The sequence below is a fragment of the Pyrus communis genome, chromosome 11, assembly GCF_041283825.1.
Source record: "Pyrus communis isolate YQ-2024b chromosome 11, ASM4128382v1, whole genome shotgun sequence".
NCBI lineage: Eukaryota > Viridiplantae > Streptophyta > Magnoliopsida > Rosales > Rosaceae > Pyrus > Pyrus communis.
In genome coordinates this window covers 15,801,463-15,922,165 of record NC_142575.1, presented here as the reverse complement: position 1 = coordinate 15,922,165, position 120,703 = coordinate 15,801,463, and the positions used below count along the sequence as shown (strand labels likewise).

Here is a 120,703-nt window from a genome sequence, read left to right as displayed (position 1 = left end):
TTCTACTCCGGGGCACTAGGTGGAGTCCTAGTGACTGTGCTGGATGACTATGCTTGTTTCACAAGACTACCAAACTGATCCAGATATGGACACAATTAGATCCTATAAGTTTTGGAATTTCTATAACCTAGGGACTGGTGTGCGTCGTAAGTAATCACAAATACTAAGAGGGTGCAATATCTACTTCTAGATATCCTTTATGATTCTCCCGGCTTAGAACATGGATTCTATCCTAAAAGGGTAGGGTTTCTTTCCCCATGGTATAAATATACCCACTTAGGGTTCATCTATGGTAACGCAATCTAAACACTTGAATTCTCTGGCTTACTGCTTGAGTCTAATTTCATTCACTAACTTGACCGCCGGAGAGCCTTTGGCCATCACACATCCGCCTTCAGCGGGATCTTAGGCTTGCTCACAACTATTTATTGTTTTGTAAGTTGCTCAGATTTACTCGGATTTGTGCTCGATCACCACTCACGGAAGTGTGCGCATTCAGTTCCAACAGTTCCGTTTTGTCGATTTGGTTTAGGTTAGGTATGATTTATTTTTTACCTGAAAATTGTTTTAAAGAAAAAATCAGGCAAAAGCCCAATCTCTTGTAAGCAAACCAAACTAACATAAAAGTGAACACGTTTCAAAGGTGCGGACCGAATTAGGTCCATTGAATCAAATCTGAACGGTTGAAAACAAATCCATCAAAATGTGTTTAAGGTGAAACCGAGGTCCATTGAATCAAATTTGAACGGTTGAAAACAAATCCATCAAAATGTGTTTAAGGTGAAACCAGGTCGTGAATGTCACATGATAGGAGCATATTCATGCGACTTAAATGGCTTGTTCTCGTGCATTTACGTTATGTTTCTTTAGTTATTTTAGTCCTTTATGCTTCTTTTGTGTGTTTTCAGGTTCTAAGGGCAAAGTATGCAAAAGGATGCCTTTTGGAGCCTTTTGGAGCAAATTAGAGATTGTAATGGATATCATATGCTTGGAGTCAAGAGGATGGACGAAATTGAAGACTTGAAGTAGGAAAGTTAAATCCTAAAAGACCTCATGTTTGAGCATCATTGAAGACTCCTACGCATTTTAGAACACAAAAACAACATTCCTTGCAACCTTAGGACAATGCCGTGTGTTTCCTTGTGTCTCCCTTCCTTGCCGTGCAAGGAAGGGCTTTGTTCCCTATTTTTAAACATTTAAACACTTCCCTAATCACTCCCCAAACACAAACCACTTCCCTTTGCCGTGCCTTCCCCATCAAACCATTCCACCTTTCTCCCAAAACATTGCACATGCATTCATAATCATTCACCCTACCATTGCAACCACATGCACTCCCACTTTCTCCCAAAACCGTGCATCCCATCACCCATTCACTCTTGCCGTGCATTACTCCTTTCATTCCAGCAAAGTCACATACACTCTCATTCTTTAATCCATTCAGCCACATGCACATACATTCAAACACATTCTATGCCGTGCCTCCCATCATAATTCCAGCACCAATTCAGCCACATGCACTTATTCTTTCATCATTACACCACCAATTCAGCCACAAGACATTCTCATTCACCACAAAACAATCACACAACACACCAACACAAAATCCCCCATTCTTGCCGTGCATATCCCTTCCATTTTCTGCATATTTTCTCTTCATTGCAGCCACTCCAACCACTCCTCATCCCCCCAAAACCTATCCTTAGACCTTGTGCCGCAACGAAGAGGAAGAGAAGAGGGCCTAAACGTTCATACAATTCAAGTTTGAGTTGTTGGAATGTTTAGGTGTTTCTTTGATTTCAATGTTTAATTTCAATTCTCTTTGTCTTGTACGTATGAGGAACTAAACCCCCTTTAGCTAGGGGGTGATTCGAAACCATGTTTATGCTTGCAATATGAATTGATTACCTTTGGTTGGAATTTCATAAGTTGTGGATTCAATTTGTTTAACTGTTTGATTGATAACTTATTTATGTATGTTTATTGAGAGTGCACACTTAATTTTCATGCATGAATATGACGCTAGAATATAAGTGAGTTTCACCTAATCGTTATGAACTTATATTCACAAGTAGTGGAGGTTGCTTATAAACAATCGCGTTAAATGAATTCTTGGCACTAGTTTCATGCTCATCATAGTAACGAATGCCTCGTCAACACTTATAGTTTTCATGATGCTTAATGATCTTTGATTGTATCTTTATTGTGCTTTTCACGTAAAGGACTTTTGGAGAATGTTGTGAATTGCGTTGCGCAAACCCATCCAATTCATTAACTTAAGGAGAACTTGACGGTTAATTTAAGCGGACCTAATTAACCCGGAGTATTGAGTTTCATAATTTATCGAAAGACCAACTGAAAATCAATCTTGTATGCAAGTGTAACATGTGTGGAGAAGAACCTTCTAGCTAGCATTCCATCCATATTTTCATCGCATTCATATTTACATTTTGCCCTTAATTATAATCTGTCCATTTAATTTAATTTCGTCCAAACACAATCCCCCCATATTTTGTTAAGTCTTAGTCATTATAATCTGTCTTATTTTGGTTTTTAAGTATTTGGAGTCACAAACACTTTTAAATTCGTACAAATTAAGTGATAGTTTCTGTTTGAGTCAATTTGATTGTTTTAGGCAGTTTTGAGTGTTTCAAAGCTATTCTGAGTCATAGTAGTCTTGTTAAGAGTCTTTAAGTTTAGTTTTTGTGTTTTTGAGTCAATTCAAAGTAGATTAGCACCCCTAGTTAATCCCCGGTTAGAACGATCCCTACTTACATCATTACTACAATTGTCACAAATAGGGTTTAATTTGTGTGCGTATAAATCTCACATCATCACACATCTCAATCTAGTGGTATCACAGGTAGATAGTTAGGAATGACGTCAAGAATTTAGTTTGATTAGGTTCATAATTTCCAGTTGTACCTAATTGTCTTCTTCCTCTACAACACATGCTAATAAGCCTTTATAACTTTTTCTCAATAATTGTTTCGCCTTTATGGTGATAATTAAATCATGCTTCAGATTCTAATGTTTACATGTTGAGGTGTGACCACAAGGATGACAGGTCATCGGAAAAATGACCACTTTCGGTGGATGCTTCACCAAACGAATAATAATGATGTAGTGGATTCATCTATTGGATTACGTGGAAATCCACAATATCCAACAAAATAAGATTAACTGGCATTATTGGATTTGTAATGGACACAGTGCAATTATTGCACTCGCAATGGACATAACAGACTTGCCTTATGGCATTAGGATTCTTAAGACATACCCAACTGAGGTACCATGTGATTGAAGTATTTGAACAAACAAGGATAATACGACTACAGGCTTGCATATCTCCTACATGACTTGCTCCTAAGTTTCCAAGATTATGGTTCCGTTGGCCCTAATTGTCTTGATACGTGTGTATGTTGGTTGTGCTGCTACCTAGCATTTCTATGGTATTCTAGTACCGTCTGCCTCTATGGGATTATGAACCAGTGTTTTGGCAAAGAGGTATGATACTAATATACCGCATTGAATTTTCAATATAAAGAAATCATACCCCTTGTATACTGGTTTACAGCTCTCGAATACAGGATAATCTCGTTTTGATGGCAATTAGCATCACCTAGGTTAGCTACTACCTAGGGCAAGGTTGGAAGAGTAAGTAAGATTTCTAGGAAGGCTACTCTAGTAGGCTGATTTTGTCGTTTATAGGAACACTAACTACTGCTTTTAATATATCTACTAACCCTGACTTTTGCTTTTGATATGTCTTCTAACTGTAGGTATAACAACTTGTATGCTCGTGCCAATACTCACCGTAGTGACGGATACTGCATCAGAAGTAATTATGGGAACTAGTGTTGGTGAAACTGCCTAAGCTTGAGAATAGGAATTGTGTTAACCTACCTCAGAATAGGGTTTACGGGAGTTCAATTTTCCTCATGTTGATCCGAAATTATAACTATTACATTTGAAAGGTTAGTATTGTCGGGGACCAAAGGTGACTGTCCCCCCCCCCCCCCGGAAGTTCTTCTATTGAGTGCTACCACTTCTAACACTTACATTGTCACTCAAAATATTTTTGAAAACTTTGAGGTGAAGTAAAACCTCAAGGAAATTCAGGCAGGTGGTACAGAAAATAAACACAACTAAGGATAAAGCTATTTACGGTTTTTTATCTCTAAAGGGTTGGTAGTGCTGACTGGATAGTGGTGGGATTAATTGGTATTTTTTTGTGGTACTATATTAACGATACATTAGCCCTGCATTTAGGCAATGAACTTTTCTATAATCCAAATCCTTCCTTGGCAGAGAGGTTCATCAGTTGATGTCTTGAGGTGGTTGCTAGAGCGTTCTTTTGAAGGGTCAAAGAATCATCTCATTGGCGTTAACAATTTTCGTTCTGAGATGTCCAAAACTCAAGAAAGCTAGCATATTTCACACTCAATGTTGTGGGGTACTTATGACATTAGATTTCAAAATTCGAGAATGCTTAAATCACGTGTGAGATGATTGCAATACTGCCTAACCGATGCTTTGATCCCAAACTGACACACCTTGACCCGGAATATCCACCTGGACACCCGAATCAGGATTTGTTGGTCGTCACCTGGAATGTGACGAAGCCATAAAGTGATGGTGATGTGGAAAGTGCTACTAATTTAAACCTAAAGTAACTAATTCTAGAGTGCGTTTGTGAGCGGGATCAACCCATTTCAAGCAAATGGTGTTCAAAGCCTAAGTAAATTGCACTAAAATAATAGTAAAGACATTTATATCGAAAGAAAAAGTCTCCTACATCCTTTGACTCACTTGTGACCCAGCAGCTGATGCCCCTAGAGAGTCTTTAATCGTTACCAAAGGAAAAAAAGTCACAAAAGGAGACCAGCCTTAAAGTTTCCTGGCTAGGATGAGGGCCTGTCCATTATGTGATCTAAATTTTGCATCTTAATACGAATTCCTTTTTGTTCATGGAAGAAATTCCAATCCGATAAACCTCTCTAAAGTAAACGAACTTTGTATGAGAAATATATGGCTGAGCGGAAGACAAGTAAGTTTATGGGCCTGGGACAGAGCTCAAAATCCCCCTTGGCAACGTTGATCTGAGAAAATGTTGCCTCCAAAACTTAGCATTCATAAAGTATTCTCATCACGGTATCCGGAGTACCACATTACTCAGGTACCAAAAATTAAACATTATCAGATTTAAGTGCCTCGAATTGTACTTGAAAATGACTTAAAAACAAGAGTTGATTTCTCTATGACTTGCTCGAATTGTGTGTTTGTTTACTGTGAAACTTAAGCGAAAGTTCTTTGGAAACTTGGCCGTCAACATGCCGGTCGGAAACACTTTTTGAATCCTCTTATCAGACCTTATGCATTAGACGTGAGCGTTTCCAATCAGGCTACCTTGACTGGCTTGGTCAAAGCATTTCCGCATATCAGAGCTCCGTTGAAATAAAATTCCTCTTGAGGATTGCCTAGTCTGGATGGCTCATTCGAACCTGCTAACATACGCTGTTGCAGAATATATTTTTCATAGTATGTCAGTTTGAGATAAAAGTAGCCGTACTTGGGTAGGAGTTTAGAACCACATTCGGATAATTTCTGGATTTCCGGATAACCCACAACTTTTCTAGTTGTAAACTTTTCGGAGGTCAGATGGTGCATTAAACTCCAGGTCAGGGTGTCATGTACCCGTGCCCATAACCCACTAATCGTAACCGCGCTTATTATGGTTCAAGTATCCCAAGTTGTTGACTATTTAGGACGGAATGGGCTAAGAGAGACTCATTTGACAATGTTGCTTTGAGTTTTTAGACTTGCGTTCGTGCGAAGTTTTTAAAGTTCATGCTTTGTTTGGGATGAGTAAGGTCTTCCCTGCATCACCAAAAATAGAAAGAAAGAAAGAGCAAACATTGAAAACTAAAACTTCTTTATTCATAACTAAAATAGGATTGATTGAAAATGGGGTGCGATTGAATTCGGGAAGGATTGCCTACATATCTCCGGAATAGAGAATCAAATCACTGTCGTAGTTCTAAGAAAGATGATATGATATAAAAATTACATCATGGATCACTTTGACAATAAGCCTATGGAGGGCGTGAGGAGATGAGTTCTTCGTGGACTTGTCTTCAAGCAAACTGCAACGTTACAACTGAATCTGGATTAGACTGCCTATGTATCCTTAAAAAGGAATCAAATCGCATGTAGTTCGGGTGGTGTTTGTTCTTATTTAAGCTATTTAGAGAGGCATGTAAGGGGTTTGCCTTTTGTCAGCAAGGGTTCTTCTTCACAGCATCGGTTCTTCAGTTTATCTAGTATTTGACCTTTTACTACTTGCCGTCATAGTTGGGTAGCCGGGCAAGGGTTTGTCAATAGCTAGAGTTTTACCCATACTGTGCAGCCATTCCTAACCGAAGATAGCATTGTACGGAGATAGATTGTCCATCACATGAAAGGTCACTAGATGTTTAAATTGTTTTGCTTGTACCTTGACCTATATTGTTCCTATAGTGCAAAGTGGGCTCGCATCGAGGATTTGGATAATAGACCTTTTAAAGTTGACACTGTTGAGGACGCCCATCCTTTCAGCTATGCTTTTGAAGAGGACGTTACCTTCGACCTACCATGGCATCAAAGATTTGCAACTTGACAACAAGAGCATCATCGAGGGGATAATGGGCAGTTTCTGGTCTGGAGGCCATGGGGTCTTGTGCTGATTTCATTCTCACATCATCATCATCCTTCGCTTCTGTGTCTTTTGGCAATGTTCCTATTTTCCCACTATGCTGCTGAGGACTCCGATCCTTTCAGGCGCGCCTTTGAAGAGAATTGTTACTTGTTTAAATTTGTTTAGATGTCATAGAGGGTTAACATGTAAGTATACTTTTGATGTAATCAGATGTCATAGAAATTGAATAATTTAGGGGAAATTGATCAATATTGGGGAATTACTTTTTCATAACATACTAGTGGAATTAAGTATAATTGGTTATGACACACCCAGATTGGGAATATCCACTTAGACACCCAAATCAAGATGTGTTGGCCGACACTCAGAAGGTGACGGAGCCATAAAGTGATGGTTATATGGAAAGTGCTACTAATTTAAACATAAAGTAACTAATTCTTAAGTGCGCATGTCAGCAAGATCAACCCATTTCACACAAGTGGTGTTCAGAGCATAAGTAAATTGGACTAAAATAATAGTAAGGACATTTATACCGGAAGGAAAAGTCTTCTACATGAAAATTTTTACCAGCAATCATCATCGTCACAAAACCTTTGCCTCTAAAATCCTAGAGGGCTGAAAAACAAGGGTAACTGGGCTAGAAAATAAAGTTTTGTAAAACATTTTCGAACAGTGTAACCCCTCATTGTGAAACAAGTATATAGTTTCTCGAAAATATCATAATAATAATGTGTAATAGTAACCTACAGCACAAGTGAGTCAAATGATGTAGGGTAATACAAAATGGTATCTCAACATCAAATCCCAATTCGTTATCACAAGAAATCGATGCTCATTAATTTATGTAGGCACACAAGTCCATTGTAAGATATTCAGACTATGGAATAGGCTGGTTCAGGTTTTACATTCTAATACTACATCATGTGAGTTGCATTAGTCATATCACATAGGAGTCCAAAAAATCACACACAATGACAGGCTAGCACCTAACTCTAGATCCAGAGCAAATGTAAACGGTGCATGTGAATTACACATGAAGTTGGTCCTTGGCCCAGAACAGTACAAATAAATAAAAGACACCATGCAAACATGTAATAATGAGCATATAAGATGCAAGGATGTCATGCCACAAGTTTATGCTCACAAATAATATTATAAATATAAAGTGTACGAAAAGTCTATTTGTAAAGCTAAACGTGGCATGTCACATTAACTATATGTAAACCGGTATCAAGGAAAACCATATATATATATATATATATATATATAATACTCATCAAAACCAAAACACCCACTCATAAGTACATGCAGGTCGTAACAGCGCAATTATTTTGCCTGCGGTTTGGATGGTCCTCATTTAAAGTATGACCAAAAAGTGGCCGAAGGTGGTCGAAAAAAATATTCCTTATGGCTCTCGGACAAAAAGGGTTCTTTGTCAAATTCGAGTGGATTCAAACATGCAATGCTCAGATCCTATGTTTTGAGCCTCGAGGAGAAGGTTTGTGACCTTAAGTTCGACCAAATCGATGTGGTTAGCCGGACTTCGTTCGAGAACCTATAAAGCTTGCCTGAAAAACAAGAGTTAGAGATTTGTCCTTCAAATGTGCTGAAAAGTGTATGCATGTTAGTAGAATATATCGGAAACTCAAGGAAAAGCTTATGGTGGAAATCCCGAGCTTACCGTGGTCGGAGGGTATTGGCGAAGCCACATCGGGGTAAGGATGGGCAACTATCCCTCCACTCACCAAATATCCTTCCTACAACTCAGGTTTCCGTCCCTCTCCTCTGGTCTTGCTACTCTAGTGCTTAAGTGCTACGCTAGTTTTCTGCAGCAGCGCTACTGCGTTCTATTTTTTTTTTTTCATCAAAAACCCAAGCCAAACGACATCATTTTGGATAGGAATAAATGGAAAATTTAAATGAAAATGAGTAAACGACGTTGTTTCATTTCAAAATGAATAAATTAAAAAACTAAACAGTAGAGGACAACTCGTCCCCAGTATACACACACCTACACGAATTGAATCCGCCCCTTTGATTAAGGAGATATTGAATAGGGGATGGGTTGCATGGGAGGACCAACTTCTACAGATATTGCAGATGAGACTATATTTTGTAGTTTTAATAGCTAAAATTCCATTTTTATTGTAGAATTTCTAACAAATAAAAATTAAAATGAGATGGTCAAGAAAGATAAGCATATGGGTAAGGAAGTGAGGCTATAAATGGTAGTTTAAAGGCTCTTTCTCTGGCTTTTGAGTTCTTCCTAATTCGGGTAGTGGAGATGATGAGAGAGGGAAAAACATACAAATACTTAATATATTTTTAAAGTTTTTATGGTCCCAAAACTACAATGTTAATGGTTAGAAGCAAGGACTTCGACCGTCAAGTGAGTTGATAGGACTCACTTTTTGGGCGAGTTGTTAGGACTCACTTTTTGAGCGAGACAGTATCCTTAACATTCTTTTTCATAAGTTTTTTGTTTTAACTCTAAATTATGTTCTGCTTGCACTCACATATTTGTGGTGACAAGTACTATAAGATTATGGCAAGAAAGGAGACCATATATAAAGTAAGCTCAAATGTCTACGTAGGATTCCACTTAATTCAACAGGGGCATTTCGCACCCGAAAAACAAAGCGCAAAACTCCAAGACTCACAAACTTTCGCCCCTCCACCCGACAATTCATGGCTTCGCCATTGTCGGAGGGGCTAAGGTTTCACCGTCATTCGTCGATTCTCGAAATGGGAAAACTCCAATTTTTCTCCCTCAGTTTTTGTTGTAGCCAGAGGTTAGGTAAAGTTCAAGAGGACCTTAGGAAAATTTAGGGTGTTTTTGGGTGCGTTTGAAGGTGGTATTCTGGTTGCCTGGGTTGTGTCGACATGAACAAAAGAGTGCAGGGAGAGGGAGAACTACGGGAGAAAGTTAAGAGAGAAAAGAGCAGAGATAGTCTGTGAGGTTGTGAAATAAGAGTGATTGAGTGAGGTAGTGGAGAGTGCACACGGGGAAGAGGGATAGAACCATGGGGAAAAGAAGATGTGGAAAATAAAGAAATCAAAAGAAATGAATGTAGATGATTAAAATAAGAAAAATTTGCTACAATTCATAGGTAATCACGATAAGGGATTTCAAATCCCCAAGTTAGGGAAATAGACAAAAATAGGACATTTTCTTAATCTTGGGATAAAAATAGGACAACTCGGCCATGCACAAGTCATGCACCTCATGCAAAACTGAAATTACTTAAATACCCACATATAAATACTAAAAATCATCAGCCTATTGCATCACTTTTTTCATTTGGAAGAGAGGGATGTCGAGAGACCTTTGTGAGCCCTGAATTTCTGGTTGAGCTCAGATTTCGAAGAGATGGAAGTCCAAAAAGAGGTGAGAAGAGTGAGCTGGAGTTTGGGTTGACCTCATACCTCTAATTTCGAACAAAGGGATGAGAAAAAGAGTTGAGAAGAATAAGCTGGGTTTTGTCCCATAATTTCTGTTGTGGCTTGAAAGTTCCATTTTTTTGGCGACTAAAGCTTCGACGGGCATAGTAAGGTAGGGTATTTGTTCTAAGTTTCTACATCAATGATTTATGGAATAAATGAGTTGTTTATAAGATGAATTAATACTTAGAAGTTAAATTAAGGTTTGTGTTTCATGTTAAGGCCTAAGGGTTGTGGAATAAACTTTACTTTTTGACGTGCTACAAAAATGGGATGGAACAATTTCTAGTTTAAGTGTTCAATTGCAAAAATTTGTGAATTTTTTTTCGTAATGTGCATGTGGTGTGCATATGGTGTGCATAGATACAACTTAATATGAGAAGCATGAATGTTCACTAGTTATAATGCACATATGTTGGGCCCTGGAATTTAGCGAGTATGACCACACCCTGGTTGGGCTCGGTGAAAAAATAATTAAGAAAAAGATTAGAGGACATTAAGGGTCATGCTTGTCTATGAAATAACAATAACGAGTATCTTGTTTTCCACGTGCACGGTTAAGCGATGGTTGATATACGTAACAAGACTTTTCAAACTACCACTGTAACCTTATCTACGTAACGATTATGTTTTAAGTGTATCCGCTATACCATTAAGTTGCCGTTAAAGTTTCTTATTCATGCGAAAAGTAGCTCTTTGCTCAATCTTCAATTTTGTGCATATGATGTGCATGTATTGTGCATATAATGTGCATGTGTGTGTGTATAGTGTATATAGTGGTGACATCACAAGTGACGACGTCATTTTTCTAATTTCAAAGAGAGAGTTGTGAGCTCTAGGTTTTTGGGTTAGCTCATATCTATTAGCATATCATGTAAATGTCATGTTCTAGTCAAAGATTTATAAACTACAAATCTCTAAGGGATTTCTAGAATCTAGTGTAACGACCCAAAATTTCTAATTCGGAAGCTAATTACTTAGATAGGCCCCAAATTCATTTTCTTAGCAAATTTCACTAAAAGATTAATCTCAGGTATTTTATTATGGCTGCATCTAACCTTCTCGTTAGATTGCCTACGTACCTTACTAAGGGATCAAGCCATTAGTAGTTCACATTACGCTTCTAGAACAACATACTAAAATTTCATTTCGATCTAACAGTTGGATCTCCACCAATCACAACATTAGAGTGGCGGTCGACATTTTAATTTACTAACTTGCAAATATTATGTACTATAATGTCTCAAAGTTTGGTGACGATTCAATGGTTGAATGGTTGTCAATTACGAAAAATCGTACGATGGTACAATTATCCAAAAATTTGAATATTCAAATCATCGCATCAAATTTCAACGAACAGACTTTGGATATGGGCTCAGGACATTAAGGATGTCCCATTGACCAAAATCCATGTAAACAAATTCTCCCCCTCGCGTCGCCACATACGCCGCCGCACGTGGTGGTTTCTGGCGACTGGAAACCTACTTTTTCGTCGAACTCCAAATTCTACCAAAATTTACAAGAAGATAAAGCTCAACAAGAGGAACAAGTTTTATACCTTCAACAAAGTCCAAAAGTGGACGGAAGAGGGTCAATTTCATTGATAAAACCAGTGGGTGCCTAAAGCTTCCCGATGTTGATTCGTCACCCACGGTGGTCTAACAGGATCAAAGCTAGTCGAGATTTACTCCTGGGACGATGGGCTACAAAACCCAGGTGGTGGCATCGGCCATCGCTTTGCTGATTCATCAAAAAAATGAAAAGGGTGGTCGAAGCACCATTGGTTTTCATCGGTTTTTATGGCCTCATACCGCCACATATGGTGGCTTATCAAGGTGGTTCTTGGTTGGATTTTGTAGAAGGGAGTGAGAGCTTCAAGACTGGGTCACGAATTGGGTTGGGGTTTCTGGGCCTTTTGGGTCAGTTTTCCTCTTTCTGGAAACTTCCTAATTTTGGTTGTCTAATTATAGAGACTTACTACTAATAGTAAGTCCACTTGTCTAAAAGGTTTCACTACTTCCGAGGCTCGTAACTTCTCCGTTCTAACTTGGAATTAAGATCCGTTTGCACCTACACGCTTGTAGGGTCGTCCTCTATTCAAATATATCAAGAATTACGATAACCAAATAATGCATTTTTCGTCATTCCCCACTTAACGAAAAATTATAAGACATAATTAATTGGGTAAATCGCTGTTTACTACTCTCAAGTTTCGTGCTTTTCAACATTTATTACATGAAGTTTTTTTCGTCCCAGAGTCATACCTAAAGTGCTAATTTTGGGACACTCTCATACATCCGTTAGTGTGGCTATTAAGTCTTTCGTTAACTAATGACGTGGCACCCACGTGGACAATGATTAGGCGCCGTGTGTCATTAAAAAATTAAAAAAAAACTTAAACTATTAAAATAGTTAATTAAATAAAAGTTAAAAAAAAAAAAAAAAAAAATTATTCCCCAGATCCCCTTTGTCTTCCCCACCCTGATCCCCTTCCCTTTTCCCTCTGCACCTCTGCACATCCGCTCTCACCTTCACTCTCCATTCTTTCTTTCTCTCACTCTCTACTCTCTCACTTATTCTCACTTTCCGCTCTCACTCCCCAGATCCCTCTGCACCTCTGCATATCCATCATTCTCCAGATCTCATTTGTCTTCCCCACCCCGAGTGACTTGTTGTGACACGTGTGATGATAAAGGCCTTTCTGTGGAAGAGAGGGTCGCCGTGCTTCCATCCGAGGACGAGGGAATTGTCGGGTTCCTGAAGAGGTTGTGAGAGTTGAGGATGGTGCAGACAATGTTGAGTTCTTGGATAGTGAAGGGGTCGAGAGGGTGGTGGGGGTGTCAGAGCTGTGGTCTTTGAGGCGGGGCGTTGGGATAGGAGGTTTGGATTGGATGCGATATTTGGAGGAGCACTAGGCGGATTTTATTATGTAGTCGAGGAGGTTGAAGACGTACTGGCGGCGCGTAAGGGAGGTGGGACCAAGTGAAGATGAGGACTAGGCCTATGCAGAGGTAAAGGGAGAAAAAAACGGAGGAATCTCCGATCTTCCATGGATTCTGTGTTTCAGAGTTTGAGGGATGGGGAAAGATGGATGTGCAGAGGTGCAGGGAGAGAAGAGAGAGGAGTCGAGGTGGGGAAGACAAAGGGGATCTGGGGAATATTTTTTTTTTTTTAGTTTTATTTAATTAATTATTTTAATAGTTTATTTTTTAAAATATTTTTAATGACATGTGGCGCCCAGTCGTTGTCCACGTGGGTGCCACATCATCAGTTAACGGAAGACTAAACAGCCAGATTAACGGATGTATGAGACTGTCCCAAAATTAACATTTTAGGTATTACCCTAGGACGAAACATGTACTAAATGTTGAAAACCACGAAAATTAAGAGTAGTAAACAGAGATTTGCCGTAATTAATTCTTAATCCGGAAGCGGGATTTCACATTTTCCCCATTCGAATTTCATAACCATAAATCGATCTATTTTTGATTTCCTCCACCTAAACAATAACATGAATATCCACATAATTTCTAAAATTTTCAAGGTATTACATCTAGCCACACACGTTGGCAAAATAAATATCACATCAAGCCATAATTCACATTGGAAAAATAAATATCACAATCATTGGTAAATTACTTACCATCATTGGATATACGCAGCCGTCACCATGATTCTTCCTTGAAATTTCTACCCACAATCACTGGCGATATCATCAAAAAAATTTTCCATTTTCATTCTTGGCAAACAAATATCATAAATTCAAACCATAGCCCTCATCGGCCAAATAATTATCAAAATACCAAGCCATAATCATAAGTGGCTAAGTGCATATCCCAATTTCAAGCCAAAACCACTCAAATTGGCAAATCAAATACAAGAAATTCCCACCAAATCATTGGAATTTCAAATCACAATCACTGATAAAATCACTTACCATTATTAGTTATACACAGCCGTCACCACGATTCACCTTCAAAATTCGTGTGCCAACATAATCCAACCTGATGATCGGTCCCGCGGCCGATTACCCTCACTTTAATCTAACCACAAAAGCACGAAGTAGGGTAACGAGATTTTCCATTTAATCCTACACCTCATAACCAAGTACCCTCCCCCACAGGATATGGTACAAGTCTGACCGTGTAGGCCTCCAAAGGTTTAGGGGATCAAAACCCAAGGCAGTGCATGGTGCCCTTCACTCCTAGTAACTCTCAATCTAGGAGTGTCCATTTCCAAAGGCCATACCACATAGACTATCTCGCAGGAGTAGCCTGACCGTATAACACCCTTTGAAGGTTTAAGGGATCGAAACCCAGGGGAACTTCACAGTCCCTTTCACTCTTAGGTCATCAAAATCATCATGGGAACCCGCATTTACAATCCACAACACACGTGAGTAATCCATAATACATGTACGTAACTCACATATTCATAGAAATTATGAAATATGCAACCACAATGCAATCATAATTTCCACCAACTGGACTCCATAATCACAATGGAGTCGCACCATATATATATATATGTATATATATATATATATATATATATCACATGAATGCCAACTCATTCACCAAAATTGTGAATAATGCATTCACCATGCATGTCACATGAAAGCCACTTCATTCACAAAAATTTTGAGATAATGCATTCACAATGCACATGCAATTCACATAAGTGCCTTATGATGCATAAAACTGATGAAATATTGCAATATCACAGCAATCACATTTCACATCATCAAACACGATACTATATATAAATATATGTATATATATTCCCTCTTTTACTAGTGCGAGATTCAAAACACATATATATCTCACATTAATGCCACATTAATCATAGAAATTATGAATAATGCAAAATCAATGCAAATCAAAATTCACATAGCATATTGTTCACAAAATTTATGAAATAATGCATTCACATTGCATATCATATTTCACAGCAATAATAATTCAAGAATATAACAAATTAGGAAGTAGGATCGTTCGCTTTGATACCAATTTTGTAACGACCCGAAATTTCTAATTCGGAAGCCAATTACTTAGATAGGCCCCAAATTCATTTTCTTAGCAAATTTCACTAAAAGATTAATCTCAGGTATTTTATTATGGCAGCATCAAACCTTCTCGTTAGACCGCCTACGTACCTTACTAAGGGATCAAGCCATTCATGGTTCACATTATGCTTCTAGAACAACATACTAAAATTTCATTTCAATCCAATGGTCAGATCTCCGCCAATCACAGCATTCAAGTGGCGGTCGACATTTTAATTTACTAACTTGCAAATCCAATTCGGGAAAATTCGTATGTCGGATTCCTGATCCGTAAGTTCCTAAGGTCCTCAAATATTAGGTACTATAATGTCTCAAAGTTTAGTGACGATCCAACGGTTGAATTGTCATCAATTACGAAAAATCGTACAACGGTCGAATCATCGCATCAAATTTCAACGAACGGACTTTGGATATGGGCTCAGGACATCAAGGATGTCCTACTGACCAAAATCCATGTAAACAAATTCTCCCCCACATGCCGCCACACCCGCCGCCTCGGGTGGTGGTTTCTGGTGACCGGAAACCCACGTTTTCGTCGAACTCCAAATTCTACCAAAATTTACAAGAAGATAGAGCTCAACAAGAGGAACAATTTTTATACCTGCCATGAAGTCCAAAAGTGGACGGAAGAGGGTCAATTCCACTAATAAAACCGGTGGGTGCCTAAAGCTTCTCGGTGTTGATTCGTCTCCCAAGATGGTCCAACGGGATCAAAGCTGGTCAGGATTTACTCCCGGGATGATGGGCTACAAAATCCACTTGGTGGCATCGGCCATCGCTTTGCCGATTCACCGGAAAAATGAAAAGGGTGGCCAGAGCACCACTGGTTTTCATCGGTTTTTATGGCCTCACACCGCCATATACGGTGGCTAATCAAGGTGGTTCTTGGTTGGATTTTGTAGAGTGGAGTGAGAGCTTCATGATGGTGGTGGTGGCGTTGAAAAACTCCACCGGAGTTGGCCGGAATTGGCGTCAAAAAATGGGATGTCGCGGGAGTCAACTGGGTCACGAATTGGGTTGGGGTTTCTGAGCCTTTTGGGTCAGTTTTCCTCTTTCTAGAAACTTCATAATTTTGGCTGTCTAATTATAGAGAGTTACTACTAATAGTAAGTCCACGTGTCAAAAAGGTCTCACTACTTCTGAGGCTCGTAATTTCTCCGTTCTAACTCAGAATTAAGATCTGTTTGCACCTACACGCTCGTAGGGTTGTCCTCTATTCAAATATATCAAGAATTACGATAAAATATATGAGGAGAATATACGTCCTCGTATAGTTACGCTAAACGAATAGGGCACTTTTCATCATTCCCCACTTAACAAAAAATTATACGACATAATTAATTCTTAATCCAGAAGTGGGATTTCACATTTTCCCCTTTCGAATTTCATAACCATAAATCGATCTATTTCTGATTTCATCCACCTAAACAATAACATGAATATCCACATAATTTCTAAAATTTTGAGGGTATTACATCTAGGCCCCAATTTGACAACCCGTTCCAAATTTTACGTTTTTATTTTATTTTAAAAGCGCGAATTTACGAAATTGCCCTAGAGGTAAGAACTTTGACTTCTGTTGACCATCGTCTAGAGAGACGTATGATTTATTCTTTTAACATATTCTCGTAATACTCGTGGATGTGAACGCATAGGCGAAAGCCGTTTCCGAGTTCGGATTATAACGGTACAGTTACGGACGTTCGAAATTGGTTATTCAAGGTTTAGTGTTAATTAAATTAAATCCCCAATCAGAAATTGGTTATTTAAGGTGAAGCCCAATCAGAAATGGAGAAATAGAAAGAAAGAAAAAAAAAAAAAAAAAAAAACCCAGCTTTTCTCGTGGGTTTTCCCACTCGCGACCACCCATTTTCCAAGGCCGATTCCGGCCAACTCCGGTGGAGTTTTTCAATGCCACCACCACCATCTTGAAGCTCTCATTCCCCTCTACAAAACCCACCCAAGAACCACCTTGATTAACCATGGTATGTGGCGGTTTGAGGCCACAAAAGTTGACGAAAATCAATGGTGCTCCAGCCACCCTTTTCAATTTTCCGGCAAATCGGCAAAGCGATGGCCTATGCCACCACTTGGGCTTTGTATCCCATCATCCCAGGAGCAAAACCTAACCAACCTTGACCCCGTTGGACCACCGTAAACGACGAATCGACGTCGGGAAGTTTTAGGCACCCGCCGGATTTGTGGGCAAAATTGACCATCTTCCGTCCACTTTTGGACTTCGTGGCAGGGACCAATCATTCAGGACGCCTCGATGCGTGCGCTAGAGAATCATAGCGTGGACTCCAGGTGAGTGCATCTTTTCATTTTTATCGTACATATTATTGAGAGTTCTATCGACACTTTTAAATTGATTAGGCATATTACTTTCATATATAATTATTGTGAATGCTTGAAGTACTATATGAACTACGAATGGCTTGATCCCTGTTTAGGGTACGTAGGCAGTCTAACGAGACGTTAGATGCAGCCATAAAATATTTGAGACAAAAGCCTTGCTTGGGAAATTGAGTAATGCGAAGGAAATTGGTAAAGGCAAGTTTTAGTTTTATGAATTAGTTAGCTAAATTAGTGTTAATTGGGTCGTCATGGATAATTATCCCTGAAAATATGTAGTTCGGGAGTAGGGCGTTATTGATTGTACACTTCACACCGTATTGTTTATAATTGAGAATGTTTCGACATGGTTGAGTATTAGATTGCATCATGGTATATCAATATGTATATTACTTGCATATAATTATTGGGAATGCTTTCAAGTGCAAAGGTGAACTCAGGACACCTAGGTAAGTTCAGGTGAGTTTATGGTACTAGTTGAATCGATTGCGTTATAGCATGACTACAGTTATGTGTTAGGCAACTTCGATACCGTCGGACTAGTTGCCATGAGTTGCATATGTTATATTGAGATGCATTGAGAGCTCATAAACCTGCACCCCGGTGTTAGTGCTCCCGCCCGTGGCCAGGGCACAGTCCTTCACGTGATGTTCACCTCCCGCACCTTACGCTCACCTTGGATTCAAGGTAGGTGCACAGTCCTGTCGTACAGACCACTTTAGGTGGTTCCGACTCGTAGGTGACCCGCGATTATTCACCCAGTCTTCACGTGATTGTAGCACTTGAGTGTATTTATTTACACCCAGTCTTGTCGTACAGACCACTTTAGGTGGTTCCAACTCGTGTGCAGGTATACTTATTGAGCTATTGGCTAGCCAGGATTGATGAGATATGGATAAGTCGTACAGGTCACTATAGGTGACTCCGACTTATATGCTAGCCATGATTGATAAGATATGGATAAGTCGTACAGGTCACTATAGGTGACTCCGACTTATATGCTAGCCAGGATTGATGAGATATGGATAAGTCGTACAGGTATGCTAGCTAGGATTGATGAGATATGGATAAGTTGTACAGGTCACTATAGGTGACTCCGACTTATATGCTAGTCAAGATTGATGAGATATGGATAAGTTGTACAAGTCATTTTAGACGACTCTGACTGATATATCACTTTGTATTGATTTAGTTCATTTGGCCTACTTATTAATGTATGGTGGAGTTAGTGGAAAACCGTGGTTTTGGTCATTTCTGAGTATGGTTTGGATATATGTATATGTGTTGTACTGTCTTATGGAAAACGATACGGGTTTTACATTTAGGGGCATTATTTTTAGAGAGGTAATAACTTTGGGAAGCTTGGTTTTATTGCTTACTCACACCTTCTGTTTGGTGCCCTCCAGGTTTTAGCTGCTGAGTTTGTATCGACAAGAATCTGTGGCGAATCTTAGTATTGATGGATATTTTTTAGGGTATGATTCTTACCCATACTACTGTACCTTACTTATGCTCTGACATCGCGTGTGAAATGGGTTCGCTCCCACTCGTCGGCACATTTCCGGCCAGGGATTGGCTGTGATACCAATTTGTCACATCCCGGTCCGGGCGGGACCACTTCCCGGGCCCGCTGATAGGAGCATATTCATGCAACTTAAATGGCTTGTTCTCGTGCATTTACGTTATGTTTCTCTAGTTATTTTAGTCCTTTATGCTTCTTTTGTGTGTTTTCAGGTTCTAAGGGCAAGGTATGCAAAAGGATGCCTTTTGGAGCCTTTTGGAGCAAATTAGAGATTGGAATGGATATCATATGCTTGGAGCCAAGAGGATGGACGAAATTAAAGACTTGAAGTAGGAAAGTTAAATCCTAAAAGACCTCATGTTTAAGCATCATTGAAGACTCCTACGCATTTTAGAACACAAAAACAACATTCCTTGCAACCTTAGGACATTGTCGTGTGTTTCCTTGTGTCTCCCTTCCTTGCCATGCAAGGAAGGGCTTTGTTCCCTATTTTAAACACTTAAAGCATTCATTTATCATATCATTCACTTATTATAAGCATTCACTTATCAAACCATTCACTTATCACTTCCATTCACTTATCACTCACCACATATCATTCATTTATCACTTAACATATCATTCATTTATCACTTAACATATCATACACTTATCATAATCATTCACTTATTCTTTCATCATTCAACCACCAATTCAACACATGCATTTCAAACCTTTCAACACCCTTTAATCATCTCCCTTTAAGTTATGATTTTATTTCCTAACCCTACATGCATTATTTATTAGCATCTTCACATGCAATTCTCCATCATTCCTCCACACAAACACCTTAAACAAATAGCCATATACATCTCCACTCCTCCTATAAATACCCTTGCATTCCCATCATTCAAAACATCTCATTCACAACACAACACACCACAAACACTTCCATTCCTTCTCTTTGCCGTGAGTCCCCTTAGAATCCAAAACCATCTTTCCATTTCCACCACTTCCCAACCCTCCAAACCACTCCTCTACCATTTCCATAATCCCCCAAACCTCACCTTAGACCTTGTGCTACAACAACGAGGAAGATAAGAGGGCCTAAACGTTCATACAATTCAAGTTTGAGTTGTTGGAATGTTTAGGTGTTTCTTTGATTTCAAAGTTTAAATTCAATTCTCTTTGTTTTGTACGTATGAGGAATGGAAGAGAAGAGTGCCTAAACGTTCATACAATTCAAGTTTGAGTTGTTGGAATGTTTAGGTGTTTCTTTAATTTCAAAGTTATGAGGAAATAAACCCCCCCTTTAGCTAGGGGGTGATTCGAAATAAATGTTTATACTTGCATTTTGATTTGATTACCTTTCGTTGGAATTTCATAAGTTTTGAATTCAATTTGTTTAACCGTTTGATTGATAACTTATTTATGAATGTTTATTAAGAATGCGCGCTTAATTTTCATGCATAAATATGACGCTAGAATATAAGTGAATTTCACCTAATCGTTATGAACTTATATTCACAAGTAGTGGAGGTTGCTTATAAACAATCGCGTTAAACGAATTCTTGGCATAAGTTTCATGCGTATTCCATAGTAACGAATGCCTCGTCAACACTTATAGTTTTCATAATGCTTAATGATCTTTGATTGTATCTTTATTGTGCTTTTCACGTAAAGGACTTTTGGAGAATGTGGTGAATTGCGTTGCGCTAACCCATCCAATTCATTAACTTAAGGAGAACTTGACGGTTAATTTAAGCGGACCTAATTAACCCGGGGTGTTGAGTTTCATAATTTATCGAAAGACCAACTGAGAATCAATCTTGTATGCAAGTGTAACATGTATGGAGATGAACCCCTTAGCTAGCATTCATCCATAAATTTCATCTTTACATTCTGTCTAGTTTATTAGCTTGTTTCGTTATTTCAATTTTCGTAAAAACCTCAATCCCCCTTTTGCTTTAATGTTCATTTTAGTTAGAATTCAATTTAGTTTGTGTTTTTAAAGCATTTTGAGTTTTTGGTTTGTCTTAGTGTTTTAAACTTTAATTTTGCATTCTTTGAGTCTAGTTTAGTGTTTTAAACTTTATTTTACGTTTTTGAGTCAGTTTCCAAGAGATTTGCAATCCCTCCTAATCCCCGGTCCAGAACGATCCCTACTTATACTTATACTACAAATCGACGAAAAGAGGGTTTAGTTTGTGTGCGTATAAAATACGCATCACCCGCTCCACCACCGTAGCACGATATTGTCCGCTTTGGGCTTACCATTCCCTCACGGTTTTGTTTTTGGGAACTCACGAGCAACTTCCCAGTGGGTCACCCATCATGGGATTGCTCTAGCCTCCTTCTTGCTTAACTTCGGACTTCCTACGGAACCCGAAGCCAGTGAGCTCCCAAAAGGCCTCGTGCTAGGTAGGGATTGGAATATACATTTAAGGATCACTCCCCTGGGCGATGTGGGATGTCACAAAAATTCTATATCAATTATTAATTTTTGTTTTAAAAAATTATGTAACTAACATGTTAATTCATCATTACATCTTGCATCAAAATCTGAAAACCAATATGATTTCAGTCAATGAACATTAGTAACTAGGGGCTAGCTACTAATTTTAACTTAATAAAATACTAACAGAGACAGGCCTACTTGCCCACTTGCTTAACGAACCAAACGAATAAATCATTGATATTACAATCTGCAACCCGTTAAACTGGCAACTCACTGTTGTTTGGATAAACAAGTAATGGAATCCCGATGGTGCAAAATTATCATTTTGCCTGTGACAACCCGTTCCAAATTTTACGTTTTTATTTTATTTTAAAAGCGTGAATTTACGAAATTGCCCTAGAGGCAAGGGCAATTTGACTTCCGTTGACCATCGACTTGAGAGATGTGAGACTTACTCTTTAAGCATATCCTCGTAGTACTCTTTGGTACGAACGTATAGGCGAAAGCCGTTTGCGAGTCCGGATTATAACGGTATAGTTACGGACGTTCGAAATTGGTTATTCAAGGTTTAGTGATTATTTAAATTAAATCCCCACTTTGTGGGGGAAGCCCAAAAATCAGAAATGGAGGGAGGAAAGAAAGAAAAAAAAAAAAAAAAAAACAGGAGGTGGTTTCCGTCCACCCGCACCCACCGCGGGTCCATCTTCCAAGGCCGATTCCGGCCAACTCCGGTGGAGTTTTTGGATGCCACCACCACCATCTTGAAGCTCTCATTCCCCTCTACAAAACCCACCCAAGAACCGCCTTGATTAACCATGGTATGGGGCAGTTTGAGGCCACGAAAGTTGACGAAAATCAATGGTGCTCCGGCAACCCTTTTCGATTTTCCGGCAAATCGGCAAAGCAATGGCCGATGCCACCACTTGGGCTTTGTAACCCATCATCCCAGGAGCAAAACCCAACCAACCTTGACCCCGTTGGACCACCGTAGACGACGAATCGACGTCGGGAAGTTTTAGGCACCCGCCGGCTTCGTGGGCCAAATTGACGATCTTCCGTCCACTTTTGGACTTCGTGGCAGGTATGAAAGTTGCTCCACTCACTGAGATCTTCATTTCTGTGAAGTTTGAGAATTTTTGGAAATAGTTGGATTTTCCGGCAAGTCGGGGCGGCCGACCGCCACCCGCGGCGGCGCGTGGCCAGTGAGCCGCCAATGCTATTGTTAGGCTATGTCGAATGTTTTGAATTCAGTTTTTTCGTTTGAATGACGTAGGTTGATAGTTGGAACCTAAATTCGTTACGATACGTTACTTGATAAAAATGTGAATTGATGATCCGACCGTTGGATCGTCACCAAAATTGGATACATTATAATACGTAATATTTAAAGATCATAGGAATTTACGGATCGGGAATCCGACTTACGGATCTTCCTGAATTGGATTTGTAAGTTAGTAAAATAAATGTTCACGGCCACTTGTTTTAGGCAATTGGCGGAGATCTGACCGTTGGATAGTAATGAAATTTTAATATGTTATTCTAGAAACATATTGTGGATCGTTGGGAGTTGCGGATTGGAAATCTGATATGCGGATCTTTCGGGTCAAGTTATAGAGGGTTGTAAACCCTACCGTCGATCTTTGATCGACGGTTGACTTGTGGTCAATGGGTATCAAACTATTTTAGAATGTCGTTGAGGTTGTATTTTATGTGAATTACGTATTCTTCGGATAAGAGTTCTGAGATGTGATTTGATAATTGGTCACAGGGACCAATCATTCAGGACGCCTCGATGTGCGCGCTAGAGAATCTTAGCGTGGACTCCAGGTGAGTGCATCTTTTCCTTTTTATCGTACATATTATTGAGAGTTCTATCGACACTTTTAAATTGATTAGGCATATTACTTTTATATATAATTATTGTGAATGCTTGAAGTACCTATATGAACTACGAATGGCTTGATCCCTATTTAGGGTACGTAGGCAGTCTAACGAGACGTTAGATGCAGCCATAAAATATTTGAGACAAAAGCCTTGGTTGGGAAATTGAGTAATGCGAAGGAAATTGGTAAAGACAAGTTTTAGTTTTGTGAATTAGTTAGTTAAATTAGAGTTAATTGGGTTGTCATGGATAATTATCCCTGAAAATAAGTAGTTTGGGAGTAGGGCGTTACTGATTGTACATTTCACACCATATTGTTTATAATTGAAAATGCTACGACATGGTTGAGTAGTAGATTGCATCATGATATATCCATATGTATATTACTTGCATATAATTATTGGGAATGCTTTCAAGTGCAAAGGTGAACTCAGGACACCCAGGTAAGTTCAGGTGAGTTTATGGTACTAGTTGAATCGATTGCGTTATAGTATGACTACAGTTATGAGTTAGGCAACTTCGATACTGTCGTACTGGTTGCCATGAGTTGCACATGTTATATTGAGATGCATTGAGAGCTCATAAACCTGCACCCCGGTGTTAATGCTCCCGTCCGTGGCCAGGGCACAGTCCTTCACGTGATGTTCACCTCCCGCACCTTACGCTCACCTTGGATCCAAGGTAGGTGCACAGTCCTGTCGTACAGACCACTTTAGGTGGTTCCGACTCGTAGGTGACCCGCGATTATTCGCCCAGTCTTCACGTGATCGTAGCACTCGAGCGTATTTATTTACACCCAGTCCTGTCGTACAGACCACTTTAGGTGGTTCCGACTCGTGTGCAGGTATACTTATTGAGCTATATGCTAGCCAGGATTGATGAGATATGGAAAAGTCGTACAGGTCACTGTAGGTGACTCCGACTTATATGCTAGCCATGATTGATGAGATACAAATAAGTTGTGCATGTCATTTTAGATGACTCTGACTTATATATTACTTTGTATTGATTTAGTTCATTTGTCCTACTTATTAATGTATGGTGGATTTGATGGCAAACCGTGGTTTTGGTCATTTCTGAGTATGGTTTGGATATATGTATATATGTTGTACTGTCTTATGGAAAACGATACGGGTTTTACATTTAGGGCATTACTTTTAGAGAGGTAATAACTTTGGGAAGCTTGGTTTTATTGCTTACTCACACCTTCTGTTTGGTGCCCTCCAAGTTTTAGCTGGTGAGTTTGTGTCGACAAGAATCTATGGTGAATCTTATTATTAATCGATATTTCTGAGGGTATGATTCTTACCCACACTATTGTACTTTACTTATGCTCTGACATCACGTGTGAAATGAGTTCGCTCCCACTCATAGCGCACTTTGGTACTTAGACACTTTTAGATTCAAATTTATTCACTTTTTATACACTATCACATTTTATGGCTTCGTCACCTTCCAGGTGTCGGCCAGCACAGCTCGATTCAGGGTCCAAGTGGACTTTCTGGGTCGGGGTGTGTCAGTTTGGTATCAGAGCATATGTTGGGCAGTATTGTGTTCATCACACGCGTGATGTAAGCACTCTTGGTTTTTGTGTTTGACGTTCAAATGATGCCACCTCGTCGAATATGGAAAGATATGCTAACTTTTCTTAAGTTTTGGACAATTATGTTGTCTTCACGACATTTAGATGATCATTTTGGCCATGTCCATAGAACTAAAACGAAGATTTCCCTTGAGGGGGGGGGAGTGTAGATTTGAGGCAAGTTGATGACCTAAATTAATGTTTTGATAATCAGGTATCGCCAGAGATATTACCAAATAATTCTATCATTGTCCTACCGCCGTTAGTATTGATTCTTTAAAGATTGGAAATCTTAGTTAGTCTTGATTTCTTAGTAACATTTCACGGAAGATCATCGGAGGGATAATTATTGTTCGGTCCCTATTAGCACTAATATCTTCAAGCATACTTGTGTTCATGTTGGATCTTTAGGAGGAAGATCGACTATCGATGAAGTCTTTTTGAAAGTAGATCTTAGGCAAGGTCTTTTTCTAGCATTGGGATTTTTCAATCAACGCCATTCCAGATTTTTGCTTTCGTAGTTGTACTTATTAAATGGGTGAGAATAGGCTTGCGAATGTAAGTTATCATATCCTGGGAGTTGTAGAAATCCGAAAAGCAATCATCAAATCCTCCTAGGATCAATGAACTACTTCGCTTGAGCCGAATAAATTAGGATCGTGGAAGCTTAGGAATAAGCTTTGCAATAGGACGTTAAACTCATGATTGTTGTTTTTACCCTATCACTTATTTAGGTAAACGAAAACCCTTTGACTAACCACCTCTTGATCACTTCCATAGACATTAGAATCGAAATGCGGGATGATATCTCACTGTTAGATTGTTATGAGTGTCGTGGAAACTGTGAAGACCTTTTAGTTCGTGTCGTAGAGTTGTTAGTAGTACAGTAAATTTCGAGGACGTATACTTTTGGCGTCATATCCCAAAAATCTTACCGCGGATACCACCACATTGTTAAGTTGGTATGGCAACATGACGGAGTATTGCTTTTACTTTTCACGATTAGAACCGTTTGAAACGAACCATCTTATTCATTGACCTAAAGTCAACAGTCATTACCTTATTTCGAAGGCTAGATGACACTTCTCTGGGGAGATTTTGATGATGCATGGTGATTGTCGATTGATGTGATAAGTCAATTCGGATTCAGACTTTCTTAGTATGTTAACGCTTATGTTTCTCGGTGGTAGAACCACTAAAGATGAACCATCATACTTATGACCTAGAATTAACAATTTCTAATTTCATTGGAATATTGATTGGGACTCTTATGTAGAAAAGTGTGTCCAAATCTTCATTGATCTTCGAACTTTTTATTACATTTACTTTTTGGAACAAGCTAAGTTTTGTCAGAGACAATAGTAGAATTAAATTGGCATCTATGAGTGCACTATGGTGTATCTACTCTCACACATTTCCAGCCTGTCCTTTTCTATTTAATTGGGAAGTATGAGTATCGATATAGAGTTACCTTTAATCTACCAAGAAATGGTTCAAATGATTTTAATCATTTTGTTTGAATGGAGTTAGGAAGTATCTTTTTATATGCGCAGTTCGAGATATGTGGTATATGTAAAGAATGTGAAATTCATTAATCGGGATGCTAAACCAATGATACGCTTATATGATGTTCCAATTGGTGGTTGTTTACTTAAGTAGAAAACAATATTCTTCTTGCTCTAAAAATTGAAGTATTGGCAATAGTTATTTCCTTAAAATGGGTGTTGAAATTTCAACAACAAGACACTTTTAGATTCAAATTTATTCACTTTTTATACACTATCACATTTTATGGCTTCGTCACCTTCCAGGTGTCGGCCAGCACAGCTCGATTCAGGGTCCAAGTGGACTTTCTGGGTCGGGGTGTGTCATTGCCCCTCTTTGGAAAATGAGCATAAATCGTCCAATTTACAACTCATTCCTGCTCACGTGTTCGTAAGGACACGTACTACCTAGAAAGACGTGAAAATGGACAGAGAGTGATAAAGACTCAAATGTCCACTTAGGATTTCCACTTAGCCAACCAAGGGCATTTTTTGAAAATTTTCAATGCTAGGGAATAAAATATGATTAAATTTGGGACGGGATGTGATAGGTTATGATGAATTTGGATGCCCTAGGTCTTGTTTCTTATGTTTTCAATCTATTATTTTCATGTGTTAAATTTGATGCTTAATAATTTTCAGTTTAATTCAAATTTTCATTCCACAAAGCTTCTTAATTAGATTTGTTAAAATTTCTGTGGGAAGATATTCGTAATTAATTATTATATTATTATTTCATCGTATAGTTGTGAGCACTAATTTCGAGATTAATGAGGTTAATTTGTGTTATTTTTGGAAAGGAAGATACTTTAGATATTTAAACAGTTAGATCTTAATTTTTTTTTTTTAAACAAATATCTAGTAATTAAAGGTTTTTTTTTTTAATTAGCACCCCATATAAATATTTAATAATAATGAACCCATAAAATTTAGGTTTTAACCCAAAAACAATTTTTCTCCTCCAACCCTTTTGAGTTAATTTAGCTCGATATTATTAAAGAATGAATTTAGAATAATTTTTTTCTTAATGTAACTTTTTACAAAAAAAATAAATAAAATTACGTAGACTATTCTAATCTATTCTAATCTAATTTTATGAACATTTTAACCTAAAAATATTTAGATTCTACTAAATATTGAAAAATGTGACAGCCCGTTCCTAATTTGAAGATTTTTTTAAATTCTAAATGAGTGAATTGACAAAAACGCCCTTAGTGGCGAGATTATCAACTTTCGTTGACCATCATTACATGATGAGTTTTTATTTTACCATATTCTCGAAGTACTTGATGGTACAAACGTATAGGTGCAAGCGAAATCAAATTTAAAATTACGAGGGAGATTTTACGGACTTACGAATATGAAACGGGATTTGGTAATTTTACATTTCGCAGGAGATATTTTCTGTTTCTCTTTTATGGCCTTGTTTGTGAGCCAATGGGGCCCACACCCCACTCTCCTCCCTTACACTTGTGTCTCCCTCGCTTTTTCCCCTATTTTTTTTTTCTTTTGAAACACTCTCATCTCTCTCTTATTCTCCCCTATTATATTCACTCTCTCTCTATTCTTCAACTATCTCATCTCTGTAAACAGAGAGACTCGACAGCGGTCACCACTGCCTACCTCCTTTGGCGAGCTCCCCAGGAAATGCTAAACCACACCAAACCACCATGTCATATCCCCCTCTGTCTTTCTTGTGTTCTACACCTCTCTCCCTCAACCTCTCTGTCGTCTCTTTCACCCCTACAAACACTGGACAGCCGTGAGGCTGAGATCATCATCATCGCCACTCCGGCGAACTCCAGACCACCACTGACTACCAGACTCTCTCCCACTTTCCTAACCTCATTCTCTCGTCCTTCCTTCTAAAAGTGCAGAGAAAACACATCATCGCCATAGCCATTTTCCTGGCAAAACTCCACTGTGCAACCATGGTAATTTTCGAAATCCTTCAGATTTTTCCTTTCAAACATGATCTGGTACTGTTTGTAACCTCTATACTTGATTTGGAGGATAGTTGTTGCAGAAATGGCTAAGGGAGAGACTTTCCCAGATTTTTGGAAACCCAGAACCGTGACCACCTGGCCACTTTTAGGCCATTTTTCCGGCCAACACATACCATAAATAGGCCCCACTTTGGTATATTTTTGTTCCATACATTTCTAGCTTCAAATTTGCTTTTGAATCATCGAGTTTGGTGAAGAATTAAGCACGGAATGAGCTCTCAAATTTAGTTAAAAAAACTGTAAAAATCTAAAAATCGTGATGACCGGCGCATGTGCAGCACGTGGCTGCCTGTGCAGCCACCTTGTGGCGGCGCGTGCGTTGATGCATGGAGGAACTCGAGATTCCTCCTTAGGTTTCTCGACGTGCCGAATCCAAATCCGCCGACCGTTTTCTAAAATTCAACCATTTTAAAGTAGTTTCTTTATTAACCGTACTTTGTACAAAAATGTGTATATACGTTATATATTTATGTGAATGGTTTCGCTTCTAGGTGAAACACATCGCAAGGATCTTTGATGTCTGGGGCCATTCTTTCACGTGTACATTCACATCGCACCATAAGCTCACTTTAGATCCATTGTAGGTGCTAGTCTTGTCCTAGATAGGCAATTAGGACTCGTATGTGATGCGTATAGCGTCAGTCTGCATGAACTCGTGTGTCAGCATATGTCGATGAGAACTCGATATGATATGTTTATTTCTGCGAGATATTGTAATTACTAGAAGTTATATGCTTATTTACGAATTGTTATGAAGTATTGCATTTTTTAGTTATTGCTGACTACGATAAGTACTTTCATGCTATACGTAGTATATTATATTTGGAAACTATACTTGTTTTACGGCGATGGGCTATTATGTTTTCAAAAAGGTTTCTACAAAGCTTTATTTTTAAGCCACTCACCCTTGTTTTTTCACCCCTCCAGGATTTAGTGCCAATGTTCGTGTCAACATGGATCTCTAGGAAACACTGATATCGGAGCTACTTTTGATGGTATAGTTTTTATTCTAATTTTACTATACTGTACTTATGCTCTGACATCATGTGTGACATGGATCCATTCCCACTCATATGCGCACTCTTACATTTAGGCACTTTTAGGTTTAAATTTATTTACATTTTTTCACATCACTACACTTTATGGCTTCATCACCTTCGTGTGTCGACCAACAAAGCTAATTCGGAGTCCAAGTGGACATTTCAGATTGGGATGACAAAATCACTAAGCCGACACCGTAAAAATTGTGGAACACTATGAAGGAATATGAAACATATGAAATAAATTTTTTTAATTACTTTAACTATTAGATTTAAATTTGGACTGTTATATCCTTTTTTTTATTGTTGGATTTGACTATATTAGATCTTAGCAGTTGGATTCAATGAATTTATAAATATAAAATTAAAAAGAATACACGTATATGATGGCCATCCCCACTAACCCTGGAGGAATCTTAACCTAAATTTGTTCCATAAATGAGTTTTGGGTTAAAACTCATATTTGCCCTAAGAGTTAGAGCAAGTTGGTAAGTTTAGGACCTAAAATTTGAGTTTTACTACAAGGGTTGGAGTAGGTCTAATATGCAATGACAATTTCCACCTTATAAGGTTTAAAAAAAGGGAGTTTTAACGAAAAGCCCATGGTACTGTTCACTTTAATGAAAAACCAAATTTTTACACTAAAAAGTGAAACATGATACTATTTACTTTACCCTTTATTTTGTCCTGATCGTTAAAACTCAAAGTTTTCAAGTCATTTTCATTAGTTTTCCTTTAAAAAAAATACTAAATACATCCCAAATCACTTTTAACATGTATTTCACAAAATTATTTATCTTCTTTAACTCTCTAAACCATTCTCACTCTCCATTATAGAACAAAAGTCTAACTAATGAAACTACAAACACATTGATTGAAAAAAATTATTTTTGATGAATAGAACTTCGAAGCTTCGCCTTATTCAAAATGTACCATTAGAGGTGGATAAAGGTTAAACTTCATTGGTCTCAAATTACAGCCCTCACCTTCTTTCTCAAAGAAGATAATGGTGATGCTTTTTCACATATTCATGTTCTAAAATCTGATGATCAGATAATGGTGAGGTGTATGAGTATGATATGTGATGCATAAAATATCATTTAGTGTGCATCTGAAGGGCAATACTTTATACTGTCGAATTAATATAATAAGCCTAATTAAAACACAAAAAACCAAATATTCTGAAAGACGATTGAGTATTAAATTTTTTTTTTTTTTTGTCAGACGGTCAGCTTTTTAGTTTTTACCAATGGTATACTATTCTCTTTGGATTTTCTTTGTGAAAATCCGAAGGATCAATTAATTGAATTTGTTTATCGTATATCGTGTAATTAAAAATTATTTTGAATTTTAAATTTAATATTAAATTTAAATAATACTTAATAAAAATTGGTAACACGATATATAATGAACGAACACGATTAAATGATTCCCGAATCTCAAAAAAATTTCGGAGAACATTTTCGTCCTTTACCAATCACAAAAAAGAAGGAAAGTCAAAATTGTGATCTCCACTCCTAAATTCAAAGACCATGTGAATGCGATACTTGCATTAAAATACTGGTGCCGTCGTTTTCTTACTTTCTTTTTCATTGTTATTGGAATGGTTGTTGGGTTAGTTTAATTTCGATATATGAATTTGTAGCTGAGTAGCATTGCCTCTGAAACAGCAGCTGGGTTCCTCTCGCTTTGCTCACAGAAATGGCCAACGAAAGAGACGCAGCGGCAGTAAGCGGTGGCAGCCTAGTTTTTGCAGTTAACGGAGAGAGGTTTGAGCTCCCGACCGTTGATCCTTCAACCACTCTGCTCGCCTTCTTGCGTTCTCAGACGAGATTCAAAAGTGTCAAGCTCAGCTGCGGTGAAGGTCTCTCTCTCTAACTTTGACTGTGCTCTGCGTGTATGATCATGAATTTCTGTGGCTTTTTTATGTATATTATAAACATGATGATTGATGAGTATCATTTGTTGATTTTTGGACGACTTAGTCGTACGTACTATTAAAGAAAAATTGCGTGTTGCTATGAAAGAAAAATTGCGTGTTGCATGCTATTGTTGAAAATGAGTAGGAGCATAAATCTTGCATAGGCTTATAAGACCTACTTCAACTTTTAGAGTAGAACTTAAATTTTAGGTTTTAAATTTACTTCAACTTGCTCTAATCATTGAGACAAATATGACTTAAAACTCAAAACTCATTTCTGGGCCAAATTTAGCCCAGGATTCCCCTTGGGTTAGTGGGGCTAGTCCACCATATATGTATATTATTTTTGGTTTTATATTTATAAATTCATTGAATCCAACAGTTAAGATATAATTTGATGAAATCCAACCGTAAAAACAATATCTACCAGTCCAAATTTAAATCCAATAGCTAAAGTAATTAAAAAAAAAATTCTTTTATGTGTTTCATATTCTTTCATAGTGTTTCACGAGTTTCATGGTGTCGGTTAGTGATTTTTCAATATTTGTCGGAATCTAAATATTTTTAGGTTAAAATGTTCATAAAATAAAATTAGAATAGTCTACATAATTTTTTTTCTTTTAAAAAGTTGCTTTAAGAAAAACAATTAGCCTAAATTCATTTTTTAATGATCTGGGAAAATTTAACCCAGAATGGTTGCAGTGAAAAAACTGTTTATGTGCAAAAAAATTTAGGCCTTAGCCTAAGGGTTGGAGATGGTCTAAGAGGTTGGACTACTCTCCATATTGCCAATTGGTTTTGTGGTGGAACCTCAACTTTCTTTATGGTACTAGAGCAGGTTGTCCCACGTATGAAGCCAAACGACCACATGTGCTCCAGGTCACCCTGTTATGTTGTCCACGTGTTAGGCTCGAAAAATTCACCACACGTAAGGAGGCGTGTTGAGAATGAGCTCCACGTCACCTCGATATGTTGTCCACGTGTTCGGCTCGAAAAATTTTTGCCACATGTGAGGGGCGTGTATTGAGAATGAGTCCCACATTGATGGGAGAATAGACCTTGTATGAGCTTATTAGAGGTTGGACTACTCCCTATATTGCCAATTGGTTTGATGGTAGAATCTCAACTTTTTTCAATTATGATCAAACTTTGTGTTTCTCATATAAAGAATTCTGAACTTTTGGTTTACCATCCTGAACAATTGTTGCAAAATAAAGTAATTTAGAAAACGAAACTAGTACTCACCTCGCTTCCGAGGTGACCAACTGATGCTTAAAGAGGTTTCTTTTTGTGACGAAATGTCTGTAATTTAAGGTTTTTTTTCTGCAGTGATCATATTAAATGAGATTGTAGTTTGGGTTTCAAAATTTTCAAGGAAAACTACGTCTTACTATAAATCTTTGGACACGTTTTATGATATGCACTTATAAAAATCGGGTGCAGGTGGTTGCGGTGCTTGTGTTGTGCTACTGTCCAAGTACAACCCTGTTGTCGACGAAGTGAAAGATTTTACTGCAAGTTCATGTCTCACTCTGCTTTGCAGTATAAATGGATGTTCAATTACAACATCCGAAGGCCTTGGAAATATCAAAGACGGGTTCCACCCAATTCACCAAAGGATTGCTGGTTTCCATGCTTCTCAATGCGGCTTTTGTACTCCTGGCATGTGTGTTTCACTCTTTGGAGCTATTGTCAATGCTGAAAAGGCGAATAGACCTGATCCCCCTCCTGGGTTCTCCAAGCTTTCTGTTTCCGAAGCTGAAAAGTCTATTGCAGGTAACCTATGTCGATGTACTGGGTATCGACCAATTGCTGATGCCTGCAAGAGTTTCGCATCTGATGTTGACATGGAGGATTTGGGGTTCAACTCCTTTTGGAAAAAGGGAGATAGTAAGGAAGTAAAAGTAAAGAGTTTGCCTCTATATAACCGTAATGGTGACATCTGTACATTTCCGGACTACTTAAAAAAAGAAATTTGTTCTTCCATGTCCTTGGATCCTACGAGATATGGTTGGTACAATCCTCTTAGAGTTGAGGAGCTTCAAAACTTATTGAAAGATAATGATTTTGATAATGCAAACGAGATGAAATTAGTTGTTGGAAACACAGGGACGGGCTATTACAAGGAGCTAAAGCGCTATGACAGATACATTGATCTCAGATGTGTTCCTGAATTATCAATGGTTAAGAAGGACCCTGTGGGGGTTGAGTTCGGAGCAACTGTAACAATCTCTAAAGTTATTGAGTCTTTGAAGAAGAAAGACAACGGTGGATCTCCATCAAGAGGTGGTGATGTGTCAAAAAAAATTGCCAATCATATGGAGAAAATTGCTTCAGGGTTCATCAGAAATACAGGTAGTATAGGAGGGAATTTGGTGATGGCACAGAGAAAATGTTTTCCTTCAGATATTGCTACAATACTTCTTGCTGTGGATTCAGAAGTAGATATAATGAATGGTGCTAGATCTGAAACGGTTATGTTAGAGGATTTTCTGAAAAGGCCTCGATTGGATCCGAAAAGTGTACTTTTAAGTGTTAAAATCCCAAATTGGGAAGCAGTTAGAAAAGTTTCTCCAGAAACCAACACCATGTTGCTTTTTGAAACCTATCGAGCTGCACCAAGACCCCTAGGAAGGGCATTAGCTTATTTAAATGCTGCCTTCCTAGCAGAGGTTTCGTTTGGTAAGATTTCCAAAGGAATTATGGTGGATCATTGTCGTGTGGCATTTGGTGCTTATGGAACTAAACATGCAATTAGAGCAAGAAAGGTTGAGGAATTTTTAACTGGAAAAGTGTTGAGTCCTGGTGTTCTATATGACGCTATTAAATTAGTTAGGGATGTTGTGGTTCCTGAAGAAGGAACTACGAGCCCTGCTTACAGGTCAAGCTTGGCTGTTGGTTTTCTTTTCGAGTTCTTTAGCCCCTTAATTGACAGTGAAAGTTGCAAAGGATTCTTGGGAAATACTTTGTTGGCCGATGCTTCCAAGTTAAAAAGGAACAAAAGTGCTACCGATAAGATGAGAACTGTTCTGTCATCTAGTAAACAGGTGATTGAATTAAGTACAGAGTATGATCCGGTTGGTAAACCAATTACAAAATCTGGAGGTCTCATACAAGCTTCAGGTTAGTTATCCTTCACATACATGATTATACGGATGTCTACTTACTAAGCATCCTTTTATTTTTTTATGGTGGTGGGAGGGAGGGCTAGCACACTACAGCCCGAACAAAATATAAAAAAAAACAACAACCAAACTCTAAAAACTGCTAACGAACCAAGAGATAGCAGCTTTCCAATAGCTCCCACGAAATCTTCAAAAATCCTTCTATTCCTCTTCATCCAAACCACCCAAAACAAAGTGAGGATCATTGTCTCTTTTTTTTGGTATTGGACTTAGTTTGCAGGCCTGTTCTCTGCTCCAAAATGTTCCCTTTTATCTAGTTGAGAAAATTGTAGTATGATTTCTTCGTTAACAATTATGTTTAGGATTAGAATGACTGGTTCTTGTTTTTTTCCCGCTGGTCGGTCATGTTAAATACCTAAAAGTAGTGGGAGTTTGAATTATATACTTATGATATGCTTATAGAAAGGTCTCATTTTCCATCTTTTGAGATCATTCTTTTATATAAGAAACAAAATCTTAATGAAACCAAAATTGACAGAATACAAAGTGATGACCAGTTGTGGGCAATTTGTTCACCTGCTATATAGCATTGTGTCCTCCTCCCGCTGTCTCTCACTCTTTTGCTCTCTTGCTTTCCCTGGAGAGAGAGAGAGAGAGAGAGAGAGAGAGAGAGAGAGAGAGAGAGAGAGAGATATAATTTCTTAACAGATCATGTTTCAAATGATTCTCTTTGTATCTTTATGGCACCAAGCTTTCGTTGACCTTTTGTCTTTTTTTGTTTGAATTTGTTTTGTTTCCTCGTTTGTAATAGTTATTGACTGTTTTCACAAAACAGTGGGTGTGCTACAACTTCAGTGTTAATTGTTTCTTCTATAATTCTTTTGTTTCAACTGACTATGTATCTTTTCCATTTTTTTATATGTCTTCTTGAGCGCTTCTAGCTCGTGACACAAAAGTACTTATCTCATTCATGACCATCAATTTGTAGGTGAGGCAGTCTATGTAGACGACATTCCATCTCCGAAAAATTGCTTACATGGAGCGTTCATTTATAGTACAAAGCCTTTGGCTAGAGTGAAGGGAATAAAATTTGAACCTAAATCACATCCAGGAGTTACTGCACTGATATCTTTCAAAGATTTCCCAAGTCTGGGGAGAACATTGGGTCTAAGAATTTTCTTGGTACAGAACCTCTGTTTGCTAATGATCTTACAGAATGGGCTGGTCAGCGTCTTGCTTTCGTGGTAATTCAACGATCTTGTGATTATATCTAACCATCTTAGTTGGGATGAATGCCAATCGTTATCCGTAATTGTAGACTATACACATAATTTTTCTCCTTTCTTTGGATGTGTGTCAGTTTACTCATCAAAAGAAAGTTTTGTAGGTAGCAGATACGCAGAAACATGCAGATATGGCTACAAACTTTGCGGTGGTTGATTATAACATGGAAGATGTAGATCCACCTATCTTATCAGTCGAAGAGGCAGTTAAGAGAGCAAGTTTTTTTGAGGTCCCTCCTTTCTGCTATCCGAATCAGGTCGGTGACATATCAAATGGAATGGCTGCAGCTGATCACAAGATTATTTCTGCTGAGGTACTTGAAATCAATATGACATTCTTTCTTTGTTTCCCGGTCTCCTTCCCACACTAATGTTCTGCCCTTTTTGTACTTTTCTATGTTCCAGTAATTTGGATTTTGGATATTCAACTTTGTTCCTTGGTTTTATTTATATACATAGAAAGGACTTGTGAAATGGGAGAAAATACGAGTATAAGAGAATGTTGGCTTGGTTTTCAAGTAGAACCGCCCACTAACTTACAAATCCATGCATATCTTGCTTTCAGATCAAACTTGGTTCACAATACTATTTCTACATGGAGACACAAACAGCCCTTGCTGTACCAGATGAAGACAACTGCATGGTGGTTTACACTTCAAGTCAAATGCCTGAGTCTACACACTCTACAATTGCAAAATGTCTTGGTATTCCTGAAAATAATGTTCGTGTAATTACAAGAAGGGTCGGAGGGGGCTTCGGTGGAAAGGCCATGCAATCAATGCCTGTGAGTATAATACCTGCATAAATCTCTATATTCCTTCTTTATTACTGTCTATCTAATCGTGGACGAGATTGTCCGTTTAACTGTAGATTAAGCACTTGTTATCACAGTGAACTTGAATATAATATTTCTGTTAGACAATGAATGGAACCCAAAAACTTAAGCTGCTAGGAAGCGGGCCAACATTGTGTATTAAGCTAACATTCTGCGCACATACAACTCCTATCCTGCATGTGGAGAGTACACAAATGCAGATTAAGAGAAACATACTGGTGTAGTCTCATTATGCACCTAGAAATTTAGACGTAAGTTGGGAATGAGTGTAGGAGGTTTTTTAACCAAAGAACTTCCAACCAAGCCCTTATATATACACATACACATAGATGTAGATATATAATTCATATATAAAATGATATTTGATTCTCTAGTGGTGCAGAGAGGTGTACACGTGAGGCGAAGTTTTAGAAAATAAAGCAATAGTTAGCATTTAGTGTCAGTTCTGAGAGGCCTACTAGAATATAAATGATTGCTGGTGTGTATCCTGATAAATTACGATTTTTCAGGATCAATAGTAAACCAATAAACTTTATCTTACACATGCGTGCAGACACCAGACACACTCACACACACATAATATATACGTGCATATATATATATATATATGTATATATCACTTGCTATGTTTATGGTTTTTTGAGTACTTGATTCCCAATGCTCAATAGAATATAAAGCTGCTGCAATTCTGATGTTTAGGTCGCAACTGCATGTGCTCTTGCAGCACACAAATTACATAGACCTGTACGGATATATCTCAATCGCAAGACTGATATGATAATGGCTGGAGGAAGGCATCCCATGAAGATAACTTACAGTGTGGGATTCAAGTCTGATGGGAAGATTACAGCTTTAGAACTTGAGATATTGATAAATGCAGGGATTTCCATAGACTTTAGTCCATTATTGCCAAAAAGTATTGTGACTGCACTTAAGAAGTATGACTGGGGTGCTCTGGCTTTCGATATCAAGGTGTGCAAAACAAACACTCCAAGTAGGTCTGCTATGCGGGCCCCTGGGGAGGTGCAGGGGTCATTTATCGCTGAAGCTGTAATTGAACATGTAGCATCCATCCTTTCTATAGAAGTAGATTCTGTGAGAAGCGTTAATCTTCACACATCTCACAGCCTTGATTTGTTTTACAAGCAGAGCGCTGGTGAACCCCTGGAGTATACTTTACCATTGATATGGAACAAGTTGTCCATGTCTTGAAGCTTTAACCCAAGGACTGAGATTGTAAAAGAATTTAATAGGTGTAATAAATGGCAGAAAAGAGGAATTTCTCGAGTACCGATATTGTATGAAGTGTCATTGAGGCCAACTCCGGGAAAAGTAGGCATTTTAAGTGATGGGTCTGTTGTTGTTGAAGTTGGAGGAATTGAACTGGGTCAGGGGCTCTGGACGAAGGTAAAACAGGTGACAGCTTTTGCTCTTGGTTCGATTCAATGTGATGGTAGTGGAGATTTCTTGGATAAAATACGGGTGGTGCAATCAGATACATTGAGCTTAATTCAAGGGGGAATGACTGCTGGGAGCACTACATCTGAGACAAGCTGTGAGGCAGTTAGACTTTGCTGTAATATTTTGGTTGAGAGGTTAGCTACTCTCAAGGGGAGATTGAAGGAGCAAATGGGCTCTATTAACTGGGAGACTCTTATTCAGCAGGTATTCTATTTGGATTGAGGGGAGGGCTTATTTCACTCGTGTGCTCCTTTGTTGGAATGCAAATAACACTACCATAATAGCATGTTATTTGCAGTCTCCCAGAGGAGTGCAGGGAGCAAAAATAGCAATCACCATGAAATTATTGATGCATCATTTTTTTCTTTTGAAACATTTCATTAACTTATTGATTTGTTTCAAATCCATGCCATGGCGCTCCAATAGTTCACACACTGAATCTGGAAGAACCCAAGAAACTCAACCCCAGACAGAATAATAGACATTGAGCCACAATTTTCTTATGAGTACAAACAAAACTTAATGAGTTATCAAACTTTCAAGCTTGCCCTACTTCCCAGTGGCTTCTTCTTATAGCTTTTGAAGACCACTGAAACACCAAACTCTCTCCAAGAAATATATATCGAACATAAATAAAAATCAAATAAATAATAAATAATAAAAAAAAACTCGCTTTAACTTGCATTTTTCTTTATTCCCAAATTTGATGTAGTTGTTGCGGTTTATATTTCTTCTGTCAAAATGCAGGCATCCATGCAAGATGTGAACTTATCAGCAAGTTCTTATTATGTCCCTGATTCTGCTTCCATGGCATACCTTAACTATGGTGCTGCTGTGAGTGAGGCAAGTTTGTGTTGACCGTCTTACTCCTTCATTTTCATTCATGTGTATTGTTGAATTTTCGGCAAGATGCAGATTTACATAATGCAGAGCAAATCATAGTGCAACGTCACAGTCATAGAGACCAGTTTTTTCTTATTTAAAATTTATAGATTAATAACATTGAAACTACTTGATCACAGGTGGAGGTAAACGTTCTGACTGGACAAACCACAATTCTGCGATCGGATATTATCTACGATTGTGGTCAGAGTCTCAACCCTGCTGTGGATTTAGGACAGGTTAGCATGATTGAACTTGCTACTCAGATTTTTATAATGTTTACATACATTTTTTTATTTTTTGCATTTTCTTTTAATTTGTTTTTTGCATTGCTAATCAGTAGGTTCTGCCTTGGAGAATTTTTCAAATTCCATAGTAAGAAAAAGTTAGTAGTTCGGTTTATTTTATAAATTTTTAGGTACTTTCGTTCTTTAGCGTCTTTAGGCTTTCTCTGTTCGAAGAAGTGTAGCATTTTCATCATCTAGTCATCTTTGGAATAAGAATCCTAGTTTTCAACTTTTCTACAATCTGTTAAGATCCATAATGCCAGTTCACTGGCACGTAGTTAATGTGGTTTAGTTAAGTTTGACATTACATGTTTCTTGCAGATCGAAGGTTCTTTTGTTCAGGGTATTGGGTTTTTCATGCTTGAAGAATACTCGGAAAACTCTGATGGGTTGGTGATTTCAGAAGGTACATGGACATATAAGATTCCTACGGTGGACACCATACCCAAACAGTTCAATGTTGAAGTATTGAACAGTGGGCATCATAAAAAACACGTGCTCTCTTCAAAAGGTCTGCCATGACGTTCCTTGCATACTTCTACTTATCCCAACTACAACTGATACCAGAAAAGTATTTTGTGTGACTAAAAGTAGGCAAATTTTGAAAAATTTTTGGGTTATTACATAAATTGGAAAGCTGAAAATTTTATGTTAGTATGAACATTTCAATTAAAGAAGAGCATGTTTCATCATAAAATTTGAAAAGTGTGGTGTGAAACTCACACATTGAAAATCGTTTGCGCAGCTTCTGGTGAGCCACCATTACTTCTTGCGGTTTCTGTTCACTGCGCTACAAGGGCTGCCATTAAAGAATCAAGAAAACAGCTTCTTCAGTGGGGCGGCCTAGATGGATCGGCATCAATATTCCAGTTAGACGTTCCTGCTACCATGCCTGTTGTGAAGGAGCTGTGTGGACTGGAAGCTGTGGAGAGGTACTTGGAATGGATTGTAGGCGGAGAATAAACGTACGTTATGGCTGGAAGGCATGATCATGCTAGTTAATTTGTCCATCACAGCCAAAGAACCTAAAATGTGAGTCAATCGCCGTCACTTGATCTCAATAAGGATACGAATATAGGTTTTTCAACAGATTTTAGGTCTGTTTATAGTGCAAAACCAATAAAAAAACGAGAATTGGCAACAGATGAACCATTCTATCTCACGTTACTTGTGTTTAGGTTCGTTGTCCAGTTTTTGAACATTACTGTTGAATAAGCTTTTATCTGTAAGACAACTAAACACGAACCATCTTATTATACCCTTTGTGTTTGCAACTTGTATTGAGACAAATTGTGTTGGACCAAGGTTCATTCGACCGGAGAATGGTTCGTAATCTCGGAGATTGGGGTGTTTTCTGTCTATATTTATATTTGAGGAAAATTCTATGCAGTGAGAGTGTTTAGAATTGGGGTCATTATTGTTCAAACACTCATCCCCAAGAGTGCTGAATTAAACCCCTATACCGTGAAACGGTGTACTAGGTTGGTGAAGGAACCCAGTAAGCTGCAGAGAATAACAATAATAGTAAAACATAAGAGCATTTGGGCTCCTTAAATGAGCTCCTAGCTATAATTTAGGGAGGATCTCAAAATAATCAACTCTATTCATGCTCTGTATCCACCTTTTAGGGATGCCTAGGCGCTAGGCGGTTGACCACTGCTACAATTAATCCCTATCTATTTATAAAAATAAGAAAAGGCGCCTAAATCTTCCTAGATGCCTGTCCAGTTACCTAAGCTGCCTAGCCCACCTTGGCGAGCATAGATATCTTTCATCTTACATTTTATCTTTTCAATAAATTGTAGGAGACTTGTTAGATACTTGTATGAACACTCATTATATCCTTGCTCCCCATATTTACAACATGATCTAGTACTTTATAATTCATATATTGTTGGAAATAAAATAGAGAGTAAGAGAGAATACAAAGAGACAAGTGAGCAAGTTGAGGAGAAATCAAGGTGTGTCTCCTTTCTCATTAGAGTGCCTATTTATTGGCGTAAGATTTACATAGAAAGGTGTTCAACTATTAAGATATTACATATTTGACCCAGAACTGAACAACATAATAAATATTGTAAATAACACTCCCCTTGGGTGTTCACCAATCAATGGTAGTTGCCTCGACAAACCTTACTTGGAAAACCCAGTGGGAAAACACCTAAGCGAACTAGAAATCAGGCACCACGATTATGAAATATTGGTATGGTGTTGGACACGTATAATATTGCCTCGCTAAAATCTTGATAGGACAACCCAATGGTGACACGCCCCGACCCCGATATTCCCCGAATACCAAGGTAGGCACGTGCTGGCCGACACCCGAGGGTGACGAAAGCCATTTATTGAGTGCAAATGCTGAAAACAAGGGATAAATAAGGTTTATAAATATAAAAGAATAATGAATATGCAAATAAGGACCGTGTTCAGAGCACACCTCTAATCTAGAACACTAAAGAAAATAATATAAACTTGAATGAACCAAGGAGTGGGTCCTACACCGAGAGGACTCGAAGATGCCGATGCGGAAGTGCTTGGACGTCGGGATTGTATGCCTCGATTCTAAGTCCTGAAGGGAGCGCAAAACAAACATGAGTGGACCAAGTTGATATATATATAATAAAACAGTTATCAACACACTAACCCCCAGGTTTTATGAAAACACATATATAATGATAAACATAGGTTTTCCGAAACCTAGCATGTCGTGCAATGTCTCAAATCATAATTCGCATAAACAATAATAATCACTAGTGAATATCCGATATAACACTTCAGGCCCCGTGCCGGCTCCCCGTCTCTGAGCAGACAGTCAGAGGAAAATGCACTTCAGGCCCCTTGCCGGCTCCCCGTCTCTGAGCAGACAGTCAGAGGAAAACACACTCCAGGCCCTATGCCAACACCAAACCGTCGCCCGGGACGGACCGGATCTATCCCTACGTCCCGTAGCGGAAAGGACCACTAGGTAAGTACAAAACCAGTGAACATACATATATTGAAAATCAACTTCATAGTATAAAGTCATCCATCATCTATACTATAAAGAAGTGTTCTAAACATGTTCTAAATATCATATTGTCATCCATCAGATATTCTATAAGAACATGGGTTATAGGAAAAATAGTAATAATTCAAACTAACCTCAATAAGCATGTTATCTCGTAAAACGTTTCATAAAATATAATCATCAAATCATGCTTTTCATGTATGCATTTATACTATCAAAACATGCATTTTTAGAAGGGGTCCACTCACAGTACTTAGCTGCCGAAGAGCCACGCAACTAGCGAAGACGGAAACGCCACAAATAATTGCCCCTAAGCACATAAACGGTACATTTAGTCAAACTCTACTCAAACGATTGAATTTGGGAAAATGAACATCAGAAACGGGTTCAGGACGTCGAAATTAGTCTAGGAGGGTTCTCGTACGAAACTCAAAAAGTCAACGGTCAAAGTCACCGTTGACCGTTGACCGGTCAAAGTCAACGCTGACCGTTGACCGGGTCCGGGTCAACGGGTCAAACGGGTCTGGGCTTGGATCCATGTTGGGTTAAAGGGTTTGGACTTGGGTTGGATCCGGGTTTGGCCTAAAGGGTTTGGGTTAGGATAATTGGGTTAGGTTTTTAAGTGGGTTGGGTTGGGCTTGAACCCATACGGCCCAAAGGCCCACAACAGAAAGGGTGATGGGTTTTGGGCTAACAGGCCCTAAGGCCTAATTAAAACGGGGAAAAATGGGTTTGGGCTGCAACCAAGGCCCTAAGGCCTTTTTGGGTTTTTAAAAGAAACAAAACTAAAAATAAAAATAGAAAGGGTGAGAGTATTGGGCCAGAAACCAAACAGGCTCTAAACCCGTGGGTGTGGGAGATGGCCCGAAGGCCTGGGTGTTTTCTTGGGCTGGGTTTTACGCCAGAGAAGAAGGCCGGAATTCGGCCGGAATTTAGACAAACTTCGAACGTCCATAACTTTGTTAATACTCGACGAAATCAAGTGATTCAAAAATGAAAATCGTACCTCTCGAAGAGACGAAGAGAATGGTACCTCACACGACGTCTAACTCGCCGTGGTTTGGCTGGAAAACACCTCGAAAGTCACTGAGGTCGCCGGAAACTGGGTAAGATTCAAAAGAGCATAACTTCTTCAATACTCAATGAAATTGGGTGAAACAAAAAGGAAAGTTGTAGTACTCAGCGAGACGAAAAGATTGATACCTTGCACTCCGGCCAAATCGCCGTGGTTTGGCCGGAAATTGCCTCGAAAGGGGCGGTGCTCGCCGGAAAACTGGGAAATGTCTCCGGGGTGGTTTCTTCGTGATTTGACGTCCAAAACACAACCACGGGGTTAGAAAAGAGCTATAGGTGTGGGCATGGGTGTGTGTGTTTGTTTCACGGGGAAGAATAAGTGAGAAATGGGGGAGTTTCGAAGGAAAGGAGAAGGTGCAGACAAAACAAAACAAAAGAAAGGAAAAGAAAAAAAAAAAAAAAAAAGAAAGAAGAAATGAGGGACTCGGCAGGGGGGACAAAACAGGGGGTGGGCCCCTTGGGCTCACCAAATAAGGTTTAAAAACAATTTTAAAAAGAAAGGTATCCCCCAAACTTAGTGAAAATACAAAAATACCTATTTTCTTTCGTAAATCTTGGGACGGGTTGTTACAATCTACCCCCTTAAAAGAATTTCGTCCCGAAATTTAAAATCACAACTTAACCAAAATGCTTGAAAATAAGAAGAAGAATATATGTATAAAGAGAATTCAAGTCAGAGTGGGTGCATCAAAGAGAATATGCCACACCGTCGCGAGCGGGTTGCCAAATCCTCTATCATGCCTCCAAACTCTTACTTTCTTCCCCATCAGTGTAAAAGTAGAAACATACTTTAATAAGATATAAAGTTGGAAACATATATAGACGTAAGTTCAAAAATAAGTACGCAAAATACTATAGCGTCAAAATAGATATGTACTAACATATAGGTCAAAAACTCGCGCTTAACTTAAAACTGAAAATGGAAATACTTCCCCCAAAACATTTGTAACGTCGAAAACAAATAATTAAAGAAAAGGAAGTTAAAATACTTACTGAAAATCAAAACTGAAACTCAAAGCTGAAAAAAAAAAAAAAAAAAAAAAAAAAAAAAAAGTGGGTCTCGCCTAAGCATACGAACGTCATGTAGTCCGAGAAAAGATGCGTCTCTAGGTCAAGTCCTAACAATAGCAAATCCGTACCTACTGTTGAAGACGAATCTTCCTGCCCACTTGCTTAACGAATCCAACGAATAAGTTTTCAATACCACAGTCGGCCGCCCGTGATATCGATCACACATTTGTTGTCTCGATAAGCAAGCAGTAATTTGCTGAAGGTGCACAATTTCACGCGTCGTAAATTCAATCTTTCGAATACTAGTTCACAATACTCCTCTGCTAACCAGTATTGCCTGTAGAACTCTCATACCATGTCGCAAAAATGGCGTACTCAAACCGAACAAGACAGAAAATGTCGTCATAAAACTCTATCATGTATCAAGCATACTAACCTCCTCAATTCTTCCAAATGTGACCAACTACTCCAGTGTTTTGCCAACAAAGAACCCATTTGAAAACTGTACCTTGGGATTCAAAGGAAGTGGCTACCATGTTACTAGTAGACCCCAAAGCTCAAGCCAAACAAGCAGAAAACGAAAAGTCACATTTCCTAACAAGCAGTATCTCTTGGGAATCATTGTAGTGCTCAAACCACCTCTCCATTTTTGCTTAGTTGCAGATTTCTAGTAAAACAAGGTCAAAGTTGATAGAAAGAAGGACTCTCAAGTGATCAACCTAAAAATAAATGAGAGTACACACTTTTCGAGAGAAGTGTAAAGATTTTCTTGTTATATGTGACAAGGTGTTTTATTTAATAGCCATAATACATAGATAGTAACAATGGATAGCCAACGAACCATTCAAATTCAAATGTGAAAACAGAAAGTCTTCAGGGCATCAAGTAGCCAAATACAATAGGAATGCTTAGAATGGCCTAAATTTGTTAAATAACGAACTTCGTTAAACATCTCTATTGTTATTAGGGAACGCTAGCGCCTCCATTTTCTCTTTGCCTTCAAATCTCATGATCAAACCTTAGTTTCTCCATCTTCATAACCTTTGCATTCTCTCATCCCGAACTTAAACCGTACTAGAAATAGTCAGTGTTCAGTTTCAGAAATAGTGATATAACTCGTGTTCAATTGAAGAAATAATGGTAATACTTGTGTTCAGTTTTAGAAATAATCAATGTTCTGTTTACGATATAGCGATGATACCGTTGTTCAGTTCTAGAAATAGTTAGTGTTCAGTTTAAAAAATAGTAAGTGTTCAGTTTACGATCGTTGTTTAGTTCTAGAAGTAGTCAATGTTCAATTTAAGAAATAATCAGTGTTCAGTTTAAAAAATAATTAGTGTTCAGTTTACGAAATAGTAATGATACCGTTGTTCAGTTATAAAAATAGTGAGCATTCAGTTTAAGAAATAGTCAATGTTCAGTTTACGAAATAGTAAGGGTATCGTTGTTCAGTTCTAGGAATAGTGAGCTTCAGTTTAAGAAATTGTGATAGTACTTGTGTTCAATTCTAGAAATAGTCAATGTTCAGTTTACGAAATAGTGATGGTATCGCTGTTCAGTATTAGAAATAGTTTCAGTTTACGAAATAGTGATGGTACCGTTGTTCAATACTAGAAATAGTCAATGTTCAGTTTACTAAATATTGAGGGTACCGTTGTTTAGTTCTAGAAATAATCAGTTTTTAGTTTAAGAAATAGTAAGTGTTCAGTTTAAGAAATAGCAATAGAACTAGTGTTAAGTTTAAGAAATAGTTATAGTATCCATGTTTAGTTCTACAAATAATTAGTGTTCAATTTAAGAAATAGTCAGTGTTCAGTTTAAGAAATAGTGATAATACTAGTATTAATATCCGTGTTTAGTTTTAGAAATAGTTAGTGTTCGGTTTAAAAACTAGTGATGGTACTAGTGTTAAGTTTAAGAAATAATGATAATACCCGTGTTCAGTTCAACAAATAATGATCATCAGTGTTCAGTTTAAAAAATATTGATATACCAACTAGCACGAAAATTACCCTAGGATGGCGAGAGATTTTTCAGGGTGATTGGAACACGAAGTGGTACACTACGTGTCATTATATCAATGGTGAAATATGTGTGCTAAAAAGTTAATAACTTAAAAAATACAATTCCCCACCGCTTATATAAAAACACATAATGTTACTACCCATGTTCCAGTCATAATAAAAAATTTCTCTAAGATGGCGCCTCTCATTCTCTCTCTTAATTTTACCCCTCCCCACTAAAGACACCACCCAGCTTACACCCCCACATCTTTGACGACAACTCATCCACCAAGCCTTCGTCACCCTTCTCCATCTTCCTCGTAGGCCTTTTCCTCCCCATACAACATCTACTTTCTAGAATTTTCAATTTATTTTTGAAATATTATGGGATGAAATGAAGTTGAAAAATTAATTCTCGGTTACTTGTAAAGTCTGACTTGTAGTCAAATTAATTACATATTTCTGATGTTATTTTTCGGAAGTTCTAGGGGCTGTTTAAATGGGATAAAATGTATTCGCAAGAAAGTCCAAACTTGCATCTTACATGGCCTTGGCTGAACGAGTTTTTAACATGCCTTTTCTCTTACTTGACTTAATTATAAAGGTTTGCCTTGAATCTTGATCTATATGAGCTCGAGAAGCAGGGAGTAAAACCTTATAAAATGTTATTTTTCTGCTTCATTTAGAGCATCTTTAAAAGAGATGTCAAAAGTTCAAATCATTAATAACAATAATAAAATAAAAAAAAGCACAAGAATTTTCCAACCGAACACTAAAAAATTTCTCCAGCAGAAGGGGTTGCTGTCAAATTTGATAGCAGTTTCAAATAATTTTTAATTAATTATTAAATCTTTTTTTTTAAATTTTTTGCCCTCTCTCACTCTCTCTCATGCTCTATCCATCTTCGTGTCGAACCAAGACCAAACTCACGAAGAGAAAATCTTTGATTTTCCATCTTTCACACAATTTGTGGACTAATTTCGACTAAAAAAAATCATCGCGTTCAGAAAACCCCCAAATTGAAAAACCCTAGTCCCCACCAAATATGAATCCAGCACCTCTATAGTGCGCCAATGCACAATCCGACTCACTGAAGATGACTAATGATGGGAGCATATTTATGCGACTTAGTTAGCTTGTTTTCTTGCATTTACATAGTTAGTTTCTATTTATTATAGTGATTTAAGCTATTTTCGTGTGTTTGTAGGTTTAAATGGCAAAAAAGGCAAGAAAGTGCATTTTGGTGCATTTTAGAGCAATTTTGGGCTGGAATGGATGGCTTGCATATGGAGCAGGGTGGATGGATGAATTTAAAGTTCAAGAGAGGCTAGGAATGTGTTTAATATCTAGAGAAACAAATTTGGAAGCTTGGAAGATAAGGAATCAGCTAAGAAGAAGGAAACATTATCCAAACAACCTTATCTTATCCAAACTTTATCCAACCTTATCTTATCTTATCCTAACATAATCTTATTCCACCTTAATTCCAGCTGCAAGGAGGACATCTAAATGACATTAGGATACCTACAAATCAGGTTTCTAGAAGCCCTATCCTTCTCCTACATTGGTGCCGCACCCCTTATCCCTTGTCCTTCTAGAAACCTGCCATAACACCCTTTCTAGAAGGCCTTATCTGGTCCTATTTCTATGCCGCACCTATTCCTTCTAGGTTGCCCATTCTCTGCTGTGTAACCTTAACCTTTTCCCCCTAGGATTGTGCAATCCTTTTCCCTTCAGAAATTGTGCACAACCACAGGCCTATATATACAAATTTCTGCCGCATAATTCAGACGACACACATGAGAGAAATTCAAAGAAATACAAAGAGTGTGCCACAGGTTTCTGAGAGTTATAGAGACTTGTGCTGTGCAAGGAAGGAAGGAGAGGAAGAGTGTTGTGCCTGCCACCATCCAAGGGAGTGCCGCTGCCTACTTTGGAGTGCTGGAGCGTTTCTGGGTTCTTTCTATCCTTAATTTTAGTTCGATGTTTATTTTAATTTGGTTTCAATTATGATGAACATGAGGAACTAAATTCTTTTTAGTTAGAGGTGAATTTGAAGCCATGAACATATATGTGATATGAATTGATTTACTCCAGTTATTGTTTCGTAAAACATGAATGCGCTTTACTTATCTGTTTGATTGATAACTTATTCTTGTATGTTAATTAAGGGTGCACACTTAGTTTGCATGCATGAATCTGATGCTAAAATATAAGGGAATTTCACCTAATAGTTATGAACTTATATTTATAAGTAGTAGAAATCACTAGTTATGATTGTGTTAAGTAAATCCATGGCAGGAGTATCATGCAGTTCATAGCTACGAATGCCTTGTCAATGCTTATGATTTTTATAGAAATTAATAATCTTTGATTAGTATCTCTATCATGCAGTTCATATAGGGAACTTGATAAGAATAATTTGATTGCGTTGTTGAGTCCAATTTAATGAAATTAGGAAAATCTGAGAGTTAATTTGTGCAGTTCACAATTAATTTGGGGCATTGTCATTCATGGTTTATAGGAATAATAACTGGAAATAGATTTGTATGCATATGTGTCATGTGTGGAGATGAACCCTCTACCTAGCCATTCACCCATTAAAACACCCAATTTCGTCCAAAGTTGTTTAGAGTCTTTAAATCTATTTGCTTTTACTTTAAATTCGTCAAAACCCACTTCCCCTTTTATATTTCGTGTCCTTTAGTTAGAATCTGTTCAAACTGGTTTCTTTTTAGTGTTTTGAGTCAACATAAGTTAGAATTCGTCCATACACATTTTTTCGAGTCAATTTGTTTGTTTTGTGTAGTTTTGAGTCAGTCTTGTGTTATAAGAGTCTTGTTAAGTGTAATTGAGTCTAATTTGAGTAGATTAGCATCCCTCCTAATCCTCGGTCTATAACGATTCCTACTTTTACATACTACAACTATCTAAAAAGAGGGTTAATTTGTGTGTTAGTTTATATCACATCAACTAACGCCAGAGACGAATCAGGTGGAAGCAACAACGGCGACGGTGGAGGCGAATTTCATACAGTGCAGCAGAGCGTCACCTAGAATCCAATTGGGACCTTGATCTTGCACAAAAACTCAAAGAGTATTTGCTCAAGATTTGCTCCGGTGAAATACCCACTGAAGCAGAAGGGCATGTGCTATTATTTTTGCAGAAGGTGTTCCTTTTGCTTCATACTACTAATTTTCTATTAATTTCACAGAATCTTTAAAATATAAAATAGAAATAAAGGAAAAAAAAATTAATAATTTAATTTGACAAATCAGATAGAGAGAAAAAATTTCAAAAATATCAAAATGCCACATAAGACCATCTCCAATGGATATGCCATATATGATGTGGCATGTGGATCATTTGATTCCTTACTTTCTAGCTGCATTTTTTGACAACAAACAAAAAATGAGTCAAATATATTTACTTGAATTTTTTAATACATGGATATCATTAACAACTAATAGAATAAAAACTACAATTAATTTTGATTATTTTTAATAGTTAATGTAACTCTAGGCCCAATAAAATAATAAAATAAATATTTGATACATCTATTGGGAAAAAAAGAGAATTTAGCACTTGTATTCAATTTGCCACATCAACCATCAAATAAAATTTTGACATATTATATTTGACTTCTCCTTTAAATTTAAATTTTATATTTAAAATTTGAAATTTCCCTCGCCCATGGTCTTACTTTCCTTCTCCGTAACCCACAAAGGTTTAACGCCTTCCTGGGTTTACTGCTGTTGATTGCTCCCTTGTTGCTTGTCTTAATTATTCGCTTGATTCGCAACCCAAATTTTGGGAATTAGCCAAACTCCATGTTGACTGATATAAATCATCAAGAAATTACCCCAAATTTAAACTTTCTCCTTAAAAAACCACGAACCGAAAATGAAACTAAGATGTTGATCCTCCATCCTTCCCATATTTTTGCTCGGTCAAACTTCCTCTTCTCGACGAGAATGTCGGCTGCGCCTCGTAGGTGGAGGTAGGCACCTTTTGAATAACCAACCCATTAATCTTTGTCTGGTGGATTAATGAGGTAGTGGCACAGTTGTAAATAAAGAATGAGTAATCCAATTCATACCATGTTTTTGTATCACATTTCATACCATCTTATATGGCATTTGATGTGGATGCCACATCATTTGAATTAATCAGATTTTTAAATTTAGTTTATTATTTAACAAACTAATAATTAAGAAAAACTAGTTAATTAAATGATGATTGTGGTATACGAGGAGTCTTTCTCCTTCATTTCCTTGGGTTTTGCAAATTTTTCAAATGATGTGGCTGTTCAAATCAGATGTCACCTAAGGTGGTATAAAAATATGGTATGAATATCATTACTCATAAAGAATTAATTTTTAGAATTGGCTGAGAGAAGGGGTTTTTGTTAGGGGCAAGGGCTGGAAACAAATTTATCTCATTTTGGGCTTTTAATTCAGTCCATATGCGTTCAATGTTTGTGGGACTTGATATAGATTAGTTTTGTCCTTACGATTAAATATGAAACCCTTTTGATTAAACAATAGTATAGGATGGTTTTTTGTTAAATTAAACTCAGCTCAAACCCTTTTTCTGAAAGCTCTCTTAAATATATACATAATATCGACTCATCAGTACACAATTACTTATTGGTTGGAAAATTTTACCTCAACCGAATTGATCATGATGTTGCATGTGATCAAGATGCATCTCATAAGCAGAAAATGACAATGAATAAATTGCTTGAAACTTGTGGTAAGCCATGAAACATTGTGTGCTCATAATTTAATCCCAAGTGGCATGAAATAGCCAACAAAACTTAGGACACTGTGCTTGTAATAACAAGCAAATTATATGATGAATATCTTGTAAATACATTTAGGTGAAATAATCCATAATTACATGTTGACTAAGCTCATGAATATGCTTTTAAATCCTCGAGAAAAAAAATGGAGATCCAATGTCACTTTTGACTCAGATGGTCTGAGGACCAATTTTCTATGTGAGCACTACTTGTAAGGACGTGCACAAAGCACTAGATTAAGATGTTTAAGACTTGGCTTCTCCCATGCCATATCACACATATGGTGTTTGTGGAACTTATTTGGAGGCACTTCATTTAGCAGATTAGCTATTGTTTGTAGTACATATCCTCATAATGATAGTGGTAGATCAACATAACTCATCATGGAACGAACCATGTCCATCAAGGTTCAGTTTCTCCTTTCCAAAACTCTGTTATGTTGAGGAGTTCTCGGTAAAGTTCACTGTGATACTATTCCACACTTTGAGATAATCTAGGAATTTAGTACTCAAATATTCACCCCCTCGATCTGATGTTAAGATCTTTATTTGTTTCCTAGTTTGCTTCTCTACTTCATTCTTGAATTCTTTGAACTTTTCAATGGTTTCTAAATTGTACTTCATAAGATACACAGTGCCAAATCGAGAGGGAACGTCGGTAAATGTGATATAGTAGGAGAAGCTTCCCCTTGATGTGGTGGACACCACACATATCTGTGTGGATTAACCCTAGTATAGCTTTGGCATGCTCTCATTTCCCAATGAATGGAGATTTGGACATCTTCCCCAATAGAAAAGGTTCACAAGTGCCCATGTGGTCATTACCCAATGAGCTAAGATATCCGTCTTTCGACATCTTGCGAAGTGATTGACTATGAAGCAACTTTCTTTCCTATAGTCATGGTTAAGTCCCATTGGGATTTTGCTTGCTATAGTTGCATACCATCATTATGAGATATGGTAGATGGATGTGAAGACAATTTTTTCTGAATGGCTATCTAAGGGACGAGTTTTATATGACTCAACCCGAAGTGTCTAAGTCTGAAAAGACTAAGGTAAACAAGTTTCAGAGGTTCATTTATGCCTAAAAAACAATGTCCATATGGATTTATAATAGTCTGACACATCATTGTGTATCATGAATGACCATGTTAATCATATGCCATTATTTGGCCATTGAGCTTCTGGTTCTTGACAAGTGTACACCAATTTGAAAAAATAAATTGACCGATATACAAATGGATATAACAATAAGCTCAATTAAGGAATTCATAGTAACAAATGATTTTTATAAATTGGGGAAATGTGGGAATACATAGACAACAAATGAAAAATAGAACCTATGTATTCACAAGAAAGAAAGTGGATATTCCACACCTTGAAATTTATTTTTTTTCTTCGGGGGAGGAGAAATTAAGGTGTGTTTTCTTTCTTATTAGATTGCTTATTTATAGGCGTAGAATTTACATAGAAAGATGTTCAACTATTTGGGTATTACTTATTGACTCAAAAGTGAATGTCCACACAATAAATATTATCTATAACATATATCATTGTTTTTTGTAATTTATGTTTCCTAACAACAACAACAACAACAACAACAAAGCCTTTTCTCACTAAGTGGGGTCGGCTATATAAACCCTAGAATGCCATTGCGCTTGATTCTGTGTCACGTCTCTCGTTAGATCCAAGTACTCTAAGTCTTTTCTTAGAGTCTCTTCCAAAGTCCTTCTAGGTCTTCCTCTACCCCTTCGACCCTAAACCTCCGTCCTGTAATCGCATCTTCTAACCAGAGCGTCAGTAGGCCTTCATTTCACATGTCCAAACCACTGTAAACGATTTTCTCTCATCTTTCCTTTAATTTCGGCTACTCCTACTTTACCTCAGATATCCTCATTCCTAATCTTATCCTTTTTCGTGTGCCTACACATCCAACGAAGCATTATCATCCTCGCTACACCCATTTTATGTACGTGTTGATGTTTCACCACCCAACATTCTGTGCTATAAAGCATTGTTGACCTTATTGCCGTCCTATAAAATTTTCCCTTGAGCTTTAGTGGCATACGACAGTCACACAACACACTGAATGCACTCTTCGACTTCATCCATCCAACTTGTATTCTATGGTTGAGGTCTCCATCCAACTCTCCATTATTTTGCAAGATAGATCTTAGGTAGCGAAAGCGGTCGCTCTTAGATACCTCCTAAGAGCGACCGCTTTTGCTACCTAAGTAGACACTTATTTATATATTATTTATAATTTAATTAAAATATAAAAACCGCCTAGGCCCCTAAGCCCTTACTAACCGACTAAGTAGCACCTAACACCTTTCGGAACCTTGGGTATGGATTCATCTAGAAGCTCCTAAATACAGTGGGAGAGAAATGAGCTCCTAGTGCTTTCTATAAGTAATATTAGCTATTTTAGTATTATTTTAAATTATTAATAATTCTAATCGGCTAATTATTGAATCATAGTCATTATAACTCTTTCAAGTAAAGAGTATGGTTGAAGTATAACTTTTTCACAAAGCTCCTAATATAATTTTTTTGATAGTTTTAGTTTAAATTTTGCTATAAAATAGAAAACATGATTATAGATACTCTAATATAGATGCACCCAATGTAGTGTTCACATGTAAGCATAAGACTAATGATGTGTTCGATTTCAATCAGTTTGTTTTTTTGTCAAAACCGAAATTACTATTTAGTGTGATTTTTCTATCGAATTTTGCCACCATCGCTCTACTCCGGAGCACTAGGCGAAGTTCTAGTGACTCCGATGGATGACCATTCCTTTTCTGCATGTCATATGATCTGATCCAGATATGGACACATTTAGATCTTCTAAGTCTTAGGGTTCCTACAACCTAGGGGTTGGTGCGCACCACAAGTAATCACAACTCCAAAAAGGGTGCAATATCTACTACTAGATATCCTCTAGGATTCTCCTGGCTTGGAACGAGGATTCTATCCTAAAAAATGTCTCTCTTCCCATGGTATAAATATACCCACCTAGGACTCATTTATGGTAGCACAATTTAAACACTTAAATTCTCTTACCTACTACTTGAGTCTAAAATCATTCACTAACTTGACCGTCAATGAGCCTTTTGCAAAGCAGTACCTAGCAAAGGCACGACATCGTTACTGCAATTGACGAGATATGGGAAGACGTCATGGAAATCTACTTTTCCCTATAGGGAGTTTGACGAAATTCCCTAGCTAAAAAACCCACTAGGCTTACCGACATGAAGGCACGCAATAAAGATCTCAAAGAAGCAGTAACTCGCTTTGGAGAATTAACCACCCAGAAAGAGAAGGTGATCGAACTGATGTTAGACAGGTTGTCTCAACGAACTACCCTAGAGATGCACCCCAGAAAATCCCCAAGGCTTCAGTCTGTGCACCTTGTCCAGTACTCGACGGAAAAAGCATCATCTGAAGTTATCAGTCCAAGCGAAACCCTATAACCACTTGGTAACTTTTCACGTGATGGATTGCCCAACTCCCCATAATGCCATTCTTAGCCGTAACTAGTTACATAAGGTGAACACCGTTCTGTCCAGTTATCACCAGTTACTCCACTACTCAGCTCTCAGCGGGGTAAAGGAAATAAAAAGAGGTCAGTCGGCAGTGTGCTATTGAGCCGTTGAAAACATGAACATGATCTGGAAAAGAGAATAAAGCTCCAGTGCACGAATGGATGAAACAACATAGCAATCACAGCCTGGGGGTCAGGAGATGAGTTACAAGGAGTTTGACCTGGACCTTGATCCCTAAGAGGACGGCACGCTAGAATTGAAGGCAGACGAAGATGCCGTTTACATTAGCCTCGACCCCAACAGGTCAAAAATGAAGATTAAGATTGGTTCAAAGTTGACCAATCAAGAAAAGAAACTGTTCACCAACTTCTCATGAGCCAAAAATAACGTATTCACATGGTCAGTAGAAGACATGCCTGGAATCGACCCCTCTGTAATTTACCACCGTCTCAACTAGACCTAACTGCTGAACCAGTTATCGAGCGTAAATGGAACCACAGAACAGAGCGTAGTAACATCATAGAGGTCGAAATAGACAAGCTTAAAGACGCCCAGTTCATCTTTGAAGTCCACCATCCGGACTAGCTAGCGAACGTTATACTAGTGTTAAAAAAAAAAAAAAAAAAAAACGAAAATTGGAGAGTATGTGTGAACTTTACGGACCTAAATAAGGCTTGTCCAAAAGACCCATATCCACTTACACGGATCGACCTATTGGTAGATTCAACTATTAAGCACGAACTGTTAAGCTTCATGGATGCTTACTCCGGATACAACCAAATAAAAATGTACGGACCAGACATGGAAGTAACCTCCTTCATCATTGACTGAGGAACATAATGCTACAAAGACATGCACTTCGAACTTAAAAACGCAGGGGCAACATAACAGAGACTTGTCAATCGAATCTTCAAGGAAAAAATTGAAGATACAATGAAGGTCTATGTGGATGACATGGTCATTAAAAGCAAAGAAAAGAAGGACCACATAACACATCTTCAAGAGTCGTTTGATATGCTCTAGAAGTACGACATGAAATTGAATTTAGAAAAATGCATATTCGGAGTAGCATCATGCAAATTCTTAGGTTATATGGTTACCAAACAAGGAATCAAAGCTAATCCAGATCAGATCAAAGCCATCATCAAAATGAGATCGCCTAGAACCATGAACGAAATACAAAGTTTAACAAGATGAGAAGCGACTCTCAGCCGATTTCTCTCACAATGCACTGACAAATGCAAACCATTGTTCACAACAATAAAGAAAAGCAAGGGTCTACTTTGGACAGATGAATGCGAATAAGTCTTCACTAAACTCAATGAGTACCTTTCCAAACCCTCACTGTTATCTAAGCCAATCAACGGAGAAGACCTGTACTTGTACTTGACCGTGTCCAACTATGCGATAAGTGCAACTCAGATTCGAGAAGACTTGGGGGAGCAAAAATTGATATATTACATGTCAAAAGCTATTTTCAAACTAGAAACAAGGTATCAAAAAATGGAAAAACTCATCCTGGCACTAGTAAAGGCATCTAGAAAACCCCAACCATATTTCCAGTCATTCAGAGTAATCTACATGACAAAGTATCCATTCAAATCAATATTGCATAGCCCCAACGCCTCATCCAGAATCACCAAATAGGCCATTGAACTAGGGCAACATTAGATAATTTATTGACCTAAGACATCCATCAAGGTGTAAGCACTGGCAGACTTCTTAGCCACATTCACATCAGCGGCTTAAGGTACCACAGACACAGCCAGTTCCCAAGGTAATCAAGAAAATCCATACCTATGGAAGCTTTACGTAGGCGGATCGTTCAACATCCATATGGTCGATGTAGGTATGGTGCTTCAAACACCAGACAAATTCATACTCGAGCAGGCTCTAAAACTTGGATTGAAAGCAAGCAACAACAAAGTAAAGTACGAGGCCTTTCTGGAGGAATTGAGAGTTGTAAAAGAACTCCAGGTAAAAGAACTACTAATCCATTGTAACTCGATGCTTATAGTTAACCAAGTCACAAGATATTACGTCTCCCACCATCCCACCATGAGACTCTACCTGAGCAGAGTTAATGTTTTACTTAAGAAGTTCGAAAAATATGAAATCATACAAATTGTCAGAATAGAAAATAGCCACACCGACGAACTTGTCGAGATAGTTTCAAACGTAGATTACTCATTCCAACGACCAATTCCCTTCGAATATCTAGAAGCCCCCAGTATCAATCAGATCGAGCCTGAAGTAGTAGCCATCATCAATGCTTGAGAAAATTGGATGGAGGAAATCACTGATTAGATACGGGATGAAACACTACCAAAGGATCATAACCTAGCCAGAAACTTAATCTAGAAGGTTGACGACATATATAGTCATCCGCGGGAAGCTCTATTGGTGTTCCTACTCCAAACCATATACCTTATGTGCCACACCATAGATTGGCCGGCAAATTCTGAATCACATCCATTCTTGGATCTGGGACAATCATGCTAGAGGGACGTCGTTAGCCCAAAAAACAATGATCATAGGTTACTACTATCTTACCATGCGACAAAGTGCAAATAGCTATGCCCAAAGTTCTAATAAATGTTAAAGGCACGCTTCTATGAACCATCAACACGTGGAAGAACTCAATACCCTGACAGGTTCATGGCCCTTCATACAATGGGGTATAATTTAGTAGGACCTCTTAAGAACACTCCAGGAAACAAACATTACTTGATAGTGGCAATAGACTACTTTTTGATATGGATAGAAGTGGAACCTCTAACAAGAATCATGGTCACAGTCGTCAAGTCTTTTGTTTGGAACAATATTATTCATTGATAGGGATTTCCCATGCCATACTAGCCAATAGCGGGCTACAATTTACCGGCTCCGAAGTCACAGACTAGTACGAAGAACTTGGGATCCGCCATGTCACCTCCACTATGAGATACCCCCAATGCAATGGACATGCAAAAGCCTAAAAAAAAACCATCCTCCAGTGCTTGAAGAAAAGACAAAGGTCGGTCCTGAGATTTTTGAGGCTTGAAGTGGCGCCAAAACATGTGCCCTAACTTTATTTAAGAAAATTATTTGTTTTCACATGTAAGACTTCGAAAAAATTATTAGAAAAGCACTTCAAACTCAATAAATTAGAAACACAGGAAAAACTAATTTATTTTGTATTGAAAGAAGGGAACCAAAAAACCCCAGACTTACAAGTAGATAGATGATGAGTTTTGTTTTCCTTTATCTGAATTTTTACAAGTAGATAGATGATCAGTTTTGTTTTCCTTTTATCTAAATTTTTAAAGTGTTTTATTGCCACGTAGTTTACGGTCAAGTGGTATCCTCTTCACCTGTAAGTGAGAGGTTTTAGGGTCGATTTTTGCCAAAGGCGAACTTGAACTACATTATTGCTAGCCCATTATGAGGCTAAGCCCGCTCCCCCACCCCTTTAGTGTAGATAATATCATTTGTTTTAAAAAAATATTTTTAGATAAATTGTGAGGTGTTTTTGCTTATTTACTAACCTTGTCAATACGAGACTAAAAAATAATTATGTTTTCAAACTTTTAATTGATATGTATAAGTAATGAATGAGCACTAAATTAAACCTATTGGTGACACAATATATGATTTGCAAATTTGGTCTATGAATTACTCTTTGTTGAAGGTTAGACATGAATTGGAATGAATGTTTAAAAACTACACATAACATTTTGAACTCATAACCTCTCATTAATTTTAAACAACAAAAATCATTGCTTCTGATTAAACTTCTTGATCATTTAGCCAAATTTCATAAGTTTAAACTCTTATGAAAAGAAATTCATAAAAATTGGAAAGTAAAAAAACACATAGTATTCCAAACCTAGGGCATCCTCGTTAATTTTAAACAACATAAACAACCACTTTTGATCAAACTTTTTTTTATCATTTGTATTCTTATGAAAAGAAATTTGTAAAAATTGAAAGTAAATAAACATACATGGTGTTTCAAACCCAACACCTCCTCATTAATTTCAAACAACAAAAACCCCCAGTTCTAGTTAAATTTCTTTGCCATGTAACCAAATTTTATAAATTTATACTATTATAAAAACATATATGAATATAACACCCTAATAATTTTGGTGCCCCCAACTTTTTGGGCCCCGAATGGTCGCCTAGCCCGCATTGGGTCTGGGCCTACCTTAGAAAGTACAATAACCAAAGAAAAATAAGTGGCTGGAAGAACTACCCATAGTCCTATGGGCATATCGCATAATAGTTCGGAAAGCTACAAGGGAAACTCCATTCTTTATGGCTTACGGAAAAGAGGCCATCCCATTTCAAATCAAAATCATGTCAAATCTGTATACCGAAGAATGAACCATCCTGGAAAATATGAGGATTCTAAAAATCTGACCCATATGTCGACGACTATGTTTCCAAAGAACTTTCATTTAAGATTCATTGGAAATGTACGTGCAACCCAGTTTGGGAAGAGAAACTCCTTTCTCGCACTACGTTGCAATTGTCAAAGCTCTTAACCTAAAAACATGGGAGAAGTATGGAAAATTTCACTAAACCTATGTTTTATAGGATATTTTCAATATATGCGAAGTCGACTTAGATCTGACCAATGTTGAAAAACAGCTCGGAGCAAATGGGCTCCTCATGGGTTTAATATTCAATTCCTAGTACCAAACAAGGTGGTACTCCAGATATCGCAATTAGAGTCCTTCATAAAATGCAAAGTTTAGGAGGTAATGTTTTTCCAATCAACATTGCCAAGAGGGGTTTTTTAAAACTCTATCTTGGGCCTACAAACTTAATCGTGTTTTTGCTCTGTTGCTTATTTTATTTCTCAAAGTTCGTTTACTTATTTGGAAACATTTATCGGATTGAAAATTCTTTATGCCAAAAGATACACAAGACATGAGATTCTCTTACAAATTAATCATTACTTCCAAAGTTACAAAGAAGATATAACTAGTACAATGGTTTGGGGGTGACAAACCCTTACCCCTAGTGAAAGAGAAAATCTGGGGTCGAAACAACATGTTGCACTAGAATCACTGATTCAAGCAGTGGCAGAGCCAGAAAACTAGATTATGAGGGGCCTCTTGAGTCATAGAAAGAAATTAGGCTTTGAAGTATAATTAATGAAGAAAAATTAAAGGTTTTGTTTTCTGTATTTGCATGGAAAATTCTAATCAAACAAGAATGGTGGAGCTTTATATTATGTATGAAAAAAAATTAGTATTGAAATGATTATATCATAAGAATTAAACTTGTTTACAAGTTTTGATAAAATAAAAAAATAGAATCGAACAAAAATTTAAGATCATAACTTAAAATTAGACTTTGCTCTAGACGGTATAAGTCTTTGATTTATATCGTCTAGCCAAAACAAAGGGTAGTTTTTTATATGTTTAAACATAATGCTAATTATAACCAAAAAAGAAGGGCTTAATTTTATTATGGTAAAAAACAAGGCAAATTATAAGGATTTTTTCTTCTTTCAGCTTAAAAAAAAAACTTAAAAATGTTGAAACACAAAGCAAGTCTCGAACCAAGGTCATTTCGATATGCAAAACACCAAAACCAATGAGCTATGTGCTCATTTTTGTGAAAGCTTGCAGGCAATATGTATAAGAGCTAAAGTTTCAGGATAGGCTTAGGCCTTTGCTGGTCTCTATGTGGCTCCACCACTGGATTCAAGAGAGAATACCACTATCAAGTTAGCACCACACTACATCCACCTTGTTGCATACCGAGCACGACACTACATTAAGGCCGGAGTCCGCCACCGTCCCCGTCTATGAGTAGAGGAAATGGAAAGAAACAAAGACGAAGAATTCACAAGAACGTTTTATCACCTTAAAGGAATTCGACTCCATGCAAATTTTGCGCTAAAAGCTAGGGAGGGAAGAACGTTGGTGAAAAGACACTCTTATGTGACTTCAATGCTCAAACCACATAAGTACCGCGTGGGTTAGTGTTTGAATGAAGAAGCATCACCGCCATCATCATCAAGTGCCAGAAGAGGAAGAAAATGGTGATGAAAGATCTCCACAAGAGTGACAAGCCAATCCAGGGGATCAACTCCGATGCAAGATCTACATCGTGTATGACACATGGGGATGGGTGTTATAGAACGAGTTGCAAGAAGCGTGAAAAATTATCGAGCAAGTTGCTGGAAGTAAGGAGACATTTCTGGGATTATGTAGGGATTTACAGTGGACAACACGATTTTCTGGGATCAAAGTTTTCTTCAATGAAAGACTCAAAAGAAGATTAGGGTTGAGCAAAGGAAAAACAGACGTCATGGTAGAAAGAAGAAAGGATAAGAAAAATGTTATTTGAGAAGGCTATATAAAGGAAGATCAGAAGAGGATTTCACCGTTGAAGTCAAAGGGTCATCATCGGGTTAGCATGAGTGAGGATCAAGGCCAATCAATGAGATATATGATTTCTTTTTCGAGGAGCATATGTGTGAAACGGAGGCATATTCTAAGAATTTGAAGACCAAACAGTACGTATTCCAGCTTACTTCAATAAGCATGGTCTTTGGATAAAAATCCATTCTCAAAGGAATAAGTTGCCTCTCATACAGATAGTTAAGGGCAATTGCGGGACCATGATTTTTCAGGACCAGAGTAAGTCTGATCTAAATATAGTTACCTCAAAAGTTCGGTCATGGATTCACCAACTCCAAGTGGAGCTGTAGTAGACGGAGTAGTGGTGCCACCATCACTCTACTCCGGGGCACCAACTCCAAGTGGAGCTGTAGTAGACGGAGTAGGGTTTCTTTCCGCATGGTATAAATATACCTACTTAGGGTTCATCTATGGTAACGCAATCTAAACACTTGAATTCTCTGGCTTACTGCTTGAGTCTAATTTCATTCACTAACTTGACCGCCGGAGAGCCTTTGGCCATCACACATCCCCCTTCAGCAGGATCTTAGGCTTGCTCACAACTATTTATTGTTTTGTAAGTTGCTCAGATTTACTCAGATTTGTGCTCGATCACCATTCATGGAAGTGTGCGCATTCAGTTCCAACAGTTCCGTTTTGTCAATTTGGTTTAGGTTATGTACGATTTTTTTTACCTGAAAATTGTTTTAAAGAACAAATCAGGCAAAAGCCCAATCTCTTGTAAGCAAACCAAACTAACATAAAAGTGAACACGTTTCAAAGGTGCGGACCGAATTAGGTCCATTGAATCAAATCTGAACGATTGAAAACAAATCCATCAAAATGTGTTTAAGGTGAAACCGAGGTCCATTGAATCAAATTTGAACGGTTGAAAACAAATCCATCAAAATGTGTTTAAGGTGAAACCGGGTCGTGAATGTCACACATCTCAATCTAGTGGTATCACAGGTAGATAGTTAGGAATGACGTCAAGAATTTAGTTTGATTAAGAGAGAAAGTTAAGAGAGAAAATAGCAGAGATAGTCTGTGAGGGAGTGAAATAAGAGTGATTGAGTGAGGTAGTGGAGAGTGCACACGGGGAAAAGGGATAGAACCATGGGGAAAAGAAGATGTGGAAAATAAAGAAATCAAAAGAAATGAATGTAGATGATTAAAATAAGAAAAATTTGCTACAATTCATAGGTAATCACGATAAGGGATTTCAAATCCCAAAGTTAAAAAATTTGCTACAATTCATAGGTAATCACGATAAGAGATGGAAGTCCAAAAAGAGGTGAGAAGAGTGAGCTGGAGTTTGGGTTGACCTCATACCTCTAATTTCGAACAAAGGGATGAGAAAAAGAGTTGAGAAGAATAAGCTGGGTTTTGTCCCATATTTTCTGTTGTGGCTTGAAAGTTCCATTTTTTTGGCGACTAAAGCTTCGACAGGCATAGTAAGGTAGGGTGTTTAGTTCTAAGTTTCTACATCAACGATTTATGGAATAAATGAGTTGTTTATAAGATGAATTAATACTTAGAAGTTAAATTAAGGTTTGTGTTTCATGTTAAGGCCTATGGGTTGTGGAATAAACTTTACTTTTTGACGTGCTACAAAAATGGGATGGAACAATTTCTAGTTTAAGTGTTCAATTGCAAAAATTTGTGAAATTTTTTTCGTAATGTGCATGTGGTGTGCATATGGTGTGCACAAATACAACTTAATATGAGAAGCATGAATTTTCACTAGTTATAATGCACATATGTTGGGCCCTGGAATTTAGCGAGTATGACCACACCCTGGTTGGGCTCGGTGAAAAAAAAATTAAGAAAAAGATTAGAGGACATTAAGGGTCATGCTTGTCTATGAAATAACAATAACGAGTATCTTGTTTTCCACGTGCACGGTTAAGCGATGGTTGATATACGTAACAAGACTTTTCAAACTACCACTGTAACCTTATCTACGTAACGATTATGTTTTAAGTGTATCCATTGTGCATATAATGTGCATGTGTGTATGTATAGTGTATATAGTGGTGACATCACAAGTGACGACGTCATTTTTCTAATTTCAAAGAGAGAGTTGTGAGCTCTAGGTTTTTGGGTTAGCTCAGATCTATTAGCATATCATGTAAATGTCATGTTCTAGTCAAAGATTTATAAACTACAAATCTCTAAGGGATTTCTAGAATCTAGTGTAACGACCCAAAATTTCTAATTCGGAAGCTAATTACTTAGATAGGGCCCAAATTCATTTTCTTAGCAAATTTCACTAAAAGATTAATCTCATGTATTTTATTATGGCTGCATCTAACCTTCTCGTTAGATTGCCTACGTACCTTACTAAGGGATCAAGCCATTAGTAGTTCACATTACGCTTCTAGAACAACATACTAAAATTTCATTTCGATCCAATGGTCGGATCTCCGCCAATCACAACATTAGAGTGGCGGTTGACGTTTTAATTTACTAACTTGCAAATCCAATTCGGGAAAATCCGTACGTCGGATTCCCGATCCGTAAGTTCTTAAGGTCCTCAAATATTATGTACTGTAATGTCTCAAAGTTTGGTGACGATCCAATGGTTGAATGGTTGTCAATTACGAAAAATCGTACGATGGTACAATTATCCAAAAATTTGAATATTCAAATCATCGCATCAAATTTCAACGAACAAACTTTGGATATGGGCTCAGGACATCAAGGATGTCCCATTGACCAAAATCCATGTAAACAAATTCTCCCCCTCGCGTCGCCACATACGTCGCCGAGCGTGGTAGTTTCTGGCGATTGGAAACCTACTTTTTCGTCGAACTCCAAATTCTACCAAAATTTACAAGAAGATAAAGCTCAACAAGAGGAACAAGTTTTATACCTTTAACAAAGTCCAAAAGTGGACGGAAGAGGGTCAATTTCATTGATAAAACTAGCGGGTGCCTAAAGCTTCCCGATGTTGATTCGTCACCCACGGTGGTCTAATAGGATCAAAGCTAGTTGGGATTTACTCCTGGGATGATGGGCTACAAAACCCAGGTGGTGGCATCGGCCATCGCTTTGCTTATTCATCGAAAAAATGAAAAGGGTGGTCGAAGCACCATTGGTTTTCATCGGTTTTTATGGCCTCATACCGCCACATATGGTGGCTTATCAAGGTGGTTCTTGGTTGGATTTTGTAGAAGAGAGTGAGAGCTTCAAGACTGGGTCACGAATTGGGTTAGGGTTTCTGGGCCTTTTGGGTCAGTTTTCCTCTTTCTGGAAACTTCCTAATTTTGGTTGTCTAATTATAGAGACTTACTACTAATAGTAAGTCCACTTGTCTAAAAGGTTTCACTACTTCCGAGGCTCGTAACTTCTCTGTTCTAACTTGGAATTAAGATCCGTTTGCACCTACACGCTTGTAGGGTCGTCCTCTATTCAAATATATCAAGAATTACGATAACCAAATAGGGCATTTTTTGTCATTCCCCACTTAACGAAAAATTATACGACATAATTAATTGGGTAAATCGCTGTTTACTACTCTCAAGTTTCGTGGTTTTCAACATTTATTACATGAAGTTTTTTTCGTCCCAGAGTCATACCTAAAGTGTTAATTTTGGGACAGTCTCATACATCCGTTAGTGTGGCTATTAAGTTTTCTGTTAACTGATGACGTGGCACCCACGTGGACAATGATTAGGCGCTGTGTGTCATTAAAAAATTAAAAAAAAACTTAAACTATTAAAATAATTAATTAAATAAAAGTTAAAAAAACAAGAAAAAATTATTCCCCAGATCCCTTTTGTCTTCCCCACCCTGATCCCCTTCCCTTTTCCCTCTGCACCACTGCACATCCGCTCTCACCTTCACTCTCCATTCTTTCTCTCTCTCACTCTCTGCTCTCTCACTTACTCTCACTTTCCGCTCTCACTCCCCAGATCCCTCTGCACCTCTACATATCCATCATTCTCCAGATCTCCTTTGTCTTCCCCACCCCGAGTGACTTGTTGTGACATGTGTGACGATAAAGGCCTTTCTGTGGAAGAGAGGGTTGCCGTGCTTCCATCCGAGGACGAGGGACTTGTCGGGTTCTTGGAGAGGTTGTGAGAGTTGAGGATGGTGCAGACGGTGTTGAGTTCTTGGATGGTGAAGGGGTTGAGAGGGTGGTGGGGGTGTCGGAGTTGTGGAGTCCATAATCACAATGGAGTCGCACCATATATATATATATATATATATATATATATATATATATATATATCACATGAATGCCAACTCATTCACCAAAATTGTGAATAATGCATTCACCATGCATGTCACATGAAAGCCACTTCATTCACAAAAATTTTGAGATAATGCATTCACAAGGCACATGCAATTCACATAAGTGCCTTATGATGCATAAAACTGATGAAATATTGCAATATCACAGCAATCACATTTCACATCATCAAACACGATACTATATATAAATATATGTATATATATTCCCTCTTTTACTAGTGCGAGATTCAAAACACATATATATCTCACATTAATGCCACATTAATCATAGAAATTATGAATAATGCAAAATCAATGCAAATCAAAATTCACATAGCATATTGTTCACAAAATTTATGAAATAATGCATTCACATTGCGTATCATATTTCACAGCAATAATAATTCAAGAATATAACAAATTAGGAAGTAGGATCGTTCGCTCTGATACCAATTTTGTAACGACCCGAAATTTCTAATTCGGAAGCCAATTACTTAGATAGGCCCCAAATTCATTTTCTTAGCAAATTTCACTAAAAGATTAATCTCAGGTATTTTATTATGGCAGCATCAAACCTTCTCGTTAGATTGCCTACGTACCTTACTAAGGGATCAAGCCATTCGTGGTTCACATTACGCTTCTAGAACAACATACTAAAATTTCATTTCAATCCAATGGTCAGATCTCCACCAATCACAGCATTCAAGTGGCGCTCGACATTTTAATTTACTAACTTGCAAATCCAATTCGGGAAAATTCGTACGTCGGATTCCTGATCCGTAAGTTCCTAAGGTCCTCAAATATTAGGTACTATAATGTCTCAAAGTTTAGTGACGATCCAACGGTTGAATTGTCATCAATTACGAAAAATCGTACGACGGTACAATTATCCAAAAATTTGAATATTCGAATCATCGCATCAAATTTCAACGAACGGACTTTGGATATGGGATCAGGACATCAAGGATGTCCTGCTGACCAAAATCCATGTAAACAAATTCTCCCCACATGCCACCACACCCGCCGCCTCGGGTGGTAGTTTCTGGTAACCGGAAACCCACGTTTTCGTCGTACTCCAAATTCTACCAAAATTTACAAGAAGATAGAGCTCAACAAGAGGAACAAGTTTTATACCTGCCACGAAGTCCAAAAGTGGACGGAAGAGGGTCAATTCCACTAATAAAACCGGCGGGTGTCTAAAGCTTTCCGGTGTCGATTCGTCTCCCACGATGGTCCAACGGGATCAAAGCTGGTCAGGATTTACTACCGGGATGATGGGCTACAAAATCCAAATGGTGGCATCGGCCATCGCTTTGCCGATTCACCGGAAAAATGAAAAGGGTGGCCAGAGCACCACTGGTTTTCATCGGTTTTTATGGCCTCACACCGCCACATACCGTGGCTAATCAAGGTGGTTCTTGGTTGGATTTTGTAGAGGGGAGTGAGAGCTTCGTGATGGTGGTGGTGGCGTTGAAAAACTCCACCGGAGTTGGCCGAAATTGGCGTAAAAAAATGGGATGTCGCGGGAGTCAACTGGGTCACGAATTGGGTTGGGGTTTCTGGGCCTTTTGGATCAGTTTTCCTCTTTCTAGAAACTTCATAATTTTGGCTGTCTAATTATAGAGAGTTACTATACTATTCCACGTGTCAAAAAGGTCTCACTACTTCTGAGGCTCGTAATTTCTCCGTTCTAACTCAGAATTAAGATCCGTTTGCACCTACACGCTCGTAGGGTCGTCCTCTATTCAAATATATCAAGAATTACGATAAAATATATGAGGAGAAAATACGTCCTCGTATAGTTACGCTAAACGAATAGGGCACTTTTCATCATTCCCCACTTAACAAAAAATTATACAACATAATTAATTCTTAATCCGGAAGTGGGATTTCACATTTTCCCCTTTCGAATTTCATAACCATAAATCGATCTATTTCTAATTTCATCCACCTAAACAATAACATGAATATCCACATAATTTCTAAAATTTTGAGGGTATTACATCTAGGCCCCAACATATCCTCCAACGCTGCCAATTGCATGATGCATGTCCACCACAAAATCGATCTCGTTGCACGTATTGATACATATAACAAATTTGGGATTTTTTTCGAACTTCGAGGTAAAAGGCGTTCATCTGTAGAGGAGAGAGAGAGAGAGAGATTGCAACAGAAAAAATAGTGTCTTTAGTTTTCATAATGGATTTTCTTTCAAATTTGAAAAAAAATTAGACTGAAAATTGGTTTGGACCCAGATGGGTTTTGAATGGGATTTCGAATTTGGGGAAGAAGATGATGATTTGAGGAAGAAATTCTCAATCTGCAACTGCAAGTGATAAATGTGTTCATTTATCAAAAGGGCCAATCAACAAACACCAACTATCTCCAAATAAATCAAATCTTCCAACTAGGTTACAAAGAAGCAAAATTTGGTTGTTGTATGAATTTCAGAAAAATTAGAGGGAGGGGGAGGGAGGCAGAGAGAGAGAGAAAGAGTAAAAGAATTTCAGAAAAATTAGAGGGAGGGGGAGGGAGGCAGAGAGAGAGAAAGAGTAAAGACGAAGTAGAGAGGGAGAAATCAGAAAATGGAAGGAAATAACTCATTTATATATGAGGGCAATTTGGTCATTTCAAGGTGTAGAAAAATTTTTATTTATTTCCGATTGTTGTGCATGGAGTGTACATGTTGTGTGCATATTAAAAAAAAATTCTATTTATGTCTCATGATTAAGAAAATGCCTATTTTGTCTATTTCCCAATTAAAATTAAATGTGGGTCCCACCACTTAATTATAGCAATAGGGTAGGAAATGTATTGAATTTATTTCTTTTAAACGTAACTAAATCATATGGACTTCGAATTTGGTTCCACTCGTGCCCACACGATGACGACCACTACTAGAAACGTGTGTGTGTCTTTGGGTCAAGCCCAAATAATACTTAGTTAGGCACGAGGCCTAATTAATAAAATGGTGACTTTGGATGCGGTCCCTAGCTATCAATATTTTTTTATTGAAGCCTTGCTGGTTTTCAATTTTTGATCGAAGTTCCTGAAATTAATGTGATAATTTATTTCTATGTATGTTACTATATTTTTTAAATTAAAAATTGAAATTTATAGTTGTTTATATTAATGAGATTTTAAATAAAAACTCATAATTTGTGGGATTAAAAATATTAAAATATAAATTATACTATTGTGTGTGTGTGTGTGTGTGTGTGTGTGTGTGTGTAAACATGGGTACATTCATCAAAATTAACAAAAAAATTATTGTACCAAAACATGGGTACATTCTTCAAAACCACAAAAAAAAAGAAAAAAAAAAGAAAAAAAAAGGTGGGGGGGGGGATATTAGGCTTAATAACATTAGTAAATTTCTTCGTTTAAACTTGACATGGATACATTCTCAAATCAAAAGAAAAGAATGTCCCCATATAAGTTAAAAAATGGAGTAGAGAAAAATTGAATAGATTTTAAATAAAAAAAAGGGTACATTTTACATATAACAAATTGGTATATTTAAGAAAGGGTACATTTTAACATTAAAATTTGAAAAAAATTACATGAAGGGTGCATGTAAGATTAAAAAATTGAAGAATATTTTATAAAAAGCTAATGGCTACAAACTTATTCTAATTTTTTATTTATTTTGGAAATGTTTTGAATTGAAAATTAGTTAGGAGTCTAATAAAGGTGTGAGTATTAAAATTCTATATCAATTATTAATTTTTATTTTAAAAAATTATGTAACTAACATGTTAATTCATCATTACATCTTGGATCAAAATCTGAAAACCAATATGATTTTAGTCAATGAACATTAGCAACTAGGGGCCAGCTACTAATTTTAACTTAATAAAATACTAACAGAGACAGGCCTACTTGCCCAATTGCTTAACGAACCCAATGAATAAATCATTGATATTACAATCTGCAACCCGTAATACTGGCAACTCACTGTTGTTTGTATAAACAAGTAATGGAATCCCGATGGTGCAAAATTATCATTTTGCCCCTCTTTGGAAAAAGAGCATAAATCGTCCAATTTACACCTCATTCATGCTCACGTGTTCGTAAGGACACGTACTACCTAGAAAGACGTGAAAATGGACAGAGAGTGATAAAGAATCAAATGTCCACTTAGGATTTCCACTTAGCCAACCAAGGGCATTTTTTGAAAATTTTCAATGCTAGGGAATAAAATATGATTAAATTTGGGATGGGATGTGATAGGTTATGATGAATTTGGATGCCCTAGGTCTTGTTTCTTATGTTTTCAATCTATTATTTTCATGTGTTAAATTTGATGCTTAATAATTTTCAGTTTAATTCAAATTTTCATTCCACAAAGCTTCTCAATTAGATTTGTTAAAATTTCTGTGGGAAGATATTCATAATTAATTATTATATTATTATTTCATCGTATAGTTGTGAGCACTAATTTCGAGATTAATGAGGTTAATTTGTGTTATTTTTGGAAAAGAAGATACTTTAGACATTTAAACAGTTAGATCTTAAATTTTTTTTTTTTAAACAAATATCTAGTAATTAAAGGTTTTTTTTTTAATTAGCACCCCATATTAATATTTAATAATAATGAACCCATAAAATTTAGGTTTTAACCCAAAAACAGTTTTTCTCCTCCAACCCTTTTAAGTTAATTTAGCTCGATATTATTAAAGAATGAATTTAGAATAATTTTTTTCTTAATGTAACTTTTTACAAAAAAAAATAAATAAAATTACGTAGACTATTCTAATCTATTCTAATCTAATTTTATGAACATTTTAACCTAAAAATATTTAGATTCTACTAAATATTGAAAAATGTGACAGCCCGTTCCTAATTTGAAGATTTTATTAAATTCTAAATGAGTGAATTGACAAAAACGCCCTTAGTGGCGAGATTATCAACTTTCGTTGACCATCATTACATGATGAGTTTTTATTTTACCATATTCTCGAAGTACTTGATGGTACAAACGTATAGGTGCAAGCGAAATCAAATTTAAAATTACGATGGAGATTTTATGGACTTACGAATATGAAACGCGATATGGTAATTTTACATTTCGCATGAGATATTTTATGTTTCTCTTTTATGGCCTTGTCCCTTACACCTGTGTCTCCCTCGCATTTTCCCCTATTTTTTTTCTTTTGAAACACTCTCATCTCTATCTTATTCTCCCCTATTATATTCACTCTCTCTCTATTCTTTAACTCTCTCATCTTTGTAAACACAGAGACTCGACAGCGGTCACCACTGCCTACCTCCTCTGGCGAGCTCCCCAGGAAATGCTAAACCACACCAGACCACCATGTCATATCCCCCTCTGTCTCTCTTGTATTCTACACCTCTCTCCCTCAACCTCTCTGTCGTCTCTTTCACCCCTACAAACACTGGACAACCGTGAGGCTGAGATCATCATCATCGCCACTCCGGCGAACTCCAGACCACCACTGACTACCAGACTCTCTCCCACTTTCCTTACCTCATTCTCTCGTCCCTCCCTCTAAAAGTGCAGAGAAAACACATCATCACCACATCCATTTTCCTAGCAAAACTCCACTGTGCAACCATGGTAATTATCGAAATCCTTCAGATTTTTCCTTTCAAACATGATCTGGTACTGTTTGTAACCTCTATACTTGATTTGGAGGATAGTTGTTGCAGAAATGGCTAAGGGAGAGACTTCCCTAGATTTTTGGAAACCTAGAACCGTGACCACCTGGCCACTTTTAGGCCATTTTTCCGGCCAACACATACCATAAATAGGCCCCACTTTGGCATATTTTTGTTCCATACATTTCTAGCTTCAAATTTGCTTTTGAATCATCGAGTTTGGTGAAGAATTAAGCACGGAATGAGCTCTCAATTTTAGTTAAAAAACCTGTAAAAATCTGAAAATCGCGATGACCGGCGCATGTATAGTGCGTGGCTGCCTGTGTAGCCATCTTGTGGCGGCGCGTGCGGTGATGCATGGAGGAACTCGAGATTCCTCCTTAGGTTTCTCGACGTGCCGAATCCAAATCCGCCGACCGTTTTCTAAAATTCAACCATTTTAAAGTAGGTTCTTTATTAACCGTACTTTGTACAAAAACGTGTATATACGTTATATATTTATGTGAATGGTTTCGCTTCTAGGTGAAACGCATCGCAAGGATCTTTGATGTTTGGGGCCATTCTTTCACGTGTACATTCACATCGCACCGTAAGCTCACTTTAGATCCATTGTAGGTGTTAGTCTTGTCCTAGATTGCTATAGGCAATTAGGACTCGTATGTGATGTGCATAGCATCAGTCTTCACGTGATTGTAGTACTATAGCATAAATCATTATTACACCCAATCCTGTTCATGTTGGAATATCTCTGCATGAACTCATGTGTTAGCATATGTCGATGAGAACTCAATATGATATGTTTATTTCTGTGAGATATTGTAATTACTAGAAGTTATATGCTTATTTACGAATTGTTATGAAGTATTGCATTTTTTAGTTATTGCTGACTACGATAAGTACTTTCATGCTATACGTAGTATATTATATTTGGAAACTATACTTGTTTTACGGCGATGGGCTATTATGTTTTCAAAAAGGTTTCTACAAAGCTTTATTTTTAAGCCACTCACCCTTGTTTTTTCGCCTCTCCAGGATTTAGTGCCAATGTTCGTATCAACAAGGATCTCTAGGAAACACTGATATCGGAGCTACTTCTGATGGTATAGTTTTTATTCTAATTTTACTATACTGTACTTATGCTCTGACATCATGTGTGAAATGGATCCATTCCCACTCATATGCGCACTCTTACATTTAGGCACTTTTAGGTTTAAATTTATTTACATTTTTTCACATCACTACACTTTATGGCTTCATCACCTTCCTTTGCTGACCAACAAAGCTAATTCTGAGTCCAAGTGGACATTTCAGATTGGGATGACAAAATCACTAAGCCGACACCGTAAAAATTGTGGAACACTATGAAGGAATATGAAACATATGAAATAAATTTTTTTAATTACTTTAACTGTTAGATTTAAATTTGGACTGTTAGATCATTTTTTTTATCGTTGGATTTGACTATATTAGTTCTTAGCAGTTGGATTCAATGAATTTATAAATATAAAATTAAAAAGAATACATGTATATGATGGCCAGCCCCACTAACCCTGGAGGAATTACTTTAGTCTAAAGAAGGAGGCGAAATTGCACTATAGAAATGAACAGTGTTTTGGACCACATTTCAGTTTATTTACAGAATTGCCACTCGGTTGCTTTTAACACACTTTCGTTTTATTTACACAATTGCCACTCAGGCTTAAGAACTGATTTTCAACCGTTCGCTGCATTTCAGCTTTTGACTCGGGGAGAGAGGGGAGGGGGATATCACGGCTGACAGATTGGAGAGAGACGATGACTCCCATTTTTGACTCGGAGACAGCTGGATGTCGCTGTGTCGAGCGGAGAGAGGGGGACAGAGCGACTACAGAGCAGGGAGACACAGGGCCTGCATTTCAGCTTTGACTTGGGGAGAGAGAGGGGAAGGGGACATCATGGCTGACGAATTTGAGAGAGATAATGGCTCCCATTTTTTACTCGGAGACAGCTGGGTGTCGCTGTGGCGAGCGGAGAGAGGGGGACAAAGAGACTAGAGGAGGGAGACACAGGGCCTGACAGATTAGAGACGGATGGGAGCTACGGATTTGGACTGAGTGAGAGAAAGATTTTGCTAGCTCCTCTGCCAGGATCTATGGGATTTTCTCCCATTTTAGAGAGAGAGATGGACATGGAGAGAGATACAGAGCGGAAAGCATGGGTGTGTGTATTCTTTAGGGTTGACAGGTTACGAACAGAGTCGATGATGAGGGGATGCCTCAGGGACGAATGGCAGGGTCTGGCCTTCATTTCTGTAGCTCGAGAGCTTCGGTGAGATGAAGGAGAGGAGCAGGGAGATGGGCTCGAGTCGGCGAACGACCGAAAAGATCTTCAGGGATTACAGTGATCGGAGAACCGACGCCGTCCACGATTTAACTAACGGTACTCCGATCTCTCTCTCTCTCTCTCTCTCACTCTCCTCCGTTTCTCTCTCTTAATTTCCTTTTGGTTTTGGAAATCTCTGACCTTTTGGGTGATGTTGTTTTCTCATGTGGACAGAGAGAGAGGTCGAGCAAGGTTTCGTCCATTTCGGTCAACTTGGGCTACCCCCAACGTTTGGTAAGGTATCAATCTCTTCCCGGTTTTCACTTTGATTTTTTTTATGGAAGGTATGAGATTTCTTCAATCATACAATCAGCTTGCCCTTAATTATTCTTTCACTATATTTCACTGTTGTAGTCCTCAAATGACACAATAAAAATCCCAAGAAAAATTTTCTCACTCTGTAATTTCCCTCAGATCCCTCGCCGATCTCTTCTTTCGCCTATGTCGTCTTACTCCACCGTTCACGTCAGGAAGGCCCGTGCGTGGTTTTTTGGGTGGGGATTTCAGATTTTAAGGGGGAGAGAGGCTGTGCTTCGTTTCAATTGGGCCAAGCCTCTATCTGCAAATCGAGGCCCCGGTGAAGCATAAGCATTACAGGCCTGCAGTAAATTCTAGGTCACCTCCTCCGTCTCCGATAAGCTCTCCTATATACATAAGTATTAAAAGAACAATTTCCAATATTTAATTTCACCATTTTTTCACACTTCCAGTTGATTGTCCCTCGAATTTGCAGGGAAAGAAGAAGGAAGGAAATGTCGCGAGGTACGTCACCAGGTCACAAGCTGTCAAGCAGCTTCAAGTCAGTCTTCCCCTCTTCAGGTCTGTCTTTGGTATTCAAGTTGTAATTTCTGTATTTTCACATGATTTATGTAATTTATGTTAATCTAGGGTTTAGGGTTTGTGCATTATTCGGATTTATCGGTTGAATTATTGTATGATTGCTTAATATATGTGCATGTTGTTGGAAATTATAGAAAATTGTGTATTCTAAAGGGCGTGTTCCCTTGGGAGCTGAAGAAAAAGGTGAAAGGAAATCACCATACCTATTATTACTTGAAGGATGTTTCTTTCGTTCAGCATGAACCGCTACTCGAGTAGTTGAGAGAGATAAAAGCATACGAAAGAAAAGTAAAGAGAGCCGATGCGAAGAAGAACAAGGAACGAGCTGCTCTCCTGAAAGAAAGAAGACCCACTTACAAATTAGATAGAATTATTTTGCAGAGGTTTGTTGGGTTTTTCTTACTGTTAAAAAATTAGTTGCATGTCTGTTATTGTATGTAGGGTCTCTGACAGTTGTTGTTTGGTATGTTTGGAATTGCAGATATCCAAAATTCGTTGATGCACTTAGAGATATAGACGACTGCCTCAGCTATTGAGGACAGAATTGATGTCAAACGCATTCATAACTGTCGAAAGGTATATTTGAATTTTTCTAAAAAAAGGAGTTCTGAAGTATGAAATGATGCTTAGTTACTTCTAGGAGTTAATCGTTTCGTGGAATCTTCCCTTAATATTGGTGTTGCTTTCGTACCAGGTTGAGTCATGAATGACAAGCTTACATATCTTGGACTCATAAATTGCGTAAAGTCTTTGTATCTGTTAAAGGCATATATTATCAGGTTTGGTTATGTACTGTACACTGCTTATCAAATCTTCAACTGTGCATTTTATGTTATTGTGTTATTTGGGTATGAATTCTTCCGTTGTTTGTCCATGCAAGTAGAGGTTAAGGGGAAAAAAGTCAGATGGTTGACCCCTCACCCTTTGCACAAAGTTTCGACTGATGATATTGATTATATTTCGTACTTTGTATTTCTTTTTGCCCGTTATCAACCTCTGTTCGATTCCGGAGTGGGAGTTTGATAAAGAATGTGACTTTGAGATGACAGAGTTTTTGAAATTGTGTTGTAGCCATATGCGAAGCTAAATGATGCAACCTTTGATGTCTCCCATCTGAATAAAGCTAAATTTTTGTATTAAAATGTTATAATATTCAAATGTATACTAAGTTTCTCGGTAGCCAAAACAGACCCTTTACATGATTTTGTCTAGAATTCATTTAAAGATTTAAAATTTCTCTTCACTCTGTTAATGGGTTTGATTTTTCCCTATCTGTTTTGCAGTTTGAGTCTACTGAGTTCTGCGGATTCACTCAATTGCAATCATCTCTTCTGCAAGTAATCTCTACCTTCATTATTATTCGCATATGAATGTTAGGTTTTATTTTGATGTATTAATACTTGGAATGTGCTTGATCATATTGCCAGTGTTTGCTTATTTTTTACAGCATTTGCACCGTGAAGTCAATGAAATCGGGTTCCATTTGTCCAGTTTATAAAATTCCATATCGACGCAGAGGTATGAATCATGATAATTTTATGTGTGCAATGATCAATTGGCGATGATACATCAATCTTTTATGTTTCAGTTTCTTTTGTGTTTGTGTAACTGATCCTAGGATGTTTGTTGCAGGCACTGGGAAGACAACTCTGTCTACGGATCATAATCGGTATCTAATTGGATTTGATGAGCACTGCTGGAGCAACAATGGTGTGTCAAACATTGAAGGTGGTTGCTATGCCAAGTGCATTGATTTGTCAAAGAACTGGGAACCAGATATTTGGAATGCTATCAAATTTGGTACTGGTACTTAACATCATGATTTAATTGAACATTCTACTTTAAAAATGACAGTTAGCGCGAAATGTTTATGTTCTGTGTCATGATTGGAGTGATATTTCAAATTCTTATCAAATATGGTTGCAAGTGTTTGGCAGTTTTGGAGAATGTTGTGATCGATGACCATAATCGAGAAGTTGATTACTCAGAGAAATCTGTTACTGGTAAGTAATTTAAATTTTGGGGTATTTAGTTGAAAGTTTAATTTTATAGTTTAGTTTAGTTTTTTATTTATTTATAATTTTGGTATTTTGTTTGTGTTTGATTATATTGAATTCGGATTTTAGTGAACTTATGTTTGGGCTTGATATTTTCCTACAGGTTATGATTGAGGGAGCTTGAAATAGTAGTTGGATTTCATCGTCGTTGGTAAGGAAGACCTTCTCCCTTCTCATTTCCATGCTAATCATTCCAATTTTCATTTTTGTGTCCAATTCTAAATTTTAGAATCAGGGTTTAGATTAGAACCATGTGTTACGCATTTGGGATTTTGAGTACAGTTAGTATTTCATATTTTCCCTCTTTTTTTTTTTTTAGAGACAATCAACTGTTATTAAGCTGTTTTGGTAGTGATTATAACTTCCTTTAGAAATAATGAATCAAGTGATAGAGAGATAAGCTAATCGAAACAGTTCAAATATGAAGGAAAAAAGGTGTTGCTTTTTTAAGGTTTCAATTTTTTTGAAGTTTGGAGGCTTATGTCAATCTATAACAATTGTTTGAATGGTTGTATCTAAGTATGCATTATACATTCAATTGAGCCGATGATGCATGTGTGCCAATGAATTTTGAAGAGTTCGGCTTGGTTTTCTCTCTTTGGTCTTTAACATGAAAGGTGAGGCACCTGTTCATTGACTAATTGAGTCCCTTCTCCAAGTTTTTAGTATAGATTGGGTCGCTGTAATTTGCTTTTATGAGCACATCTGTGACTAAAGAAAATTTAAGCTATCAACTTCCCAAAATGTCTAAGGATATATCAAGTTTAACAAGTCACGAACTGTGATCAATCGAAATGCAGTGAAATTAGGGATTTTACACTAAAAAACTCAGTTAACTTTAGACCATAGGATTAGCATTTTGTTGCACATGTGAGTATCATTAACCTGCTCATTTTATTTTTCTGGATAAGAAACAAACTGTCATTGAAGGGATAAGACACTGTACAAAAACAAAGTTTATGTAAGATTTATATACGTGAGATCTTTGCTGCCATAGTTTTTACTTGCTATATATATTGGGTCATAGTGGATAGCTGGGATAACCTCACAATAAGTATGTATTTTTCTTCTATATAATGAATTCTATAGCTGTTGTTTTTTCCTGATCCATATTTGTATTCTACATGTTATCTTTGTGACTGGCTTATCAAGTCACTAAGCAGCAAGCGGATGTGCTGTTTTTAATTTTAGTCAAATGGAACAAACTAATGGTCTAAGAGATTGCCTAAATGGATCCTAGAATAGTAAAAAATGCATAAAAGTTTGAAATAAATTGAGATCCAATATTATGAGTTGATTATCAGTACCATACATAAAACAAGGGAGTTCTTGATTCAAAGGTGAACCATTCCATGAAATTATGATATTCTGAACAATGAATTTGTGTTTTCAGTTAAACAAGAAGCTAAAGCGTAATCAAAGGATTTGTTGACCTATTGTGGAAGGTAAGATGCCAACTTTGTTTCCCAATGCTTATCTTTTATGGAAATTTTAATATTTTATATTTTGAAACTCTAAACTGATTGTCCTTCACGTGTTTTATGTAAATAGTGACATATCTATGCACAAATGATTACAATCAGTTCATCGAAATCTTGGTTATTTAAATTCTTAAGAGATGCCTATGTTGATTTGTGATTTTGTTGCCCCGTGTTTTACTTTGTTGGTTGGCAACAAGCATGTTCAGTTGATTCAATTTATTCTTTTACTTTCTATGACAAAGCAATCCTTTGCAGTCCTTTGGTATCAAGGTTTTTTTTTTTCCGTATAAATCTGGTGCCCTACATGCAATTACATATGCGTGAGAGACTTTTTAAATTAGACGCACTACACACTTCTTACGAATTTTATAACGTCAGATTCTCATTCAGTTGCTGTTTTAAATTTGGGCTTCCGTTTGGTTGAGCAATCTTTTCTCCAAAAGGTAACATTGTTTCTAATGCCTAATCAAATTTTGATTTCTTGGGTCATTACAATTTATGTAGTTTTGTAAAGAGAAATTTTTTACAAGTGCAAACAACTGCCAGATTTTATTTTGAATTCTGAATATGCCAATAGAACCATATAATTATAATTGTTGGGCAGTTACCGTAAATCTTTTTTTGACGTTTTTTAATGGATATATTAGGGGATGGACAGAAGTCCCCGGCAGCAATCTCTTTGTGATCATTGCTGGGATAATATCTTGGTCATTTTGAGTTCGGATTCAGCTAGCATGTGGTAAGCGTTTCTTTTCCGATTACTTTCATTTGTTTATTTGTGAATCAATAACTTTTTTAGGAATAATGAATGTCACAATTGCTGATAAATTGATACTTTGTTCGGAGCTTGAATTGTAGATTTGTGCAAGCTATCCATATATGGATCAATGCTATGGACTCTTCTCAACTTATGGACCTCAAATTTCAGTGCGTCTTCCATCATCTATCCTACCTGACTATGTATGGAGCTATTACATTTGCAATCATATTAATTCCTTGAAAACAATATTTATATTTCTCTGTAAACCGCTGATTTTGTAATATACTATCGTTTCCTTGCTGATACATTAAAATGAAAATATGAAAAGTAGTCTCAATCTTCTGAGGGAGAGAGGTGTTGGGTGCCTGAGACGAGGGGTTTCAGGTTAGGGAACCAAAACGTTCAGTTTCGTCCTATTCATTGTACAATGACTTTTCATGTCAACTCAGTTGAATGTATATAAAAACGAAGCTGCATATCTTACTAACTTCATTCACTCACCTATCCCTCTTTTCATTTATGATTGTGTTAAATTTATTCAGGTAAAATGTATAATATTCATGCAATTCAAGGTGATGCATTCAAGTCCCGCAGCAACGCGCGGACACATTTTCTAGTCTTACTCTAAATTTGTTCCATAAATGAGTTTTGGGTTAAAACTCATATTTGCCCTAAGAATTAGAGCAAGTTGTTAAGTTCAGGACCTAAAATTTGAGTTTTACTACAAGGGTTGGAGTAAGTCTAATATGCAATGACAATTTCCACCTTATAAGGTTTAAAAAAAGGGAGTTTTAACGAAAAGCCCATGGTACTGTTCACTTTAATGAAAAATCACATTTTTACACTAAAAAGTTAAACATGATACTATTTACTTTACCCTTTATTTTGTCCTGATCGTTAAAACTCAAAGTTTTCAAGTCATTTTCATTAGTTTTCCTTTAAAAAAAAATACTAAATACATCCCAAATCACTTTTAACATGTATTTCACAAAATTATTTATCTTCTTTAACTCTCTAAATCATTCTCACTCTCCATTATAGAACAAAAGTCTAACTAATGAAACTACAAACACATTGATTGAAAAAAATTATTTTTGATGAATAGAACTTCGAAGCTTCGCCTTATTCAAAATGTACCGTTAGAGGTGGATAAAGGTTAAACTTCATTGGTGTCAAATTACAACCCTCACCTTCTTTCTCAAAGAAGATAATGGTGTTGCTTTTTCACATAATCATGTTCTAAAATTTGATGATCAGATAATGGTGAGGTGTATGAGCATGATATGTGATGCATAAAATATCATTTAGTGTGCATCTGAAGGGCAATACTTTATACTGTCGAATTAATATAATAAGCCTAATTAAAACACAAAAAACCAAATATTCTGAAAGACGATTGAGTATTTAATTTTTTCTTTTTTTTTTGTCAGACGGTCAGCTTTTTAGTTTTTACCAATGGTATACTATTCTCTTTGGATTTTCTTTGTAAAAATCCGAAGGATCAATTAATTGAATTTGTTTATCGTACATCGTGTAATTAAAAATTATTTTAAATTTTAAATTTAAAATTAAATATAAATAATACTTAATAAAAATTGATCACACGATATATAATGAACGAACACGATTAAATGATACCCGAATCTCAAAAAAAATTGGAAGAACATTCTCGTCCTTTACCAATCACAAAAAAGAAGGAAAGTCAAAATTGTGATCTTCACTCCTAAATTCAAAGGACCATGTGAATGCGATACTTGCATTAAAATACAGGTGCCGTCAGTAAATGAAGTTCTTCTGAAAATAAAATATGCCGTTATTACTTTTCAAATCGTCGTTTTGTTTCTTTCTTTTTCATTGTTATTGGAGTGGTTGTTGGGTTAGTTTAATTTCGATATATGAATTTGTAGCTGAGTAGCATTGCCTCTGAAACAGCAGCTGGGTTCCTCTCGCTTTGCTCACAGAAATGGCCAACGAAAGAGACGCAGCGGCAGGAAGCGGTGGCAGCCTAGTTTTTGCAGTTAACGGAGAGAGGTTTGAGCTCCCGACCGTTGATCCTTCAACCACTCTGCTCGCCTTCTTGCGTTCTCAGACGAGATTCAAAAGTGTCAAGCTCAGCTGCGGTGAAGGTCTCTCTCTCTAACTTTGACTGTGCTCTACGTGTATGATCATGAATTTCTGTGGCTTTTTGATGTATATTATAAACATGATGATTGATGAGTATCATTTGTGGATTTTTGGACGACTTAGTCGTACGTGCTATGAAAGAAAAATTGCGTGTTGCTAAAATTGCGTGTTGCTATGAAAGAAAAATTGCGTGTTGCATGCTATTGTTGAAAAATTGCGTGTTGCATGCTATTGTTGAAAATGAGTAGGAGCTAATATTGCGTGTTGCTATGAAAGAAAAATTGAGTGTTGCTAGTCCACCATATATGTATATTATTTTTGGTTTTATATTTATAAATTCATTGAATCCAACAGTTAAGATATAATTTGATAAAATTCAACCGTAAAAAAAATATCTAACGGTCCAAATTTAAATCCAATAGCTAAAGTAATTTAAAAAAAAATTCTTTTATGTGTTTCATATTCTTTCATAGTGTTTCACGAGTTTCATGGTGTCGGTTAGTGATTTTTCAATATTTGTCGGAATCTAAATATTTTTAGGTTAAAATGTTCATAAAATAAAATTAGAATAGTCTACATAATTTTTTTTCTTTTAAAAAGTTGCTTTAAGAAAAAAAAATTAGCCTAAATTCATTCTTGAATAATCTGGGAAAATTTAACCCAGAATGGTTCCAGAGAAAAAACTGTTTCTGGGCAAAAAATTTTAGGTCTTAGCCTAAGGGTTGGAGATGGTCTAAGAGGTTGGACTATTCTCCATATTGCCAATTGGTTTTATGGTGGAACCTCAACTTTCTTTATGGTACTAGAGCAGGTTGTCACACGTGTGAAGCCAAACGACCACATGTGCTCCAGGTCACCTTGTTATGTTGTCCACGTGTTAGGCTCGAAAAATTCACCACACGTGAGGAGGCGTGTTGAGAATGAGCTCCACGTCACCTCGTTATGTTGTCCACGTGTTCGGCTCGAAATTTTTTTGCCACACGTGAGGGGCGTGTATTGAGAATGAGTCCCACATTGATGGGAGAATGGACCTTGTATGAGCTTATTAGAGGTTGGACTACTCCCTATATTGTCAATTGGTTTGATGGTAGAATCTCAACTTTTTTCAATTATGATCAAACTTTGTGTTTCTCATATAAAGAATTCTGAATTTTTGGTTTAGCATCCTGAAAAATTGTTGCAAAATAAAGTAATTCAGAAAACGAAACTAGTACTCACCTCGCTTCCGAGGTGACCAACTGATGCTTAAAGAGGTTTCTTTTTGTGACGAAATGTCTGTAATTTAAGGTGTTTTTTCTGCAGTGATCATATTAAATGAGATTGTAGTTTGGGTTTCAAAATTTTCAAGGAAAACTACTTCTTACTATAAATCTTTGGACACGTTTTATGATATGCACTTATAAAAATCGGGTGCAGGTGGTTGCGGTGCTTGTGTTGTGCTACTGTCCAAGTACGACCCTGTTGTCGACGAAGTGAAAGATTTTACTGCAAGTTCATGTCTCACTCTGCTTTGCAGTATAAATGGATGTTCAATTACAACATCCGAAGGCCTTGGAAATATCAAAGACGGGTTCCACCCAATTCACCAAAGGTTTGCTGGTTTCCATGCTTCTCAATGCGGCTTTTGTACTCCTGGCATGTGTGTTTCACTCTTTGGAGCTCTTGTCAATGCTGAAAAGGCGAATAGACCTGATCCCCCTCCTGGGTTCTCCAAGCTTTCTGTTTCCGAAGCTGAAAAGTCTATTGCAGGTAACCTCTGTCGATGTACTGGGTATCGACCAATTGCTGATGCCTGCAAGAGTTTCGCATCTGATGTTGACATGGAGGATTTGGGGTTCAACTCCTTTTGGAAAAAGGGAGATAGTAAGGAAGTAAAAGTAAAGAGTTTGCCTCTATATAACCGTAATGGTGACATCTGTACATTTCCGGACTTCTTAAAAAAAGAAATTTGTTCTTCCATGTCTTTGGATCCTGCGAGATATGGTTGGTACAATCCTGTCAGAGTTGAGGAGCTTCAAAACTTATTGAAAGATAATGATTTTGATAATGCAAACGAGATGAAATTAGTTGTTGGAAACACAGGGACGGGCTATTACAAGGAGCTAAAGCGCTATGACAGATACATTGATCTCAGATGTGTTCCTGAATTATCAATGGTTAAGAAGGATCCTGTGGGGGTTGAGTTCGGAGCAACTGTAACAATCTCTAAAGTTATTGAGTCTTTGAAGAAGAAAGACAACGGTGGATCTCCATCAAGAGGTGGTGATGTTTCAAAAAAAATTGCCAATCATATGGAGAAAATTGCTTCAGGGTTCATCAGAAATACAGGTAGTATAGGAGGGAATTTGGTGATGGCACAGAGAAAATGTTTTCCTTCAGATATTGCTACAATACTTCTTGCTGTGGATTCAGAAGTAGATATAATGAATGGTGCTAGATCTGAAACGGTTATGTTAGAGGATTTTCTGAAAAGGCCTCCATTGGATCCGAAAAGTGTACTTTTAAGTGTTAAAATCCCAAATTGGGAAGCAGTTAGAAAAGTTTCTCCAGAAACCAACACCATGTTGCTTTTTGAAACCTATCGAGCTGCACCAAGACCCCTAGGAAGGGCATTAGCTTATTTAAATGCTGCCTTCCTAGCAGAGGTTTCGTTTGGTAAGATTTCCAATGGAATTATGGTGGATCATTGTCGTCTGGCATTTGGTGCTTATGGAACTAAACATGCAATTAGAGCAAGAAAGGTTGAGGAATTTTTAACTGGAAAAGTGCTGAGTCCTGGTGTTCTATATGACGCTATTAAATTAGTTAGGGATGTTGTGGTTCCTGAAGAAGGAACTACGAGCCCTGCTTACAGGTCAAGCTTGGCTGCTGGTTTTCTTTTCGAGTTCTTTAGCCCCTTAATTGACAGTGAAAGTTGCAAAGGATTCTTGGGAAATACTTTGTTGGCCGATGCTTCCAAGTTAAAAAGGAACAAAAGTGCTACCGATAAGATGAGAACTGTTCTGTCATCTGGTAAACAGGTGATTGAATTAAGTACAGAGTATGATCCGGTTGGTAAACCAATTACAAAATCTGGAGGTCTCATACAAGCTTCAGGTTAGTTATCCTTCACATACATGATTATATGGATGTCTAATTACTAAGCATCCTTTTATTTTTTTTTATGGGTGGTGGGAGGGAGGGCTAGCACACTACAGCCCGAACAAAATGAAAAACAAAAAAAAAACAACCACCAAACTCTAAAAACTGCTAACGAACCAAGAGATAGCAGCTTTCCAATAGCTCCCACGAAATCTTCAAAAATCCTTCTATTCCTCTTCATCCAAACCACCCAAAACAAGGTGAGGATCATAGTGCCCCCCATAACCCTAGCTTTCTTTCCCTTCAAACCATAGTGTGAGCCCCACATAAACTTAGCTTTCTTTCCCTTCAAACCATAGTGTGAGACCCAAGTTAAACAAAGTGAGGATCATTGTCTCTTTTTTTTGGTATTGGACTTAGTTTGCAGGCCTGTTCTCTGCTCCAAAATGTTCCCTTTTATCTAGTTGAGAAAATTGTAGTATGATTTATTCGTTAACAATTATGTTTAGGATTAAAATGACTGGTTCTTGTTAAATACCTAAAAGTAGTGGGAGTTTGAATTATATACTTATAATATGCTTATAGAAAGGTCTCATTTTCCATCTTTTGAGATCATTCTTTTATATAAGAAACAAAATCATAATGAAACCAAAATTCACAGAATACAAAGTGATGACCAGTTGTGGGCAATTTGTTCACCTGCTATATAGTATTGTGTCCTCCTCCCGCTGTCTCTCACTCTTTTGCTCTGCTTTCCCTGGAGAGAGAGAGAGAGAGAGAGAGAGAGAGAGAGAGAGAGAGAGAGAGAGAGAGAGAGAGAGAGAGAGAGATAATTTCTTAACAGATCATGTTTCAAATGATTCTCTTTGTATCTTTATGGCACCAAGCTTTCGTTGACCTTTTGTCTTTTTTTGTTTTAATTTGTTTTGTTTCCTCGTTTGTAAAGTTATTGACTGTTTTCACAAAACAGTGGGTGTGCTACAACTTCAGTGTTAATTGTTTCTTCTATAATTCTTTTGTTTCAACTGACTATGTATCTTTTCCATTTTTATACGTCTTCTTGAGTGCTTCTAGCTCGTGACACAAAAGTACTTATCTCATTCATGACCGTCAATTTGTAGGTGAGGCAGTCTATGTAGACGACATTCCATCTCCGAAAAATTGCTTACATGGAGCGTTCATTTATAGTACAAAGCCTTTGGCTAGAGTGAAGGGAATAAAATTTGAACCTAAATCACATCCAGGAGTTACTGCACTGATATCTTTCAAAGATATTCCCAAGTCTGGGGAGAACATTGGGTCTAAGAATTTTCTTGGTACAGAACCTCTGTTTGCTAATGATCTTACAGAATGGGCTGGTCAGCGTCTTGCTTTCATGGTAATTCAACAATCTTGTGACTATATCTAACGATCTTAGTTGGGATGAATGCCAATCGTTATCCATAATTGTAGACTATACGCATAATTTTTCTCCTTTCTTTGGATGTGTGTCAGTTTACTCATCAAAAGAAAGTTTTGTAGGTAGCAGATACGCAGAAACATGCAGATATGGCTACAAACTTTGCGGTGGTTGATTATAACATGGAAGATGTAGATCCACCTATCTTATCAGTCGAAGAGGCAGTTAAGAGAGCAAGTTTTTTTGAGGTCCCTCCTTTCGTGTATCCGAAACAGGTCGGTGACATATCAAATGGAATGGCTGCAGCTGATCACAAGATTATTTCTGCTGAGGTACTTGAAATCAATATGACATTCTTTCTTTGTTTCCCGGTCTCTTTCCCACACTAATGTTCTGCCCTTTTTGTACTTTTCTATGTTCCAGTAATTTGGATTTTGGATATTCAACTTTGTTCCTTGGTTTTACTTATATACATAGAAAGGACTTGTGAAATGGGAGAAAATACGAGTATAAGAGAATGTTGGCTTGGTTTTCAAGTAGAACCGCCCACTAAATTACAAATCCATGCATATCTTGCTTTCAGATCAAACTTGGTTCACAATACTATTTCTACATGGAGACACAAACAGCCCTTGCTGTACCAGATGAAGACAACTGCATGGTGGTTTACACTTCAAGTCAAATGCCTGAGTCTACACACTCTACAATTGCAAAATGTCTTGGTATTCCTGAAAATAATGTTCGTGTAATTACAAGAAGGGTCGGAGGGGGCTTCGGTGGAAAGGCCATGCAATCAATGCCTGTGAGTATAATACCTACATAAATCTCTATATTCCTTCTTTATTACTGTCTATCTAATCGTGGACGAGATTGTCCGTTTAACTGTAGATTAAGCACTTGTTATCACAGTGAACATGAATATAATATTTCTGTTAGACAATGAATGGAACCCAAAAACTTAAGCTGCTAGGAAGCGGGCCAACATTGTGTATTAAGCTAACATTCTGCGCACATACAACTCCTATCCTGCATGTGGAGAGTACACAAATGCAGATTAAGAGAAACATACTGGTGTAGTCTCATTATGCACCTAGAAATTTAGACATAAGTTGGGAATGAGTGTAGGAGGTTTTTTAACCAAAGAACTTCCAACCAAGCCCTTATATATACACATACACATAGATGTAGATATATAGTTCATATATAAAATGATATTTGATTCTGACCCATATAAGTTTTTTTTTACCAGCGCACCAATAAAACTTGATCATGGTGTCAAGTGGGAGATCTTAGGATCCTGCAACTACAACCTCCCTGCGAATGTTGAACTCTGTATGATTTTAAAATGATCAATAACGTTCATGTTAAAAAATGTTTGTTGAATATAATGTCTTGGCTCTCTAGTGGTGCAGAGAGGTGTACACGTGAGGCGAAGTTTTAGAAAATAAAGCAATAGTTAGCATTTAGTGTCAGTTCCGGGAATAGTGGTAAATCAAATTGTTCTACGTGCTACTAGAGTTGGAGACCTTCGATGCATATCATTCTGATCATACTACTCTAAACCTCCAAGTTTTTTATAAATTTCAGATCTTGAGCTTTCTAGTGGTGGGGAGTGGGTGTTGTGTTCTTTAGCGGTGGTGAGAATCCTACTAGAATATAAATGATTGCTGGTGTGTATCCTGATAAATTACGATTCTTCAGGATCAATAGTAAACCAATAAACTTTATCTTACACATGCGTGCAGACACCAGACACACTCACACACACATAATATATACGTGCATATATATATATATATATATGTATATATCACTTGCTATGTTTATGGTTTTTTGAGTACTTGATTCCCAATGCTCAATAGAATATAAAGCTGCTGCAATTCTGATGTTTAGGTCGCAACTGCATGTGCTCTTGCAGCACACAAATTACATAGACCTGTACGGATATATCTCAATCGCAAGACTGATATGATAATGGCTGGAGGAAGGCATCCCATGAAGATAACTTACAGTGTGGGATTCAAGTCTGATGGGAAGATTACAGCTTTAGAACTTGAGATATTGATAAATGCAGGGATTTCCATAGACTTTAGTCCATTATTGCCAAAAAGTATTGTGACTGCACTTAAGAAGTATGACTGGGGTGCTCTGGCTTTCGATATCAAGGTGTGCAAAACAAACACTCCAAGTAGGTCTGCTATGCGGGCCCCTGGGGAGGTGCAGGGGTCATTTATCGCTGAAGCTGTAATTGAACATGTAGCATCCATCCTTTCTATAGAAGTAGATTCTGTGAGAAGCGTTAATCTTCACACATCTCACAGCCTTGATTTGTTTTACAAGCAGAGCGCTGGTGAACCCCTGGAGTATACTTTACCATTGATATGGAACAAGTTGTCCATGTCTTCAAGCTTTAACCCAAGGACTGAGATTGTAAAAGAATTTAATAGGTGTAATAAATGGCAGAAAAGAGGAATTTCTCGAGTACCGATATTGTATGAAGTGTCATTGAGGCCAACTCCGGGAAAAGTAGGCATTTTAAGTGATGGGTCTGTTGTTGTTGAAGTTGGAGGAGTTGAACTGGGTCAGGGGCTCTGGACGAAGGTAAAACAGGTGACAGCTTTTGCTCTTGGTTCGATTCAATGTGATGGTAGTGGAGATTTCTTGGATAAAATACGTGTGGTGCAATCAGATACATTGAGCTTAATTCAAGGGGGAATGACTGCTGGGAGCACTACATCTGAGACAAGCTGTGAGGCAGTTAGACTTTGCTGTAATATTTTGGTTGAGAGGTTAGCTACTCTCAAGGGGAGATTGAAGGAGCAAATGGGCTCTATTAACTGGGAGACTCTTATTCAGCAGGTATTCTATTTGGATTGAGGGGAGGGCTTATTTCACTCGTGTGCTCCTTTGTTGGAATGAAAATAACACTACCATAATAGCATGTTATTTGCAGTCTCCCAGAGGAGTGCAGGGAGAAAAAATAGCAACCACCATGAAATTATTGATGCATCATTTTTTTCTTTTGAAACATTTCATTAACTTATTGATTTGTTTCAAATCCATGCCATGGCGCTCCAATAGTTCACACACTGAATCTGGAAGAACCCAAGAAACTCAACCCCAGACAGAATAATTGACATTGAGCCACAATTTTCTTATGAGTACAAATAAAACTTAATGAGTTATCAAACTTTCAAGCTTGCCCTACTTCCCAGTGGCTTCTCCTTATAGCTTTTGAAGGCCACTGAAACACCAAACTCTCTCCAAGAAATATATATCAAACATAAATAAAAATCAAATAAAAAATAAAAAATAAAAAAAACTCTCTTTAACTTGCATTTTTCTTTATTCCCAAATTTGATGTAGTTGTTGAGTTTATATTTCTTCTGTCAAAATGCAGGCATCCTTGCAAGATGTGAACTTATCAGCAAGTTCTTATTATGTCCCTGATTCTGCTTCCAGGGCATACCTTAACTATGGTGCTGCTGTGAGTGAGGCAAGTTTGTGTTGACCGTCTTACTCCTTCATTTTCATTCATGTGTATTGTTGAATTTTCGGCAAGATGCAGATTTACATAATGCAGAGCAAATCATAGTGCGACGTCACAGTCACAGAGACCAGTTTTTTCTCATTTAAAATTTATAGATTAATAACATTGAAACTACTTGATCACAGGTGGAGGTAAACGTTCTGACTGGACAAACCACAATTCTGCGATCGGATATTATCTACGATTGTGGTCAGAGTCTCAACCCTGCTGTGGATTTAGGACAGGTTAGCATGATTGAATTTGCTACTCAGATTTTTATAATGTTTGCATACATTTTTTTATTTTTTTCATTTTCTTTTAATTAAGCTCTACCTAGATTTTGTTTTTTGCATTGCTAATCAGTAGGTTCTGCCTTGGAGAAATTTTCAAATTCCATAGTAAAAAAAAGTTAGTAGTTCGGTTTATTTTATAAATTTTTAGGTACTTTCGTTATTTAGCGTCTTTAGGCTTTCTCTATTCGAAGAATTGTAGCATTTTCATCATCTAGTCATCTTTGGAATAAGAATCCTAGTTTTCAACTTTTCTACAATCTGTTAAGATCCATAATGCGAGTTCACTGGCACGTAGTTAATGTGGTTAAGTTTGACATTACATGTTTCTTGCAGATCGAAGGTTCTTTTGTTCAGGGTATTGGGTTTTTCATGCTTGAAGAATACTCGGAAAACTCTGATGGGTTGGTGATTTCAGAAGGTACATGGACATATAAGATTCCTACGGTGGACACCATACCCAAACAGTTCAATGTTGAAGTATTGAACAGTGGGCATCATAAAAAACACGTGCTCTCTTCAAAAGGTCTGCCATGCCGTTCCTTGCATACTTCTACTTATCCCAACTACAACTGATACCAGAAAAGTATTTTGTGTGATTAAAAGTAGGCGAATTTTGAAAAAATTGAGATTATGTTGTTACAAAAATTGAAGAGTCGAAACTTTTGTGTTATTACATAAATTGGAAAGCTGAAAATTTTATGTTAGTATGAACATTTCAATTGAAGAAGAGCATGTTTCATCATAAAATTTGAAAAGTGTTGTGTGAAACTCACACATTGAAAATCTTTTGCGCAGCTTCTGGTGAGCCACCATTACTTCTTGCGGTTTCTGTTCACTGCGCTACAAGGGCTGCCATTAAAGAATCAAGAAAACAGCTTCTTCAGTGGGGCGGCCTAGATGGATCGGCATCAATATTCCAGTTAGATGTTCCTGCTACCATGCCTGTTGTGAAGGAGCTGTGTGGACTGGAAGCTGTGGAGAGGTACTTGGAATGGATTGTAGGCAGAGAATAAACGTACGTTATGGCTGGAAGGCATGATCATGCTAACCTAGAGTCAATCGCCGTCACTTGATCTCAATAAGGATACGAATATAGGTTTTTCAACAGATTTTAGGTCTGTTTATAGTGCAAAACCAATAAAAAAACGAGAATTGGCAATAGATGAACCATTCCATCTCACGTTACTTGTGTTTAGGTTCGTTGTCCAGTTTTTGAACATTACTGTTGAATAAGCTTTTATCTGTAAGACAACTAAACACGAACCATCTTATTATACCTTTTGTGTTTGCAACTTGTATTGAGACAAATTGTGTTAGACCAAGGTTCATTCGACCGGAGAATGGTTCGTAATCTCGGAGATTGGGTTGTTTTCTGTCTATATTTATATTTGAGGAAAAATCTATGCAGTGAGAGTGTTTAGAATTGGGGTCATTATTGTTCAAACACTCATCCCCAAGAGTGCTGAATTAAACCCCTATACCGTGAAACGGTGTACTAGGTTGGTGAAGGAACCCAGTAAGCTGCAGAGAATAACAATAATAGTAAAACATAAGAGCATTTGGGCTCCTTAAATGAGCTCCTAGCTATAATTTAGGGAGGATCTCAAAATAATCAACTCTATTCATGCTCTGTATCCACCTCTTAGGGATGCCTAAGCGCTAGGCGGTTGACCACTGCCACAATTAATCCCTATCTATTTATAAAAACAAGAAAGGGCGCCTAGATCTTCCTAGATGCCTGTCCAGTTACCTAAGCTGCCTAGCCCGCCTTGGCGAGCATAGATATCTTTCATCTTACATTTTATCTTTTCAATAAATTGTAGGAGACTTGTTAGATACTTGTATGAACACTCATTATATCCTTGCTCCCCATATTTACAACATGATCTAGTACTTTATAATTCATATATTGTTGGAAATAAAATAGAGAGTAAGAGAGAATACAAAGAGACAAGTGAGCAAGTTGAGGAGAAATCAAGGTGTGTCTCCTTTCTCATTAGAGTGCCTATTTATTGGCGTAAGATTTACATAGAAAGGTGTTCAACTATTAAGATATTACATATTTGACCCATAACTGAACGACATAATAAATATTGTTAATAACACTCCCCTTGGGTGTTCACCAATCAATGGTAGTTGCCTCGACAAACCTTACTTGGAAAACCCAGTGGGAAAACACCTAAGTGAACTAGAAATCAGGCACCACGATTATGAAATATTGGTATGGTGTTGGACACGTATAATATTGCCTCGCTAAAATCTTGATAGGACAACCCAATGGGATAAAAATTTGGTTGAAGGGAAAAAGAGCACAACACGCTTATATGTCTATTATAGCATATTGTCGAAGACTCCGCCTAATGAATAACTCCGGCGAATACACGCCATATACACAAATCGCTTTATAGACTCTCCAAAAGTTCTACTGTAACTCTTAACTCTTTCAAGAATATGTTGCAACAATAATTTTAGTTCAAACGAACAAAAGTACTCATTGAGGTAATATAAACCAAATTTATCTAGAATAGGTATTGAGTACATATTTTGAGCTTTATGCTCTTAAATTGAAATCTTTGGATACAAATTTTATGGCATTTTCATACTTTAAGAAATGGCTTTGAGAGATAAATTCTCAAGTGGTTAGTATGCAGTCTCCACATGCCATAAGTTTCACATCTAAAGTAACATTGTACTTATAGAAATATGGCTACATATATGATGACAAAAAAATGCTCATATCTATTATGAAGCATCATGCCATGTTAGTGAGTTTATTTCACTAATTACAAACACCCAAGAATAACTTGGTGTATATATTACAGGTTTCTTATTCCACGTTTTTCAATAGCTCAAAAAATTGGTGACACACCCCGACCCTGATATTGAGTAGACATCAAAATCGTGGTGTGATGGTCATCACCCAAATGGGTGATGAAGCTATGATATGCATGAAATCTACCGAAATTTGGCAGAACTTTCCCTAAAATAGGGATAAACTCAAATTGAGACACTTACAGTAACGACATTAATTTCAACATATCCCTGGAGTGCCACACTTTATTAGGTATCCGACCCTCTATCACATGCATGAGAATGGGTTCAAAGCATATTTACCCAAACAAAAATCCTATGAATATATTGAGTAAATAACATACACGGTGGAATATGTCAGGGTTGCTAGAAAGTACCTTGACACCGAATGTGATCACTGCTACACCTACTGAATCTTGAGAGGGTGAAAAACATTCAAATGTGAGTGGACGAAAAAAAACAAAGTTTTATAAAACATTTTATTTTTTAAACATACAAACCCCATGTTTTGAAAACACATATAATTTCTGAAAAGCTAAGCATGCCATACAACTAAAAACTGATATATATATATATATATATATATATATATATACTTGTATATAATGAGAGCTGGTGAGTACATACATATAGAGCTGATAATTACTGATGGCATGGCATACAATGTCATTCACTAGTTGTAAAGGAAGCTGGATAATATAATCATGTCATTGCCGTGTAATCTTGAGGCAATGACAAGTTGAGAATATAATTGTGAAATCATGTCATTAGTAGGTAATCTCGAGGTAATGACAAGCTAAGAATATAATCATATAATCATGTCATTACCGAGTAGTATCAAAGTAATGACGAGTTGGGAGTATAAATATAGTACCCCAATGCACGTGTAAGATGATATATAAAATTCCACTAACCGTAGCTAGTGAAACTTAGAAATATACTCATGTCATTGCCAAGTAATCTTGCTGCTGTGGACGTAGTACAATACTCTAAGTCCATATAATGTATGTGTGCCACAAGATAAGTATTGATAAATAAATAACCATCACGAAGTCCTCATCGTCATAAATCATGATCATGTATCATGAGTCTGATAGTAAACTATCGAAATATGGCTAACTCATAAATCATAAATTAGGGTAAAAAATATAACTCTGAAGATATATCATGAAATTAGTGTAATCGGTAAAATATAACTAAAATTCATTTTTATCTAGGCATGCTTAGAATTTAGATAAGTAAAACATTTCTGAAATAACAGTCCACTCACAAATCATTAATGAAGTCCTCTTCTAGTTGGGTCTGTCCTCTAGGGCCTCTCGCATCTAAGCATATAAAATGACCTATTAGCGAAGAGTAATGCTATTCATACTACGTTTTTATACCACATTTATATACCACCTTAGGTGGCATATGATATGGACATCCACATCATTTGAAAAAATTGCAAAACCCAAGGAAATGAAGGAGAATGACTCCTCGTATACTACAATCATCATTTAATTAACTATTTTTTTTCTTAATTATTAGTTTATTAAATAATGAACTAAATTTAAAAATCTGATTAATTTAAATGACGTAGTTGTCCACATCAAATGTCACCTAAGATGGTATGAAAATGTGGTACAAAAACATGGTATGAATAGCATTACTCATTAGCAAAACACATTTTAAATAATTGAATTTGGAAAGACATTGTGCGAATTCAGAATCAACGGTCGCCAGAAAACAAGTCAGATTATGGAAACATTCGTCGAAAAAGTTCAAAGAACTTTCCCGGCTTCGTTCTCACTCAAATCTCAAACAAATCATGGGAGCCATATGAAAAATTCATCTACCCAACGAGACAAACACAAAGACAATGGTTTTAGGGCTTACCTCCATCGGAAAAGGCAAGAAACTCGCCAGAAAAAATGACTCGTGGTGGAGTTCTGTGAAACAGCGTCCAAGCTTCGTATTTTAGGAAACGGAAACCACTGTTGAACTCATGGTGACGAGAGGAAGGTGATGGTGGTCTTGAAAGTTTGTTTTATCGAAGATTTTAAGGTGGTGGTTATGTGGGTGTCGTCAGGAAGAAGAAAATCAAGGGAAAGGGAATTCTCCAGAGCAGTCGAGGAAGAGAGAATGAAAAGAAAGATTCACCCATGGGTACCAGTAAGCCTTCAAAGCAATGAAAATTTTCCGAAACATATCAAGTTTACAAAAATGTCATTCGTTTTAAGTCCAAATCTCATTCCGCTTGTGCCCATGCGTTCGTAGAGACAAGTACTATTCAAATATACTAAGGGCTGGTTTGATATTGCTGTGCTTTGAAAAAAAGCTGCTTCTGCTGTGCTGTGAGAATAAACAGCTGTGAAATAAAGCAGCAGAGTGTTTGGTAAACTTTTTTGTAAAAGTGCTTTTGAAAAAAAAAAACAGTATTAGAGTGTTTGGTAAACTTTTATGTAAAACAGATGTGAAAAAAGCCGGTTTTTCAAAGCTAGGTTTTGCAGCTTCTTGTTTTTGGCTTTTTTTCATCCAAAACTGTGAAAAAAAGCTGAAGCTGAGTGTTTACCAAACACAAAAACAGCTCCCAGCTTTTTTTGATAGCAGCTTTTTTCAGAATCACCTCAGTACCAAACCAGGTCTAATTAATACTTCATACATGTCACAAAAAATAAAGTCAACAAAAGTCAACACGAACCCTTCTAGGGGTTTTTGGTAATTTTACATTAACGAGGACAAACTACAGGAAAATTAGGAACGAATTGTAACAAATGGAATTTGCATCTTTCTAATTAGGCCAACCCTTTTGCAATTTTTCAACATTTAATGGTAAAACATGATTGAATAGCCCTTGGTTGACACACCTCAACCCGGAATGTGTTGGCCGACACATAAATGTGACAAAGCCAAAAAGTGTAGTGAGGTGGAAAATATGAGTAAATTTAAACCTAAAAGTGACTAAATGCAAGAGTGTGCATGTCAGTGGGATTGAACCCATTTCACATGTGATGTTAAAGTATAAGCAAAGTACAATAAAAGCAAGATAAGAATTATACCATCACTGTCCTATACCAACATTTTCCAAGAATCCTCATCGGCACAAAAGCTCTACCACCAAAACCTGGAAGGGCGAAAAATAAGGGTGAGTGGGCCTAAAAATAAAACTTTGTAAAACCTTTTCGAAAACATAATAACCCATTGCCATAAAATAAGTATAGTTTCAAAAGATAACATACTACGTATGGTATGAAAATACTTACTGTAGCCAGCAATATCTCAAGAATGCAATACTTCACAATATTTCGTAAATAAACACATAACGTCCGGTAATCACAATATCTCGCATAAAAAAACATATCATATTGAGTGCTCATCAACATATGCTGACACACGAGCTCATGCAGGCATATTCTAACATGAACAGGACTGGGTGTAATAATGATAATGATTTATGCTTTAGTACTACAATCACGTGGAGACTGACACTAGGTGCATCAGATACGAGTCCTAATTACCTATAGCAATCTAGGATAGGACTAGCACCTACAATAGATCCAAAGTGAACGTGCGATGCAATGTGAACATACAGTACGATGCAAGTACTAATACCAGTGTAGTACACGATAAGCAGATAACGTAAATATGATCATGCAATGGTGAATCTATAATTCTAGCCAATAAAATATTATTCATGACCCCAACTATAATTAAGGCATCCTATTATAGGGCGTATACCTATGCATCCGACAGGATTATTTCATAATTCCAATCAATACGACATTTCTTATAAACGTTAATTTACTTATGGCATCACGTAAAAAATTCATTATTAAGTATATATGGAAACTTAATATATATTGGGGCCCATTAGTAAAACTCAACTAAAACGATTAAATTTGGGAAAATGGAGTGCAGATTTGGAATCAGTGCATCGAAATACCCTAAGAAGGGTCCTTGGCAATTTTCATAAAAAGTCAACGAAAAATCAATGGTCAACCTCAAAAAGTCAACCGAGACATTGAGCTGGTCAACTACGTTAGAACTTCGGAATTTCACTAAATGGATATCAAAAACGAATTCAAGGCATTGAAATTAGTCTAAGAAGATCCCGGAAAAATTTCGTAATAATCAACACGGGGAATAATATTCCTAGAATACTCTATCCATTTCGAAAATGGGTCTAGTCAAATCCTGGGTTCGGATTCGGTTTAGCAAGTCTGGCCGCCAGTTTCTAGGAATTTTGGCCGAGAAACTTCCCGAGCTCCGATTAGCTTCAAATCTCAACCATTTTTCACATTCTACCAATCAAAATGAAGTTTAAAATGAGAGGAAGATAATATACCAACACAAGGTCCTACTGTAGCAGATGGTCGAAAAATGGCTTGAAGGCCATCAGATTCTCACCAAAAAACTAGGGAGAGTTTCCCCCAAATTGATCTGCACTAAAACTTCAACATTTCTCTCAAATAAGGCAAGAATCATATACAAACAGTGATCTAAGATGATTGACGTCAATTTCTGGGTTTACCTTAGTCGAAATCATCGACAACTCACTGGTGGTTTGTCAGAATAAACATGAACAGGGGCTTCTGCCACTGTCAGGGTTCTAAATTTTTGGCCTGTGTTCGAGACGGGGAAGAAAGTAACAATAGTGGTACTGGTTCACGAATAAGGGTAAAACTCGATGCCGTCGTCAAAGCTGCAAGGTGGTGATGGCGTTGTGTTGTTGCAGATGAGGGATACGGGAGATAGGTGAAGGAAAAGTGAGGGAGAAAAGAGAGAGATCCGAGTGTGTGGGAGCAAGGGAGACATATGGTAGAGGTAGGGAGGAGAGCTTGGGTGAGGTATGGGTCCCACGGTACTCTACACTTCTAAAGCTCTTCTCGATGCACAAACTAGATATCCGAAGATCAAGAACTTAATTTTGGTGCTAGTTGTTACGGCTCGGAAGCTCAGACCATATTTTCAAGCTCATACAATCATCGTCATGACTCAATATCCGCTACGATCAATCCTACATGGTCTAAATGTTTCTCAACGAGTAATGAAATAGGCTTTAGAACTTGGCCAATATGGCTTAGTTTTCCGACCCCACACAGGGATAAAGGCCTAAGCCTTAGCGGACTTCATAGCAGAATTCACGTTTAACCTAGGCAACACAACAAAGAAGCCCAACGACGCCCTAGAGGCAACCGAGCACGCCCTAGCCACGTTTGCTTCACCTGATGGAGACTTCTGGCATTTGCATGTCGATAGCGCATCCAGCTACAAGGGGTCGAGAGTAGGCGTGGTCCTAATCACCCCAGATAGTTTAATGCTTGAGCAGGCAATCACTCTAGGCTACAAATCATCCAACAACGAAGCTGAGTACAAAGCCTTACTAGCAGGCCTCTGATTAGAAACAGGCTTAGCGGTGAAAAGGCTTGCAATTCATTCTGAATCCCAGCTAATCACTAGCCAGACTACTGAGGAGTACACGGCGAAACATCTGAAGATGGTGCAATACCTAGAAAATGTACAAAAGCAACTTGAGGCATTTCAGACTTACATCTTCAAGTTCCACGGGCAGACAATGCACACACGGATGCGCTAACCGACCTAGGCTCCGCCGTCGACCACCAACTCAAACGCTATATTTTGGTAAAGTATCTAGACAAACCAAACATAAAGGCAGAGCCAGCAGCCGAGGTATCACTGGTTAGTACAACTCTAAACTGGCAAGATTCCATTATAAACTACCTAGTCAATGGCATACTCCACATGGAAAGATTGGAGTCTTGAAAGCTCCAAACAAAGGCAGCACGTTACTATATATGGAACTGCATTCTTGTCTGAAGATCATACAGTGGATCACATCTCCGCTGCCTAACGTCTCCTGACGACCTGAAAGTTCTAAGTTCAATCCAAGAATGTGTTTGTGGAAATCACTCCGGAGGTTGATCCTTAACACATAAGGCTCTTAACACAGGCTACTACTAGCCTACTATGCGTCAGTATGCTAAGACGTTAATACAAAAATGTGACCGCTGCCAACACTACAAGCCGGTACAAGCATTACTTGCTAGTGAACTACACCAACAGATGAGTCATTGGCCGTTCATGCAATGGTGATAGGAGCATATTTAGGCGACTTACTTAGCTTGTTTTCGTGCATTTATATTGTTAATTCATAGTTGTTTTAGTAGTTTAAGCCATTTTCGTGTGTTTTTAGGTTCATATGGCTAAGGAAGCAAAAAGATGCATTTTGGAGCATTTTGGAGCAAAATTGGACTTGGAATGGATAGCTTATGTTTGGAGCAAAAGGAATGGACGAAATTGAAGGATTCCTAATCCATTGCAGCCACATGTGCCCATAATCATTCACACCTTGCAGCCACATGCATTCACTCTTCATAAATCAGCCACATGCACATTCAATCATTCACACCAAAACCTTGCACATGCTTTCCCATTTCATTATTCATTCACTTTGCACCACCAATTCAGCCACATGCACTTATTCCTTCATTATTTCACCCACATGCTCTCCCATTTCAGATTGCATTCCATTCATTCCACCCTTTAATCACATGCATAAATCAGCCACATGCATCTCCCATCACCATTTCAGATTTCCACCCACCTCCTAGCTGTCATGTTCCCTCTTATTTACCTATAAATAAGCATGCATTTCAGCCACAATTCATTCACACTCATTCATACACATTTCAGTCACAAACTCTTCCATATATTCAGAAAACCATCTCATATACACATTCATTCACGCTAGGAATTCATTCCCTCTCTCTAACACTGCCATACTTCACCATTCTTCATATTTTCTGCCCAAAAACACTCCTTGCCTTCCCCTACATCCATCCCTACCCTAAACACATCATCCTACATCATCCATAACCCCAAAACTCACCAAAACCCCTTGTGCCGCAACAACAAAGAGGAGGAGAAGAGGCCTAAACGTTCATACAATTCAAGTTTGAGTTGTTGGAATTTTTAGGTGTACTTCCTTTCCTTGATTTCAATGTTTACTTTGTTATTACTCTCTAAGTTTGTTGTAATCATGAGTGGCTAAACCCCTAATTAGTTAGGGGAAAGTTTGAAGCCATGAACATGTTTGAAATATGAATTGATTTCTTCCAATTGTGATTTGTTAAGTTGTGATTGTAATTCAATTATCATGTTTATTAAAAACTTGTTTTTGTATGTTGATTAGGGATGCATACTTAGTCTTCATGCACAAACTCGATGCTAGTTTATAAACGAGTTTCACCTAATCGTCACAAGTTTATAAACATGAGTAGTGAAGGTTGCTAGTCGCAACCGTGTTAATTGAATTCTTGGCAAGAGTATCATGCATTCATAGTTACAATTGCCTCGTCAACACTTATAATTTTCATAGAGCATCATGATCTCTCATTGTATCTCTTCTATGCATTCATGTTGAGAACCATTGGAGAATGATTTGAATTGTCGCATGCATCATCCAATTCAATAACATAAGGAAAATTTGAGAGTTAATTAGTGCATCACGGTTAACTTGGGGTGTTGAGCATCATAGTTAATGAAAAGCAATTGGAGAATCGATTCATACATAAATGTGTCATGTGTGGAGAATAGACCTCTAACTAATCCATCCATCATCTTGTTTCTCAAATCCGTTTATACAATCTGCCTAGTTTATTAACTTGTTTTGTTAATTCAATTTTCGTCAAATCAAAACCCCCCTTTACTTTCTTGTTCTTTGGTGCTTAGAATCTGTTTAATTTATGTTTTAAAGTGTTTTGAATCAAGCCATAATCTTAAATTCGTCCAAAATTGGGTTTAAGGTCAGAAACTGCCTAATTAGTGTTTTTAGGCAGTTTTGAGTCTTTTGAACTTGTTTTGAGTCCTTTGAGTCTTTGTGAACGTTTTTAACTTTGTTTTTATGTTTTTGAGTCAATTTAGAGGTTTTAGCAAGCCCTCCTAATCCCCGGTCTAGAACGATCCCTATTTATACTTATACTACAATTGACAAAAAGAGGGTTTAATTTGTGTGCGTATAATTTTCGCATCAAATTTTGGCGCCGTTGCCGGGGATTAGCAAAATTGCTAATCCCTTGTGTTTTTGCCGTATGTTTTTAGTGTAATTTACCTAGTTTTCTTATTTTGTTTTGTTTTCTTGGTTTAGGTACTAGTGCATGACGCGGAGTTCTCAAACTGTGCATGCACATATCTTGGACTTTAACGACGATTTTGAACGTGATTTGAGAAGAAAGAGGAGGCATCCCGAACCTAGTGAACCTAGTTCAAGTTCAGAGGCCGAATCTGAGTTTGAAAGTGTGGAAGAAGAAGTTATGGCAGCGGACAATCGGACCATTAAAGAGCTTTCGGTCTCGGGGTTGACCAATGCCGCACCATTATGCATTCAATACCCCGCGGCTGCCCAAGGCAAGACCGATGAATTCGAGTTGAAGTCAAGCTTGTTGCACCACATTCCGAAATACCATGGGCTTTCCATGGAAGATCCCAACAAGCATCTCAAGGAGTTCGAGGTTGTTTGTTCGAGCATGACACCCATAAATGTCGATGGGAACATTCTAATGATGAAAGCTTTTCCATTCTCTCTTGTGGAAAAGGCTAAGGATTGGCTTTATGAATTGGCACCCGGGACCGTTACTTCTTGGGAGAGCATGAAGAGAGCGTTCTTGGAGAAGTTCTTCCCTACTTCAAGAGTCATTCTCTTGAGGAAGAAAATTAGCGGAATCCAACAAAGTCAAGGAGAATCTTTTCCGGCATACTACGAGCGTTTTAAAGCCCTTGTTGCATCATGTCCTCAACATCAAATGAATGAGGAGCTTCTCCTTCAATATTTCTATGAGGGCCTTCTTCCCATTGAAAGGCAAATGCTCGATGCTTCGGCGGGAGGTGCATTGGTGGACAAAACTCCTATGTCAGCCAAGACCCTAATTGCAAACCGTGCTCTAAATGCACAACAATATGAAGGACTTGGGCAAAGGGACCCCCCACGGCAACACTTGAATGAGGTAAGTTCTCAATCCGATATTCAATCTCAGATAGCTAATCTTACTTCTATTGTGTCTCAGATGGCCGAAGGAATGAAGATACAAGGACCGATTGTATGTGGTGTATGTTCTATCCAAGGACACCCTTCGGAAAAATGCCCTCAATTGATTGAGAATGGGGGATGGGAGAGTGCAAATGCCATTGGATTTCCGAGCCACAATCAACCAAGGAATGATCCATATTCCAACACATACAATCCGGGTTGGAGAGACCATCCAAACTTCAAGTGGAGGGAACCTCAACAACCTCAACAATAAGGAGGCTTTAGACAACAACCCCCGGGGTTCTACACCAAGCCATTTGGCCCCAATCCAAACCAAGCACAACCTGCCCAAAACAATCAAGGTACGTCGTTGGGCAATGAAACACTTCTTAAGTTACTTACCAATTTGTCTCAGGGGCAAGAGGATCAAACCAAAGCCATGCAAAACCAAGACAAAAGGGTGGATCACTTGGAGAAACAAATTGGGCAGATTGCGGAATTTGTAGGACAATTCCGAGACAAAGGCAAGCTCCCTAGCTCAACCATTGTCAATCCAAGGGGAGGGTGCGAATCTGCCAAGGCAATCATGTTGAGAAGTGGTAAGGAGGTCGGAACCACCTCAAGGCCATCCAAAACAAGTCAAGAAGAGGACATGTTGCTGCAAGAAGAGGAGGAACAAGCAAAGAAGGCCACGGCAAGGGTGAAAGAAACTTTGCCGCAGCCCCCTATTGTGCCAAAACCGTCCAACACGCCTAAGGTAAGTCCAAATTCGACTTTGTCAAGTTCTATTCCACTAAACGTGCCTTTTCCTCACAGATTTTTGCAAACAAAGAAGGAGGAGCATGAGAAGGACATTCTTGAGACGTTTAGGAAAGTTCAAGTCAATATCCCGCTCCTAGATGCCATAAAGCAAGTGCCCAAATACGCTAAGTTCTTAAAGGAATTGTGCACTACAAGGAAGAGGGCGTCACATAAAGAGGTAGTAAGGGTAAGTGAGAACGTTTCCGCTGTTTTACAAAGAAAGTTACCACCAAAGTGCAAAGATCCAGGTAGCTTTACAATCCCTTGTATTATTGGTCAAACTAAGTTCGAACATGCTATGTTAGACTTAGGAGCTTCAATTAACGTCATGCCATACTCTATTTATGCTTCAATGAACCTTGGTGAATTGAAAAATGATGGTGTGATTATTCAGTTGGCCGATAGATCTAATGCCTATCCAAAGGGCGTATTGGAAGATGTCTTAGTGCAGGTGAATAATTTGATCTTCCCGGCGGATTTCTATGTCCTTGAAATGGAGGAAACCACCCATGCTCCATCCTTGCCGATTCCTCTTGGGAGGCCATTCATGAAGACAGCCCGAACTAAGATAGACGTGTTTAAAGGCACTTTAACAATGGAATTCGATGGGGAAGTGATTGATTTTAATATTTCTGAAACTATGAGATTTCCTAAAGATGATCACTCATGTTTCTCTATTGATATTCTTGATTCTTTGGCGCAGGCACACCTTGATCAATTACATGGCGATGCACTTGAAACGGTCATTACAAATGGCATAGAAACGAAGGGTCACATGAATGGCACCATAGCAACCCACGGCATACAAATGAACAATTATGCCGTGGCCTTTGATGAAGATGTAATAGAGACCGTGGCAGCCCTAGAGTCATTGCCACGGCTCCAAGGTAAGTCCCCTAGTCCAATTTCCATTCCAATTTCAACTAATAAGTTGCTTCCTTCTATAGAACAACCACCTACCCTTGAGCTCTAACCGTTGCCAAATCACTTGAAGTATGTGTTTTTGGGAGAGCAAGACACATTGCCCGTCATTATAGCTTCATCACTCACGGAACAAGAGGAGGAGAAGTTGGTGAGTGTTCTCAAAGAGCACAAAACAGCCATTGGGTGGACTTTGGCCGATATCAAGGGTATAAGCCCTACCACGTGCATGCATCGAATTCTCATGGAAAAAGGTGCCAAACCATCAAGGGAAGCCCAACGTCGACTCAACCCACCAATGATGGAAGTAGTGAAGAAGGAAATCATCAAGTTACTAGATTGTGGCGTCATCTATCCCATCTCGGATAGTTGTTGGGTTTCACCGGTCCAAGTGGTTCCCAAAAAGTCCGGAGTCACTGTGGTGAAGAATGAAGAAGATGAACTTGTGCCTACACGCATTCAAACCGGTTGGAGGGTGTGCATTGACTATAGGAAGCTAAATGCCGCAACAAGGAAAGATCACTTCCCTTTACCATTCATTGATCAAATGCTTGAAAGGTTAGCCGGTCATTCTTTTTATTGCTTTCTTGATGGTTATTCGGGTTACAATCAAATTGTCATAGCGCCGGATGATCAAGAAATGACCACCTTTACTTGTCCATTTGGTACTTTTGCATATCGTCGTATGCCATTTGGTTTATGCAATGCACCGGCCACTTTCCAACGATGCATGGTAAGTATCTTCTCTGATTATGTTGAAAAGATAATTGAAGTATTTATGGACGATTTTAGTGTGTTTGGAGACTCATTTGATGCTTGTTTGCATAATCTCACTTTAATCTTGAAAAGATGCTTGGAAACTAACCTTGTTTTGAATTGGGAAAAATGTCATTTTATGGTTAAACAAGGTATAGTTTTGGGTCATATCATCTCTGAAAAAGGAATTGAAGTTGATAAGTCTAAAATAGATCTTATACGTCACTTACCCTCTCCTACTTCGGTTAGAGAGGTCCGTTCTTTTCTTGGCCATGCAGGATTCTATAGACGATTTATCAAGGATTTTTCTAAAATTGCACAACCACTATGCCGTCTCCTACAAAAAGAAGTGGCGTTTGAATTCACTAAGGAGTGCACGGCATCATTCAACCAACTCAAGGAGTTGTTGACCACGGCACCCATTATTGTTCCCCCGGATTGGAACCTCCCGTTCGAGCTTATGTGTGATGCGTCCGACTATGCTTTAGGAGCAGTTGTAGGACAAAGAAAGGATAAGAGGCCGCATGTCATCTATTACGCCTCACGGACGTTGAATGATGCTCAACTTAATTATTCCACAACCGAAAAAGAACTCTTGGCTATTGTATTTGCATTAGATAAGTTTAGATCATATCTTCTTGGTACTAAAGTAATTGTTTTCACTGACCATGCAGCCTTGAAGTATCTTCTCACCAAAAAGGAGGCTAAGCCAAGACTCATTCGTTGGATGCTCCTACTTCAAGAGTTCGATCTTGAAATCCGAGACAAGAAAGGGTGTGAAAATGTGGTGGCTGACCACCTAAGTAGAATGGTGCGTGAGGAAGAGTCCACCCCCATTTTAGAAACGTTTCCGGACGAGCAACTTCTGTCCATTGAGGTAAGAACCCCTTGGTATGTCGATTTGGTCAATTTCTTGGTGTCTAAGCAAGTTCCTAGTACCCTAAACAAGTTCCAACGTGATAAACTTGTTCATGATACACGTTTTTATGTTTGGGATGATCCATATTTATGGAAATTCTGCCCAGATCAGATTGTGCGTAGATGTGTGCCCGAATCTGATTTTAATTCCATTCTTACGTTCTGCCATACTTATGCATGTGGGGGACATTTTGGCACCCAAAGGACAGCCCTAAAGGTGTTACAATCTGGATTTTATTGGCCTAATCTCTTTAAAGATGCTAAAATGTTTTGTTTAACATGCGATAAGTGTCAAAGAACAGGTAACATAGGGCCTAAGGACCAAATGCCGCAACAATCTCTCTCATTTGTGGAAATTTTTGATGTTTGGGGTATTGATTTCATGGGCCCCTTCCCTCCATCTTTTGGTTTCACTTATATCTTGCTAGCTGTCGATTATGTTTCCAAATGGGTGGAAGCCAAAGCCACCCGTACTAACGATTCTAAGGTTGTTGCAGATTTTGTGAAATCTAATATTTTTGCTAGCTTTGGGATGCCACGAGTTTTAATTAGTGATGGGGGTTCTCACTTTCGTAACCGCACCATTGAAGCTTTGCTCAAGAAGTACAACGTTACTCATAAGGTTTCCACACCTTATCACCCTCAAACTAATAGGCAAGCGGAGGTTTCAAATAGGGAGATCAAACAAGTCCTAGAGAAAACCGTGGGACCCTCAAGAAGAGATTGGAGTTTGCGCTTGGACGATGCATTGTGGGCCTATCGTACGGCTTACAAAACTCCCCTTGGCATGTCACCTTTTCGGCTTATATATGGTAAGCCATGTCATTTGCCCGTTGAGTTAGAGCACAAGGCACATTGGGCTGTGAAAACCTTCAATTTGGACATAGACGCTGCTGGAGTTCATAGGAAGCTCCAATTAGATGAACTTGAGGAGATTAGGAACGAGGCTTACGAGAATGCTCGCATCTACAAGGACAAGACGAAGGCTTATCATGATAAGATGCTTCGTACCAAAACGTTCTCCAAGGGGCAGAAAGTGTTGCTTTTTGATTCAAGACTTCGGTTATTCCCTGGTAAGTTACGTTCTAAATGGATTGGACCTCTTGTTGTTATTAATGTTTTTCCTCATGGTGCAGTCCAAGTCCAAAGCTTAAAAAGTGGCCACGAGTTCAAGGTGAACGGACATAGATTGAAGCCATACTATGAGAACTTTGTGGAGCATGTTGTGGAAGAGCTTCCCTTGGGTGCCGTGGGCTACAATCTGGAGTGATTAGGTACCGTCCGGCTGGAAGACGTTAAAGCAAGCGCTTCTTGGGAGGCAACCCATGTGTTGAAACACGAGAAGAAGGAACTTTCACTCAAAACCCAGATTTGCGTCCCTAACACTATCTCTTTATTGCTATTACTTTGCCATTTGTGTTATGTTTGCTAGTTGTGTTAGTTGATTGTTTTTGTGTTAATCTAAGTTTGAAACATTGAGGACAATGTTTGGTTTAAGTGTGGGGGGGGGGGGGGTAAACAAGCTGTTTTTGATACAAATTCGTGGGATTTTATCACCCATAACTTCAAATGTTGTTCCTTGCTGTTTTAAGGTGTTTTTAAGTTGTTTTAGAGTGTTTTAGTATGTTTTGATTTAATAACTCCGAAAATCACATAAAAATTTGAAAAACATGTTTTGAAAAGCCTAAAAAGAGTGTTTTGAGTCGTTTTTGTGTGTTTGTTTCTTAGGGTACCTTCCAACACAATGATAAGGATTTGGTTTGTAATTGCATGACTGTTAAAAAGAGTTATAAACATAGAGAAAAGTTTGATTTACTCTTGGTATATGCTTGGTTATGGTTATAATGTATGACTTCACATGCAATCAGAAAAGAAAAATTAGTTTTTGTAACATGCTTGAAGGAAGGAACTCAAACAAACGCTACAACCCTGTGAGACTCGAGCCATTACCTTCTTTGGAGAGTTATAATCTGTGATTCTTTGTTTTCTAAAGTTGTTGCATGATCTCATTATTCCTTGCTTGGTTGCTACTTAGAATGCAATTGTATCATGATAGAACTAAATGCTAGAACTTATATCCGTTTCATTCAAAGCATGACATTGAACTGCATAACATATATCAAGATGAAGTTGTGTAGTTGCCACCATAGCCAAATAGCCTCACTTCCCATATTTCGTATATGTTGTAAGTTTTACCCCCGTTGAGCTTTGTTTAGCCTTTATTCTTTGTTAACCCATATTATCCTCACCTAGCCTAGTTTAGGACAATCCACACCCTTATTCTTAAAAGATAGTGAGCATGACTTAAATGAATTCCTTTTGAGTACATTATGAAAGAAAATGAGTGTGGGGGAGAGAATGTTTTGTTCTAAAGTGTTTATGTATGTTTTGAGAGTCAAAAAAAAAAAAAAAATTGTGAAAAACATATGAAAAAGAAAAACAGAAAAGAAAAGAAAGAAAGAAAGAAAAAAGAGCTTGTTCTCCCTTTTTGTTCAAAAGTTGAGTTTTCATTCAAAAGTGAATTCTAAGATGATTCAAATGCTTTGCTCGCTATTTCTTTAAGAACCTTTGTTTTCCATATCCCTTCTTTGTTAGCCAATACCCTAGCCCCGTTACAACCCTTTGACTTCTATCTTGAGTGTTATGTGTTTCAATTTGTGGAGTTTGAACTTGGTATGAGCTTATGGTGTCACTGGTTCTCGCTTCTAAGTAGTAGCATTCCATTCATGAGATCATACCTAAACATGCTTATTAACTCCAGAAAATGCTTTCTTTGACATAACATATGTGAGTGTTAGAATTCATATTTACATCAATCTTCTCACATATACCTAGTGTAGGGTGTGAAGCTAGAAAATCTGTGTGAAAATAGAGTGCATTCTAGTGAGGAATTGAGGAAATTCTCTAAGGCATGTTACTACATTCGAAATGTGTTTTAATTGATTAAATGCGAACTAGTATGTGGTGACTATGAGTAAGAATGTACTTAAGTGTAAAGATGGCTAAAATCTGTGGGAATAATGATTTTTAACATGTCATGTGCATTGGAAATCCCTGAGACGATTGTTGGAAGGTTTAGGTTGTGTTTTACTTGTTTAGTGTCGTTTTGTTTGTTTTGATTTTCTGTTTTGCTCGAGGACGAGCAAAAGCTAAGTGTGGGGGAATTTGATAGGAGCATATTTAGGCGACTTACTTAGCTTGTTTTCGTGCATTTATATTGTTAATTCATAGTTGTTTTAGTAGTTTAAGCCATTTTCGTGTGTTTTTAGGTTCATATGGCTAAGGAAGCAAAAAGATGCATTTTGGAGCATTTTGGAGCAAAATTGGACTTGGAATGGATAGCTTATGTTTGGAGCAAAAGGAATGGACGAAATTGAAGGATTCCTAATCCATTGCAGCCACATGTGCCCATAATCATTCACACCTTGCAGCCACATGCATTCACTCTTCATAAATCAGCCACATGCACATTCAATCATTCACACCAAAACCTTGCACATGCTTTCCCATTTCATTATTCATTCACTTTGCACCACCAATTCAGCCACATGCACTTATTCCTTCATTATTTCACCCACATGCTCTCCCATTTCAGATTGCATTCCATTCATTCCACCCTTTAATCACATGCATAAATCAGCCACATGCATCTCCCATCACCATTTCAGATTTCCACCCACCTCCTAGCTGTCATGTTCCCTCTTATTTACCTATAAATAAGCATGCATTTCAGCCACAATTCATTCACACTCATTCATACACATTTCAGTCACATGAGTAGTGAAGGTTGCTAGTCACAACCGCGTTAATTGAATTCTTGGCAAGAGTATCATGCATTCATAGTTACAATTGCCTCGTCAACACTTATAATTTTCATAGAGCATCATGATCTCTCATTGTATCTCTTCTATGCATTCATGTTGAGAACCATTGGAGAATGATTTGAATTGTCGCATGCATCATCCAATTCAATAACATAAGGAAAATTTGAGAGTTAATTAGTGCATCACGGTTAACTTGGGGTGTTGAGCATCATAGTTAATGAAAAGCAATTGGAGAATCGATTCATATATAAATGTGTCATGTGTGGAGAATAGACCTCTAACTAATCCATCCATCATCTTGTTTCTCAAATCCGTTTATACAATCTGCCTAGTTTATTAACTTGTTTTGTTAATTCAATTTTCGTCAAATCAAAACCCCCCTTTACTTTCTTGTTCTTTGGTGCTTAGAATCTGTTTAATTTATGTTTTAAAGTGTTTTGAATCAAGCCATAATCTTAAATTCGTCCAAAATTGGGTTTAAGGTCAGAAACTGCCTAATTAGTGTTTTTAGGCAGTTTTGAGTCTTTTGAACTTGTTTTGAGTCCTTTGAGTCTTTGTGAACGTTTTTAACTTTGTTTTTATGTTTTTGAGTCAATTTAGAGGTTTTAGCAAGCCCTCCTAATCCCCGGTCTAGAACGATCCCTACTTATACTTATACTACAATTGACAAAAAGAGGGTTTAATTTGTGTGCGTATAATTTTCGCATCAAATGGGTAATCGATTTGGTAGGGCCAATGCCGCCCGCTACTGAGGGTAGAGGCATGATGATCATGGCAACTGACTACTTCACTAAATAGGTAAAAGCAAAACCTATGACAACCATAACTCAGACGAACATAAAACGCTTCATATGGAGGAACATCATTTGCCAATTTGGCATCCCTCAATCCATTGTCACAAACAACGACCCACAATTCGTAGGCAAAGATTTGGCGAAGTTCTTCCAGAAATATGGCATCAAGATAACATGTCCACGCCGATGTATCCCTTAGGAAATGGGTAAGCCAAAGTATCCAACAAGATGATTCTCAACTGCCTCAAGAAATCCCTCTCCGACAAGAAGGGAAAATGGCCAGACGAACTTCTCAGATGTCTATGGGCATATTGCACAACCAAACTACAAGCAACCGGTGAGATTCCTTTCTCTTTGGCATTTGGTTCAGAAGCAATCATTTCTCCCAATGCCATCGTGCCAAGCATCAGCACTCTACTGCCAAGTATATAGCAAAACAGAAAGGAGATGGCCACAAACTTAGATCTGGCAAAAGAGAAACACGATAAGGTCATCACCTGTATCACAGCATACCAGTAGTAACTCTTCTCCAGCTACAACAAAAAGGCTAAGATCCAGAAGTTCCAACCTGGAGATCTAGTCCTAAGAAAAGCCTTCATCACTGTCTGCAAAGAAGACTCCAAAAAAAGGGATCCCATATGGGAAAGTCCATACAAGATCAGCAGAGTAGGAAGCAAGGGTAGTTACACCTTCGCCACCATGAACAATAAAGAGATTGAAAAGCAGTGGAATGCTTACAATCTGAAGAAGTACCATGTGTGACATCCCGCTACATCAAAGCCCGAAGACTCAAGCAACTAGACGAGTACCACCTCGTAAAGCCGACGACTATCCAGTTGTTATGTAGTTCCTACCTTACAGCTAAGTTTTCGTTCGTTTCACTCATTTTTCAATGAGGAATTTAGAAGTAATTTACAACTTGGCTCGGCTGCATGCTTATAACAACTGATCACTCATGCACTTCAAAAGAAGATTGCACCCTTCTTAGGAACTTATCGCAGGAATTACACCCCCTTAGGGACCAACCATGCTCTCCAGTGCGAAAAGGTAAACCAATTCCCCGACACCTACATGGGTTTGCTCTCCAATGTGGGAGGATAAACTTTACACTCCGAATATCCAGATGTGGATGAGTTGGCCTACCTTGGTATAACTAAATGCACGATAACTTGCGCCGGGATTCCTAAAAGTAGCCATAATGGTCTTTTTCAAGGCTTAGCTAACTGAAGGATTTTGGGTCTCTTGGCCTAATCCTTGGGGAACCGGGCCTCAGAGACAACAAAGACAGAGGAGGCACATTATGCAGTACACCCTATAGACGGTTTCCATGGAACCTTAAAGCTGTTACCGAGTGCACTAAGGTAGCCTACGGTTTCCAAAAGACTGCCTACAGCTTGCCCTTCAAGTAGTAAGCCATGTTAAACTTATACAACCGCACATTTTTTATGAAAGGTTAAACAAGTTAGTGTGCATATACGAAGCTTTATCCACTGCTGACATGCTACACATTGATAAGTTTCACCTCTGCCAAAGCACGGGATGATCGCTTAGATCTACACTAATTCTTAAAGTGTTGTGATACTTGCTACGCAACCCACGGAATTGGTTACATAAATAGCAAAGAGTTCTCTCGAAACTTTGCTTACAAAATTCCATACAATCGCATACTTTTGATACGAAAGGTTAGCGAATAACCCAAAAATCTTTAGTACGTTGTGATGCAGGCCACACAGCTCAAAGGATTAAAGAAAGCCAAGGTTAACAGCCAAGTGGTTACACGAACTCGTATGCTTCTGTAAGTAAGGCGTCTGGCCGTCGACCTTAGGGCTAACAACTTTACAAAAGTTCTACACCAACAGTTGCATAGGCTACGTGGGCTTGTCTGCTTATAGAAAAATAACACGCCTACCACTGGTCTAAAGGTCAAAGGTTGGGCATGAACAAAAAAAACGAAGATGAAGAAAAGCAAAGGAAGCAAGTTTGTTAAATTTTCTAGCAAAATTGATATATAACTAGCAAAGGCCAAAAGAGTTCAAGCAAAGCAACAAGGAAAACAAAGAAAATCCTAAAGGCTATCTAAAAGACTACTTTTCAACAGCTTAGACATCCTTCGACTACTCGATCACCACACGTTCAATAGCCACGACACTCTCAAAAGCGGCATCATCTAGCGCTTCACCCCCGGCTGCCCTAGCCTGGGCACTAACTTCTCCAACTACTTTACCAATGGAAGCCTCAAAAGTAAAGGCAAGCAAGTCTTCTAGAGAAATAAAGAAGGTCTTAAAGTCTTTCCTAACAAACTCAAAGTCAGACGGTCTACCAAAGAGATAATCTACATAACCCAGCTTGTAGAAATTGGCCTGACTCTAAACAAGCGAAGCCTCAAGCCCAGCTTTCTCACCCTTTAGTTGCTCGTTCTCCTCGAGCAGACCAACATAGATGCACTGCAGTTCATCTGCTTCCTTCTTCAAACTTTCATTCATCTCCTTCTCTGCACTTTCATACTTAACTTACATCACGTCAAGCCTAGTCTTCAAGTCAACAATCTCTTGGCAAGCGGTCTCAAGACCCCTTTAAAGCAATGAGATCATACTCCAACCTCCTGATCTTCTCGGTAGAAGAATAAGTTTCAGCTGCCACAGTCTTTGCCACCTCTTTGGCAGCCTTGGCATCCTCTTGGTCAAGGAACATAGACTCGGTTGCTAGAATTGTCGTTTTCTCCATCATAACAAGCAAAGCAATCCTCATATATTCGGTCGTATGCTTTACAAAGGACCTTGGTCAAACAACCCCTCTAACACCATTAACAAGCTTGGTACACGCGTTCATGTCTTCAAGTAGATCTAGTTTCAAGAGCACATAAATCTCAGCAGCCTCCCCAGAAACAGGCTTGGTGGATTTCTCACAACTGCCCACATGAGTAGTCTCATATTTCCCAGCATGTGAATCAATCTCAGCAGCAAAAGGAGTGGGCTTTGGCCCCACTTTAGCAGCAGAGTCCACTTTATTACTCTTTACAGTGGCAAACCTCTTCTAAGGTGAAGTAGACTTAGTTCCTGACGGACATCTTGGCATAAACTTTTGCATTAGGGGCACAACAGAACCTCTACACTGAGCAATCCTATCAGCAATCGTACTAGCCACATTTGGCATGGCAGGCATCATCGATTTGGATCTAGTAGCCTTATCTTTCTTCCCCTTGGAAGAATTCAAGTTAATCACAAGTCTATCAACGGCAAGCGAACCCTCACGAGCAACAGATGAAGTCACTGATTTTTCTCAACCGGCATATCTTGAGCAGGCAGGGAAAATCTCTTCTTTCCACCCTTATTCACAGCAGGCTCCATGATAGCGATTGAACGAGCAAATGTTTTTGCCTTAATCCACTGATGCGAGAATTATACGCACACAAATTAAACCCTCTTTTTGACAATTGTAGTATAGATATAAGTAGGGATCGTTCTTAACCGGGGATTAGGAGGGATTGCAAAATCACTTGGAAACTGACTCGAAAACGTAAAATAAAGTTTAAAACACTAAACTAGACTCAAAGAATGCAAAACTAAACACTTAAAACACTAAAACAAACCAAAACACTCAAACAGCACCCAAAACACTCAAAACTGCCTTAAAAACACTTTCTGGGCAGTTTTGAGCACTTTGGTGAATTTGGACGAATTTGTGTAACAAATTGAATCAAAACACTTATAAACACAAACTAAGACACTTTCTAACTAAATTGGACACTAAAGCAAAGGGGGATTAAGGTTTTGACGAAGTTAAACTAAATGCACAGATTGTAATTTAAAGCAGAATGTAAATATGAATTTGATGGAATTGAATGGATGAATGCTAGCTAAGGGGTTCATCTCCACACATGTTATACTTGCATATAAAACGATTTCCAATTGCTTTTCAATAAACCATGAATTCTCAACGCCCCAGATTAACCGTGAATTGCACTAATTAACCCTCAGATTTTCCTAACGTTATTGAATTGGATGATTGCATACGACAACCCAAAACATTCCCCACAAGTCCCCTACATGATTGCATAATAGAGATACAAGCAAGAATCATTAAGTTCTATGAAAACCATAAGCATTGACGAAGCACTTGTTACTATGATTGCATGAAACTTATGCCAAGAATTTACTTAACGCAATTGAGATCATCAACCTTTACTACTTGTGAATATAATTCCATAACGATTAGGTGAAATTTCCTTATATCCTAGCATCCAATTTATGCATGATAATTAAGCGTGCACTCTCAACCAACACACACAAATCAATGTAATTCACATAGATAAGTAAATTGAATTCACAACTTATGAAACGCAATTAGAAGTAATCAAATCATATTGCCAGCATAAACATGTATTTCAAATCCCCCCCTAGCCAAGGGGGGGTTTAGTTCCTCATACGTACAAGACAAAGAGAATTGAAATTAAACATTGAAATCAAAGGAAAAGAAACACCTAAACATTCCAACAACTCAAACTTGAATTATATGAACGTTTAGGCCCTCTTCTCTTCCTCTTTGTTGCGGCACAAGGTCTAAGGATAGGTTTTGGGGTGGTATTTGTATGGAGGAATGGTTGTGTGATGGTGTGAAGTGTGTATGAATTTCTGGAATGGTGGAGGAAGGCACGGCACAAAGGGATTGTGTTGGTGTGAATGGCTGAATGGAAAGGTATGTAGATGTGTGGAATGGAGTGAATGGATGAATTTCTGTGTGTATGGGAATGTGTATGAGAGGTGGTTTTATAGGGAGAATGGGAGAATATGTGGCTGAATGATTAAGATTGCATGTGGCTCTATGATTATGGGTGCATGTGGCTGAAATAATAAAGGGAATGCATGTGAAAAACAGCTAGGTTGGTTGGTGGAAAGCTGGAATTGCAAAGGGGAATGCATGTGCACGGCAAGGCTGGAATGTGGTGCAATGATGAAGGAATAATGTCATGGTGGCTGAAATGTGGTGCAATGATGAAGGAATAATGCCATGGTGGCTGAATGATAATCTGAATGAGAAGTGAATAGAATAGGCTCTAGGGTTAGGAACAAGGTACGGCTGAGATGGATTTATTGAATCAATGGATGGGGAAATACCCTAGGGTGTCTAAAAGGGTGCGGCTGAAATGGATATGAGAAAGGAAGGTGTTTAAGTGTTTAAAATAGGGAACAAAGCCCTTCCTTGCACGGCAAGGAAGGGAGACACAAGGAAACACACGGCATTGCTTAAGGTTGCAAGTTTTGTGACCTAGAATAGGTAGGAGCCCTTGATATTGCTGAAACTTGGAGTCTTTAATTTCATCCATTCCTTTTGCTCCAAACATAAGCTATCCATTCCAAGTCCAATTTTGCTCCAAAATGCTCCAAAATGCATCTTTTTGCTTCCTTAGCCATATGAACCTAAAAACACACGAAAATGGCTTAAACTACTAAAACAACTAGGAATTAACAATATAAATGCACGAAAACAAGCTAAGTAAGTCGCCTAAATATGCTCCTATCATCCGCTTTATTTTCTCTCTCAAGAGCAACCCACATTTCTCCCGGCGAAGAAAACTAAGCAGCCAATGCCATTCACGGTACTCATAAGGGACGCCTAGAGCAACATGCACCTTATTCATATCTAGAGAATTCTTGGGAGTTAAGCAAAATTTCGAGTCTACATAAGCAGATGAGAGCCTACTTACTAGTGATGAAAATTGTCGGAACACGTAGCTCAATGGAAGAATTAGACTTCCACTCTCCACTTATCTCCAAAGTCTCATTAGCCCAATCATGATCTCCCTTGCTCGAACGATCGAAGAGCCTATGGCGGGATCGCAGCTACTTAACTCCTTCAATGTTGTCTATGTCAAAGAAGTACCAGAATTCGTTGACGGTTAAATCCAAGTCAAAGAATTGGCTTAGATTGAGGAAACCTACCATCACACGGACCACATTTGGAGAACATTGAGCAGGTGCACAATTCATGAAGCAAAGCACTTCTTGGAGGAAAAGTAGCATGGGAAAGGTAAATCCTAACATGTAGTAGTAGGGATGAAACTTGATAGCTCTTCGAGCCCTACTACATGGCTCGCGACTGTTACCCTCCTTGAGATGCTTCACATGCACCCTTGATGGAATGGCATGCCTATACGCTTCAAGAAAATCTCTAAATGAGTCATCGGAGCTAATTTTAAAGTGAACAGTCTTGAAGTAGCCCACTTTATTCAAAGACCCACCTTGACAATACAACAGTGGCACACCATCATCACCCTCGTGGCTTGAAGGAGACATGCTCGAAGAAATTCTACAAAGACGCGAGGAAAAAATTCATTAGATGGATGCACAAAAAAAATAAAAAAAATAAAAAAATCAAGCCTTCCGCCCCAAAGACAGTAGCCAAGGGAGCCCAGCCCACGCTGGCTCCCATTTCCCTCTCTCGGCCCAATGGACTTGCAGCCCAATCCAAATGGGGGGGCTGGTGCCCCTTTGCCACATTCTCTCTCTCCTCTCACACACGTGCCCGAGCCAATCTATAGGATTGTGGTACCAAGTCCGGAAACTAAAGTCTTCGGCTTTTTCTTTGTTAAGTTTTGGATAGCGTTTGCAAATATATCGGTAAATAAATACATAACGAATATAAATTGATTGATTTTAACCTATTTGATCTGGGTCTTTAAATCAAATAGCACCACCCACTGTTTTTGGCAAATTCTATATCCCTCATTAGAATTCAAGAGTTTTGGAGGAAACTCTTATTAGGGTATGGGAGGCTCACTATTACCAAGCCCACCTTATAATGATATGATGCTGGCTAGCATCAATAATAATGAGAGAGTATACTTACTCATTTACATCTCATGTAATTACCCATCTTATTTGGCCTTTAGAGAATGATGCCTCACAATGATATAATGTTGGCTCCATTGCACTTAGTTAAGTCATTCCCACCATGCAAGTTCGGGTAGGGGTTCAAGAACAACCTCACAATGATATGATGTTGATCATTCTTGTTCCCTACCGTCACAACTTCATGTATGTGTATAGAACTCCTCCTGAGTGTAAGCACATACTTTGTACTCCCCCATGATAGGGTGAAGTCGGTGTATGAGTAACAAGCGATTTGAGCCTACCACGGTGAAAGGCCACGAAAGAGTGTTCAAAGCACTATCACGCTTGTCAACTTAATAACGGTTTAGTTGAGGGTTTTTAGGTCTCATCGCATATAAGCATGCATTTTAATCTCATTTAAACAATTTGGTCCTATTACAACTATTGGTCCATGTGATTAATTTAGTAGTATATGATACTCCCACTATGTTTGTAAACCGATTTTTAAAGCAAAGAGTATATGGTACTACTAACATAAGCTTTGCATTCATTGATGAACTATATAGTTGCCTTAGGGCCTTAAGATGACTATGAACCTTTGATTCGATCCAACACGAGCCTAGTGTTGGATCTCCGTCTAGGGATGGTGATTGATTTTACTTATGCATTTAATCACATTAAGGCGTGTTTTCTTATTGGACGATGTACTCAACTACTACAATTTAATGCATATCAAATAAAACAAGAGGGGAGTACTTCAAAGTAAAGAAGAGCTTATGCACTTTTACAACATTTGATCAAATCAAAATACTTTAAAGTAAAGAAGAGCTTATGCTCTTTTACAACATTTGATCATATCAAATTACAACCAAAAACTAATCTACACATTCCCATGGTTCAAACAAATTTGAGAGACGGCCTTTCACATAACTCAATTATTGTAGGCTTAGGTTTATAATCACCCCTTCTTTAATTAATTAACGCTTTAACTAATCAAACTTGAATGCAACATTGTCATTTGGTTTTTGTATCCATAAAATAGATTTAAATGGAGCTAAATGAAATGAAAATCCAATTCTCATTTAAAGAGACAAAACTATTTTGTTCTCAACTAATTTAGGTCAAAATGCAATAACCTCAACTTTTGCGCTATATTGCAAAATACAAACTTTTGAGGTCACTTTATAAAAACACAAAAGTCCACTACTTCATGTAATTAAAATTAGAACCCAAAAATTTCAACAAATACAAAAACTTCATTAAAGGAGAAAAACAATTTTTCCTTTAGTGATTTTGGGCCTTCACTTAAAAACGTAAACTTTCGAGTCAAAGTGCAAATACATAAAAGTATCAAAACTTTATGTAATTGCATAAAAGCCCCAATAGTACCCCCATTATAGGGGTGGCCGGTCATGGTGAGTAGTGATGGTGTGTGTGAATTGATTTGTGTATTTGAAAGGTGATTGAAAGTTGTAAGTGATTGGTATGGTGTGAATAGTAAAAAAGGTACGGGTGTTGTTTGAAAAATCATACCATCCATCACTAACAAAACAAATAAACAACCAAACACCTTTTTTGAATCATAACAACAAACTTTTTGTTCTTGGTATGAACAACAATAACAAAGCAAGAACATAGAAGAACATCCATGAAAATCCATAAAAGCTCCATGAATGTTTTCACTCAATAAAACTCAAATTTTCACTACTCAAAAGAGGGTTAACATCCTAGGGTACTTAGGGGTTCCTAATGTCACTTTAAAACACTTTTAACAAGACAAACAACAACCCAAAAATCACCCCTTGGATTTGGCCGAATTTCCCCATAAACATGGCACCAAATTTTAGCTCCAAAATTCATGCTTAAATGAACTACATCTACAACTTTTGAGATGGAAAATTTTGTAACAAAATTTACATTCAAAGAAGCAAGAATAAAGCTTGTAACAATTACAACATTCAAATCATAAACTATAAAAATACAAAACCCAAAAGGATTCACCAACAACTAGACCTAGGCTCTGATACCATTTGAAGGAAAAATTTGTGAAAACAAGTTCATTTGAGCAACATCTATGCATGCAATTAACAATTAAAGGTCGAATCATGCTTGTATGCACTCAAAAACAAAACTTTACCCATGAAATTCAAGGCCTATTAGTTGTGGTGAACCAAAATTCAACTCAACTCTTGAAGAAAAGAGTTGAGAAACTTTTATACCTTTGAAGCACCTCTTTGCTTAAGGGCCTTCTTTCCTTTGTCTCCTTGTTCCTTGGCTCCATGGATGTGGATGGAGGAACTTTGCTTCTTGGCTCCATGACTTCTTGGATATGGATGAAGGAATGGATTCTCCAAGTTCCCAAGAAAGGGAACCTCTAAGTTTCCACACCAAGGAGAGGAGAAGAGAGAGCCTTTTGGTGTTTTTCTCTTTTCTCTCTAGAAAACCCTTATGAGGGAATGAATTATAATTTCCTTTCTATAGCCACTTACACTGAGTGACATAATTGAAATTAAAACCAATTCTCCCTCACACTCTCTATGGCCGGCCATGTGGGTTCATTGGGCTTTCATGCTCTTTGTGTTTTCAAGTTGTCATACAACTTGAGTTATTGGACTTGACATTCGAAGCCCATTAGGCCTTGAGGCCCAAAACTAACTCAATGACTAAAACAAACTTATTTGTTTGATTAATTAACATATTAATTAATCCTAGCCATAAATAATTAAACCATTTAATTATCCGTACTCATCTCCGTTGTTTCTTCAGTCTCTACCTTACATGGTGTACGATCCATTAGGTTCCCTTTAGCGAGGTAGTGGGCAATTAGAACTCTTCAAATTGATTGTGAATTGAAACTTACTTTTCAATTCTCTTTTTAGTGATTATACACCTTTAGGGCTTCCACAAACCATAAGTGACACCTAATAGAATGTCATGGCTACCCAAGCTAATCAAAAGAGGTGGAGAACCTATTCAGTTTGGGATTACAATGTAATACGGTCCTTCTTTAATACAATACTCTTGACCACATTGTTTGATTTGATAGTTTATTCATGTCTACTATCCAATGTGATTCTCTTATTTATATGATTACCTTGAATGTGATTTGGAAAGAATTCCTAAATCTCATTCATACTCTGGCTAGAGATTCTTAATCATATCATAGAGTATTCTCCCTCAAACAGTTTGAAGGTTAAAGATCCCTTGTTGTGCATTCACTTGCCTCCATGGCTAAGTGGCTTAACCCCAACTATGTCATGGACACCCTTTGACGGAATGACTTTGACATAGTCAAAGATCAAGGACCTAACCATAAGACAACTATGATGCCTTAGGTCAAAGGACTACTTTGCATTATCCCAACCATGAGTCTTCATGTGACATGAATATGAGAACTCCTTGATGATCGTGTTCAGTGGACTCATTCTCTATTGAGCACCTACATGCTTGTCTTGGTATTACTCACACCAATGACACGAGACATGTCACTCTCTCTAAGAGAAGACATAGCACGTACTGATCTTAACGGACTGTTAATGCCCAATTGGCAATCCTATGATCAGGAATGTTTAGGATATGTAGGATATGTATACAAAAGAGAATGGTCTCATGAATCTAACTTCTTTAGATCACATTCTCCCAATTGCATATTCCTTGGACTTATCATTTAAGCATATAACATTTATATGAGACGGCTTTAAACAATAATCTTTGCCCTTTATATTAAACTAGATTAGTTTAACATGTGAAATGTCCGTAAAGTATCATCATATGTTTGGCTTTAGGGCACATTTTCAACAATCGTGGCTCCCCAACTTGTTTTTGACACATTCTCAACCCCCATCGAGCCAAATTTCAAGCCCTGAGGCTCCCAAAAATTACAAAGACAAGGAAAATTAAAATTTTTCTTACCTTGATGCGGCATGAAGACGAAAAAAGCCATGAATGACGATCCTTTGCACGGGGCAGGTGTAGAAGATTGCTAGCAGAAGGGGGACAAATATCCTCTAGCTTTCTCTCTCTTGTAAGGTAGAATAAATTGCTCTCTGAAGTTGATTTAATCATCTACTTGAGGTAGACTTAAATAGACTTTGGAAGTAACCTTTCCTAGAAGGATCTAATTTTCAATTAATGTGGGAATCTAAATCAAAATAGGAAACAATATTATGTTTCCTAAAGCAATGGAAGATCTCTACACCTGCTGTCTTTTTCCTGCAAGCAGCCTAACAGGTGCGGGGGCATTTATGGAGCCAAAAATAATCAAGAAAATTATGGAGGCGGCACGTGAACTTTTGGGTGAAAAGGACAAAATTACCCTTGAGGCACACCAAGATTCCCACGTGCATGTAATAGACAATAAAGGCTCAATCAAGGAAGAGTCAAAGGTGATCAAAATGGTATTTATTCAAATCCCTCTCATGACTCCTCATCACATCCTCACTCAAAAGGTAATTGCCAATTATCCTATTTAACTTGGGATTGATTACCAAGATTAATTGCAAGATATTATTTCACATAATATAATATCTTGCAATGAAACCCATAATTCTACCAATTATGGCCAACCTTTAGTCTCCAAATAGGGCCAGCCACACCCCTATAAATAGTCCCATTTTCCCCACTAAAATGCTAATTCATTCTCTCCTCAAAAATTCCCTGAATACATTTTTCTCTCAAATTCTAACTTTGGCATTGGAGATTCTTCAGCCAAAGCCCCCCTCCCCATTCATCGTGGGCACGTGAGGCTTTTGGCCTTAATCTTAGGTGTTATTATTTTGCAAGTGCATTTTCGTCAAAGGAGAAGACGGCGGAAATTTGCATCCACAACTAGCACCCATCTTACCAGTTTCAACTGCAAGCGTAAAGCGAGTCTTTTCTGCAATGGATATTGTGAAGAACACCTTACACAATCGAATGTGTGATTTATGAATGAATGATTGTTTGGTTGTTCACATTGAGAAGGATATATTTAATAGTATAGAGGGCGAGGCTATCATGCAACGACTTCAATATATGACTTGA

At 37.8% G+C, this 120,703-nt stretch overlaps 2 protein-coding genes, 1 long non-coding RNA gene and 1 pseudogene across 15 annotated transcripts; 3 read left to right on the top strand and 1 right to left on the bottom strand.

The window, feature by feature from the left end:
- Positions 1–31,148: 31,148 nt before the first annotated feature.
- On the top strand, positions 31,149–40,667 carry LOC137742654 (abscisic-aldehyde oxidase-like; annotated as a pseudogene). The gene is made up of 10 exons (XR_015953139.1): positions 31,149–31,435; positions 32,936–34,615; positions 35,606–35,861; positions 36,005–36,214; positions 36,466–36,684; positions 37,435–38,400; positions 38,944–39,039; positions 39,219–39,317; positions 39,687–39,876; positions 40,111–40,667. The product of XR_015953139.1 is annotated as an abscisic-aldehyde oxidase-like (transcript).
- Positions 31,294–90,320, top strand: LOC137742967 (indole-3-acetaldehyde oxidase-like). 2 transcript variants are annotated; one of them, XM_088679317.1, is made up of 11 exons: positions 31,294–31,435; positions 80,505–80,698; positions 82,113–83,792; positions 84,899–85,155; positions 85,299–85,508; positions 85,760–85,978; positions 87,070–88,035; positions 88,577–88,672; positions 88,852–88,950; positions 89,332–89,521; positions 89,794–90,320. In XM_088679317.1, exons 2-11 carry the CDS (start codon positions 80,536–80,538, stop codon positions 90,009–90,011), a joined length of 4,098 nt encoding a protein of 1,365 aa, XP_088535443.1. In that variant the 5' UTR covers positions 31,294–31,435; positions 80,505–80,535; the 3' UTR covers positions 90,012–90,320. The 2 variants fall into 2 exon arrangements, with proteins under 2 accessions (XP_088535443.1, XP_088535444.1); XM_088679318.1 differs by lacking the exon at positions 31,294–31,435 and adding an exon at positions 80,238–80,342.
- On the bottom strand, positions 41,738–43,815 carry LOC148692957 (uncharacterized). The gene is made up of 4 exons (XR_015953122.1): positions 43,576–43,815; positions 43,406–43,474; positions 42,621–42,682; positions 41,738–41,934 (listed from the first exon to the last, which is right to left on the bottom strand). It is a non-coding gene; the product is annotated as an uncharacterized LOC148692957 (long non-coding RNA).
- On the top strand, positions 72,786–79,072 carry LOC137741340 (phosphoenolpyruvate carboxykinase (ATP)). 11 transcript variants are annotated; one of them, XM_088679321.1, is made up of 16 exons: positions 72,788–73,491; positions 73,609–73,673; positions 73,849–74,049; positions 74,168–74,253; positions 74,409–74,657; positions 74,756–74,850; positions 74,969–75,053; positions 75,558–75,611; positions 75,722–75,792; positions 75,907–76,080; positions 76,212–76,277; positions 76,435–76,482; positions 77,725–77,776; positions 78,203–78,255; positions 78,460–78,551; positions 78,671–79,072. In XM_088679321.1, the coding sequence occupies exons 7-12, from the start codon at positions 74,977–74,979 to the stop codon at positions 76,443–76,445; spliced, it is 453 nt and encodes a 150-aa protein (XP_088535447.1). In that variant the 5' UTR covers positions 72,788–73,491; positions 73,609–73,673; positions 73,849–74,049; positions 74,168–74,253; positions 74,409–74,657; positions 74,756–74,850; positions 74,969–74,976; the 3' UTR covers positions 76,446–76,482; positions 77,725–77,776; positions 78,203–78,255; positions 78,460–78,551; positions 78,671–79,072. The 11 variants fall into 11 exon arrangements, with proteins under 11 accessions (XP_088535452.1, XP_088535448.1, XP_088535450.1 ...); XM_088679319.1 differs by having other exon boundaries at positions 78,191–78,255; XM_088679323.1 differs by having other exon boundaries at positions 78,191–78,255; positions 78,659–79,072.
- Positions 90,321–120,703: the final 30,383 nt, after the last annotated feature.

Coding starts and splice junctions, on each gene's coding strand:
- LOC137741340 (XM_088679322.1), top strand. CDS start 74,977: ATGAATGACAAGCTTACATATCTTGGACTCATAAATTGCGTAAAGTCT. Junction 75,054..75,557: donor TTAAAGGCATATATTATCAG/GTTTGGTTATGT, acceptor TCTGTTTTGCAG/TTTGAGTCTACTGAGTTCTG. Junction 75,793..75,906: donor AATTCCATATCGACGCAGAG/GTATGAATCATG, acceptor TGTTTGTTGCAG/GCACTGGGAAGACAACTCTG.
- LOC137742967 (XM_088679317.1), top strand. CDS start 80,536: ATGGCCAACGAAAGAGACGCAGCGGCAGGAAGCGGTGGCAGCCTAGTT. Junction 85,979..87,069: donor AGGCCATGCAATCAATGCCT/GTGAGTATAATA, acceptor TCTGATGTTTAG/GTCGCAACTGCATGTGCTCT. Junction 88,673..88,851: donor ATGGTGCTGCTGTGAGTGAG/GCAAGTTTGTGT, acceptor ACTTGATCACAG/GTGGAGGTAAACGTTCTGAC.